Source organism: Vanacampus margaritifer, chromosome 7 (genome assembly GCF_051991255.1).
Source record: "Vanacampus margaritifer isolate UIUO_Vmar chromosome 7, RoL_Vmar_1.0, whole genome shotgun sequence".
In the NCBI taxonomy this organism is placed as follows: domain Eukaryota; kingdom Metazoa; phylum Chordata; class Actinopteri; order Syngnathiformes; family Syngnathidae; genus Vanacampus; species Vanacampus margaritifer.
Window position 1 is genome coordinate 13,828,789 of NC_135438.1, and position 144,179 is coordinate 13,972,967.

The following is a 144,179-nucleotide window of genomic DNA, read 5'->3' on the forward strand; positions in this document are numbered from 1 at the left end:
CTAGTTGTAATTTAAAGAGATGCAAGGGAATAACAATAACGTACAGTGTGCTGTTTAACTTGTGGTGCACTTATATTTTCATATACAAAGCACTTTTCTCCTCCTGAATTCTTCATCAACTCTCTGCTGTCGCCATATTTCATTTGTATTGCTGCAGCCCGAAGCCCTGCCTCAGCTTTTGTTGGCACTCTGCCCTCGACAAACTTGGCATGGTCCTGTCCAATTAGGCGCTTTGCTAAGATAGATACTGTGTTGGCTTTTTTTTCTTCTTTTTTGCTGCTGACAGACACCATCACCCAGAAATAAACATAGAAAACAGCTGAACCCTTCTCTCTGCCTCAGGTAAATTAAGAACTTGCTGAAGAGTTTTAAGCAAGATGGTCATCAACGAGAGTGTGGAGTTATATGATGGCCTTTTCAAAAGTCAGGTTTCTGCAGCTCAAACTCAAAGGACTGGTTTCGCCGAAACAGTAAGCTTGGGCATTTTGGTGTGTCTCACTAAAGGGCGCCAAAATATCTCTATTCCATAGTAAGTTGGTATGTTAATAGGGAGCAAAATTTGATGTAGCCTCACAAATTGAACAGTACCATGGAAAACTAACTATTTGATTGAACAGTACCATGGAAAACTAATTATTTGATGGAAACGTCACTTTATTTACCTCTGTAACTGACATTATGATTTCTTTTTTTTCTTTATTTTGCGTGTGTGCGTGCGTGCGAGTGTGTGTGTATTCATTAGTTCACCTAAAACCTATAAAAAAATCCCATACCGTTCACCTAAACCGAACACTTCCAGCCAGAGTCGTGAGGCCGTCAGGAGACCCGAGGAAGGACCAAAGAAAAGAAAGGAAAGTGAAATCCAGCACCGACCAGACACCACCCACCAGGCCACCAACCATTATGATTTCTTAGGTTGAAGAGACGTCACCTTTTAACTGGGACTGCCTCGGGTTTTGAGCCTTGTGTGTCAAGTCCCGGTCAATTTCGCAAGCCTCATTGTTTTTGTCCCACTTTTGCGCAGTTCTCGCCCTGGTGTCTCGTTTGTTGTTAATTTTTTTTAGTCCAGTGAGCAAGCCAATTGTTTGGGCCATGTGTACATCAATCACACAGCGATTCATACGATAAACTAATTAAAAAGGAATTTAACTGTTAAATTACTTCCTATTTATTTTCACATTCATGTTTGCATTCTCTTTCTCATCGTTAGTAGGCATGTTTTTGGCATGCCAGAACTAGAATTACTTCCTGTTTATGTGTCTAAGAATCATGAATTCTCATGAATATTTGCCTAATGCTGTGGTCGCAGTCAGACCCAACGCAAGCGGAGCTTTTGTGGCGGCATAATTCCCGTGTTAAAATGTTGGACCGGTTTGAGGCACAGATAAGGTCAGATAATAATGGTGAGTGCAATGGACTTGTTAAGCGCTGTTGAACTCTCAAACAAGATAGCATTTAGCATTAGCTAAAGTTATAACATAACCAGTGACCACCCGTCACCAGACTGATTACGGTTTAAAATTGTTATAAATATGTATAGTATAAATTAGGTAGAGTGGTCGTCTCACTCTCTTAGTTGGCTCCACAAGTCATATCTGTGAATGATATTCAACAGTGACTACTAATACAGTTGCACATTTTAGATTACCCATTGAAATGTTGTGGTGTTTCACGTCCATTTTGTCCATAGTGACCTGAAACTGGTTTGCAGTGACTGCCGGGAATATAGTGTAAAGGTTACTTCAAAATAAAATGATTGACATTTCTTTCATGCCGGCTTCTTTTTGTACTGTGTGTGCAAACGTTTTCCAATCCACCCTGATTCTGCTTTTTATTCATAGAAAACCTTGATAGAGTGTGAAAAACATGTCAGACCTTGATCTCAATGTGTGAAACGTCAGAACATGCAGGTTAGGAGGCATTTGCGGGAACGTGCGGGTCGATCCGTAGTGAGCGTTTGGGCCTCCGGGACTTAGCAGCAAACTGATATTCACTGTATGTGTCATTAATGTTCCTCTTAGGTTGTTTTTATTTGTAGTTTGGGTACTTATGTCCAGATTATAAACCACAACTTTTGTCCCATCTTTAACCTACTAAAACTTGAGGTTTGAATTATTTAATGATCTGAATGTTTTTATATCAATTTAAAGCATTTTTTTGCTATACACACTGTAGCCTAATTCTGTCATGCTCATTGACGTTACTTTCACACAACATCACTGCCAATAACAGTAGCCTAACATAAGTTAGCTATCTTATTCCTAACAAGCACTAGGAAAGTCCAGAATAGACACGGCAGTTACAAATAAATTTATAGAAAATTAGAAGTGCTGCTTGTCCTAGTTTGGTTTTGCTGACTCTGCTTTTTCTTGACATTGTCAATCAGTTTTATGTGGCAGCACATATGTGTAATTTGTGTGCAAATTCAGATTTTTTTTTACATGCAAATAAACATGCAAAATGTCATTATATTAAAAAATAAATGACTATTAATCTAAAGTATTGAAATTACTGTCATTGTAAAAGATTGGTGCGTGCTGATTGATAGATATATATATATAGTGAAGTTGTGTAAAAAAATAAAATAAAAAAAATTTAAAAAATAAAAATAAACAACTTAAAACACAAAACTGTTACAGTAATTGTGAATAGAAATGAATACATTCTGTAAGTCATTATCAAAGCATATTTGGTGCTCACTTTCTAGTTCCACAAGCATTTTCACTGTCCTCTGCCTGCTTCAACGCATGCATTTTTCTAATTCACTCATTCCTAAGAGCCATAATAAAATTCAACACATCACACAGTATGTGGTTAATAAAGAGATACAGCTGCCTGTGACAAAAGACAGAAAAATAAAATGTGTAATATGAAACTTACTTTTATTATTGTGCATCCCAACCCCTCATGAGAAAATTCAACTGGGGCAATGTTAACAAAATGAACAGCAAAAAGAGAATTACACTGCATTGATTCCTTGCATAATAAACTAAACTTGGCCCCATGCGTTCAAAGCACCTTTAACCCATGTAATGTGTCTCCATTCACACGTCCTTGAGTTTTCAGGGACTGTTTGCTTACCCGTGGTTTCTGTCAAAGCTCATAAAAACTGCTTTTCCTCTTGACAGCTGTAATAGTATAATTTGCATGCCTCCAGCATACGTTTTGTGAATGTGTATGTGATCCCTGAGGAAGAACTGATGGATCGAGGGAGATTACTGGGTGCCTAGGCCATCTTGCTTTGCTTGCTGCTTCCGCAAACACGGACACAACATAACTGGCAGGGAAATGATGGCGGGATTAATGATTTCCAGTGAGTTCAGTGATGTTAATTTGGCAAGTAAAATTGGCCAAATTACACAGTAATTAATCAGCTGCAAACGGTCCGATTCATTAGACACTAAGAGGTTCATCCGCTCCCTGTTTTCAAGAAGAAGAAAAAAGCCTGAACACTAAAAAGGTTTATTTATATATATATATATATATATATATATATATATATATATACTGGGGCACAGTCATTCTTGACCTTCATAGTGAGATGTTCTTATTGTACTCCAATTCCTTGCCAAACAATCAACACCTCACTTTTGTATTTAAAAAAAAGAAAGAAAAAGCAAACCTAATGAAACCAAATAATGTTAGATAGCTTTAGCTTACCTTATTTACCTAGTTATTAAATCAAAATGTTCTCACAAAGAGGACTCACTGGCTCTTCCCACTATCTTCTTACTATCCTCTTTTTAATGTTTTTTTTTTTTTAGTTGAAGCGATGTACATAAGAAGAATATATCAATATATGTTAATGCTGAAGGGCATATGTAAAGGATCCACTCAAATTCATGGATTTTTAAACAGACAAAAAATAACTACATTCTGTGAGTATGCAGTTTTTTATTTACAAATATTAACCATCAGCCACCAGTTGTACCCTATATAATAGGTCTTAATGCTTTAAGCATTAAGAGAATTTCCTGATGAAAGGAAAATAAAGGTAGAGGTCACTTCTGCCTAACATCCAGGCATTGATCACCCTCACCCTTCAACCCAGATTCATCAGCCAAGGGAAAATACTGGAGGACAATCTTCTGATTGGTGTTCCATGCAGCATGCTTTAAAAAAGAAAAAGAAAAAAGAAGCCCATTGTCAAGAGCAATTTAAACATGAGATACCAAAGATGTGGCATTTACAGCAGGTGGTCATAGATTGAAGTGTGCGCGCGGGCGGGAAGGCTAAACCCACCAGTGATAGCCTTGGAGGAGGGAACGTACACGAAATTGAAGCCATCAAGCACAACGATGCCGTGCTTGGTATGCTGTTATCTGGGAGTGCCTGCAAATAGAGAAGATCTTGGAAAGAGTTTCATCACAAGCGACCCATGAAAATCATGCAACGTCTGAAGATCCGTGATGCGAGAAGACATGTGAAGAAAGATGCAGGGTTGCTGTTATGTCGGCGGTGGAGGTGGGCACAAAGATCAAAAGATCTTACAACGGATGGTATTAGACTGTACAAGGAATCCAGTTACCGTATACTTTATAGAACTGCTGAGGTGCAGTGATTATTATTATTCATAATATTGGTTCAGCACAAACAACCTAGACTTTTTTCGCCAAGTAAAAGACTAACCATTTTAAAAAAGGATACTAGATATTGTCACACATTTATCGCTATTTTTCCTCATCACCTGTTGACAAGTCCGCCACGTGGGTGTACAAAATCTGGCATATTATGTATTGTTAGCACAAGTGTAGCAGCACATTTGAGTGGATTAAAGGTCAAAATAACAAACTGTTCTGTTTGCATCACTATCACCTCTATATTTCGATTGGCTGCCCTTCTTGGAAATCTCAAAGATCAATAAAGAAATGCAGGCTCTGCATCTGGATGCAAATATATTGCAACTATATCAACAGGTTTTTGGTTAAAGAACAAACGTGAATATCTGCCACGTACACTTGTGTGTGTGTGTATTTGTATGGCGTAACATTGAAAAGTGTGGTCTATAAGCCGCACTGTTCCTTGAGAAAAAAATCTAACAGCAACAATATTACTAGACTTTAAACAGATCTGATCGGCTGGATCGGGATTGGACAATTTTTTAAGCTTTATGCAAAATCAGTGATCGGCTATAATGTCTTAATTTGCCTGATCGATCAATGATGTTATTGGTCGTCTCCACGAAATAAGATATTATATGTTATGTTTAATGTTTACCAGCATTTTTTGAAAAATGTATTATTATTTTTTTCATGCATTTCACTTGACGTCAATTATACGTAGATTTTTGCCAATCCCTTTCCCAGATTGGCTGCGGTCAAATGTAGAGAAAATAAAAAATATAAGTTTAAATATAAATACAAGTTTTTTTATAAGAAATGTCGCTCCATATTCTGATCGAATCAGTGATTGATTATTGTTTTTCTCGTCGTTGACCGCTGATTAGCCCAAAAATCCGGATTGGGTAAAGCCTAGGTATTACCATTTTGCAAATGCTTATGTACATTCTAAAGTTTAGTCTTGGCACTTGTCTTTTCTATGAAGTCTCTTTCTATTTCCATCCATTCACTTTAAATCCCATATGTCCTCGTTAAGGTTGTGGGTGGAGTGGAAGCCTATCCAAGCTGATTTAGGATGAAAGTTGGGGTAAATTGTCAACTAGTCCCCAGCTAATAGCAGAGCACAAACAGACAACAAAGCATTGAAATTAACTCCTGAAGACGATAGTGGATTCAATAAACCTCCTTTTTTTGGATTGTGGGAGGAAACGGGAGCACCCCCAATACACAAGCAAGAGTTGAAGATGCAAACTCCACACCCTCAAACCCTCAACGTCAAATCTGTTGGGCAAATATGCTAACTACATCATGCCACCTGTCAGAGATCACATGACGCTGCAATTGACTGGACACAGACTATTTGGAACTGAGGGGAGAAGAAATGTGTTATTTGTATGTCTAATATAGCATAAACAAACAAACACTACAAACTTATGGCATTGTGACAAGAATAATTATGTTTCAATGGCTGGCACAATAAGCTACAACAAAGTCAGCACAGAAGCATTTGGTAGGATTGGACTGATAACAGAGCGGTAAGAGAGGCCAAAGATAGCCTGAAAATATGAAGCAAAAGAATAGGAACAAAGCAGGGAGAAGAAATGGAGAGTGTCACAGCTCCACCCAGTGGATAATGAGTTTCTTTTTGTGCTTAATTGCAAGAGCTGCGTGTGGCTTTGAGTAAGACGTTTTAACAAGACTGTGCACTGACAGAAACAAGGTCTTTATGGGCACCTTATGGCTATTGCTGCTATATCAGTTTGACAATTGACAGCTAGAGCCCCATTCCCTCCTTAACAAAGACATCAGCTAAATATCAGCTAGGATAGAAGTTTACATTATGTCAAAAAAATAAGAGAGAATTAGCATTGGGGTGACATTCAAAGGATGAGGAGCATAATAGGTTGACATAATCTCTAAATTATTTCTCTCTCAATTGTTGCTCTTCAAGTAGGATATTGTCACATGAAATGGTATGTAACGTTGTTTTAAAGGTGACTTTTAAACTATAGATCGAACTAAAGAAATCCTTGACTAAAGTCTAAAAACCTTATTACTGACTGTCTTCAAACGGGGTAATTGACAGTTGTTGTTTTTTTTAATAAAAAATAAAAAAATAAGTTGGATCTCAGGATGTACTTCCCACTCAAATTCAAGCAACAAGTAAATATTTTATCTAACTTTTTCTGAAAATCTGTCCGTGAGCTAGCTTTTCTGACCACTATGTCAAAGTCAATAGTCAGCGATTCAGTATTCACATTTTAAAACTTGGCGCTCAATAGTCCCCTAGCCCCGATGCTAGTCGTCATGGTAAGAAAATTACGGTTGCCACCGGCCCAGGAGTACAGTGGGTGGGGTAATAGTTGCTCACTTGCATGGGCTGCCCCTCAAAATGGGCACATTTCATCAAGACAAAAATAGAGCGTGAAATGTTGTGTAATTATTGTATCTTGGGGCATTTTTGATGAAAGCATGTCACATACTGTACATGTTAAGATGCCAGAAATTTGTTTAAATTGGGGGTGTGGGGGGGTGCATAATGTAGCTATTGTATTTCCCCTTATACCTTATTTTTTAGTGCCTCAAATAGAGATAATAGAAAAAGAAAATGCAGCGACAAGCCAAGATAATAGAGCACTGTACACAGACTAGCTGAAAGATGCTTTCGTATAAAACAGAATCATCACAAAGGCAGACGTGCAGAAGATTGTGATCAGAAGAACAACCAGGAAAATTTGGAAAAGGGGCTGATTATCTTCCATTATTTCAGTACAGTACAATGACATGATTCAGAAGATAGAGCTTTGTCCATTGAATGGATGCCCTCATAAAAATTAACACTATTTTTCAAAACAAGCCATTGCCACAGCAATAAGACACCATTCAATCTGTATCAGCAATAATGTCCTTTGTTTATATAACTGATCCACAGTCGACATTGTTTGAGTTTTCTCCGGGTACTCTGGATTCCTACCACAAATACTGTATGTATGTGCAGAGTGTAGTCCACCTTGGATAGGCTCCGTTACGCTATGAACCTCAACAGGATAAGCAGCAGAGAAACGGACAGATGGTGGTCAAACATGTGTAAAAATAACTTGGACATTATGGAGTCAAACTTCATTACCTCGGACCATTCGAGGTAGACATGGTGGTAATCAAACAGAGGGAGGATCGCTGCATGTCCCTGGGAGGAGAGTCTTTTCTCAATTAGCATGGGGGGGGGGGGGCACCTGATTTGATGGACATCGCGTGGACCAGAGCTTTGAGTTAGCGTGGAAAAGCCTCGCAATGCACTGGGTCATTGCGAGGTCATATGCCAGACACGGGAGGCTTTAAAGCATGTTTTTTACGGCTCTAACGGGACTATGTTTAGGTGTTGGAAAGATGCTACGTGAAGTAGCATCCATTTGTCAGCTGATAGTAGTTATATTTGATTGACACTTGAGCGCATTCAGTGGATAAACCCGCAGTATTCGAGAGTGGAGAGGATGGCTTGTTTTACATGATTTTGAAGACTCATTTTATGTGTATATAGTTAAACAAATTGACAAGATTATCAAGGACATTCTTCTCTACGGTGTGTCAAATTTATAAGATTTATTTTCATTTCACAGGGTATTTAAGGGACATCTGAATTAGGCTCCATTGTTTTAATTTTAAATTAAGAAAAAAACATGCATATCAATGCCAAGATCATGGTTGACGGATATTTTAGCACTGTGATGGTTGAGGCTAGGTATAGCTGTACTTTTTATACAACACATGAACCATATTTTCATGGTTGTGGGTATTAGGCGGTATATTAGAAGTGAGCCGTTATGGCAATATCAGTCCAATACGGACTGCGTAGACCTGAAAACAGGATCTGGTAATATTACACAGAAAATCCACTTGAAAGGGCGATATGTTTCATACATATGCATGAATGGGTTATTCTCTTTTTTCATACCACTGGGATCCCTCCTCTTTCTTTCTTTGACAGATATTACAACGGGTGACAGATTGCTGCCTGAAAAGTGAAACCAAGGACTCACACACACTCTGTGATTATGGACTGCAAGGGACAAGCTGCTAAAGATATTGCAGTGACCAAAGTGAATCTGGCATATTTGACATTGCTGTGATAAGATGTATGCCAGCCAGACAGGAGCTGCAAATCCAATCTTTCTTTTCCTACGTTTTGCAAACGAGCAAGATATTTTGGTTGGCACAAATCTCTTTGGTGTGCTAGGACAAATATTCAATTTTAGATCTAGTGGGTCTAATTGAAGGACTGCTGTGAGTTTGTTAGCAAGCAGCTCATGATTATGGCAACAATATCAAGTTTGTCCATGTAAAATTACATCACACATGAATGGCACTGTTGAAAGGATAGAGTGTATCTAAACCATTCAATCGGTATATTGAGTGGCGACACTCGCCCTCAACATTTTATTTTTTAATTTTTTTATGAACAAGCTATTTCAATTTGTAAGAAGATCATTTAACTGTCATCTTGAACTGCATCATCATGGACTATTTGGTGATTAGCAGCCTGGCAAGAGTGAGTGACAAATGCATCAAATTGAAATTAAAAAACAACTGTTATAACAACCTAATCAATTGTATCCCTCAGTCATAAGAAGTCGGACTAAAAGTAGGGGAACATTTACAGGCCAGAGCTAGACACAAACGAGCACATTTTTAAAATGTCCTGAATTAGATACTCTCAATTCCCATAGCACCCACCAGTGATCATTAGTCCAGCCAAGCATCTGACAGCTCATCCCCAAACGCCGCAAATTCTCTGCTACATCATTGCTGCTGTTTGCTGTCTGTATGTTTGCTTACTCAAGCACAGACCAAACATTCTGAGAAGCAGTTGAAACAGAACCCACGGGGTGCTGAAAAATAAATATGGCCTCAGGTATTCAAAAATCATCAGTAATGCTTGAGACTGTAAGGTTGAGGATGGGGAGGGACGGCGGAGGACATTGGCCGAGGTAAAATAGAATCTAGGAGACAAGAGGACAGACAAATGTGAGGTGTTTTCAGTGTCTTTAGAGAGTGATTAATGGTGAGAGAAAAGAATTTCGACATTGCAGCCGATCCATGGGGATGTGCACGTTGAAATGCCCTCTGAAAAGTTAGACCTCATGTCAGCAGAAAATCAGGTCATTAGAAAATCATTCAGCTCAAGTTAGACGTCTTTTTATTCAATTGCTCAAATCATTAGCCTTTAAAAAAAAAAAAAAAGCCCAAATAAACAATAAAGAAAAGCATTCAAAATATAAAACATTAATTAGCCTGCATTGTATAAATGTTTAATATCACTGATTTCACTTTCGATAATGAGTAAAACTGAAGCTGGTATTGACAATATTGAGATTGATTTACTGTTTGGAAGATATTAACTCTTGTCCTAGATATTCACTGTATAATTTTGCAGATCCTTACCTATTGCCTTTGTGAATCATGCACGCCTCCCACAACAAGAGCGCACAATCTGTTTCGGGCCGGGGTCACCAACATGCTGGGTTCCTACTTGGAGAAGTCTTCCTTTAAAAAAAAATTATACACTTGCAGATTTGTGTCTACCTTGTTATAGCATTGTTAATGATCATATTGTTGCTTTAGTCTACTAGGTTGTTACGCTCAACTCTCAACTGGTAGTCATGGGATTGGTCCCCGCAACTGCTACACATGATAATTATTTTTTCTAAAACTAAAAATCAACAAATTATTTAAGAAGTCTTGAGAATCAGCCTCTCTTTTTGCGTGCTGTTGGTGTGGTGAGTGCACATGATTTGCTAAGATTTTGGCGCAACTTTCAACAGTTGTAAAAGGTTCTGCAAAACTGAACAGTTGATGTTAGAGACGAGAGTTAATAGTTGAACGGGCCATGTAAAGTTTTTCTTCAACAATGTGTCTCTTGCAAAAAAAGATTTACAATCCATAAACTGGGTCCCCTTGGGGCCAATGATAGATTTATCAGTTGGCAACATATTGAAGCTGATGTACGACTTCTGTCATAATACAGCAACAATGACAGAAACGGAATGTCACACAAGTATAAAGCCTAAAATGTGGTTTGTGTGGCCTCAGCATATGACACGGACCTTAGGATATCAATCTTGTTTACAACAGACGCCAACCGCGTCACCTATGAATTTTATTGGCTAGTACATGCTAGCAACAACAATGTATTTTCTGCCCGCTCATTTTTGCTACATTCGTAGTGTCGCCTTTAACTTTATGTTTTATGATTGCACAGATCTCTGACAGTATCGTTACACAAGCAATTCGAAAAAGGTGACAACTTCAGTATTATTCAACATTTTCCAGGCTGCTTTGGTCTGGAAATAACCCAATACACATAACAATTAGATTTAATTGCATTAAAATAAACAGATAAATAAACAAATAAATAAATAAATTGTGATAATTTTTTATTCCACAGAGTGACACAAAAAAAAAACGGTCATCACCTCAACTTGACTAACTTTAGAAATAATTAATCAATTCATTTTTTTTCCAGATTTACCAAGAATAATTAATGTTCTAAGAGTCTACCAAATTTGACCTTTGAGATGCCATGGACACTGAGGAAAAGACATTTATAGTTGAGGCATATTTTCGGCTCTCCCTTCCGGAAGGGACTCAGTGTTGAGCCGTTGCTCCTCCGCATTGAGAGGAACCAGTTGAGGTGGCTCGAGCATTTGGTTCGGTTGCCTCCTAGACGCCTCCCTGGAGAGGCATGTGCCACTGGCGGGAGACCCCAGGTACGACCCAGGGCACGCTGGAGAGACTATGTCTTTCGGCTGGCCTGGGAACGCCTTGGGATGCCGCCGGAGGAGCTGGTTGAAGTGGCTGGGGAGAGGGAAGTCTAGGTTTCCCTACTAACGCTGTACAGTCCCATGGGTTCTGAACTTGTTGACTCATCTGTAGATCATTGAGTGGACGGGAAATTCACGACATCCGAACCGTTCTTTAAATTGCAATTGAGCTACGTGGATAGACTTCTGCCGAAAATATGCCTCAACTATAAATGTCTTTTCCTCAGTGTCCATGGCATCTTGAAGGTCAAATTTGGTAGACTCTTAGAACATTAAATCTTCTTGGTAAATCTGAAAAATAAAAATAATTGATTAATTATTTCTAAAGTTATTGAAGTTTAGGTGATAACCTTTTTTTTTGTGTGTCACCCTGTAATTCAAATAAATGAATTTTATATAATTAATGGAAACTCAAGTAGAAAAGTTAATGTACTGTAGAGTCATTGAGAATGAATCATTCATTCGAGGAATTTGTTGCATGTTCATACTTGATGCCATTTAAAACTTTTAATTTGTAACAAGAAATTTTACATACAGGAAGCACACAATATTTATCGTGTATAGTCCTTGTAATAAGTGGGCCATAAAAATATTTCATTTTGACGCTTGGCAGGTTGTATAAGCAAAAGATGGATAAATGCCGCACTCTGCTAAAATTAATACATATTTGATTATGTGCCATAGTTGAGTACCACAAGATGTGTGCCTGCCTGCTTTGTTGTTGGATCCTGATTGCTCTTGACAGGTAAAATAAAAAAGATTTGTTTCAAACACATGGATCACTGTGTCTTAAATCCTACATGTAAGAGGTTAAATTCGTAATTGGCATTCTAGTGAGAAGAGTGCAAGCGTACATATAAGATATAGTTTATTAAGGGGAGGGGGGCAATAAGGGCAGTTCAGGGAGTGACAGAGCAATCTGAACGGGGCCTTGGTTAAAGAAGATTTGTGATCGCTCGTGGGCAAGTGTTCTGCAAAGGTGCTTGCCAATAGCGCAAGATGGCAACACCGCCAAAATCGTATTCATAGAGGTATGGAAGAATTAGCTGCAGTGTTGGAATGGAAAATTAGAATGGCTCTACATCAAAGATATATGTAAATGGAATGTGGGTGCTAATTTGTGGTTTACATGATAAGGATATGAAATTTACTCAACAGATAACCTCGAGAGCTAGTTGCATTTACCACAAGACAGGAATGTAATGTAATCTTACAAATCCATCTTGCCACACCTCAAAATGATAAAACAGTTGCCAGTGGTTCTCTTTTTTTTTTTCTTTCTTTCTTTTTCTCTCTTTTTTTCCCAGTGGTTCTCAAATGAATTGGGGGTACTATATATATATATATATATATATATATATATATATGTATATATATACAAAAGCAGATCTGTTTTCATTTAAGATTAAGTTAATGTTTTGAGAATGGATCCATATTATGATCCCAATATTATGACACTTTATATTTATTTTGGTTTATTTTATTTAGAATTTTTTTTAATTTTTTTAACTTTTTATCTTTTAATTTCCAAAGAGTTCTACAAGTACGACTACAAAGAGAGTTACGAAGTCTAATAAATTAGACACTGATGGCACATTACTTATGTTTCATGTCTTTTTTTTTCCCATCCAAAAAGCTTTGCACTGGTTAGGAGGTATTTGACTGGAAGATGAAAAAAAATATATATATATATATATATATATATAGCACATAGTGTACATCAATGAAAAAAGGTTGACCACTGGTCTAACCAATTAACAGCCTTCGTGAAGATTAATGCAAAAGCTACACCTTCTGCCTTTGGTCTCTAAAATGTGCAACTATATGTCCATAAAATCGTATCTTTATTCTCTGAATATTTGGATATTTTCCTCGTAACCACGATGTTCCAAAGTGGCTCTAAGGTAGAATATCAGGATCACAGCCATTGAAGACATTAGAAAGAGGCGATGTGGAGGGAAAGAGAAAAAGAGGAGGCGGTAGGGAGGCTATCTGCAGGGCTGGTGTGCAGATGAAAATTGATTTATTGTGGCTCTGATGAGGAGCGGCAAGCCAGGAGACAGTGGGTGCTCTCCAGGCCCTTATTGCCGCAACATAAATGAAAAGGAATCCCCCACTCCACTCCCGTTGTAATTGATACTGAAACCTCCGCAAAGACCTTCAGTGTAGAAATGTATAAGTGTTGCTTCCTATCCCCACATACAGTAGCTTTTTTCAGCATTGACGTACTTCCCGTTAATATTAAAAAAGATTCTGATGAACCTTTTAAGATTTGCTGCAAACCAACACAGGTTCACAATAAGGGCCTATCATTTGGTGAAGGAAGGAAGAAAGCAGTACATGACCTTTTCAGAGAGTGTTTAGCAGCCCCACTGTGTGGCATTTAATCATACACATGACGGAAAGCACTCACCATTTAAGCCTGACTGGAAGTGTTGTGGCCCATTTGATTGAGACACAATTTAATTTTTTTTTTCTTTTCCCGAAAAAAAAAAAAGAGACACAATTTCAATGAAGCTAAACCAGTTTTTATGGGTGTCAGGTGAATGTTGGTGCTCCATACATGGCATAAAACCAAATAACTTCTTCATCGTCGCTTACTGTTCACACTGTACCAAGCTTAGGCGCTATAGTACATGAATCCACTTTTACAAATACACTTTTATGTGGGCCTTAAGCTTTGACAACAGAGGAATTTACACAGGGTGCCAAAAAGGACTGTGGGGCATGTTGTGGTGGCTTAAAGGCAGAAAGTGTTGAAACGCAAGCTGATGTTGCACAGCATTCTGCAGTTGTCACTTTTAAAAGCCACCATTGACGGCAAAGACTTCTGCAAAGCCTCGGAAACCTACAGCAGTACACAGGGACAAGAATGTTCAATGAAATGAAGTGTTAGCTCATAAAGAGCTTACAAAAACAGATTCAAGATAAAATAAAAAAAAAAGGAGGGATTTGACAATTTAGGAGTGGGTGTACATTATATAAGGGTAGGTTTAACATCCTATTAAACCTTACAGACAAAAGATGAGCATTTAACACAGCTTGGACTCATTTTGCTGAAATGGGAAAAGCCAGCCTTTCTGAAGGTCAGGCAAGTAATTAACCTTAAATGCAGCTGGCTTTTGTCTGTTAGTCTGTGGTCAGTAAATAAAAAGCCCTGGGTAAAGAGCTTTATTGAAATACTCTGACAGTTTGGCCTGCCGCATAGCAAGGCATTAATATGTGCTCCGGCAAGAGCCTGTCAGGATTTATTAGTTGCTGTCAGTGGTACTCCGCTGTAGGTGTCAGCTCTTGCAGAGCAGGAAAGAAATACAAGAAGGGAGGACAGACTGACACTCAGTGGTCAACAAAAGGTCTTTAATAGAGAATGTGCTCAAGACAACCCACAATGAGAGTCACCATGTTGTGCGGAAGACTCAAAGTTTTGCACTCACATTTTTTTCATCTCTGTTGAAAAGGTGACACAATTGCCCTTGAAATTTGATTATTATACTGCTGACAAAATGAAAGCACATTTATACAACTGATGCTAAAAAAAATCCTTGAGATGTCAGGCTATGCTTAAATATTTTTTCCTTCAATGAAATCTTGATTCCATGAAGAAATGAATTACTTTGTTTTAACAAAATCATGAAAGCAAAACAGAAAGTTGGAAAAGCAGAACAAAACGATAGAAAGGCCTGAAGCTTAGCTCTTAATATTCAAATGTGCATACCAACCGTAACAAAACACTAGCCTGCAGATTATATCATGAGATATGAGCATGTGAAAATGTTAAAGCAGCCTAGTGTTGTCCTGTATTTGCAAAAGTTATATTGTAGACAAATTTGTGAGGGTTACTTTTAAAATGTATTCCGATACAGTTACTATAATTACCTATTAAAAATTTATTTAGTGGCATTTAGTGTTTAATGATTACTTCTAATTACTTTTGGATTACTCAAATATCACATGCTAAGGTGGTGTATCCTGTAGACAGAATTTATTTATTTATTTTAAGTATTCTGGTACAGTTACTAGTTACTTGTTAAAAATGTGCAGTACCATAATATTTTGAATTACTCCAATATCGGCATATGCTGAGGTACTGTATACTAGGGGGTTACTTTTAAAAAGTGTTCTGATACAGTGACTTGTTACCTGTTTTAAAAAAAAAAAAAGGCATTTAGTAACATACTCCAAGTTCCATATTATTAAGGTAATGTAATTAATGATTACTTTTAATTACTTTGGATTACTCCTATAACACATATGCTAATGAAGACAAAATAAATTAAATATTGCTACAATATACATTCATATTTGCAGGTGATAGAGACCCGATGTATGACAAAAATGCCATTTTGGACAAAATATGTGCAAAATGTATTCTCTTGATATATGTAATTTTTCATTGTACATTTCTCAATGCATGTATAAAAGTTTCACTACCCTAATTTAAAAAGAATGGGTCTTAAGCAAACAACAAAAGTAACCACATACTTTGATTTTTTTTAATTGTATTTTATTTTTTTCCAGTGCAAAGGGCTTTTGTGCAAAAGCTGCTGAATAGCAAACCAAAAATACCAAGTGCAATAACTCATTGTGTGCTTTTTTCACAATAATCAACTCACTCAAAATTTCATTATTATTGAGGTACTATGTTTGTCCTGCATGTCATTACAAAAAGGCAACAACAAAAAAATTGTATAGGGCAAATTAAGACCCGGTGCAAGCACAACTGCAGGTAAGCCATGTCTGCCATCTAAAGGTGAATGGTGATATTACAACTTTAAATTATAATGTGGAAGGTCATTATTTGTGAAAATAGCAAAAAGCCAAATATAATTGATACCCATTAAAATGCATTGGAGAAAATAATAATTTTGGAAGCCACCAACCCCTATAAATAAAAAATAAATAAATAAATACATAATTCTTAAAATAAAATATAAATATAAACTGTGTGTGTATATATATATATAGAGATATTCAAGAGTCCTTTCACGTGATGTGCCCCTATTGTTGTTGTTTTTCGAGTCAACAGAATGTATCACATGTTCACGCTCTTTGAGACAATTACATTTCAGTGAGAGGAGAGACAAAGTGGCCATAAGCTTCATGCGCTTAATTAGGTGAGAAAGGTGAACATCACAATGCAGCACGGATCAATGAGGACGTACATGTGATGTGACTTGCAACAAAATCAGTAACATCAATGCAATGCGGTAGGTCAGTGGAAGAAAGGCTAAAGGCACGTCCCCTGTCATATAGTGAGCCAACAAAGCTCAAGTGCAAATGCTAATGAGCTCCATAGAGGAAGTATGCAGAAAGCCCTCATTTAGACAATACATAAAAGCATGTATGTGTGTCATGTCCATGGCGTGCTCAATAAATGCACCTTCATGTGTTTGCAAACAAATTTTTACTTTTGGGCCTAATCAACAGAATGTTTGACTTTGAACCTGCTACAAGAAAAAAAATGCAAGATGAAGGACTGAAATACACTTTTGAAGCCAGTTTTAAGCAAATTGGTGAGGTGGTGAGGCTCAAAGCATTGTGGTAACAAAGTTGTCACAAATATGTTTACACACAGTGCGGTATTCAATTCAGCACACCCAAAGTATTTGAAGAATTTGTTCCCTCCTGGTTGGAATATGCTTTGATGTTAATAGCACCCAATGGATAGCTTCCTTGCTTTTTTTCTTAAATTCTGAAAGCATATATCTAGTAAAGAATTTTGTTGTTATCACCTATGCATACAAATATTTATTTTGATTAATATTTAATAATTAAAACAAACAGCAATTTATTACTTGCTCATTTTTACACGTTTTACTGCCTACTATACTTTCAGAAATTGAGTGTAACTACAAGCTTTAATGCATGTGATTTTCAGGTTGCTTCACAACCGCTGTAAATGGTTGGCACAGAAAGGAATCCACAATCATTACACAGAAGCTGCAACACTAAATGAGTGTGGAAAAGTGCTTTAGTTAACTGCTTATACAGAAATTCGAGCCCAGCTTTAGTCTGGCACACAGTGTGCTGTGAACTTGTGTATGGGCGGACGAGACTAGTTTTGGTATTTTTCGCAAATGCACGGTTATAATCGGCCGTTTCACGCAAGAACAAACCCAACTTGCTCCACAGCCAATGGAAACGGCGCCACTCATTCCCATTAAAATCGGCACACAGTCTTTGACATGACGGAAGCAGAATGGATGAAACAGAACAAAAATGACAAATGTGTTGATTGAATCATGGTTTGTAAGGCTGCAGTGCCAAGAGGTAAGCAGGATAACGAAATATTATGAAAAAATCATCATGTCTTCTCAAAATTAAGGTTTCATCTTTTTCCTTAACAATTACGCCATGTTGTCTATGGTTCAATAAAATGTGGCACATCAAAATTATTGAACGTCAAATATCAAGGTTTTTTTTCAGGTTTTTTTACAGTGAGTTTGGGATCTTCAGTAGGTGTGTGTGAGTCAGTCGCTAACTGCAATTTGTCCATGGTTGTCCAGTTCTGTCTATTCTGTCGCATCACTCTGTGTACGGGGCTTTATTTGCAGATTTTTTGGGGTGTTTACAGCGCATGGGTTTTTCTATAAGCTCCATGTTAAAGTTTTAACTGTTTTGAATAAAATTCCTATAAAATGAAGCATCAAGATTGGCATGCAGATCTGATCTCCTCAAGTGCACACCTTAATCATGGCGCAAATATGATGTAGTGCCGACAATGCAGCCTTCAACTTGAAGGTGATCGACTCGGGCATTAAAAAAAAAAGGCAATGGAGCTGCTGCACATAAGCATGGACTAAATTAATCCATGATAATGTGGAAGGAAGCAACGAAGAAATCACACAACAAGAAGGAAAAGGCTGCATATTTTCTTCCACTGTATTTATTTCCTTTAGTCAAGATCGTCTATTTTTGTTTTCTCTCATTTGTATGTGTAATGTTTACATCACTTAGACAAGTGAAAAAAATTTTTTTTCTATTTTTATTTTATTTTTTGTAAAGTGACTGTTCAACCCAACAGTTCAAGTGAATAGTGTTTTTTTTAATTTATTTTTTTTATTTTTTTATTTTTACAGAGGACATTAAGACCTGAACGTGTGAAATAGGTTTGACTGACAGATTGGCATTCGTATCTAATTGTGTACAAACTATGTTAAGTAATTGTAAGGTGTCATGGTCAATACCAGAAAAATGGTCTAAGATTCCTATGAACAGAAACTGTCATAGTAGTAGTAGAAGTAGTAGTGTGTAGCTGAGCAGCGTTGAACCAGCGACCAGCATTCCATGGCTTTTAATCCGTTTCCAAGGTTTAAGGCTTTCTTAGGCAATAGAATGGCCAAAACATGGCTGCAGTGACGAAGGGATGATTGTCTTTTATTTCAATTCAGGACATGAACTACAGCATGAAAAAGTCAGGTTAAAGTAGTAAAAGTATACATTTTAGGTATGTCAGCAAAATATCACTGATGGCACAGACAATATTTATTTTCCAATGTCTAACTCATACATCCTAGTGAGTCCAACATTGAAGCCAAGTCATATGTGCTGCACAATATTAACATTGCTGCTATCTGACTATTATTTTTTTTAAAGGTCGATGAAAAACATCTTTCACAGTGAAACAGTTCAAAGAAAATATAATTCAAATGTTATTGAGCAAAATTAGCACCTGACAAATAAATATTTGTGTCACCCTTACCCTGTCCAGGGTCAAGAGGAGGGTGAGACCAACCCAGCAAACCCGATGAAAGGCCGGCTACACTGAAGACATTTCAATCGCAGGGCGGACAGATGCAGACTGACAACCATTCACACTCACATTCACACCTATGAGCAATTTATTGAGTTCAATGAATCTAACATGTAATTTTGGACTGTGGGAGGAAGCTGGAGTACCTGGAGAAAAGCAAGGGATAACACGCTAAGGCCCCAGAGAGGCTCGAATCAAGATTTTAATCCAGTACCACCAGCCTGACTGTGAATAAAAAGAGACTACACTGTAGACTCGTCTACGGTGACCAGACATCCTGTTTAACCGGGTTCACAGTTTTGACACTTGGGTTCCGAGTCCCTGCAGATTTTGCTAGCCCCATTGTTTTGTCCCACTTTTACGTAAGACCCGTCCCGGCGGCCTGTTTGTCAGCAAGCCAATTGTTTGGACAATGTGTAACACACAGTTGTCATACCAATTCATACGAGAAACCAATTTCAAAGAAACTTAACTGCTAAATCGCTAGCAGGCATGTTTTCGTCATACCAGAACTAGAACTACTTCCTGCTTCTGTGTCAAAGAATCATGGGAAATGTAGTCCTACTAGCTTAATGCAGCGGCCGCAGATCAGAACCTATGCAAACAGAGCTTTTCTGGCAGCATATTTCCAATGATAAAATGCGGGACCGCTGTGAGGTAAACGGCGCAGCCAGATTCCAAAGGACCAAACAAAAATGGTTGGATAATAGTGCAGTGTGCTAGCATTTAGCATTAGCTAAAATAATAACACAACCACCGGTCACCAGATTGAGTAGTGATTAAATGTGGTATAAATAGTTACTGGTGATCATTTATTGTATATTTGATTGTCAGCAAAACTGTAGCGTCCCAAATTTTCATTTTGAAAATCAAGTCAGCCTACCCTAATCACTAGTCACAGCATCATTGTGAACAAAACTGTACATTACACATAACCCAACCACTACACTACCAATGACTTTGTTAAAAAACCATGACACCGTAAAACATTTTTTCTGTGTTTTGATCAACTACACAGTACATTATTGACATCATGTTGTACAGTAATTCACCTCACAAAAGTCAAGCTTGTCTAATAAAAGTGGACTTACAGGCTTTGCCATCAGACAGCTTCGATATGTAGACTACAATAAAGAAAGAAAGAGTGAAACACTTAAACTTGCTGTCACAGCTCAGTGTGTACCTGCAAATGCAAAAGAAGTACATAGTCATAAAAAAAAAAAATCAGTCGTTAATTTCCAGTGAGAAATCACTAAAGGGTTTGCATAAAGAGCACAGCATTCATTTCTACTGTGGCGGATGAAAAGAAAGTAAATCATGGGCGGTCAAAAGTATACTGAAGCCTTACAGGCTTTTCTTGCACTTCCTTTCATACAGCAAGCTCATGTATATAACATTTAGGACTGAACAATTGCCAGTTGGGAGCATTTGAAAGTGCAGTTTGTAGCATAGTAAAAAGACCCGAGGAAAAATGATTTCTTTGTCCCTTTAGCAAGGTTTTAGTCTGACTTTACATAGAGATATTAAAACGTTAATTATAGTTACCAGTGTGGTCACCAAGCAACCAACCAATGTTTGACAGTCAGGAGGAGGTCGCATATGATTTTCCGGCCAACTTATTAAACTAATCTTGTAAGGCAAATGAATTGGCGAGAATACACAGTACGTATTTAATGTTGTCAGCAATCAATTTCCCTCAATTTCAAGCTGACACACTTGAGGCTGGTCAAAACGTTAACAAAGTGAAAAAGAGGGCACAGCCAAGGCTTGAATTATAACAGCCCAAAAAAATCCAACCTTGTAAACAGTGGTGCCAAAAAGTCATCAGTGGGAATGTTGTCACTTTTGTTGAGAAGATTCCAGCAGTGATTACTTTTTTGGGGGTGCCTGACACATGTGCGATAGCAAATCTTCAGTTTATCTTTCAAGGCTGTCTCAAACTGCCTGCCTTTTCTTTTCTTTTTTATTGAATTTTTTTTCTCACTTAAATGGATGCCATGTTCACATCTGGCAGCTAAAGGCATCGGAGGGTGGACACTTGGATTGAAACATTTGTGAACCAAACTGATTAATTTCCAACAAAGAAAATTGCATTATTTGATTGCTTATCATCAGAGGAAGAATTCAGTCCAAAAATGACAGACATTTTGATGAACGAATTGTTGTTAGACAACATGACATTGTGGCCTCTTTTTTTCATGCCCAGCACAAGCTTGTTTAATGCCAATTGCAGTCTGACTGTCCGCATGGGTCAACATTTCTTTCTTTTGGTATTTTCCTAGATGGGCACATTTGAAAAATGAGCGTTTACGTAGTTGTGGGACTGAACACTGCGGACTTAATTCACAGCCATTCAAAGCGGCTCCACTCATTCCTTTTAAATTGAGCGCAGGAGAGGCACACATGGCAGAAGCGTAACAGACTCACTGTGAGTCTGTGCAGGAGATCGAAGCACACAAGGTGTGTTTATAATAGAGATAGATCAATATGTTTTTTTAATCGATATTTGGAGCCGATATTCCTTCCATCTATCCATCCATTTTCCTAATTGCTTGTCCTCACAAGGTTCGCGGGGGGCGCTGGAGCTTATCCCAGCTGGTTTCGGGCAGTAGGCGGGGTACACCCTGAACTGGTTGCCAGCCGATCGCAAGGCAGGAGACGATATTCATTTTCACTAAAAAGGAAAATATTGGCATCAAATTTGAAAAAATACAAACTCCAGCTCTTATTATTATTATTTATTTTATTTTTTTTAGTTTTAAAGCATATATTTATAGAACAACTTTTAGAGTTCGTAAAATATTGGACTTAAAAAAAAAAATCTTAGTCAATATACATTTTTGTTTTAAAAATCTAACAAAAAGTTCCGGGAGCTCCCAGGGGCAGTAGCATGTTTTCAAAAGTTAAATGAAAACTTAAACAATTGTTTGTTTGTTTTACAGTAAATAAAGTATTCCAAATTTTCTAAATATCTTAAGTATTCAATTTTGACTTATCTTTGTTTTAATTTCAAACAAAAACAGATCTCTGAAAATTTAAAAAAGTAAAAAAAAAAAAGGATCTATTATCAGCTCTATGATTCTTCAAAATGTCCGAAGCCGATTTTTGTCTGAAAATGCTGAATATCGGCGCCGATAATCGGCCCGGCTGATAATCGCTCTTTCCCTAGTTTATAAGGTACTACAAAAAGACCTACTTCACTTACGGATGGTTTCGTTTTGATGCATGCATTTGTCATATTTATGAATAAAATACGATGACATCCACCATGCATATCGGTGGAGCACAGAATCCCTCTGTCTGGATCGAATCCACCAAGTCTAGACCATTTTCTGCCACCAAATTGTCAGGTGCGCCGGCGGCGTGTAAAAGAACCGGAACGCCCAGCTAAGTGTAGCGCGATCTGCCAAACATGGTAAACTAGACTAAACTAGCTTTTTGAGTAAGCTGATTATTTCTTAGCAGTTTGCACAAAACATAATAGCTCTTTCTTTAGGTTCTTGCACTCAGACACAAAAAAAGAAACAGAAACTAAATGCTGCTAAAAAAATATATATATATAAAAAAAGCATGACACTGCTTTAAAGGGGGGGAAAAAGATAATTGCTATTTGCTATTGTGCCCAGACCAACCGCATGAGGAACGACCACTGTTAAAGTTTCACAATTCATGGATGCTGCATTGCCTCCTACATGTTGTATACCGTAACGAAAAGCTTACTGATGAAAGATGAACAGTAAAAATTTGCCGGTCTGCCTCTCTGTCAGCAAAACGACTATGATGTGCGTGTGGGTTTTTTTTCCACAACCGTGTGCTAATGTGCTTTTTGTAGTCCTGCCAAACCTGTTGTGCTGAACGTAACATCAAGATGGAAGAGGCAGCTGCAACACAACACCCCAACCATAGAATAGTGCTGATGGACAAAATAAAATCGGGAAAAAAACATGCTTTTCTTTTTAAGCTGTATTTGAGTCAGCAAGGACCAGCGGTAGAGATAAATTGGGGTCATGAAAGAAAAGACAGAATGTTGCAATTTGTTCTGTTACCAAGGTTACCCAAAGGATGCTGGATACGACGGTGGCGTCCCTCTCTTGTGCCATCTAGCATGTTTGCAGTCAATTTCTTATTGCTAATTTGTCATGCATAATCAAGTAGTATGTCATTTTAACCCTGGAGAACCCAAGAACCCTTTTCTTCTTTGGAAAATTATGAATTATACATTAAATGACTGCTATAAATTCACTGAACACCAAAATATGTTTTTTCAATTTTAACCCTTGTTTTTTGAACTAGCTCAGAGTTGCTAATTTATCAAAATCAATATATAACATAATCCTAGGCATTCTGTAACATGATATGAAATAGATTAACAAAAAAAACACAATTTTACCATCTGATGATTTGCTGAGAAGATGATTTGGTTTGAATTGATTTCCAGCTCATCAAAACAGCATGTTGCCAGCCATCTTGTCACCACCACTCTGGCTCATGTAAGTGCAATATTCATCCAGTAGATGGCCCCATGCAGGGGTCAGAAGTGGCCCTCTGGACTTTTGAAGTTAAATAAAAAATAAATAAAAAAAGGTCTTTGTTATTTGAGTAGCAGAATTTATAGGGGCCAAATTTGACTCTGTGGGTTCTCCTGGGTTATAATAGTAAATTTAATTGCTCTTTAGATGTCTGTCATTCCACACTATAGAAACTTAAGACGGATAGTGATTATGGTGATAGGTGGCACCAAAATCTATATTTAAAAAAAAAAGAAAAAAATACTTTGTTCTTTTTTCTTGAAAATGCAATTATCAGTCTTCTGCTTTCTTATCAACAGGTCATTCCCCTTTTTCACAAAAGCAAAGCTGTGGTGTTGGATGAAAGAGTCTGGCCCACAATATCTGTTGCAGTTCATTCCAAAGGTCTTTGCGATGGTTGAGGTCAGTGCTCTGAAGTTCGTTAACACTGTGCTCACCCAGGCGTGCATTTATGGACCTGAACAGATAAGGGCCTTTCACTAATGGTTTCCACAGAGTTGGGAGCATAGAATTGTCTAAAATATCTTGGTAAAATGAATGATTGAGGTTTAGGGAGGCTTCAGGAGACGTGTGTCCCAAGACTTTTGGCCATTTCGAAATGATGCGGTCCAGGGCGATTTGAATTCATATCTGGGGATGATTTGATGAGTTGGTTACGTAGCTCAACGTCGATAAAAACATGTAACGGTATCTTCAACGAACAGCACTGACTTACTGTATTGTTGTATTCTTTCACTAGGACTGATTATGCGGTGACATAAAAACGAGGAGGCTGTTAAGGATCACATTAGAAAAAGCAATGGAGAAGTTTAGCAGCGTAAACAAAATCTTATTTTGCATTAAAAGGTCACTAGTAAGCAGGTGAACAAATATTTTGCCAGGCAGGTGCTCAAACGCAAAAAAGGACACCCTTCGCCATAATGATTAAGAAATTTTAATGATTAAGAAGAGGTAAGAAAAAACAGCAGAATGTATTTAACTTAGTATATCATTTTTTATGTTCGTACAATCAGCAGAAAAGTAGAATTGAATTGATTAAATATAAAATTGTCAAAACTTAAAAAAATACAACAAATCAAACAGACAGCTAAGCAGTCACAACAGCTAAATAACATTTTCCTATTTTTAAAAATGTTTTTGTATAATGCTTTATATTATAGACCATTATATTTTGCCTATATACATACCCCCCCCACACACACACACACACACACACACACACACACCAAATCTATACGATTGGCCAATCACTTCGCAAGCAACCTTGTGATTTTTCTGTCTTTCTTCTGCTGCAGTTGTATGTATCTCACGTTCCCCTCTCTTCATTAATGATGACTAAGGTCAATCAATGACTGGACAAGATATTGAAATCATGAATTTCATTACCACAAATTGTGTAGGCAATGAGTTTTGCATGGATGCTTTCGAATGAAAAGGCAAGTGTTTTCATCGGGTGTGAGGTGGAGGAGACGCGGTGGGGGGAATGTTGTTTTGACAAGGCTGCGGCTCGTGTCTGCCGCATGTCAGTGAGGGACACAATTCACACAGGAGCACAAATAAATGCCCGTCAGATAGCCAAAGAAGAGGAGATCTGATACATTTGTGTTGTTTAAATATTGATGAATGAAGGAAAAAGGGTACTTTACTCATTGGCAAAAAGGCCAGTTACTTGTGCACCATTAGTCTGTGCACAAGTCTGGTACTTGTCAAAACTTACATTTAAAAAAACACACACATAGAAGGTAAGTTGGGTTTCTGTACTTTTGTGGTGCTTTTGGGGAATACGGTAAATTTGTGAGTAGCAAACTGAATTGTAACTGTATTGGTTTTAAAATATTATTATTATTATTAATAATATTATTTTTTATTTTTTATTATTATGATTATGATTATTATTATTCATTACTATTAATAATAATATAATAATATTTTTAAACTAATATATTATTATTATTATTATTATTATTACTATATAAATATTTAATAATCATAATAATAATAATAATAATAATAATAATAATGTATCTCTAGCATGAATAGAGTCTAAATATATTGCAGTAGTTAGTTCAGTGTGAGATGGGGAAAAAAGAGAGAGGGGTCACCGACTGTGTTTTAAGCACAACCTGCATTATGAGAACTACGCTGCATTGAAGTCTGGTTAAAATATGCTTTCCTATTTTCCATCTTGTCAAAATAGCAGGAGGTTGTAAGATCGAACACCAAGAGGCGCATCCAGAGAAGTACTCAGGCATAGAAAATGAGAGCGCATTTGAGGCAGCCCTCACATCACTTTACAACTTGGACATAAAAGGGAGACAGTAGACACATTAACACAGATGGACTTTGTTTTTAAAGCAACCACACGACATAATGGCAAAATTAACACATTGTCCATTAACTAAGGTATATAAAATAAAATATAAAATTTAAAAAAAAAACATTGTTATCCATTATTTAAGTCAAACTACACCAGGATGTTGGCGACTTTTCACATACAATCTCAACAAGACAAATAATAATAATAATAATAATAATAATAATGAGGTAATTTAACCCTAACCCTAGAAATATTAGAACCCACTCTGCAATGCAATTTGTCCACCACCGCAAGCTATAACCATCCATCCGTTTTTAAGACCGCTTTCACAATGACAAGCAGTCGATGGGTTTCAATTCATACAAACAGTTTATAGAAAAAGCAAAGATGTATTCTCTGCTATTGGTCTTCATGAGAGATTCTTTCTCCCGCCGTGCGCCAAGGTCAAATGGGCCTGTCAAGGATAGACACTTTCCAAAAGAATGGATTGCTTTAATACATTTTGATTTGTTATCTGCAACCATCTGAGTCATCTGGACAAGGTTAGATGTGCAGCATTTTGTTCTTATATCAGAAACATAGGTATAATAACTGCACACTGGTATTTATAAGCATGACAGAGAATATGTTTAATTTGATTTTGGAACTGCTTTCTATGAGGGCTGATAAAATAATCTGGTATTATTTGCTGCTATTTTCATTAAATCCAAATTAAATGAGTGTAAATTAAATGCGCAAAAGAACAATTTTGCCGTCATGTATCCTAAATAGAATGACATTGGTTGTCTCAAAGTAGCAAATACATTCTGTCATAAGCACAAATATTTTCTAGATAATCCTCTTCAGCTTCAGGTATTTTTGGGCTCCACATGGTGTCTTTAAAAAAAATTTCTGATTTTTGGGGAAAATATTGAATCATTTGCATCATGAGGCGATGATTTAGGCAAAACAATAATTTTTGCAACAACAAAAAAAAGATTTATGCAATTATTTTAAGAGGGTGTCAATATTAGTATTCAATGCATTCGCAAAATCAGTCCATTTTTGTATTTTTTGTTACTGCCGCTACTACATCAAACTTGTGGGGGTCCACTATTTGAGAAGAACTGGTTTAGAGTGACCGTTCAAGTTAGATGTTGTAGTTGTTATGGCTTTTCTACTTGAGTTGCAAACCTAGCATCGCTCTTTCCCGATTTAAAAAAAATCATCACCCTTGAATCTTACCATTATACAAGACCAGTGTACCTTTGTCATGATTCTCAGCACTGCGGATCATAGCATGCAGTGGTTTAAGATTAAGATTCACTGATTGTCACACCCATCTAAGTGGGGCGAAATTCATTCTCCGCATTTGACCCATCCCCTGAAGGAGCGGTGAGCAGCAGCAGCGGCCGCGCTTGGGAATCATCTAACCCCCCAATTCCAACCCTTTATGCTGAGTGTCAAGCATGTCCCATTTTGGTATGATCCAGCCAGGGATTGAACCCACAACCTCCCAGTCTCAGAGCGGACACTCTACCACTACTTCACAGAGCTGGTTTGCTAGATCTGTGAAAATGAGATCAAAATACTACATCCCAAATACCACTCAAAAGAATAATTGTCAAGTCAGTCAAATGAGTCTTAATCAAGACTGATATTAAAACGTAAAAGCAATCAATTCTAAACTCATTCTTATGGGAATTTTGATGACGCGTAAATATTTTCACATGACAATCACAAGTCACTTTGCTGTGTACATGAGCTCTTTTTTTTATTATTCAATTGATTTTTCTATTTTATGGTCATGTTTCCCTCTTCCCCGAATGTGGTGGCATAAACAAATCTAAAGAAAAACAAGAAAAGCACCTTTGTTGAGTTAATCCTTTAGAACTACCGATAAAGTCTTTAGGGACATTTAATTTAAGAGGCTCCAAGTGCGTGTGAAGAAAAGTTTGCACTCTATCTTTTGAGTTTCAAACTTTGCAGTCTCGGTTTGTTAGTCAACTTCCAAAGCAAATACAGCACCTCTGTTTTGGCTTTGGCTCAGTCAGGTGACATTGCAAAGCTTTTAAAGAGTAGATGAGAATGCTGTGTGATATTTGTGTCAGGTGGGTTGCAGCAAGACCACCCACTGCAGTACAATCAGCTCCCAAGTCAAGTGCACAGCAGTCATTAGAAATGCTGTTTATTATTCATGTGAACTGGCAGCGTCTTCCGCAACACACAGTGAACGGTGAGCATGTGGGAAAAATGTCTGGCCACTCGATGCTTGGCATGAACTCTGATATAAGACAGCGCTGAGAGTTCATTTAGCATTCACATTGGGACTCATAGCATCACCCAGGAACACTTACTGTAGGATTAAATTATCATTTGGGCCTCCGTATGCACATTTGCTTAACAGGATTTGCATTGATAATACATAAGGGACTATAGATGACAAACGTGTTTCTCTTCCACTTAAGCCAACTTTACGAAAATGTGGCTCAAGACCGTAAACCTTGTCCTGAGAGATCCAATTATTTTAGCTTACTTCATAGACTCGTCGTGGCGGGGAAAAAGGGCGAGTCAACAGTGTTGATCCACCACAACATATTTGTTTGCATTATACAAGATGTACTGGAATGTTTTGTGGCGGATGCTAAAACTATCTGAACACTGGAAATCCCATTAGCAAATTAAATGTGAAGTACTGCGTGAATGTTTTACTGTCATAATCACTTTTTAAAAAAATATGTTAAATTATATAATTTTTTAAAATGCTCATTAGACTTATGTTTAGGGATGGGTGAGTACGGCTGATACCTGGCCTTATTTCAAGGTATCTTTTATGATTGTGTTTTGGGTTGGGTTATTGTGTGCTTATGTGGTTACTATGTCCTTTATGATGAGTTATGCTCATGCAGGTCGGGGAGTCATTGATTGTGTTATTGTGTGCTTATGTGGTTACTATGTCCTCTATGATGAGTTATGCTTATGCAGGTCGGGAGTCATTGATTGTGTTATTGTGTGCTTATGTGGTTACTATGTCCTTTATGATGAGTTATGCTTATGCAGGTCGGGGAGTCATTGGGTGTCCCTTATGATGATAATGTGATGATGATGATAATGTTTTAGTTGTTTTAGTCACTCTTAGTTTGCCAAGTTTTATGCAGTTACTATGTCCCTTATGATGATAGTGTGATAATGTGGTCCATTGTTATGCAGTTGTTATCTTATTTTGTCTACTCACTATTATTTTATCATATAGAATTGTGCATTGCCCTAGCGAGAGTAAGTGAATGACATTTTTTGTCAGTTTTCTCTAAGCGTGTTGAGGTTTCTTTCATGCTAGTTTTCTTTTATGCAAGCTGTCTTCCGTGTGTTTTCCATTTGAGTTCTGCATTCGGCCCGCTCGCGGTTCTTAGTCAAGGTTTATCTGTCAAGTGTTTTCTTCGAGGCCATCTGAATCAAGCCTTGCTCTCTGTTGTTAATTTGTATTTTATAAAGCATCTTTGTTTCCAACTGCCGTGTCTTGTCTGTGTTTGTGTCCAAATTCCGCATGTCACATGACAGTATCGGTACTCACGACGAGTGATTCAAATATCAACCGCCCTCATGGGCTGTTTTCTGACGAGGAATGAGAAATTAGAAGAATATAAAATTACCGTTAAGGTAATTTGCAATTGCGATAATAATTATTATTATTATTATTATTATTATTTTTTAAATCATATTGAACATCCCTACTTATGTTAATGTTAAAGCAAATTTGGTTACAAATATATTTGTGTAAATTTAACATTTTCAGTGTCATTAATAGCTTTGTCACGTCCCTTCAATGACTGACTACTGACTATTCTGTGTGTTTGAAATAGAGTTTCCGCTGTATGCTTGTTATCAATTACCACTGAAAGTTTGATGACGATCCGTTAAGAATTAGAAACAGAGTGAAGACAAGATACCTTATAGATAAATGTAGCAAGAAAGATTCCGAAAGTAGTCAAATCAATACTTTGCTAAATAAAAGTTTTCCCTTGAATTAGAGACTCATTTGAAGAAAAGATGGTTTACCAACCTGCCTTTTAATCTATAAAAGCAATTTCCAACCCTACCTGCTCCTTCTGGCCATTATCAGTGCAGCCTTGCATATTCTATGTCATCTATTGATTAAGGCAGGGTGGAGGTATATTTCCTCCACTGACCAGTCGCAATCTTCATTTTGATTCAAAAGACAAATGATGTATTTTGTTAACATTTATGACATAATTGGATTATATATCAACAGTCTGTAATCTACATACAACATCACAGCACTTCTAAACATCGCAATAAGATAAGGCGCAAGTGTCAAACTCAAACTCTTCATGTATCTTGCAAAAATATAAAAATTGCCCTTTAAGAGATTATGGAAAACAGATTTTTTTTGGGGGGGGCAAAAACAAAAGGTGTCAAATTAATTGAACGAGCTGGTCATATTGAAATGCAACACTGAACTGCTCAAGTCTCAAAACGTACGATGAAGTCTTGCATGACATCACGCACGAAGGTGGTTCAAACAGATATTTGGGACACTTTGATTGAAAATTCAAGCTTGTACTTTCTTGTACAGCATTTTAATTTAAAAGTTCCATTGTTATAGACTGGAGCATCTGACATTAATGCGTGCATATGAATATGGTCTCAATTCAACCAAGAGCATTAAATCTGATCCTAGCAAGCTTCAATCACAGGAGAGCAGGACGCAATATCCTCCACAGGATTAGGCTGCTTTTAAATTGGCTGCAGAGAACAAGACGAAGTGTACACCAGCAAAGTAAAATAAGCCAGTGGATGGAGGACAAGCGGGAGAGAAGTGTGTAATTAGCTTTGTTAGGGTGAGTGTGTGTGTGTTGGGGGGTGATGATGCCATGTTTAACTCGAGAATTATGGCCCTGGTTCTGTGAAATTAGTCAACCTTTAGGAAATTATCCGCTAGGCGGTAATTAAATTCACTATGAAACTTTTAATCAACTCAATAAATTACTTTTCTCAATTAGCTTTGCTTAATTCTTCTTTGGAGACAATTTTGGAATAATTTTCTGCCTTACCCCATTAATGTAAATAGGATTTTAGCCCAATTCTATTTTTCACCATGTCTTTCAGTTGAAAACTATTCTATCTTTTATAGATGGAAATCTTTCAAATGAATTGGTTTTATGAATGGGATGAACTAGCCCTTTAATGTAACAATTTGTGTTAATTTGTCTGCCCTAATGTTCGCAGGCCACTTCATTGCTTCGGTTCAAACAAGGACTGTATGAAATTATGTATAATTCTTACTTGTGGAAATGGTTCAGTCGTAATGGCAACAGCAAGACAAAAAAAAATCGATTGGTTCAAGAGTTTGTTAACAGGCTACATTTTGGTTCATGAGGAATGACCAATAAAAATCATCATTCTTGGATGCATGGACTGGACCTGCACTGTTGGATTCAGGGACAAGGGCAAAATTCCATATTGACTCAAAATGTATGTTATTGCATTTGTTTCATACGCTAACTAGCAATCTGTTACTGTGAAATTTGCAATAATTGTATTCATAGAAAAGGGGGCGTGGAAGCACACCAAGGTTATTTTAGTTAACGAAAACAAAATAACTAAAGCAAAAACTGAAAAACGTTTTTGTGAACAAAATAAAACAAGAACGAAAATGTGTGGGTTTTTTTTTCAAAACAAAAACTAACTGAAATTACATTATACAAAACTAACTAAAACTAACTTATGGCGAAAAGATCCTCTGTTTTCGTCTTTGATAAATGATTGATTGATTTGATTAATAAATGATGAGCCTTTGGTGTTGATTTTAAATGTATTTATTTCAACATTAACCAGAACAAGGATGCTTATTTTGAAAGTGTTTTGCACAGAAGTGACGTCAACTAGCAGCAACCAATACAATAATAATAATAATAATTATTATTATTATTATTATTATTATTATTATTATTATTATTATTATTATTATTATTATTATAAAACACCTCCAGATGATGATTTAGCCTGAAACACAACACTATGCAATAAGTGTGTTCCTTTTTTGGTCCATACATGAAAAATATATATACGGTATATAAAAAATTGACCCGTTTTAATACTTCTCAGCAGGAATTCAGACCACAAATCCACTTTAAAATTTGGCAACTTGGCATTATAGCTTTATTCAATTAGGGTTGTGATGAATTTACATTTAGAAGCAGTATTATGCGCTGCACTTATTGTAATTCAAAGTCTGTGGACCTGCAATATCTGTATTTAATTTGTAGATGGATGTTTGTTTTAAAATAACTGTTTATTTTTTTACTACACAATACTTACCATGGTGTTTTTTAAATCTTTCACACAAGTAATACACAACTTAGATACTATAAACTTATAATAATAATAATAATAATAATAATAATAATAATAATAATAATAATAATAATAATAATAATATGATAAAACACAACTAATACTAAAACTAAGTAAAACTAAACTAAATCCAAGCATAAAAAAAACTAAAACTAATACAATTCTAGTATTTAACCTTGTAAAGTTATGCTTTCTCATTTTATCATTGTTTGGTATCCAATCGAGATGAATAAACAAACTGAAACTAAACTGAAAATGTGAAAATGAATTATTTTATCCAGGTCTTATTGACTACTGTACATGCACAAAGCTAACTGAAAGCAAAACCTCTTGCCTTCACGGTTTTGCGCTTTGGTGAAAGTTAAAAAAAATATATATATATATATATATATATATATATATATATATATATATATATACTTCATAATAGAATACAGATCTTTTTACCATTGGAAATTTTCATTTGCAGCAATGGCATGAAAAATATAATATTGTTTAGGTCAAAAACTGGGGGTGGGGGGGAGCTTTGAAAAGATACTATTCATATGTAATATTTGTACTTTTGCAAAGTTGTTTGAAGTATGGTGAAAAAAATGTGCTCTTTATTGCTGACTCCGTGAAGCATCAGGCACTTGATCTCAACACTCAGGAGAAATGGAGGTGAACGAAAGATGTGATTACAATCAACTTAATTTTTTTTCTTGATGAAGGATGCCACTGGTTTTTCTGTTTGCATTCATTGGAACATGAAACATATTTGTATGCAGCTTAGCCAAGCTCCACTGAGCAAGTAAAAAGTTAATTGTTGGCATGCTTGAAAGGCTGCAAACAGTTTATTAGGCGACAGTGCCGTTAACACGTTACGACTTGATGTCTGCTTTTTCATTCAATGACATGACAGCAGTGAATTTAGAGCGCATATAAATCCGTTTGCTCTATTATAGTTGCAGGAAATGCTGTCAGGTTGCCCAAATATTTATCAACAGCAACAAAAGGACATGGGTGGTCACCGTCCAAAAACCTGCAAGGTGGACCTGGTTATCTGTAAAGATGACGGTGCGATCATCTGTTTCCCGAGCTTATCTCTCTACACGTTTTATCACCATCAGTACTGACTCTATAAGAATAAGTCACATTATCTGTTGTATAAGTGCCCATAAGAGGGTGAAACACTTAAGTGAGGACACTCCGAAAAGTTTGCTTGTTTGCCTGCCAAATGCAGTGACTGTTTGAAATGGAAAGGTCCTCTTTGATTTATTTGAAAGTGTCTATGACCATCGAAGGCAAGAATCACTCATCAAAAGACGTACCATCGAGCCCTGTAACCGAGAAAAAAAAAAAAAGCTTGGCACATCTGTTAAGTCAACTCTGATATGCATCTCAAGCACCTCGCCATTGTCGCTTCCTGAAACAAAAGACGAGTGAGCCCAGTGCGGCCCTCACTCTTTATCACCTGGTGCCACATGCAGGCAGAGATGAAGGTTGAATGTCTTATCACAGACACACCATTAAGTCCCTCTGCTTCCTGCAGAAATGTGTTGAGCAATGTTTCCAGGTCCTGTGATCTCAGCAGAGGTGATTGATTCTATGATGGGCTAACCAACAACAACCTTGATAAATATTACTCTGTGGACCGGGAACCTTTAAGAGTGTGTGTCCTTTGTCACAGGGAAAAAAATAATGAATTCATTTACGGGTTGATCAAGGGAATTTAGCAAAAAAAAACTGATTAACTTTACGCCATATAAATATATGGGCGGCTTCGGCCTTCCTGGGTGCAGTTTGCATGTTCTCCCCGTACTTGCGTGGATTTTCTCCGGGTACTCCGGTTTCCTCCCACATTCCAAGAACATGCACAGCAGGTTGATTGAACACTCTAAATTGTCCTTAGGGGTGATTGTGACTGTGGATGGTTGTTCGTCTCTGTGTGCCCTGCGATTGGCTGGCAACCAGTTCGGGGTGTAACCCCGCCTACTGCCCATAGACAGTTGGGATAGGCTCCAGCACCCCAGCGAAAATGGATGGATGTATATATATATATATATACAGTATATATATAGTGGAATGCATTAAAAAAAAGTTCAAGGTGTACCCCATATATATATATATATATATATATATATATATATATATATATACATGTTAAAAGAAAGCCTACCTGTTAGACCCCCATGAGCTACATTGTGGTGGCCCTGCAGGCCCTCTGTATTCATGCTATAATACGGTGAGTTTTAATGATTGTTTGTAATGATTGGGGCGGCGTGACTCAGTGGTAGAACGGTCGTTTCGCAACCCAGAGGTTGGGGGTTTGATCCCATGCTTGTGACCACGTCGAAGTATCCTAGAGCAAGATACTGAACCCCCTGATGTTGTGTCATCAGTAGGTGAATGAGTAGTCAAATGTAAAGCGCTTTGAGGGCTTTAGAAGGTGGAAAAGTGAAGTACCATATTTTTTCAATTTGTTATATAGGCTTATTTAGACTTTTAATAAAATATTACTTTGGTGAAGTTACTTTTCTTGCATCTTATGTTATTTTTGCAGTATAATGAACTGGATCTTTAACATTTGACATTTTTTGGGGTATTAAATCTTGTTTAAGCCATTCCTTATGGACGGATTCAACCTGACATGCAAATGAATTGTGCAGCACTGTAAAAAATATCAATGAAAATATTAAATATTTTTTAAAAAGTGTTGATTTCATCATATTTACTATTTATGAGATTTGTACTGACCTGACACACACGATGGCCTCGGGCCGCTGTTAATGCAGAACCCTGCGATATGTGATAAGCTTATTTTGTTCCATCAGCAGCAGCCTCTTTAGGCAGCAAACTGGTTGGAGCTGATTTACTTAGCAAAACTGATGCTTCACTGAATAATGTCCATCCCTTGTTACCGTGGCTCAAAGAATTTTTGGGCCAAGACTAATTTACATTCTGAGGTGTACACTCACATTGTAACCTACAAGTTACTTTTCTCAGAGTTTAGCACATTTAATCACAACACTTGAAATAGTGAATCTCTTATCATATAATGTGAGTCAGGATATCACCTGACATAAAATCTAATTTTGTCTTTCACAGAAAGGCATCTCGGGTACTAATAGTGTAGGTCAAAGTATATACTGTAAATCTGTGCTCAGACTCTTTACACAGAATTTCTCTAACATGTTCTTGTTTTATAGGCAACTGAAAGACATGACCACAAAACATGATTAGAACCTCAAGAGGCAAATTTCAGCCAGCGTCAAAGCAGAGGCTTTTACGATGAGAGCAGAGAATTGATAAATACAAACTATTGTCTTACAAAGTATGCTTACAAAGATAATACTGTAGCACTTGAATTGTAATGTAATTTGAAGCGCAACCAGGAGGTTAACATGCTCGTTTATAAGGTTGCTTTTAGTGACTTGCAGAAATGTGTCAATTTGCAATTTTTTCACTCATTACTTACGTACACTCACGTCAGGTAAACGGCTAAATGAAGAGTTCGGATGAGTTTCGTGGTGGTAGTAATAATCACTAATTAAGCCATGAGGGGGAAAACAACTTTGAACATTAGCAGTTTTTTTTAACATGAAAGTCTGTGCAATCTGCCATTAGGAAATGCACAGATAAAGGCACTTGAACAGTCAGCAAGATTCCTTACAAAGTCTGCCAGTAACTCCCTTTGGGCACAAGCTATCTTGTAGCCAAACGACTGATTTGCCAATGCTGCTCAATGAAAGCAGAGCTTCATTTTGGATAACACTAATCTAATTGTATCCACAGAACATACAATATCCTTCATTTTACTATCTGCGTCTTCAGCTGCGGCTCTTTTTTCTTTTCTTTTCTTTTTCTTTTTTTTTTACCAGTGATTAAAGGCCAAGGTTCCGTGAATAAAAACACCTTTACGGGTCTATTAACCATTCTGCACCTTGTCCTACGGATTCAACCATCTTGGTGAGCATACTAATCTGTAGTTTTCATCCCCTTGGCAAAGAACGGGCATGTGTTCTGGGATCACAAGAAGTCTCTGTCAGGTGTAAATTCCAGCCCCAACAAGAAGATTATTGAAAGACAGTGAAAAATATGTCTGTAAAACCCCAAAATCACTTTGAGTAAGGTGATTTTTTATTAATTTTTTTACCCAGCCAAAGTGTTCTGTGCAGATGTTTGCTCATTCACAATGCATGTTCATTCAATTCAAGTCTACACTGCTGACGGTCATATTGTCAACCTGTGTCATACATGCCATCAAGCGCGACCTCTTCATGCATAGAAATGATTCAATACATGTTTGATTTTTCTTTATTTTTTTTGTCTTTTGGTACCAGTGATGAGGAAATGTATGATGAGCACAACAAAATCGGAAATTGTACTTATGGTGATGCATCAGCAGCTTAGGGATACAAATGGTTTAATTTACATGAAGTGTCCTCACTGCAATATGGCTCAATCAACCATACTTTGGTAATAAAACTTTTTTTTTTATGTAATCAAAACTCTGACATTGGACATTAAAATGCTTTTAGCAGTTTTTTGGGCCTTTTATGAAAGCTAATCAGGTGGTCGGTTGTTTGCAAGTGATTCACTGTGACGACTGACCCTTGATGTGAGGAACAAAAAGTTACCTCCAATAACTCCTATTTCACCATCTAAAAAATGTAACATTTTGAAAGCTCAAGATAATGACTCAGTCCTTTGCTGTTATAGCAACCATTAAAGCACAACTATATTGGTCGACACTCCACAATCATCCTGCCCCTGTATTATTGTGAAAGCACTACCTTATGTAAGTGCAAATTCATTATTTTAGTTAGTTCTTCTTTTCAAACCAAGTGAAAAGTAGGTCTACCAGCTATGGTCTGTTTTGGCTTATTCATTTCCTGTAAGGGGTTTGGCTAAACCAGATTATACTAATCGTTTTTAATTTTGTTGAAGCAAAAAACTCGAAACAAACTCAAAGATATGCTTCAATCTCATGTTTGGGTTTATAGTTAGCAGCGTGAGTTGATTTTTCTGGATTCCCTCATAATCATTACAAAAGCACGTACAATTAATTCAACCCTAGTATTAACTGTAGAAACCACACAAAATATAATTTTGAACCACTAGTGCCACCTGTGGCCAAAAAATGAAACTGCACATATTTTATTTACTCTCTATATATTTTCACCCTCTATTGGTGTCTTTATTTGACTTGATTTGACATTTCAAAATACCCCCCCCCCCTCAATATATTGCTAACTTGTTTTCATCAAACAGTATTTCAACCTTTCTTAAGCCTGAGGTCTCCAAAATTTGCTGCATTTACTCACCACAAACTGGATATTTGTGTCATCTGCAAAGGCTACAAACTTGATTAGTTGGACACATTAAATAGATCATTAACTAATACGCAGGATGAACAATTCAGGCCTTAACTCGGATCCCTGGGGGATACCACGTGCAGTGACCTTCGGAGGGGCAGGTGCTCAAAAAAAAAGGGGGGGGGGGGGGGTCGCACATGATAACGTGCCCATGTCACCACCAAGCTGCCATGCTTGGGAGGGGGTTGGGTTTTTTTCCTATAGTGCATTAAATGTGTTTTACATGTAGCTTGATTCAGGTAAGAGCAAATACCTTGTATTATTTTTCGGCAGGTGTAGATGTTAATACTTTATTATTGAGACTGTACTCAACAATTAACTGCCACATCTTGGCAAGCTACATTATTTTTGATAAAACGCAGTGATTGTTGTAGGGGTTTTTTTTGGGGTGGGGGGGTTCTTCATTGCCCCCCTAATTTCTAAAAGCACTGCTACTTGTTTCTTAGGACCTCACTCTGACCACAAGCCCCCCAAACAAAAAAAAACGGCTGTTGGTTAAAATAAAAACAAAGATCACCAATTTCCATATTCCGAGTACATGCATGCTATAAGACAAACATCTACTGAAAGGTTTTACTTCTATTTTTCAGATTAAGCAGATGCCTTTTTTTTCTTTTTTCTTTACAGCGCGATAAGATTCCTGTTGCTCGCTACCTCATTTTCTACAGCGTGGTTAGACCCGTGCTGCTCATGACACTAACGCCAGAGCTACGGCCCCGAGCGCTTGCCAGCCCTTGTAAAAGTACAACAAAACATGTAAGTATAGTGTTTACATGATTAGCGGATAGCAACAATTCTACGTCTGCCTTGATGAGTTGAGTCTTCAGAAAGGGGTTTTATTAAAATTCTGAGCTAGTGTTACACATTCCGACATATTATGTGTACCTTAAATGCATCCGTAGTTGTAGTAGAAGCAGCACACCAGAGGAGATTTTTGCTGTGGCGAATGTGAATGAGAAGGATCGTGGTCTTAATAAAACTGTGGGGGACATGTTCCCCGCGTCCTCAGTTGCCAACCGGGTTGATGCCGACTTCCAGGTTTTACACATCAGCGCCATTTCCGGCCACTGCTGGCCGCGTTCTAACACTCGCACCCCCATCCCTGCGCCCCCCAACCGCGCGTCCCCGCTCATCGGCGAGAGGGCGTCTCGGCTATCTGAAATGCTTCGGACACTGAGACAGACACTACACACTAGCAGCCTCGCACCCGTCTACCGGAATGCGCAACCGAGGGGCACAAAGGCCGAAGCGAAGGTACTGGGACGCGGCCCACACGTCGCAAACCGGAAACGGAAACAAGGTTGATGGGGGGAAACCCGGAAGTCGAAAGTCCCGCCTCCTCCGTGGCATATAGTCCACTGAATAGCGACCAACTTACCGACAGCAGGTCGAGCGGCGAGCGACCTGGCTTCAAATGAGAGTGCGTCTCGTAGTATGACCTCATCCATGGATGGCGTAATAAAAAATTATTTGTTTTATGTAAATGACGATTTTAGTTTTGAAAGGCAACAAAACTACTTTGACAAACCAAAAAAGAAAATTATAAAAATTAAAAAAAATTAAATGGACAAAGGGGCACTTTGGGCATCAGTGCCGAAAGGGCACTGACCCCAATCCCCCCCACACACACACACAAAAACACACACACCCATGCACGTGCCTTGTCCAAGCAGTTTGAGTTACCTATGCAGCTTCATAAACTGCGGCCATTTATTTATTTATTTGTTTTTTTGCTATACCCTGGGTTGTTTGACAGTGGATTACCTCTTCAGATTTTCGTTTAAAAAAAACAACAACATAATTTATAGTCACAGCATCAAACACTGAACTGCTGATTAAACATAACAGCAGCGGCCGTTTATTGCAATAACCCGTACACCTGCTGAGAGTCCTGATGTTGTGTACATAATAAATCTCATCTGTGAATGCAACTGGAAGCAATAGTCCCTGAACGAAGAGTCTTAAGGACAAGTTGCACTGAAAGTGTGGATTTAAATAAATGCGTCGAACACCTTCAAACAATATCATCCATCTCACAGGTATCTGTTGGAACAGTGCACTTAGACAAATATTTGCGCCAGAGATAAAAGAAAAAAGCCAGGGGTTCAAGTCCCACGCCTCACTGAGCACTGCTGGTTTCAAATTCATTTTCCTGGTGTATGAAAGCAGAATTTAGTGGGCACATAGATTATTCATCTGTAACCCTAGCACAACCACTTAAGCCCTGTATCTCGACAACACAGCAAATTGTAAAATGCACAGGAAATACACAGCAAGGGTTGGAGATATTCATGAGGCAAATGCAACATCCAAAGACATCCCACTTTAAGCCGGAATATGGATTTTCCCTCTAGTTGCTATTGATAAGCATAGGGAGGCCTGTGAGACCCTCTACTTTAAAACATTGTAAAGTCAAGATTCACTGGAGAAAAAAATATTGTTGACAGCACAACTGATCTTTCTGTATCTGTTTTCTCTGTACAGACAGATTGGCAAGAAAATGACGTTCATTCAATTTCATGTTTGATAAGCTCTTAAGTGAGTGTAAGAGATGGCCTTAGATGCATAACCGATAGCTGAAAAACATCTTAAAAGCGATGATGAAGTGCTCAATGCTCCCTTGCTCTCATTCATCCCCACCGTAGCATTTTCTCCTTTCATGCAAATGTAGGGAACGATTTGAAACGAGTTACCATAGAGATGATTACCAGTTTCTGCTATGAAGAAGAGAAAAAAAAGAACTAATAGCATTCGAATATACACCGAGCAAAGGAAAAAAGATAAACACACTTGGAAGGGAAAAACATGTCATTTTATGAAGGTTTTCTAAGGCTATGGCTATCAAAAACAGTCTGTACTTGGACATCCTGTTAAATAATAATAGTTTAGTTTTGTGTCTTTACAACAGTGCACAATGAAGTCATTTAAGTGTCAACTGTATAATAATAATAATAATAATAATAATAATAATCATAATAATAATAATAATAATAATAATACATTGAATTTAATACAAAGACATTTATTGTTTAAACCACTTTGGAAATATTAACTCATTTTGAATTGTATGCCTTGAAATATTAATAATAAAACTGATAACTATTGATTGGTGTCTTATGATTCTTTTTTAAATGAAATGTTGTATTGTGTTTTTAGCGCTTATTGCACACACACTTAAACAAGTAAACTGACTTTCACTTATTTGAATTGTATAAAACCAATGGACGTGTCAATTCATTATTATGAACCTTTAGAAAATGATCTGCCTTTTATAAAACAGTCAATTGTTTCACTCCCCTAATTTTTTCTGCCAAAAATGGCAGATGTTTTCAGGAAAAAACAAACAACAACACTGCTGCTCAGTGCCAAAGCAGCAAACAAGGAGGATTTTACAGGAGGATAAATATTGGATTTAGATTCACCAGGTAGACGAAAACATGGTCGCGGTGTTTGTCCAAAACTATGTTGTGTGACACGATGCAACCAGATGTTCACTATACGTACTGGTATCATTTAATTAGTTTGATTCTCACAAGTTGTGTTGCATTGTTTTTTTTTTTGTTTTTTTTTTTAAAGCAGAGCCAAAGATATTATGCACTTTTCATAATTTAAAACAGGATAACACACCACTAGAAATAATAATAATAATAATAATAACATTAATAATAATCACATGTATTATTATTATTATTATATAGGATAAGTATTTTTTGCATGATGTCACTACACTACTTTGCTGATGCTTATACAAGTAGGTACACTCACAAAAGCACTTTGAGTTTGTTTCCTTGTGTATGAAATGTGTTATAGAAATAAAACTGAGTCGCCAAATTACACAGACACTTCAGGAAACATCCACTAAATATCCTATCGCTAATCCAGCAGCTCTGCTTACTTTTAGTATTAACATAGTCGTGCTGCCATTTTGTCTGGCCATCGCTTGAAAATGGCGCATCTTAGCCCAGCATAGATTCCAAGTCATGGGTGGAGGAAGATATTAGAGGTATTTATCAAAAGCTATACCTGGTTATTTAGTTTTACATTTTATTAGTGGCTATATAATAAAACTAACACAGCATTTCCATAATGTGGTCATCTCTATTTTGACTTTTTACAGATTCTTGGAATTTTTGGAAATCCTTGAATTGCAATGTCGTATCGTAAAGATTTCAAGTTTAGATTAATTAATTTAAAGGGTGTTTTGTTAACTTTATTTATATGGATCTTAATCCCAAAGGAGCTTTACAAGCCCCCAGTTAACAAATATTAATGACATCCCCTGATCGAAAGTAATTGAGCTTTAAAAAACTTTGCGAACCCAGCTTCATGAAAAGTCTTGAACTCTTGAAAAAGTTTTGCCTTAAACGCAAGATTTTTAGTATCCACGATTAATATCATTTATTGTGTTTGTTTGTTTTTTACTGGAAATCTGCAGCTCCATGTGTCCTTTGGCTTGCTCACTAAAATAAATGATAAAATAAACTCACACTTTTTGATTAATAATTTGTTGTATGTTTGCACTCAGCCTCCAAAAAAACTCTTGGCATTTAACTTGGAAGATAAATATCAGAAAGGCTGCAGTTTTTTTTTCTAAAAAAAAAATATATTTGGCTATGGTATTTTATATTCACTTATCATTCTCATATAAATAAGATTTGCCTCTCCTCTATCCTGGTGTGCTAAACTTTTAACCAGAAGCTTGCTATGACTTTTTTTTAATGTTTGAAAAGTCAGATGAATTGCCTTGCTCTTTTTAGAATAAAGGACGTATTATGCAATATTGACTTTTTAATTGGCTTCAGTATATAGAAATAGATGGTTCTCTGGAGTGCCTGGCCATCCATCAAGTTTGAAATATAATATCCAAGTAGGCTACTGTGCATCATTTGTTGTCAGCATATTTCTGAGCAAGCCATTCTATTTTTATTTTTTATTTTTATTTTTTATTTTTTTTTACAAACTGTGGTGCAACAATTCAGTAAAGCTCCCCCCAATACACACACAGACACACAAGACACACCAGTAAAGTGACTTTTCCAAACTGGTTATTGCACGGATATAGTTCACCTGGAAGCTGGCTATTAGGAGAGTCTCTTTGGGGTTTCAACAGCAGTCCTTGCTGACCCCATTTTGTAGCCTTCCGACCTGTGACCTTCAAATCACTGGAGATTTATCCTCAGCCTTTTCCAACCTGTTGTTGTTATATGGAGCTGCTTCTACACTGGATTGTGCTCTTCCTATCAAATTGCCCCCTGCCACACTAACACTGGTATTAAATTGGCTGAAAGGACAAAGAGAAAATTGTGTTAAATCTCAGAGCAGTAGATGTCGAGTTTGATGGAAAGGCAGCAAAGAGGAGAAAATCTTAAAAAATATATATATTTTTGTTATAAAGGAAGCAGCAGGAAGACCGCCGTCTGAGTAAACTCCACAGGAAGTCCTTGTGCGAAAAACTGTGAAAAACTTCTTCAGCTTTAAGTTGCTCAAAAGTACAGGCGAATTTAAAGCAGTGCTGTGAAGAATTATCTGACTGCAACTAATATGGCAATCAAGAGCTTGAAGAAATCAATGTTATAATATCATCAACGCGGTGCTCTAAGAGACCGTGGGTGAAATGGACACTGGCTTAAAAGGATTCACTCCTACAACGAGAAGCCAGCGTATAAAAAAGACAAAGTTGAAAGGTTTTCCATCAGAATGTTTAATGGTTCCCTCGTGAGCTGGGATGTTTTATTTATGTCTTAATTTGAAAATATAATGTGCTGTATAATGTGCCTCGTGTTCTGCGGCATCTACAACAGCTGACAAACTAAAGAAAATTCAAACCACAAAATATACTTCTGCACATCAAAACTCATCTCTCGGTGGGATTAGGACACACTGCCGACAATCCCAAAGGGGGGAATCCTGATGAGGAGTCTAGCAACAGCTGGCGGGATGTGATAACTGTGCATGGGAGCTGAACATTGAAGGTATTACTGCAAATAGAGATGCGTGTAAACACATCTCTTTACAGGGAAGAAAAATGCGCTGTCACCCCGTAGGATCAATATTGAAATAGGGGATATAATCTTGGATTACGACTGCTAAATTTACATGGCACAAGATATGAAAAGGAATTAAGATTGAAGAGCAAAACTGGATAAAGGATAATACAGGGAACAAGAAACAGAATACATATTAGAGTCCATGGGTGCAAAAAGGTTTGTCAATTTTTTGCAAACAATGAGTGACAGACTGCTTTTTTTTTTAATGAATTCCACTTCAGTTTTAGTGCACTATATACAGTATACTGTGTATATATATATACTGTATATATATATATATATATATATATATATATATATATATATATATATATATATATATATATATATACATCCATCCATTTTCTTAACCGCTTATTCCTCACAAGGGTCGCGGGGGTGCTGGAGCCTATCCCAGCTGGCTTCGGGCAGTAGGCGGGATACACCCCAAACTGGTACACAGAGACGAACAACCATTCACACTCACAATCACACCTAAGGACAATTTAGAGTGTTCAATCAACCTGCTGTGCATGTTCTTGGAATGTGGGAGGAAACCGGAGTACCCGGAGAAAACCCACACAGGCACGGGGAGATCATGCAAACTCCACCCAGGAAGGCCGAAGCCCGGACAAACCGAAAACCGAAAATGAAAAATGCTTGGCCGAAAACCGAAAAGCCCCCAAAAAATCATACCATTTTTTTTTTCAAGTTGGTCCCCACAATGGTATTTAAACCAGGAAAAATGTGTGTATGGGCCCCACAATGTAGCAAAGACAAAGGTACACACAACTATTTCCGGGTGTCCATACACAACAAAGATAATGGTGAAAAAAGACATTTGTTCAACCTGTGATCACCCAGTATAAACTATTTTGTACAAAAAGAAAGTAAATCAATGATTTGTGAAGCCTCTATTGTATACATTACAAGGACTCAAATCTGTTTTCTTGCAAATCTCCAATCTCATGAAAATTCATTGCGAAACTGCCTCAGTACTTTTTTAAATGTGCCTTGTTAGAAAGCAGCGATGAAAAAAAAAAATGCAAATGATCGCATTCACTGCAGATTTTACATAACTGTACTGCATCGCACACGTTTCTTCTCTATTCATTGTGAATGATACTAATGAGTGGAGTCAACATATCAATTCCTTTCCTAGCCTGTTGTATCTTCATCATCATACATTGCACAAATACATGTTTCTGAAGAAGAAACCAATTCCACAGATGATTGAGAGCAAAAGGGAAGGGGCTCCACTCTTTGATGCCTATACATCGCCTTCTCTGTCCTCATTCTTGCCCTCAATTCCCAAAGCAATCTCAAGTCAGTGGTTCTATTAAAACAACACAGCCTCATGCAAATTGCTACTGTCAAGCCTCTTGGTTTTATTTCTTGTCCTGAAAACAGCTCGATGCTTTAATGGAGACCGCGCCGTGCAAACTTTACACCATCAGGTAGGATCAATGAAATCTATAAAACAATCTGACAATGGCCATTGGCCCACATCCATGTAAAATGAGTATAAGGTGACACTGAATGGATGAACACTTAATTGAGAGTGGGTGCAAACAAAGCATGTAATTACAGCCAAGGGCAACAAATCTGAGCTCACCTATGCAGCTTTCCAGTCTACAACATTTTGCTGCCGGAAATGAATTATCCTAATTGGCAGATGGCAGCATGCGCTATTGTTTGCTATTGCAGCTAGCAACTGTTAATGATCCACCGCACACGCTAAGTTAGCTTCTACTCATCCATGAACCTGCATCTGAATTGAGGGTGGAAGAAAACAACACTCCTCTTCACCTTACATGTCTGCCTGTTTTACTGTCTTATTTATATGAGAATGATAAGTGAATATAAAGGACCCTAGCCAAATATATATATATTTTTAGAAAAAAAACAGCAGCCTTTCTGATATTTATCTTCCAAGTCAAATGTCAAGAGTTTTTTGGAGGCTGAGTGCAAACATACAACAAATTATTAACCAAAAAGTGTGAGTTTATTTTATCGTTTATTTTAGTGAGCAAGCCAAAGAACACACGGAGCTGCTGTTTTCCAGTAAAAAACAAACAAACACAAAAAATGATATTAATCGTGGATACTAAAAATCTTGCCTTTAAGGCTAAACTTTTTCAAGAGTTCAAGACTTTTTCATGAAGCTGGGTTCGCAAAGTTTTTTAAAGCTCAAATACTTTCGATCAGGGGATATCATTAATATTTGTATATAACTGGGGGCTTGTAAAGCTCCTTTGTGATTAACACCCTTTAAATGAATTCATCTAAACTTAAAATCTTTACGATGCGACATTGAAATTCAAGGATTTCCAAAAATTCCAAGAATCTGTAAAAAGTCAAAATATAGATGACCACACTATGGAAATGCTGTGTTAGGTTTATTATATAGCCACTAATAAAATGTAAAACTAAATAACCAGGTATATCTTTTGATAAATACCTCTAATATCTTCCTCCACCCATGACTTGGAACTAGGCTGGGCTAAGATGCGCCATTTTCAAGCGATGGCCAGACAAAATGGCAGCACGACTATGTTAATACCAAAAGTAAGCAGAGCTGCTGGATTAGCGATAGGATATTTAGTGGATGTTTCCTGAAGTGTCTGTGTAATTTGGCGACTCAGTTTTATTTCTATAGCACATTTCATACACAAGGAAACAAACTCAAAGTGCTTTTGTGAGTGTACCTACTTGTATAAGCATCAGCAAAGTAGTGTAGTGACATCATGCAAAAAATACTTATCCTATATAATAATAATGATAATAATAATAATAATACATGTTATTTTTATTATTATTGTTATTATTACTATTATTATTATTATTACATCTGGTGGTGTGTTATCCTGTTTTAAATGATGAAAAGTGCATAATATCTTTGGCTCTGCTTTAAAAAAAAAAAGAAAAAAAAGACAATGCAACACAACTTGTGAGAAACAAACTAATTAAATGATACCAGTACGTAGTGATGGCAAAATGAAGCTTCATGAAGCATTTGCGATACTTTTTGACTCATCTAGATGGTGCTCTTGATTTAAAAATAAAGGCAAGTGCAATAAAAATTGATTACATTTGCATTGCATCTTTGAATCATGAGTGCCATCTTGAGGAGTCAAAAAGTATCGCAAGTGCTTCATGAAGCTTCATTTTCCCATCACTAGAAAACGTTTTAGCGCAGTATGACTCATGTACTGGTTGCCATTTTTTTCCATCTCAGTGCTATCATCGCATTCATTAGCTATAATGTGTTGGGTGTTCTATTATTCAACATTCAACTTTCAACATTAACAGCACCTGCCAGTTGTGGAGCTTTATTAGTGAACACCGGATTTGGGCAAGCAATTACTTAAAAATTAAATAAATAAATAAAAGATTGGATGTCAATTCCCAGTTTTCAGATCTGGGAGCACTGAAAGTTCATTTAACGTAAATATGCTGGAACATTTTAACGTTTTGCGTTAGCTATTAAATCCTGCAAAGTTTTATTAAGCCACGTTTAAAGGAGCTAAACACATCCAAAGGTTAATATATGCTCTTTACAATATACATTGGGAAGCGTTCCTCGCAGCCTCCCAACTTAAAAGTGAGATATTCTAAGCTTCTATACAAATACAGCAGCCTTGGAGCTCCACTGTCAAGTCATTATGTTACTTTGCTGTGGCAGATTAAAAAGTAAGCAAAAGAAATACATTGTAAACAGTTTCGCACTGCATACACAGACTTATCTGCCCTGGTGAATGTGATGATAAATACTTAATAAGCTTAAGATTGTTTAATATAAGGCGTTGTGCGCTACATGACATTCTTTTGCTCATTTGAAGAGATTGTGCATGAGCAAAACAGCAGTAACCTTATCTTACCTCTTCATTTGTTCTTCACTTTGTCTAACTTTATCCAGTGTATAGTAATGGTGATTTGTTTACCCTATAAGCTGGGTGTATGGATTTCTTTATTTTCCTTAATGAGAAGATAAACCGCCCTATTTGCATTTGCATTTTAGTTACATGTTTCTTTCTCATTAGGATAGGAAAGGATTAACAATGAAAAATGATTAACAGTGTGTGAATTACTCGGTATCAAGTAAATTTCCTTCAAAAAATGTATTATGAGTTTAAACTTGCAACCTGGGAAACTCATTTGTCATGTTAAAAAGAACCGCAATGACATGTGTATTTAAAACATTGCAAATGAAATAAACAGATGAAAAAACAGCAAAAAAATTTAATTAAAATAAATGTGACTGTCACGGATTGAAATTGGTTTAAAAGTTTCACACAATGTGGTGATTTGTTTCTAACTTGACAACACTGACTTCCCCCTCAATTTTCAAATTGTTGATGGTAAAAGGTACTCTGTGCTTTCCTTTCATTTATATGATATCCTAATCACATACGATTGTGACATTTTCCCCGATCTTGAGCGAGTGGTTAGGATTGTATTCTATAGGTTGGGTCGTGTTTTGATGTTGGTGTATTACGCTTATGCAGTTATTATGATTGTGCAGATCAGGGGCTCATTGTGTCATGGATATATTATGCTTATGCAGTTACTATGTCCAGTGTGGATCATGCTTATGCAGTTATGCCCTTATAATGATGGTCAGTTATTATGCACCTCATATGTGTCTATATTGTTCTACGTTCCTTATGATAGTGATAATGTAGTCAGTTGCTATGTGCTTTGTGTACACCCCCTGATCAGCTTGCCAATGGGAAGCCCCTATCATGTGGCTAGTTTAAGGTTAACCAAACTGATTCTAAGCGAGGCCATTGTAAATTATCTCTATAGTAAACTTTGTTAAACAAAATTATTACTAAACTATTCTCTTTGTATTTGGTTTCAAAGGGTGGTGTCCCTGATGAGATGAGTGAAGGTTGTAGTGGCACTGGCACACGCGCACAGACACCTGACCTAGGTGCTCCGCCCCATTAAGCTTGCACTAAAAATGGTCAATGTTTGCAGGCAAATCCTTAGTGACAACAGGCAAGATGACAGAGCAAAGAGTTTCGGTAAAGGAGACTGCTTTTACAATGTCAGCGGGATATAACCGGAGCAAGTTACATCTCAGATAATAAAAGCTTTTCAGTCACCCTTTTTGGGTGATTTCCTCTTCAGTAGGTTGCTTGACATTAGTCAAAGAATGGTCAAAGTTTGTGAAATGTAAGATAAGAACTCTAAATTTAATTTTACCATGAGGAAATTTCATACATTTATTTTAAGATTTAGCCTTAACATGTACTGTATATAGAAAAGCAAAACTCCTAAGTCATTGCCTTGCAACTTGTACTAAATGTGGAACGGGGCATAAAGCAGCACAGGTTGTCATAATTATGCCAACTAATTTACACTTAGATGCACCATTTGAAATGATGTGGTTCTCATGTTGCTTTCAAATGGCAGAAACCAACTTTAAAAAACAACTAATTGGCAATACAAGAGCTAATGTAGCAATGACATCTCCAAAACAGAAAACAGGGAATCAGCTCATAATGATGAGAAATATTTCTTATTCAGGCGGGCAGCCATTTACAAATAATGGGATACACTTCTTACAACAGGTGCAGTCAACCAAAAGTCACAATGGCAGTTTTCGCTCAGCTTTTAACATTATGTGGAGGAAGGTAAATAAAACCCGCAAAGCTGTTACATGGTGTGTACGGCCTCTTAAAAATACTAGCAAGACACTATTTCTTTCTTTGATTATGTGCAAGTTCATGACAGAATTACAATATAAACACCAAATGTGTGCTCATGGTTGCCAAGATAGGGGTTGGAGAATGGGGGCATTTGCACATCCAGAATCAGGTTGTTCATCTTGGAGGTCGCACGTCTGCTCACAGCATCTTCCTCTTCTCAAACTCCTAAAGACAAAAGAGAAAAGCAACAGGGAATCAAATGACACAGACAGAAGGGAATTATTTATTCGTGTTGATATCTCACAGCTCTTTTGAGAGGAGGAAATAGGCTGCGAGAGCAGAAGAGAGCCTGTTTAGAGTTTTCCCTAGAGTGGCCCTCGCATGCCTGCAGGTTCACGACCAAGTTGCTGTTGTGAAAACTACTCGCGTTCTGTGATTGATTAGGACAGCTCGGCAATAATCTGATACAGTTGCTTTATTTACTAAATCGGACCGCGTGACTATAAATGAGAAGCGTTATGTTTAGCAGGTGTTTATTTAAATGTAGTATTCAATTTCAGACCAGTCACACAAAAGGTAGGATGGCAAAATGTGTCCTTCCCTTGGAAACTTCTCTTCCGTGGGGTGTGGGGGCGGTAACTTAATGCCAATGCCATTTATCAGGTCCGCAGAACACACAAGGACTCACTGCGTGGCCCATTCCAATGAGGCTTGGAGATATCTAAAGGTATACTGCCACCCTGAGGAGGCACTAGGCCAATGATTTAACCCCCTTCAAAGCCTTTAAAGCCTCTTGTTATTCTGGGAATAGGCAAATGAATTAAGAAACATTTTGGTGGGTCAACATGGGAGTTGTGCTTGATTGCAAACAGCTGCTTTAACAAGAAGTCAGCGGGGCTCAGTCATTTGGGACGAAGCTGTTAAAGAAATAACAGTGTAAAGACATGGAAAAAGGCAAACGAGAAAAGGGAGAGATGGTTGTGTTGCACACAGAAGCTTTGGTGTGGTACAAGGAAGAAAACCAGTGTTTGTGAAAAGGGGTGGCGGGGGGGCTTTGACAGGAGATCGACGCCTGACATGGAGTCAAAATGAAGGAATGGAGGATGCCACTCAAAAAGTAACGCCAGACAACGGCTTTTATTGAAACAGCAGCGAGAGCAAGAAAACATGTCAGGAAAGAAGTGCAACACATTTAAAAGGAGAGCAGCGGCAAGCGCTCGGCCCACCTGTGCCACAAAGTGTGACGGCAGACGCAGAGTGCACCAGAATACATTTCATGACGCAAAATTGACTCACGCAAGAGTGCGTGTACGAGTTTATTTCGTAAACAAAAGTTAAGAAGGTTGTAATTATTCTTGCATATTAACGAAGTCGTCAGATGAACAAGTTTTTCTGATAACGCCTTCCTGCACCACAGGCACTCTCATTCCAGCGGCTATCACAGAAAATATTGCATATTTGAATTAGTTTCAAACGATGTCATCCGCAAACAGCTTGGGAAATATGAAAGTGAATTGCATAAATTTGTGAATTTTGGACAAACATCTAAATTACTGCTACAGATGCACAAATTAAAATCTCATCAGAGGCATGAAATCATTTAATTAGTTGTTGAAGTAATGTATATTTGTGTGAACAATATAAAATGATGTTACATGAATCCATAACTTGAAGCAACACTTTTCATGATTGCAAAGGTGCAGTAAGAAGAATTAATAATTATGTCTGTCTCTCTTTATAGTATACATTTCCCAATGCAGATAAATGTGGACTGAATGTGATCACTTGCCCAAGTTGAATATATATATATATATATATTTTTTTTTTTTAATCTAGTACAAACAATTTTGTCCACGCGTGTACTGTATATACACTTAGTGCTGTGTATGTTTAATATGATGATGACGTTTGGATATGGATGCCTGCAAATTAGATTTTACTAACAATCGAGCATTACACAGCACCCGTTTTTTGTTTTTTTTGTCTCCTAATGTAATACAAGTCTGCCTTAATCTACATTTGCATTGATATTATCTTGCTTCCAGGTGATGTTGTGCGACAATGGTTTCCCCACAACCTAAACAGGTTGGCAATGGTCCCACACACGAGGCATAGCGGCTCCTTGCATTTCTTAACCACTTTCATTACGGCAGTCGATGAGATTAACAGAGATGTATGAACACAGCGTGTGGTGGTGGGGGGCAGGGGGCAAAAATGTGCAACTGCACTGCACGTTTTTCACAATTACACTCAATGATTATGAATTAAACTTACAAAAAAAAAAGTGCTTGTAAATCAGTATCCACATGCGGAAGAGCCAGCAGTGGTAATGAAAGTAGAAGATGACAAATGAGTGTAATACATGCACCCCACTTTTTATACATCCTTTTAACAACGCTTCTCTTGAGATGTGCAGAAATAAAGACACAGCAGCCTTAACTCACCCACTGTCAAACGTGCATATATTAAACGCTAACCTTCTTTATGGTATATTAAAATTTCCCGCTCATACTTTCTACTACTACACAATATAGTCCTGGTTCAAAGAAAATGTATGAAGGAGCATTTTGTATCATTTTGCTTTCATCTCATTATGCTGAACATCCTCGGTTGAAATAAAATTGAATGCTTTTCAATTTATCTGACGAAAATTGGAGATTCATCAGTGCGTGTACATAACAGGATTTAATTGCTTATGTACGTGTAGATGATAGTTTGCAATTTTCGGAAAAGACCCACCTTGAACATCGTGCTACCCAGCTGGGCAGGAGACATGCTGACTACAACTCCAGCTGACTGCAGGGCAGCAATTTTCTCTTTGGCGCCTCCTTTTCCACCAGCGATGATAGCGCCGGCGTGACCCATCCTTCGGCCGGGAGGAGCGGTTAGCCCGGCGATGAAGGACACCACAGGCTTGGCGTTCGCACCCTGGACGCATCGGCAAAGTGAGGAATAAGGGAAATAAAAGGAGGTGAAAAGACCCACTAGAAGGATAATCATCTCATTTCCAAGTGTGAGGACTTTAGCAAAGCATCCTAATGGCATAGTCATAGGCAGGACAGAAAGAAATATAGGAGAGGTGTGCATAAATCAGGGCAATTTGTTTTCTGCACCTGCATTTTATTCATTCATTACAAATTAAACAACCCATGTCCTCCCATTACGGAGACTTTCTGATAAGAGTCTTATCTAAGCAGCCGTCTCTGTCTCAGCCCGCATTATTAAAACAAAGGGTCAATCAAGCAGTTTAATTGCATGGGTTGCTAGATGACCAGATAGGGGCCAAGGCGCCTGCCATCTCAAATCATCTCATTTCTGAGATGGTAGTTAGTCATGCCGCCACTGATTAGCTCAGCGCCTGTCTGTCTATATTGCTTGCTCCTTGATGGATGTTGCGCTCAACAGTTTAGATCATTTCCAAGGTGAGGAGCGCTGGTATTTCATTTGTCGCAATAACATCAGAACTGGAAAGAGGGACTGTGTGAGAGTACTAATATAGCGGTTCAAATCGTACTTCAAACACATGCACAGCATACAAATACAAAGATACAGTGTAATTTCTCAAATTGAACGCCATCAATGTCAAATTGTACATTTGGTTCATATTGGGAGGGTCGTGCTTCTTAAAAAGACACAATGCAATGCAATTGTTCTGACGTGATTTCATTAAATGTGCCACCCCAGACAACAATACCTTTGGTCCTAGAGTACCAACTTTACTAGGGATGGGCGAGTACCGATACCAGGTATCGGTATCAGGCCGATACCAGGACACATTTCCCGGTATCGGTACTCGCAACGAATATCGATACTGGTATTGGCCGCCGCTCTTGTGGCCATTTTTCGGTAAGGAACTTAAGTCTGAAACGGTTATGTTTTTGCATTTATTGACCGCCACAAGTGGCTCCGGTAAGAGAGCACATAAGTCTTTAGTTGTAACAATTTAATTAGCTCTGAAGTGCAGAGAGATCTTTGTATATTATATAGTATATCGTCATTGACTATGAGATGAATGACAAGCGGAGACTGTGAAACAGGAAGCGTAAATACAGAGCACCCTTTCGTATTAAAAGCATGGATTTCAAAATAAGATATAATCAAACTTCACACACTAACCAGCTTGAGGAATTCTTGACATGGTAGATATTACTAAATTACTTGATTACTTGTATTGAATTGAATTCTTTGCACTTCACTATATTCCTACAACCACATATTTTGATTGGGACTTTTTTTTTTCTGGCCACTGGATTATTTGTTAAATTTTTTTGAAATTCATTTTATTGTGTGCTTTATGCAAAATGAATTTTATGAGCAAATTGAAAAATATATAATTGCCATTAATTTGATGCAATTTTAGGGAAATTTGCTATAGTTGGGATATATATGTGATTTAAAAAAATATATGTCATTCTTTTTTTGAAAATTTGATGCATCATAAATACAGTAATTTCTGGACTATAAGGCGCACCTGACTATAAGCCACGCTAGCTACATTTGGGGAATACTTGAGTTTGTTACACATATAAGCGTCGCCCGACTGTTTTAATGTTACCACGCCGGGTTCCCGCTATTTTCCTTTCCATAATGAGGGCGCAAATTGTCTCGCTGTCGTTCTGTCTCTCCTACTGTATTTGGGTTCACTTGGTTTGTTTTGCTTTGCCTGACGCTCTTGTGCTTCCCTTATAGTGCGCCCCCTTGTGATCTAATGGATAGCCGCACCTTTGTATTAGCCGCAGGGTTGAATGCAAGTGAAAAAAATAGCGGCTTATAGTCCAGAAATTACTATACTAATGGTATCGACATTTGGTATCGATGAGTACTGAAGATTTGAATATCGGTCTAAAAAAAAAAGTGGTATCAAACATCCCTAAACATTACATTACATTTACTTTTCGGACATTTCTACTGAAGTAAGCAGCTCCGTTTAACAGGGTGATTCAGTGGGAGTGCTGCTTTATTCAATAAACAAGTTTTTAAAAAGTTAAGCTTATACCACAAATATGCCCTGATGAAATACTGAGATGGATGCATCCACATGGGAAGCCTGGCATTTATCTAGTTCAGTCCCCGCGCAGCTCACATTACTATGCAGTGTTGTTTCCCCAAAATTACAAAAGGGTTTATGTAAGCTTGCGGGAGACAAGCTGGGCTAAAAGTCATGAGGCTGAAATGGGATGAAAGAAATATCACTAAACCTTCATGGAAGCTTGGACGAAAGATACTCAAGCAAATTATCATACGCTTATCCTGTGTAAGACCTTATTTCTGAATTCAGGAATCCAGCAAAACCCCAGTAAGGCTTGGCAGACCTTTGATACAAGTGACTTTTAATACCATATTATGTTGGCAAGCACGGCAGAAATTGATACTCAGTGAATCTTCAAATGTGCCCTGCATTATAAAATTTGACAACAGAACCAAGAAGGAGGTGCAAGGTTGTTTTCTTGGATTTTACACAATTATGGGTATTGACAAACTAACTCTGTCTCCAGGCATTAAAATCAATGAATAATGAAGCTTTGTTCCGCCCAACGTGACACAAAACTATAAGCCATTAAAACTGATAATTTGCCAGGTAATGTAATCTGCATTCTGTGGCGCCCAGTGTAGAATGCAGAAATATAAATGCTCTAAAATACAGTGCATTTTTAATTCATCCTCAGAACATGAAAAATGTGGTCTTGTTAAAAAATGAGTTGTAACAAGTTCTAATTAAGGCATTGTTTTTAAAGAGTTTTAGCCTCTTAATTGGTCATACAACATTGCATAATTTATTTACAGTATTACAAATAATATTCCTCTATCTGGGTCAACAGTTAAACAACAATTAAATGCTCTACCCCTTGATGTCAGACGTGCAATCATACAATCAGCGTAATAGCTTTATGTTTAACTAAATTTCACACATGCAACGTAAACGTGTGAGTAAACTGCGACATGACCATCATTATAAATACTTTTTGTGACAGTTGTTTGGTGGTGTGCCATTTTAAATGTTAAAATGTGCAAATATCATGAAGTTAAACCTACTTGAACTGTGAAAGTGAACCTTGATTAAAATTTACATTTGAAAATACAACTAAAAATCTGCAACTAGTAACTGATCAATATATGGCCATATATTTGAAAAGACACAGGCCTCTCATTACATTAAGCTTAGTGGGCATGATATAACCTCTAAATAAATGAAAGCGTTTAATGGTGAATGTTGAAAACTGAAAAACTAAAATGCTGGAATTAATCCATGTTATTAATTACTCATTTTCAGTAAAATTACTGACTGGTGTTTGCACTTTTTATTATATTCCCTTGAGTAATTTCCATTTGCTACTAAAATCCTGTTGCAAAATACCAAACATCAAAGTTTTAAATTGGAGCTTTGTGCTGTTCCTAATTGTTAAGTACAACACTTTTTGTGTGATGTTTTCAACACATTCTGATTTCAGTGTTTCCTACTCTTGCTTGCTTTATTTGAACTGTGCCTCACTGTCAACACTTTGGGTGACGGGTTGTGTTGCTTGCAGTTTGTACTTATTTGTGGAAAGAGAGTGAGGGAGCGAGAAAGAGAAAGACAGAGAGAGGTTATTCTCCTGAGACGCTCGCAGGAGATTTGCATGCATTAGAGTTACTGAGGGTAAATCAAATCAATTTCTCAGCTTCAGTGCACCATAAACACACAAAGAAATACAGAAACAAAACACACACATCCCGCATACAATAAGTAGCAAAAGTGCGGGTCTTGCCTGGATTTAAAAATGTCAATTGCATTTTCTTGCTGCACAAGCGTATTGTCTCGCTGCTCTATATCGTCACAAAAGACGTGTTGCTCACCAACACGGTACATTTGAAAAACATGCCTCATGAGTAGAACACTCAAACACCCATCTGCCTTTCGTCTTCATCTTGACCATGTTAATCACACGGACTTTGCACACAAAACGGGGCAGGACTTTAGCTGTAGGCTGGGAATTAGTCGACTCATCAAAGCTATTTGTTTGCGGCACCTGGAAGTTGTCGGAACCAATATTTTGTGTTTCCGCACATACTCTTATTGGTGATGTACTCCGACCGGCATTCACTACTACTAACTAAGATGCTTTTTAGGGTTTGTTTGTGGTCTCAGACTGTATAGGGAGAAAAATATCATCGCTACATGTCTTATGTTTGTAACAAAACATTCTTTATCAAAATCGCTAAATAAATAAAAGAGTTCTAATGAATTTATTGGAGCCAACACACATAAAATGGCGGCCCTACGTGCGTCAGCAATAGGAAGGCGGTATCTACTGTTAGCAGGGTTCGCCATTTCCGGTCCTCGAGATCCGGAGCCCTGCATGTTGTAGATGTTTCCACCCGCAAGCCGCTAGCACGCCTGATTCATATGATCAGCTTTAGTATCTTTACTATCAGCAGGGATGTGATTTGACCAAAGTGAAATTATCTGAAAATTTAGCCAGGGGTCTGGGGGCCGCTGGCACCCAGCTAGGTCCAGGGCAGCGCCCTGGAGGGGGGACAAGGGGGGCGAAGCCCCCCGGAGCTCATGGGTTTTCCGTGTTTTTAAGTACTTTCAATTCACTCACATGACAAAGAAATAGACAAAACAACAGCATAAATTTTCAATGTATATTGAACTATCCCATATAAAATGGCAGTTTTAGTCAACTCAAAATCAGTCACATTCAAAAACATTGGACTGCCTTTGCTTTTAAAAACTATCACTGAGAATATCATCATATCTAACTAATGTGATTACTAAGTTAACACATAAATAATGTTGAAGAGTTCAAATTTCATGAACAAATAATTGTATCATGACCAAATGAAAAGTAACTCATATTAGAGCATACCACAAATGTCTTTGTTATAGCAGAAGATGTTATCTGTCGGAGTCATGTGCATACACAATGAACTACTAAAAAAAAAAAAAAAGGAAAAAAAAAATCAGATTTTTTTTTTTGGGGGGGGAGATAAAAAAAAGCGGAATTCCGCGAATTAGCGGAAAAATCACATCCCTGTATCAGGTGTGTTGGTAGGCGGAAGCATCTAAAACCTGCAGGACTCCAGACCTCAAGGACTGAAATTTGTGAACCCTGTACTATAGCATAGAGCAAGAGTCACTCCTCCCGACATGACGACGACTCCAAGTTTTTTTCCTTTCACTCCTCTAAGTAGCGTGCAGGCTATCCAGCATTTACCATAAAGACTAATACTACGGTTTTATGCCACCAAATGTGCAAAAACTGAGCCAAATTGACCCAGTTGGCCAGAATGCACTGAACAACAGACGCAAGGGAGTTTGCAAACGAACAAACTCACTTCGCAATACCACTGGCTAGGTTAGCATTCTCTAGTAGCATTATCATGTACTCATGACGTTTATGGATTTAAAATGACTTGTAACCAAAGAAGAACACCAAGGTGATGGCGCGGGATCCTGGAGCATAAAGTAAGTTATTTGAAAAACCTTTCTGTGCTGTTAGTATGCTGCTTCAATGGCCATTGTAGGTTCAACAACTCAATGTTTGAACGAGACAAGCAAATACGTCAGGCTAAGTAAACATATGATGAAGATAAAGCGCTATGTGCACTCCATTTAACGTTTAATATTTTGATCAAATTAGATTTTTCATATGCTGGACTGTGAAGTGATTTTCAGGAAAAGTACAATAACTATGTGATTTGAGTTTATTCAGAGATAATGCTAATCGCGATTGTTAATCGTTTAGCACAGGCTAATTTTGTTGGTGTTTGTGTATTATGTGCATTTGAAATTAAACTTAAATTTCAAAAAAATAATAATAATTGTTAAGTGTTTAAAAAAAAAAATAATTTAAATATTTTTTTTTGGGGGGGGGGCGATAAATCGATTAATCAATGGGGGAAAAAAAGTCTATTCAGCACTATTTAGCTGTGATCAAGGAGAAACGCTAACAGAGATTACATTGTGTTCTTGACTTTACTGTGTTATGTTTGAAGAGGATACCTTATATCAAGACACTAGAAGTACTGTCACAGAAGGGTAGGAAAAAGAGTAAGTAAATAGGTTGGTGTCCCTTACGGTGTTGTGTTGTTTAAGATAGTCTGCTGCATTCTCCTCTGCATTGCCTCCAATCTCCCCAATCAGGATTATGCCCTCCGTCTTGGGATCCTGCAGGAACACCTCCAGGCAATCTATGAAGTTCGTACCATTGAACGGATCCCCGCCAATACCTTTGGAGGAGACAAGGCAAATGTGTGTTGTGTACCCATGGATCTCTCAGGATCATCGGTGTGAATATTTGAGGACCACAGGGCAGCACAGCCTTAGAACGGAATGCAAAGCAGGCGAAACGAACTTTAAGCCTGATACGGTCTGATCATCACAGCAGCAGCGGGCTCTTTTATGGCTCCTCATTGGGGATTTGTGAAAACAATTCAGCACAGTCGGAATTGCTTCTGGTGAGCAAACGAAATATTAATAGATGGATTTACTTTGAGCATGATTTTTGTGTATTCTACATCTCAAGTGTATTTCGTTATTCTGCCTCATCAGGCAGTGTGCTGACTCCTACGTTCAACGACTTCCCAAAGTATTGAGACCTCCGTACCTTTTGCACACTACAGTACTTTCCATTCACATTCAATTTGGACAGAAGATGACTAACTATCAAAGGTTCTCAATATATTTCGGATTCACTATCATTAGTGTATTGCGCGATTTAACGACTTTAGAGTCTGGTTTCTATCTATAAGATGTTTATTTTAACAATTACCATTTTACGGGTCCTTTAAAATGACGCCGAGGGCATTATCTGCCCCTTTCAGAGCAAAATGCTAAAAGTTAAAGGCTTGGACTGGGTGCTTATTAAATTAGCTTTAGCAATACAGCATTGATCTGAAATTGGGGGTAAAAAAGAAAAGTTGAACTATGATCTACAAAAGGATCAGAAAAGAGAAATTCTAAAGCTATGGGACCTGTATTCCTCACAGCAGCCAGCAGGGGACAAGTTCAATGGTTGCAAAAAAAGGCATTCAACTGTAGGATTTCAGTAGCTCAGATTTACAAGTCTATTTATGTTGCTTTTCTTTAGTGGTACAGAATATTTGTTCCACTACATTTTATCTGCAATGTTTCCTATCACATCCAAAAAGATTGCCACGCACATTAAGAGCCACTAGGCGCTTTGTAAAAGTATTTCCACTGGAAGATTACACCTCCAGAAGCCCAATCTTCACAGGCAAACATCAACAAAGTTATGTGTATCATAAAAAAAAAAAAAATACCCACCAATTTTAAGAAGACGAAAAAGTTATGAATAATAATCAAAGAGAAGCACATTAACAGCAAAACAGATGACAGTGATATTAAATATTGTACCAACGGTAATTTTGCTGCAGCCCCGCAGGTCAGTCAGACTTTAAAGACTCTGTCGCAGTACCACCAATAAACCACTTTAATAAACTGGAACGAAACGAAACTCCATTGCAGCAGCGGCCTTTATGAAGTCAGACTGGAGGACACGCTATAATTAAAATGTCAAAATCATAATGAACCCAAGTTGTTTTTGTGTTCTTTTGGGTGTCAGACTTGACCTCCGTTACTGGTTGGAAGATAAATTGGCCATAAGGTTTTGTTTGCATAAAATAACAAATTTTGGTGATAGTAAATAACTGTCTGCGCTTGCCGTCACGGGCAATTGATACTGACACACTCAATCGATCAAGATAATATTCAGAGAGCACAAACAGTATGAACTATGTCAAAAAAGTGACAATATGGAATGGTTCATGATCGACTTCATAGTTAATTTCTGTGGGGTGATTTGGCAATACACATTCGAGTGTGAACAGTGGAGCACCCAAAAAGTATTTTGTTGTACAAATGATGGCACTGTGAATATGTGTTTAATGTTAATGCAGCATGGATAACATCACTGTGATCTTACCAATGCAGAGGGACTGGCCAAGGCCAACTTGTGTAGTTTGGTGCACAGCCTCATATGTCAGAGTTCCTGATCTAGACACAATACCTAATAATAAAAGAGGAATGTTTATAGTTATTATGTTGTTTTTGGAAAATATATCAAACATAGATAGCACTTTTCAGATTCATTCACATTCACCATTTCTATTAGTTTAAAAATGTTCCCCTTTTTTGTTAAGAGTATGAAAACCTAGAAATTGTTTTATGGTACATTTAGAACAAACATAAAATTTTTGATTAATCGCAAGTTAACTAGTGAAGTCATGCAATTAATTACGATAAGAAAATGTAATCGCCTGACGCCCCTAAATTTTTATAAAAAAAAAGATTTAATCGTGTCAGGCAATTCAATGTTTTTAAGTGTAATTAATCGCATGGCTTCAATAGTTAAGTCACGATTAATTGCAAATTTTATATCTGTTCTAAATGTACAATAACAACATTTTAGGTTTTTCATACTTTTTTAACAAAAGTGGGGAAAAATGATAAATAGAAATATATCAAATGAATTGTTGACGTCTATAGCAGTCAATGGTAGTGAATGTATTAAAAAACGGTTAAATAACATTTCATTTAATTAGTGTGTGAAAACAATTATAAATAAATACTATTGTGAAAAACTTACCAATCCTTCCTTTTTTGTGAATGTGGCCAGGCATGATCCCAATCTTGCACTCCCCAGGCTAAAAATGAACAGTTCAAATCAGAACAAAAGACAACAAACAGTTCAAGTTCAACCTTTTGTAGCGTCAAAGCGTCTCCCTGATGCAGCTTAATTCATGAAACATTTGGCAAAACATCCAATTAGCTAGTCTCTGTTGAGTTTGCACTGCATAAATCCATATAAATAATCTCCAAACTATTACTTACAATCCTTTGTATGGTAAAAAAGGAATGCAATGTATTTAATTTGAAGATCTTGAGCATGTGTGCATTCAGGAACTGAACAGTAAACATATCATATTCATATATGTTCACATGCTTACATTAATGACTCCTGGGCAGTTAGGGCCAATGAGACGAGTGGCACTCTGGCGCAGGAGTCTGTGTTTCACTTTCACCATGTCCTGCTGGGGGATGCCCTCAGTGATGCACACCACCAGGGGAATCTCGGCATCAATGGCCTCAATGATGGCAGCTGCAGCAAATGGAGGGGGCACGTATATCACGGTGGCATCAGCTCCTGTGCCTTCCTTCGCCTGAGGTTAAGAAATAAAGGCGTTGGAGGTGGATTCAAAATGGCAACCGTGAAGTTGTTAAACACTGCCATCTAATGTCTATTTAGAAGAATGACTCCAAACACGCGTTCATTTTCAAAATTCATGTTTTACTTTTGAAAGTTGTGATTAGTGCTGGACAAATTCACACTGACCTCCTTGACGGAGTTGAAAACAGGCAAATCAAGATGAGTTTTGCCCCCCTTGCCAGGAGACACACCTCCGACTAACTGCGATCCATAGTCGAGAGACTGTTGACTGTGAAATGTCCCCTAGGTGGAAAGAGAAGTCAGTGTGCGAATGAGTGTGAGATGAGGATAGCTCACTGCTGCAGTGTTTCACTCAGAGGAATCATTCACAAGAGACTAAATGCGTCATCCAGCGTCATCTCGCATCTTTCACCACGGCGACGTTAAAGGATACAAAAGAGAATCAATGTGCTTCTGTGGATGAATATGCTGGTACAAATTCTCAATTAGAAGGAAATGAAATGGTCTCAGCAGAAAAATAATGACATGGGTGCGGTTTAGTCATTGCTACTGTACATTAACGCTGGGCTTTATAGCCTTAAAAATAAACCTGATTCCCCAGCCAACAAAATCAAATATTCCTATTTAAATCCATTTTCCCCTTTGATTTTAGAACAAACAATTGACAATTCAAACACAACAACAACATTGACATTCAAAACAAGTTTTGCTTTATGCTTCATCCTGGAAGGGGTATCCCTCCATATTTGTTCTCTTTTCAAGGTTTGACTTTCCGTCGAACCCCGGGTTTTGAGTTTTTTCCTTGCCCGGCAAGGCCGTTTAGATCAGGGATGTCACTAATCTTTGTGGGCTTGTGAAGAAGCCCTTTGAGACTCTTGTGATTAAGGGTTATACAAATAAACTTGACTGGTATTAGGTTTATTTCTCCTGATACTGAACTCATTCACTGTCATTGACGGCTAGAGACGTCAAAAATTTATTTGAACTATTTCTATTAGTTCAAAATTTTTCCCACCTTTGTTAACAAGAGTATTTTATTGTATTAGAACAGATATAAAATGTGTGATTAATCGTAAGTTAACTAGTTAAGTCATGCGATTAATTACGATTAAAAATGGTAATCGCCTGACTCCCCTAATTTGTAATAATATTTTCTTTAAAAAATAAATGAAAAAAAGATAATTAAAAATTGGAAAATAAATAATTACAGTTATTTCATTTATTTATTTAAAAAAAATAAAAGATGACTAAAAATTAGGGGTGTCAGGTGATTAAAAATTGTAATCATAATTAATCGCATGACTTCACAAGTTAACTCACGATTAATCACAAATTTTATATCTGTTCTAAATGTACCAAAACAAATTCTAGGTTTTCATACTCTTGTTAACAAAAGTGGAAAAAATGTTTAACTAATACAAATAGTTCAAATAATTTATGATGTCTATAGCTGTCAATGGCAGTGAATGAGTTAGTATTGAATTTTTGGGGGTATTTACTTTATTTCTCTTGATACTCAAGTATTGAAACTGATAAACAAGTATTGATTTTTTTTCCTCTAAAGCCAGATTTGTTTGTTTTGTTTTAGTAACTTGCATTAACTTCCACAAAAATAACATAACCTTTTTTTTTCTCCTATTGGATTTTTTTTTTTTCTTTTACCTTTTTCAACATGTTGATAACATTAAATATTAAATAATTGGCATCATGTCTTTGGCAACGGAAAATATTTTGAACATGATTACGCTCATGTTGTCTGTTTCTTCTCTTTCTGCTAGTGTTCGAACTGTCTCATATTTTTAGGGGCAAAATGCAACATTTAAGGGGAGTCTATAGGTCTGAGTAATGCTGATTTTTTTATTTTATTTTTTTATGTGCCCCCCTCCATAATTTAAGATGGCCATCGCTGTTGCAGACCATCTCTATGGTCTGATGTAAACAGCTTTAATAATCCTATAATTAAAGAAATTACATGATATAGGAAAGCTGCATAATTTTGCCAATTTGGCTTAGTGATAAGGCCGTTATCTTGATTGAAAAGTACTTAAAATTAGGTGTTAATGCAAAAAGTCAAGCATGGTATTAACATTGTTACTTAGATGCCGTTAATTAGCGAACATACGTTTACGACTGTTTATTTGAACACAAACTATAGACTAATAACTATATGAGGAGCACTCTTTTTTTCTTGGTGAATTGTGATAGCATGTCTAATCTTGCTAATCTGAATATTTGGTATAAATGTTACCCAGCGGCTTTTATTGTGGAAAGTCATTTTCAGCTCAACAAATCCCATCAGTTATTCGTCTGTTAATTATCACTGAGGATGCTGAGACAATGTAATGTGGCAAAGGGTCATACTGCAGAAAAGGATCAATTAATGAAGAGGAATTACAAACTATGAATCAGCACTACCATTCAAATGTAATATATCCCTCCTCTCTGTTAGCTATGCTGCCCCCCTTCCCCCACCACTATCACCATTATTATTGCAAATGGGACTATAAATTTGAAGAATGGCTTGCTTATCAAGCTAGAACACAAAATGTATTCTCAATACCCCTAGCTTCATTTCTCATCGTTTTCTAATTACCTGAAGTGTTCACTGGAACCATTTTATTATGTTGAGGGCAAAATGGTGGATGAAAAATGGCATGTGGCCAAGCACAAAGGGGGATATAAATCAGCAAAGATTCATGTTTGTGGACTGTCAAACACATTTGTCAAGTTTTGTTATTCTCCTTGAGCACACGTGTTCAGATTGTATCAACTGTGTTTTGTCCAAGTGCTTCTTACTGATTGAAACAAGGACTTGCACTCAAATGCGGCCTTCAGCTTTCTAGTTAACGCGTGTTGGTGGGTGGAAAATAACAAATAATAAAATGAAATAATGAAGTTATCACATTAATCATAAACAAAATATCTTCTTACTGTTGAAAATGGCTCAATGAGTCAAGCAAAAAAGTGTAACTGGTTGAATGCTAGTTGGCGTGAAACTGTTTTAATTCCCATCCATCCATCATCTGAACCACTTATCCTGATGAGGGTCGCGTGTGTGCTGGAGCCTATCCCAGCTATCTTCGGGCAATGGGCAGGGTACACTTTGAACTGGCTGCCAGCCAATCACAGGGCACACACAGGGAATTATACTGACATGTAATTTGAGAGGGAAATGAATTTCGTATGTATTTCTGGAAGTGTGTATATATGAGCAGGTAGTAGGAGGTAAGCAATGGGCTCTTTGTACATCATCTCCCGCATAGCTGAAATATGGGTCTTATTTTCCAATTTTGAACATTTGCATTATTCTGCATTTCATTTCTTTTTTTTTTTTACTGAGCAGTTTGTATTACACACACAGGTTTGGGGAATCCAGGGTCAAAAAGTAAAAAAGCCTATTACAGATGCTTCTACTTAACTGGCAGGTAAACAAGCTCATCTCCACCTGTTGACATGTGTGGCTAAAGTCAAACTGTTACAGGGTTTGTTCTTTTTGGACCTGCATTCCACAGTCACAGTAAGTTCCATTTCTACTTCTATGGTTATCAATAAACTTTTGCTCTTTGCCATCACTGGTATCTTATTGTGATGAAAATAAATCAAACTCAAACAGAAAGAAAATGCAATAAACTCGGGGCTTACATCTAACTGTACATTTTTAAAATCTCTTGTTTGTGGATGATGAGTGGTACAAACTGTTTGGATGGTAAAGTTTAGGAACAAACCTGCTTTCCTGTGAAACCTTGACAGATGACCTTAGTGTTCTTGGTGATGTAGAGGTTCTGTCTTGATCCTGTGTAACAGTGCCTGACGCCACTTTGCTGCACTGAACCAAGACAAAAGAAAACCCACATTGCAACACATCGTTTGCAATTTGCAACAACTTCACACTAGGGGTGCACCGATCGATTGGCCTGATGATTTATCGGTCCCGATTTCCTTAATTTTGGAACATTTGTAGTCGGCCGATCCCTTAAAAATAAACTGATCTTTTCCACCAATCTAATCTCCCTCCTCAGAGGTCTGAAAAAGTCAGCCACTGTCCTGTTCTGCTGAGATGACTAATATTTTTATTTGAGAGAACTACTTCATGTGCAGTTAAAACAACCCATTTGTATTATTTCACCAATATTGTTCAATGTTTTTCAATAACGAGATTGGAAAACTGAAGGTATATGTTGCTTGTAATGGGGAGAGAAAAAAAATCGGTATCGGCAAAAATCGGGATCGGCAGGTCAGACTTTTTAAAAGATCGGTAACCAGACAGAAAATTGTGATCGGTGCACCCCTACTACACACATTATTATTATTATTATATCGGCAAACAAAGCACACTGTATTAAGAAGCCGTACCCATTCAAGTTAATTAGGAATAGCATACAATACAATTGACTGGACTGGATTGGATTAGCTGGTTTAGTAAACCAATGTCTGCATAGTGTGACAAGAATGATGTGTGTGCATGTACGTGGATATAGGGGAGATGCAAGTTAAGGAAGGCATCCTTATGTTGAAACGTGTGAAACTGTAAACATTAGAGCTTTATATGTTGTTGTTGTTGTTGTTTTTTTGTTTGTTTTACTCAATAATGAAAATAGTCCAATCTTAGGTGACATATGAAGCAGTCAGGATTGTAATCAAGCAGTCAGGATTGTAATCACACTCAAGACTGAACTTTGGTCTATTGCATCTCAGATACACAACTCGTCAGTGACTGTGCAAAGTTCAGTTGCAAACTCGAAAAGGTGACGAGAAGGCGACTGTAGCTTGTCATGAATTCTGAAAGCAGGCTGCCAATACTGACTGAATAAACAAACAATTGCATTCGTTACAAGCTCAAATGTGCTACATAAATATATAAAATAAAAGTAGTTCAATGTATGTTGCGTGCATGAAGAGCAATGCTAGGTCATTGTTGAAAAATCGCCCTGGCCTTATACTTCATAGCTGCTGTCAAGAGGTTAAAGTTCTGGTAGGGCGTTAGCATAAACAAGCTAGTTAGCATAGAGTACCTTTACACTCAATTCAAGACGCTAAGGTTGCTAACTTGTCTGCTAGCATGCTAACTGTCAAACAACTCTATGTGCCACTTATAGCAATAGCAAAATAAATGAGCAAGCTAAAAGAGCTTATGCGCAACACTCAAAAAAGAGTTGTGCAATAATGAAACAGTAATTTGATGAATGTATTAAGATTAATACTTACAAAGCAGCCTGGCAAATAACCTGCAGTGTGACATATTCGGTCATTCACCAATGACACAGGCTCGGGACCTTAAACACGAATATTAGCTGCCCATAAACATCCCTGTTTCAAAGTATAACAATTCGATTGACGTAAACAAATACTTTTATTATTGTTTGTACATAAATATTGTAAAGGCATATATATATATTTATTTAGGCTTTATGGCATTTTTTTCTGGTACTCGTCATAAACTAAGACGACATCACATATAAGGAGTAATATTTTCAGGCATAGAAGCGGCTTCATATAGCTGGTGCAATATGGGTGTTGTAGTGTTATGAGAAAAGCGACAATTATCAAAATCAAACACTGGATGGCGCAAACAGCAAGCAAATAGGGCTTGGCATCTTGTCACGCCAACATAGACACCAGTGTTTGGTCAAATCATGTCGAGGTGGATAAAATTAGCACATGGATGGATGTATAACTAAATAACAAATTGAATTTGAATAATCATTTTAATGTATTTATTCACTATATATTATCTCTAATTCTTGGTCCACAGTGAGACAAACCTGCATGTTACCCCAGACAGGAAGACAGAAAAGGGCAGAATGAGATAGAAGAGAAAAGGACAGATGACAACACGACAGAAGCAACAGAAACTTTTTTGTGCATTTGTTGCACTCGCACTAACAAGAATATGATGAGGAAGAGAGCGCATTTTGAGAGCGTGCTGAGTTCTGATCAATGGCATATGCGACTTCATTGTAAGCGATCAAGAGAACCAAGGCGATGTGTGAGCTTGACCTCAGGATAATTAGTTTGGATGGAGAGAGTGAAGGATGACAACAAAGTGAAGCAAAAAACTGGACTTGCATAATATGAAGTTTTAATGGAAATTGATGCATGCAACTTTAATCCACAAATAAAAACAATATAACTATATTAAACCTTGTCTGTACAAAAATAACACATAAAAGAGGCAAACCACAATCACAAGTGTTACTAGTAGCAGCAACAAAGCATGATGGAAAAGCTTCCTATGACTACCGTTGCTCTCCAAGTTAGCGTCAGTCAGCTCAGTAGTGCACCAGAAGTGGTGAGAACACATTTCAAAACTAAGAGTACTAACAGGAAATACAGTGTTAGCTACCTTAATCTTGCTGGTTTAACTTCATTTGGTAAGTGCGTCTTGTGAAGTGTAAAACGTAGGTAATCCCATTTAATGTACATTTGCTTATTGGTTTCTTTTTGTCCATTTTTTGTCCATTTTATGTTCATAAACTTGTTCAAATAAACACTGAACGTGCTTTTGTAAGAGCATTCAATTGTAAATTATATTTTTGATCAAATGCAATATGAATATCGTTTGAGGAAATGCTCATCTATTTTACATTGATACACAAACTTTAAAATTGCGTATGTTCATTAAAATGTCAACTAAAGTGAGCCAGTCTGAGCCCTGAAATTCCAGGGCTGAAAATGAGTCCCAGTCCGGCCCTGCTGACAGCCACACTTCCGTCAGCCTGCCCCAGGGCAGCTGTAGCTACTTAAATAGTTTACCGCCACCACAGTGTGAATGTGAGAGTCCATGAATAACGTATTCCATTGTAAAGCGTCTTCGAGTGTCTAGAAAAGTGCTATATGAATCAGATACATTATTATTATTATTCTCATCAAACTTAACCATTGGTTGGAAAGCGGACTAGACACATGCCCCTTCTGGGTCCAAATTGAGTTGAGATCCTTAAAGCTCTCACTACATTCTCTCCTTGCCGCACGTCTGCCGCTTAGGGTGCATAATCTCTCTCAGAACAATGTTGTCATCTGCTTTGAAAATTTGGACTCAGTTCCGCAAAAATTACGGCTTGGTCGAACCATCAACTCTTGCTTCTAACCAACCCCCTGGGTCCTTGGCCGACCAAGTGCTCACCCTAGACCCTACTCAGTGACGCGCCATATCTATCATTTATAGTTCCTTGGGATCCCTCAATCCTCAACTCTGTGAAATGGAAGTGGGAAGAGGAGATTGGAACGTCAATATTAGCTGATCAATGGGTGCAAATATGTAATCTCGTACACTCTTCCTCTATCTGTGCTAGGTGCGGTCTGCTTCAATGCAAGGTTATTTTCCGGGTACACTATACAAACACGAGGCTTCATCACTGTGTTTTTCAAAAATTATCAAAATTCTGAATAAAATGATCTACATAAAAACAGTGTGACTCATTAAAAAATGTCATCATAAAACCTGATTATGTTTAGAAATTATTCTTGTAAAAAAAAATGTTTTATCAATTACTTTTTAGAAATTACCTACAGAGTACTTTTTTTCTCAAGTTAAAATGTATTTCAAAAAATAAATAGGCTACAAAAATGTGAACATGTAGCATCCTCGGTTGAAATAAAGGTGGTCTCACAATTTATTTTATAGTGTCCTTGTATGAACACAAGTGTAAGAGCTACAATACAAATAAACAGAAAATGTAATGGGGTAGATGCCACGGACTTTCGACTTCCGGGTTCTACACATCAGCGTCGTTTTCGCCCACTGATGGCCACGTTCCAACACTCGCACCCCCACCCCTGCGACCCCCAACCGCGCGCTCTCGCCGTCTCAACTCTCTGAAATACTTCGGACAACTTAGACAGACACACTACACACTCACACTTGTCTATGAGAAGGTGCAACCAAGGGGCACAAATGAGGAAGCGCAAGAACTGGGACGCGGCCCACATGTCGCAAACAGGAAACGGAAACAAAGCTGATGTGTGAAAACCAGGAAGTCGGAAGTCCCACCTCCTTCGTGGCAAATACCCCATTCATAACTCAAACGGTATGTTATGTGTATCCTTTTACCTTATTTAAGCTATATAGCCTACCATAAATGGATTACCTTAAATTACTACGTTTTATAGCTTTTGACAATCTCTTCTTTAAGTACAAGTAGTATAGCAAATTAATCTTAAATGAAGAGAACACATTCCAAAATAAGAGTACTAACAGGAAGTACAGTGTTAGCTGCCTTAATCTTGCTGGTTTAATTTAATTTGGTGAGTGTGTTTTGTGAAGTGTATAATGTCTTATACCATTTAATGTACATTTATGTATTGGTTTCTTTTTGTCCCTTTTTTGTGCCCATTGTATGTTCACACAAAAAACAAAGACCCAGCTCTTATAAATTGATCAAATGCAATGTGAATATCGTTGGAGGGAATGCTTATCTATTTTACATTGATACACAAACTGTAAAATGGTGTATGCTCATTATGTGAACTACTGTGAAGTGAGCCGGTCTGAACCCTGAAACTCCAGGGCTGAAAAAGAGTCCCAGACTCCCAGTTCGACCCTGCCCTGGACTAAACCACTGCATTTACAACACACTGCTAGAGTTCTGTCACCTTTTCGAAAGCTATTTCTGACGAGGGGATTCATTTGCCATTATACAAACAGTCCACATCTTTCATGTAGAACACAGAACATTGTATCATAAAAGTTTTGCATGCACACGTTGGTCTTTGTTGAGCTGGCTCGGGAGAGATGTGTTGCATGCCACTATGCCAAATTGTCAATATTTGGAAAAAAGTCAATGAAAGGGATACGACATTGCTTAACAAGACATGACACTTTAGTATTAAACCTCTGAAATTATTAGCGTTTGAGTTGTCAAAAGTAAAGATGCTTGCATACATTTTGGTGAAGATTGTCTGCAGTTCATGACATCAAGTGGTGTGAAGCTTGTTTATATAACGAACTAGACCTCCCCAGTCAGAAGTCATTCAGGAAGTTAGGAATATAAATCATGCAAAGGCTCAAGGGGCCTAGGAATAAATAAGGTGGATATAGTACAGTATGTCCCACATTGTCGTTTGTATTTAATGTCATAAATAGTTTATACTGGACGTTTTGTCTGTAGTATATATGTCTATAAAAGATAAATAAGATTGCATAAATTCTGCATTGGGTCTGATCCAAGGAACTGGTAGATTTCCGAGGTTCCTGAAGTAATCTCTTAGCACCGCCCTCATACTGATATCCAATCAAAATCTACCAACTCCTCGAGTGATGATTGGTTTCACGGATCACTCTTAGGCATATTCACGACGGTAAATACGCTCTTTTTTAGCTTCTCGCAAATACTGTAGCACAATAATTACGTACCAGTAAGCGACTGTACTGAGAAAAGAACGCACATCATAAACGAAGCGTAGTCAAGTCAAACTCGAAATCTCCTGCACTGAGCATTTCAAGATGGTTTTAGAAACGATTTCGAGGATAATAAAAGTTCAGCTTCCAGCATACCTGAAGAAGCTTCCTCTCCCGGAGACGATCGGTGGATTTGTAAGGTTAACAGGTAAATAAACAATAGCTGTAATACAGTGTTGTTCTGGATGTCCTGCTGGATGACTTTTTGACTTTATGGGGGCAATTTTTTAGCTCCACGCGCCAAACCTTCACTTGCACCTACGGATACAAACAAGTCCAACGAGTCGGTAACTGTAAATTGGAATGTCAGTAAACAAGCTGACCAAATATTGCACGACTCAAGTCATTATTATTACCAACCTGGAGCACCGTGAATGAATTAAAACCCTAAGCCAGCTAGCCAAAGCCCCTCCAGCATTTTAGTTGATATTCTAAAATATGTTTGTTTTGTTTTTTCAGACCCACTAATGTATTGGTCAAGCCCACCATAAATTTGAGAGAGAGAAAATTGACTTGAGTTATTGCTTCATGGTCAAGCACAGTAGCCTGCATAAGCTGGGAATCATGCCTCATTGTGTCTTGGCTACTGTAGCGTATATTAGGTTACTGGACAAATCCAAACTAAAATGGGTTACAGAATCAACCAATTTAAAATGTTATAGTTTGAACTATTTATGTTGAAAGAAAAACAAGTGTTCTCTCATGTGCCATCTGCCCTTTCTATCAATTGTGTCCATCCCTGTGTCCGTAGTGTCCGAATGGCTGCGGTTGCTGCCACTACTGGGCATCTTGGCTCTGCTGGGCTACATGACCATTCGGCCCTTCTTTCCCAAGAAGAAGAAACAGAGAGACTGTCTGATCAACCTAAAGATCCAGAAGGAGAACCCCAAAGTGGTCAACGAGATAGACATTGAGGACCTTAACAGGGCAAATGTGTGCTACTGTCGCTGTTGGCGCTCCAAAACTGTAAGTCAATTTCTCTTCTTCTGAGTTTGCTTTTTACCCATAGTAAGAAATTGAGAATGTTCCCCAGGTCTCTGATGAGGGTAAGCAGTATAGAAAATCACTGGATAAAGAGATGGCTGAGAGTCATCATGTTTTATGTATCCTCTACAGTGTATGTATTCAGGTTTTAAATGTCCTCGGCTAGGAGGCTTGGGCAGCTCAACTGGCTAATAACATGAATCCATTTCCTCTTTTCAGTTTCCTGTTTGCGACAAGTCACACTTAAAGCACAACGAGCTGACTGGAGACAACGTGGGACCACTCATACTCAAGAAGAAGTTCCTATAATAGATCACCTGCTGGGAGATTCCCCTCTCCCTCAGTATTTACATTTATTTACAGTCTGTAATCATTTTTTATTTGCACTTGCAGGTGAGAAGTGTAGTGTCATGCAGTCATCAACTGAAGTAGTCCTGATGTGTTGACAAAGGAATGGTTAGCCTTTTCTGTGGTTTGAACAGGCCGATTTACATATTTGTAAATTTGATTTTAGTCTTTCTGAGAGCCTTCATAAATCATTGACATTACTTTGTGTGTAATGTGGCCTTTAATTAGTATAAATCTCCCAGGGTAACAATTTTCCTCTATTAGACATGAAGTAAAACCCTTGTTAAGTTATTGTGACAACCGGGCCTTCATACGTTGTGTTTATCTGCCTTACAATTTGAAATACTCATGCCCAAGCTAATACTTGTAAAGGGAGACTCCTAGCAACCAGTCTGATGCGCCCGGTAATTTTACTCAATCATTTCAAACCATTGCACAGGCGAGCTGTATCAGCATTGCTGTAGAATTTTACAAAGCCTGATTGAGGTTTATGTGAGTGACCCAAGGATTGTTTTCAGCCTGTTTCGTTGTATGCACTGTACCATAACAATGACTGTAAATACTTTACTTCCTTCTGGAGTGATTCCTAATACCTACCAATATTTTTGGATAAATGTTTATATAGCCACAGTTGTAGTTTCATGTTTTCCAGAGCACAATTTGAATTAAATAATTCCATATTGAGCATACATGTACAGTATATTTGCACAGTAATGCTTTGAGGTACATGCTAGTCCGTTAATACAATACCAACCAAAGGTTTGGACACACTTCAGTTTTGCCAAACCTTGCTAATGTCCATCTATAATGTCAACAGTTGGTCCACAGTATTGATAAGTGTCACAGAATAACTACTCCTAAATCTTAAGAACTAAGCAAGAGAATCACATAAAAAAACTTTATTTATTAAAGAATATTTAGTAAAAAACTAATTCTCAGTTCCATATACATTTCATAAATACTCTAATACTGCACACAAAACATACCACATAATTTAAATTAAATGAACATCATGTTCCTTAAGTTACACTGCATATTTTGTAGCGAAAATACCAAATGTGATAAAAATGTCTAATAAAAGATAAGTTTATTTGACTGAATATGATTCAGCTTCAATTTCAAAGCAAATGAAAACCTTTTAATTACTGTACATTTTCCTGAGTTTGTACACATAGTGATAAAAATAGTCATTAAAATAGGTGTCAAACATAAACACAAGTTTAAAAAACATACACTAATTCCCATTTTTAATAACTCTATAGGCTACTAGTTATAATTCTTAGTATTACCATGAGCCAGATTCCCTTATTTTAACATCCACACTCTTAAAAAAAAAAAAAGAAAAGGAAACAACATTCATGAAACTATTTCATTCAATTATAATGAACATTTTGACTCTGGACTGAAACTCTCATACACTACATGACCATTCACATGCGCAGATGTAGGTCATTTGTCTGAGGTCTGGAAATCACCAGTGGCTATAAATACATTGTCATTCACACGTTGGCTCCTCCCGCACGAAATAGATCAACAGGAGCTGTCTGCAAGACAGCATGACGAAGCAGGCCACTCGGTAGCCAAAGGAGGGCTGACATATCCAACATGTCATTCCAGTTATTTTGTTTCAATTTAAAGCTTCAGTCGAATGTTATGAATAAATACAGAAAATATGTCAACAGTGAAGATTTCCATGATAATAGACAACCTGATAAGTGTTGCGGACAAATGTGCTCAAATCTAAAATGAAAGCTATTTCATTCAACGCCTTGTTGCCTGCAATGAAACTGGTGATGTTAGAGAGTGCTTTCATAGGTGACCGGCGTTTCATTGTCCTCATCGCCGCCTGTCGCGGTGCCTGGAGGAGATGCAGAGGGAGCACAGGCAACGGTTACCGACATTTTGTGTTGTGCCTTTTCTACTTCTCAAAGTGTGTTACAGAAACCCTCATGTGTTGTGTGAGTAACTTAATGGTTGGATTCTGTGATACCTGTACTGAACAGGTAGTGTTTTTTTTTTGTTTTTTTTTTTAATTTTTATTATTATTTGTATTTTTTTCTGTAGAGCTCAGTAGTGTTTTAAGCAACAAGTAACTTTTGTAAACTTTGAAGCTTTACCTTTGATTAGCACCACTTTTGAACGAAAGCTCCTTTTTTAGTTCTATTATTTCATCATTTAGCCTTCTGGCTTGTCACTAATACCCATGCAGAAGGATATTCGGTGCAAAGCAATTCAAAGAAAAATGTGATCAACAAAAATATGGACTGGAAGTGAGAAGGATCAACTGTCTTATCCTTTTTATCCCATTTTTGATGGAATTTTTGAAACTTAAATTTTTTTGGAACCATCCTTTCCTGAACTTTTAGGTCCAATTTGTAGCTGTTTATGGTACAATAATTGCTTAACCACCACCACTATTAGTTACAGTGTTCGCCTGCAATTTTCTACTCACAGATTCACCTGTTCAAACTTTTTTTTTTTTTAAACCCATTGTTCATTATAAGATCGAAAATTCACCTCGTCACTGCCAGTTTTGTGCTCAGTCCACAGTCCTGTATAATACACAAGTTCTGGTTTGGCAGCATCTTGTCAACAAACTATGTTGACGTAAGTTGAGGAGCTTCATGTAGTGCTCTGCTGCCATGTTGATGCATCTACAGGCCATTATAAACCTTTTAAAGGGGGTATCAATTACTCATGGATGTTCACTATTTGAGGCAGTGCTCAACCCTAAAACATTATACTAGGCAGGCCTACTTTTTTCTATGTAATATTAGATGTGTCATGGCAGAATTACAGTATTGAGTGATCCATTTTCTAAAGAAGAAACTATTCCATTGCACTGACATTGCTGCAATAGTTGAAAGGAAGGATAGCCAAGCTACATTCCTGTTACATTTACTCACTACTTCACAACTACAAGGCATGGGTGGTGAAATCTGAGCTGGGTTTAGTTGATAAATATGCAGACACGTTACATACCTAAGAAAAAGGCTGATAAATTCGGTTTGACTCGCTCACCACAGGCTGAGTTCTTTGGTTTTTGCAGCAGGCACGGTCCGCACAGGCCTATGATTAGGGCTCCGACTGGCGCAGTGAGAAGAATGGAAAGCACAGCCACAGTCAGCACGTCCATGCCGTACTTCTGCATCTGCTTGTCTTGCCTTGCCCTGGCCATGTCCAAAGCGGAGGAGCCAATGGCTGCCTGGTGATTTAAAAATAACAGTTTACTTCTAAGGTCCTTTATGTAACAACCAGAATTAACTTCTTTTTTTTTTGGGGGGGGGGGGGGGGGGTATACCTGCACTGTGGCTTTGGGCATCCAAGCCAGGGCAATAAACAGCTTTTCTCGAATGTTAAAGCCGGCGAACAACACGCAAACGTAGGAGAAAAGGAGTCGAACCAGCAGGGCGATGAGCAGGGAAGCTATACCCAGTCCTGCACAAGAAAACATATACAGTATGTCATATAACTATTAATGACAACAGCCAACTCATTGTTAATTTAAAGGGATACTTGACTCATTGAGACATTAGCAGTAAAAAGTTCATAATTTGTCCAAAATTAATTTGATAATTAAAACCTCATTATTTTTTCATGTACAATTAATATCTTTAAAAACACATTTTCCACTTGCTGTCAACTGAAAACATCACCTGTGCTGAGGAAATAGGTAACGACCAATCAAAGCTCACCTGTTTTCTGGGTTTGGTCAGCAAACTGAGCCATGTTTGGTTGTTACCCGTTTCCTCAGCAGGGTTATGTATCTGTTTTAGTTTTTAAAGGTATTAATTGTTCACGAAAAAATAGCGTAGTTATCAAATTAATTATAGATAAAATATGAACATAAACTGACTCAATGAGTCAAAATATACAGCTTTCAAAAATCAATGTTCAAGTTTTTCCAGCACCTTACAAACAAACATACAGTATCCATTTTCCACATTAAAATTAGTAATATATATGATTATATACAAAAAAATATATTCTTTAACAGTAGAGAGAGAAAAAAAATGAACCACTGCACCGTAAACGTCAAGTTCTAATGAAAGCTCTTAAATAAAAATAGTCACGTGCTGATTGTTTTAATTCAAATACACTGTAATGATTGAAAAAAAAACTCAATACGGGTGGACCAAATTGAGTAGTATGTTGTAATTCATCATTATTGCATGTGGCAGCACTTCATCAATAATATTTTTAAACACAAAAAAGCAACATTAAAATTGTAGCATTTTCAAGAATTGTTATCACCCCTTGTGAAGATTATTAGACAATTCTCTCAGTGCTCTCACCAACTGTGTGTCCTTCCAACTCGGACACTCTTATCTCTGCTCCGATTAAACCAAACAGAAGTGGCTGAAACACGTCCCATGCCCAGCCCACCACTTCCTCCACTCGTGCCTTAACACAGAAACACAAAAACATGGCCTTAATTCCTGTTGCCTCTGGCATGGATGTAGCCGAGTAGGAAAAGTATTACTGTATGATTTTCGGTGAAATGCTAAAAGTTATTACCTTGTCTGTACCCCATCCGAGACCAGCAAGAAATGCCAATACCAGAGTGCAAAGGCCACCAGAACCAGGAAATCCAGCCACACCGCTGCCAAACACAGCAAAGACGGACAGGCCGAGCACCAGGAAGGATCGCTTCATCACCAAATGTTTCTACAAGGACAAATAACAGCCAATGAGTTATTGAGCCATGATACAATGAGCCATGTTGTGTGTTTTTGGCCGATCACAGTTTATGTTTCCAAAATCGGACAGCTGAGGGCAGTATCAAACATAAAAATAGACACATACTGTAAATACACTGATGATTGTAGTTTCTCACCTGTATTTTGTTAAGACACAAGCATGTTTGGAGACAGGAAAGGTAGTCCAAATGTAAACAGCGGAAAATGCACGTCTTATTTACATGGTTACAATCGTTTTTTTGTTCCTTTTTTCCAACCTTCAATTACAAGTGAATTTTCAAGACTCTCAAGCACCAGCGGGAAGCCGAGCTATAGAAGTCTGGTCTTTCCGGCCCTCAGTAACTGCCTGGGGTCAATACTACGGCGGTTAAACTCAATGACTCAATGAATTTCCTCGGGTCTCCTGACGGCCTCACGGCTCTGGCTGGGTTCTGAAGTGTTCGGTTTAGGTAAACGGTATGGGATTTTTTAATAGCTTTTAGGTGAACTATTGAATATACACACTCACATGCACATACACATACTCACCCACATACAAAATAAATAAATAAATAAAACATTTAAAAAAAGAGAGCAATGATGATGACATGTCAGATCGGTAAAATTACCGAATGAACAATACTGAGTTCTCCAGAAAAAAACAACAACAACTCAATGACTCAACAATGGACAGTACTCAAAGTGTAGTGATGTTGAAAGATGCTCAACGTCTACCTGATCAAGACTGGGAAAGTACTGGATGAGGAAGCCGAGCAGGATCCCGGCAAGCAAGCCACCGGCCACCTCCAGCACACCTCTCAAGATGTTGTACCATGTGGAACCTACACCAAGGAGCAAGATTTACAAGAAATAAATCATTAAATATGTTGGCAGCAAAAAAATTTGTTTAATCCTCCCCCCTCCATTACCTGTAGCAAAAGCCACTCCCAAGCACGTAGTGAACCCTGTTATGGCGAGAATGTCGTCAAAGCTGCCCGCTGCCATTAACAGAGTGGGGATGCCCTGCTCCACGCCGTAGCCGTCTTTCTGCAGGAGCAACATGGAGGGGACCACCACCGCTGGAGACACAGCACCGAGCACAAAGCTGCAAAGAGAAAGAGATGGCCCCGCTGAATGGATGCACCCTTAATCCAGTTAAACAGTTACAGACAGAGAAGAGTGGAAATTTACCCAAGGATGAAACCCCACACCCAGGGCAAACCCATGAGGAAGTGGGAGACCAGAGCTATGGTGCAGGCCTCAATGATGCAGGGCCCTACTGCCACACGCAAACACACAGACTTTAGCTTCCTCAGAGCCTGGCAAAACACAAGATTTAAAAGGTTATACAGTATTAAACAGGAATGATTTGCACACACACGCACACAGAATTGGGAATTTTATTTTGTATCTGTACTTTAAAAAAATAAGGAAAAAGACTATTTTTCATATCCTTAAGATCCTAAGTAGGCTACAATTTAAACATATATTTCATGGCACTTTTTTGCTTATTGTTGTTCTCATTGTGGAAACTACTGGAGCATATATTACAAAATTGTAGGGGGAAAAATCCATTGGGCAATATATCGCGATATTACAGCGCGCAATTTTCGAATTGGTTCGATATGCGGCCGAATCGATTTTTAAACATAATTTTTTTATTGGAATATTCAACAAAACGTCTTACTTAGGGTTAGGATTCACACATTAAGCATGAACAAATGTTATATTAATGGAACATTAAGCCTTAATATTTTATTTCAGTGCCGTTCAAACATGAAACAGACTGCAAGCTGTTTTTTAAATGCAGTGGCTCAGTTATAATGAATTTTCAGATAAATAAATACATTTTCATACAAATCTTACAGTGTACATGTACAAGTTTACTGATTAGTATTATCTAAATTTACGTTAAAAAAAAAAGCGCAATAATCAATTTATAGATTCGTACTGGGATTAATCGGTATCGAATCGTGACCTATGAATCGTGATACGAATCGAATCGCCAGGTACTAGGCAATTCACACCCCTACTAAATTGGAACATTTGTGGGAAAGCATCAATTAAAAATGTTATAATTTTCCAACCAACATGGTGTATTTAGCATTTACATAACTTAAACATGAAAACTTTTTCTGTATCTCTCTATGTGTCTTACCGAGGGATCCAAACCCAGACCGGCTCTAGCTAGGATGACAGCCAGCGCGATGTTCCGGAGTGAGGCGGACCACTTGAAGTTAATGTAAACACCATCTGTTATTACTGGGATATTTCTCAGCGTGAAACCCATAAGCAGCATACCTGGAATCGGAAAGAAAAAATATTGCTAATAATTTGATCCTCCCACGGTGTTCAAGTTTACAAAGTTTCAGTCTCAGATAGGCCACCTGAGGCTCACCTATCAAATTGTATTTTTCCATTTTCTGCTTAAAATTTGCAAACATAAGTAACTATTACTACGCAATACTAAAAATTAAAAACAAAAAATAGAAATGCAGAATCATAGATGAACAAAATGTAATCCACCAGACAATCTCCAATATCTTTACAGTAGATGCAAGTACCACAAAGTAAGTTAAGCTAACCTAGCATGCAAAGCATCAGAAAGCGATACTAGACAGTTTTAAAAATTTCACTTGAAGCAAAAATATTTTTGACTTGTACTCAAAATTATAAATGATAGATGTTTCATTTCCTACCAAGAAGTGGAGGGAATGGTGGAAGTCTGGGCAGCCGGATCAGAGCCACCAGTTTGCCACCAATGACTGCACAGATGAAAAGCACCGTGATGCCAAACAGGTTACCACCTGGAAGACATTCGTCCTCTGTGACAGACCACACCACTCCGAAGAGCACTGCGGCCAAAAGGACTGGGAGAGACACAAGAAAACAGAGTTATGAAAAATAAAAAATATGATTGCTGCAATTTCAGGAAACAGGTTTAAGCGGTTTTGAAAATGGATGGATGGGTTTTATAATGTCATAAATCATTGACAAAAATGATAACGTGTGGGCCTTCTGGGCGGTCTGGGCTTACCTTTTGTAATGACGGAGGCCACAAGGCCTCTTGGAGGACAAGGACAAAATCTGTGAAGCAAGGGGCAGCAAACAAGTGGGGGTTCTGTGTTGGTGCCAGCATCCACCACAGGGTTGCGAGGAAGAAAATAGGTTGTTTCCTCTGTGACATTTGGACTGGAACAACGCCGTACCACTACCTGGATCTGGTTCACGTTAAGGTGCTGGAAGACACGGAGCAAGGAACAAAACAACCTAGAACAGTAGTAACAAAATGATTTTGCAGATTATTGCAAAGGTATATTTAGACAGACTATCAATATGGTACAGTTGCAGCATTATAATTTCTTTATGTGTTTTGTTTTTTCAGCATTGGTTTGATTGATGTCTCCTCATCGGTTTCGGCCAAGAACTTTTATTTCTTTGTATCTCTACTGGAAATACCTGGTTATGCCAATGTTGAAGTGCAATGAGGCAGGGTTTTGCAAAAAAATAAAATAAATAAATAAATAAAATAACCAAGAACTCATTCAGCGTCATTCTGAAAAAGACCACTATTATTTATTTAGAGTAGTGCAGTATTTATACTGAACACATTGTATACAGTCAAAACGAAAAAGGCAAAATCTCAATTGCTGGATTGTTTGTTGATTAGCTAGTAGGTTACAAACATTTTTGTGAAAACAAAATGATGGATTGGGGAATTGATTTGCTGTATCTGCCAGTGAAAAAGTCTAATCCGATTATCTACGTCATTTTCCATGAATCAGAAAGTAGCCTGCTCACTATCATATGGATAGACTGACAACAAAAAATGTAAATGCTACTATTTTGTCTTTTGTTAAAGGAATGAATTGTGGCCTTTTGCCGATGGCAGAACAGCATTCAGCCAACATAAGCACTGTGACAGTTTGGTCTTGACACCGAGGAGGAGCTGCAGAAGTGTTTTGATGTGACTGACTGGTTTTCTGATTTTAAATAAGTGTATTTTTATTAGAAAATAATATTTGATGTATTTATATAAAACGTGCTCTGCAAAAGAACTGAACTGAGCGCTATTGGGTGGGGTGTGTAAACTGCCTGTTCACAGCACAGCGATAATCAGAGATTGGGTTTTGTGTGCGCTTTTACAAAAAAGACCAGTCATTGCCATGTTTGCCTTGTTCTTTTCAGAACACATGCAGCTGATTGCAGAAATGTGGAGAGATTTAAAAATTAATAAATAAATAAATAAAATAAAACTTGGAATGTTTCAAAAACACAAGCAGAGAAATGCTGATCATAAGCATAATAGTAAAGTAACACAATTGATTTTGATCGCATTACATATTTTAATTGAGGAAACGAAAGGAAATGTAAATACCTCCACATGGTTTCCTGAAGGCAAAGGAATTCTGTCTAGAAGTGGACTGGGTGCGGGACTCGGTGCGGGACTCGGTGCAGGACTGGGTGCAGGACTGGGCTCCGGCGTAGCAGGTTTGGACCTGGTCTCCTCCATGGCATCTATCTACAGAATATCTGGTCCACTCTTTTTATCACAGAACATTCAACTGAGGGGTGGAGTTGCTGGCCATAGATGAGGCAGTTCCAGCACTTGAACCTAAATGTGTCCACCTCTACCTCTGACTTGAAATCCAACTACACAAAAAAAAAAAGAGCAGTGTCAGTGGAGTTTAATTACATTTAGGAAATCTACTAGGGCTGCGTTTTGCATGCACTCAATCATTGCTGGTTTTAGCTCTGTTGGAACAAAACAATTATAATAATGATAACTTTTAAAAAACAACAACAACGAGTACGTAGTAGAATGAACCATTCAAGCATGACATACAATGTTTGCCACTAGCTGATGGCACTCAACAGCAGTTGGTTAATCCAATATTGTCAACAGACCACACTAATCGATGCTTACATGCTTGGCCATATGGTGCGACTAGCAGTGTAAGTAGGTGAACGTGGATGTTTTTGCCAAAGTCTGTCCTCACTCTGTTTCATGGTACACCTAGACTGTGTTAACTGCTAGCTAACTGTGCTAGTTTTAGGAGGGTCTGTAAATTCATGAATGGGTTAATAGTGTAGTACTACGTCATCGACATGGGCGTAGTAACGGCGACAGCTAACCGGTTAGCTTGTTTATTTCACAATTTGCGTGAATTCACGCCTTCTGGTTAACATCTCGCCGAGATCCGTTTTCGGACACCACCGTGGCTAAAGCGTCTTGATGTCTTCGGTTTGTAATTACTGTCTGTTTCAACATGGTAACATACAGGTTTACAGTAGTGCCGGCGTGATTTTGGCAACAGTAACAACCAATTAGCGTATTAGCTTGTCACGAAACGCTACCGAGCTATATCACCGTACAGATCACACACAACAGATTAAGACATACATACACTATTAAAGAATTTGTTCCAGCAAAATACTTGACTCTTGGAATAAGTTTTGTACTTGGTGTGTTTGCTTTGTCCTATAATGGATGCTTTACAATACATTAATGCCAATGTACCAACGTAAATCCCTAAACATTCCTATATTATTAATGATCAATTAAACGGAGAAAAAAAAAACACTTACCTCACACCATAAACATTGTCAAAGCTTGGCATTGGGAGCCTTTCTGGCAGGTTGGCCGGGAGGGAAATGGTAATAAGAAGGATTAGTGATGTCTAGTCTCTGCCGTGTGGTATTGGTGTAAGGTGAGGGAGGGGGGAGGTGAATACACACATTTAGCACACATTATGTGATTTAATATTTATTATATTAGAATATTAATCACTTTGACATCATGACATTGAAATTTGTACATATTGCGCCCTATGTTTGTGCCAAACACAAGCCTGGAGCAACGTGCAGTCCAATTGTCCGCATGGTGGGAGTACTTTCTTTTAGAATTTTCATAGACAGGTGCAGGTAGAAAAACGTATTTGCACCGTTGTGGGAGTGAACACAACTGATTTGTTTCCTGGCCAATGGAATTGGCTTCCCTCATAACATTTAAATGCAGCGCAAGAGAGGCGCACACAGTCTTTGACATCGCAGAAGCAGGAATGGACTCGGTGGAGTGTGCAGCGTACATTTATAAGAAATTGCAAGCAGACCTCCACAGTTGGATAATGTGAACCTGGCCAGGGAGATTACTGCTGTTAAGTGGGCACTTGAAGACCGCCTTCCACCACAGTTAGTGTCTGAGCCCGACCACCATCACCCCACCCCAATAGCTGGGCCAAATTCTCAATCATGGTACACAAAACTTGCTCCAGCATGAAAATCAAGATGTGCCAGTTTTAACGCCAAGCGCATGTGTGCTGTCTATGGATCCCTTGGTGTTTATCTTACTGTTAGTGCAGGTAAAAATAATTGGGTTTATCTGTAATTTGACAAGGCACAAGTGCAAAGATTTTTCTCACAAAACATCAGTAATCAAAAAGTGATAATATACCAATCTTCCATGTAGCATTATGATAGGACAAGCTTGCTTAATGCTCTTCAAAGCCTCCAACCTCCATCGATGATTTGCTCTGTGCCAGTCACATAGGCCGACTGTGGAGGAGCACACACGTGACCACACCAGACATATTAGGTACATCTGCATAATTTAATGTGTAATAAATTAAATTAAGTGTCCGAAAAGTCACCATAGACTTCCTTTTTTCTGTTTCATTTCATGTATCATTCGATGGGATTGATGCCATCAGCCTTTGAATGATTTTTTTTATTTTTTATCCCTGAATGCAGTTCAGCGGCAGTTTGAGAAACTTTATCGCCATCACACTGCTCCAACACTACAACTACATACAATTTCTTCTATCCATGACAAATTTCTCAAAACAGGATATGTTCTTTGCAAGTCAACTCTCAAGGCTGCAAATATCCATAGCATTCTCACCTCATCTGAGGCCAGGTACACACACAGGTATGCCACCTCTTCGGCTGTGCACATTCTGCCGGTTTTCTGCCTTGCCATGAAATCCTTATAAGCCTGTAGAGAGCGTTGTATCCACTTCAGAACATTATGATTACTACAAAAAAAAAATTAAACAAGGTGATCGGTACCTTTTCCGGGTCAGGTTGAGCTTGGATCCGACCTCTTAGTGATGGAGTGTCAACAGTACCTGAGGAAAAATTTAGCTCACAGAGCTTCAAAAAGCACATTTTCTTCCTGATTAATGTAATTTACATATTGTCTGGGCTGAACGATTTGAAGGTATAATCTATTTGCAATTTTTTTCTTCAACATTGTGATTGTGATGAATATGCTTTTTTTTTTCCAAGGTCCTTTTTCCATGCATTTTGAAATGGTATGGAAATTACTCAAAAATATTCTACTACATTGCGATGTCGATTAGATTTGGTCCCTTGCAAATAAATGAAAGTAAAATAACTGCCTTGCAGAGGTGCCAGACAAGCTGTGAAAGCCTTAATCAAATTGAAAAAAAAAAGTGTGCTTAATTAAATACAAAAACGTATACACTACTATCTACTGATATACATTGCATTATCCATTTGACTGTTACTATAGCAGAGGGAAACTTAACAGGACACAGTGACATGTTTTTTGTTATATACTGAATGTTCTTGGCTTACCAGGACAAACACAATTACAGCGAATGCCTTGCTCAATGAAATCGGCGGCTATGGATTTGGTGAGGCCAATCACGGCCGCCTTGGAGGTGCTGTACACACACCGGTTCACCACACCTGTGTCAAGGAAACATATGTCACACACGCGCGCGCTCGCAAAGCTGTTATCTGGCATAAGAGGATTAACATGCTCATACAACAGTGCCTTAATGTGCCTTTAAATAAGCATTTGTTACACGAGTCAATCCAAACCAAAGACTTGCTTCACCTTTTATGCTTGATGCAACGGAAGCCATGTTAATGATGTTTCCAGATTTTCTTGCCAACATCTGCAATGATAAAATGTATTGGGGTGATGGAATCAACCTATAGAATAATGGACATATAAAGTGTTAGTTTATGTACATTTAATTTGGTATCATAAATAGATTTCCAATTTCAGTTTGGTCTATTAACGCATCTTAGTGATTGAGCAGTTACTGCCAATCATGACACAGGCTCAGATTAAAACTGTTTATCTCGGTATACAAAGGGTGGCAATGAAATAAATAAGCATATGTCAGTCAATTTACAGCTGCATCGGAACAAGATCAAGTGGATTAGGCATTTAGTGAGGAGGGCAAGGGTCACCTTTGGCAGGAAAGCTCTGCACATAAGGTACATGCTCCGGATGTTCACATCCATGGTAAAATCCCAGTCGGCCTCTTCACAGTCCAAGATGGAGCCATGGTGCACAAACCTATTGTGACACATACATATTCCAAATCTTACTGAGGTTCTTATGTTTGACCTTTGTTAAGGAGATTTAGCAAAGGTCAAGGAAGGTTAAACCTTGAGGTGTAGGGATTTTTGATACGTATTAGTGGGAGATGGATATTGGATATATGACCAAAACAGCATGATGGCTGCACGAGTTAAGTTAGGCTACCTTTACTGTGTCTGAACTGACTCAAATGTATCCAAAGATGTGAATGTGAGTATGAATAACTGGCTGGCTAGCGATCAGTGCAGCATCTACCCTACTAGCGACCCTTTATGATGACAAGCACCATAGGAAATGTATTGATGAGCAGGTAAATGGAGCCCTGTGATTGGCTGGGGCCCAGTTAAGGATGTCAAAGAATAAACATTTCAGATTATTTCTATTAACGTAAGGGATGAACTGCCAAGTAACTGAGACCAAAATTATTAGATATATATGGAAAATATTAGAAACAAAACCCTTTACTCTACAATGCGGTGGAGTTTGACAAACAGCTTACATTATTAAATACATTTTCTGATAGTCAGTCGATCATTCTAATTCCTTTTTGTTATGAAGATTGTTCGCTCCCTTTTTGAAACTTCACAACAAAGTTAGTGTTACTGGAAAAAGGTCAAGTACCCTGCAACATTGAACAGCACATCTATGTGGTCATATTCCTTGGCCAGGGCCTCCACTTGTTCCTTCTTGGTCACGTCCACCACCTTGGTCCTAATACCTGCTCAGGAAGAGAAAATGCAGAATGACAAATTAGATTTAGATTAAATAGGTTTGCAAACCAGTAATTAAATATAATAATATACAAAAATGATCTACGATATATCTAAATTTAAAACTCAAGGGGATGGATTATCAATATTCCTGTCATTACAACACCGTACGTTACCAGCAGGTGGCGATATTAGACCTTCGTAAACAGTCACTACCTTGAATACTATCCAGTTCCTTGAGCTTCTCCTCATTTATATCAGTCGCAGTGACTTGAGCCCCCTCCTTTGCAAATGCCTGGAAATTTAAAACACAAGTATGTTACTGTGGCTGTATAAAGGAAAAGTATTAACACAAAAAAAATCTAACTAGACTGCATGTTTTTGCAGGGGACAGGAGAAACTCATTTATTGAACATATCTCAGCTCGCCTTCTGAAAAAAATATTAAGGCAGAGTGGTGATTTAAATTCCATTACTGGTTTTCTATTATCACATGATGTCATTTTCTAAAACCAATACCTCAACCCTCAATTTAAATTGATTCTAGCTCCCACTAGTTTGTGGTTGCCGAATAGTGTGTAAAGCGCTTTGGGCACCAGACGGTGCAGATAAGCACTATATAAGTGCAGTCCATTTACCATTAACAGCAGAGAACGTTCTTGTATCAAAGTACCTTTTACAGACTAAATTGAAACGTTCAACAGACCTCCAACTTGACAGCAAGCAACTTTTAATATTATGCATGTCTCACCAAATGGTCTAAAACAGTTTAGATGCATTCTCTCCTCTCTGTGTTAAATCCTTCACACTTCACCCACATACATGAGGCTATTGCTTTAGGTAGAATAGAATTGAACAATTTGGAGTAGAGCATTTTCAAACTCTTTTCTTGTGACATGAAGAAGCTTCTCACAACATCTACAGGATCACAAGATCAGATATTTAGTATGAATGATAGTTCCTAACAGCAATGCCATGCAAGCAATAAAACAGATGTCATAAACTAAAACCGTTATTGCTGTATGATAATGGTCTTGGTGTAATGTTGAGAAACACATATACCACTTGCAGTTTTGCTTCTAAGATCACTAATTTGTATACAGTGTATATATATATTTAAAAAAAAATCTGCTGCTACTGCAAAGACGTTTCATAACTCAAAATGGTCTACATAATGGGACAACACTAATATTTGTTGCTTGTATGCAGTTGTAATATGCAAGTCTACTCTAGAAACGGCATTGACTGCATAGAGCAGTCTATTAAATAAACATTTTACACTGATAATGTGGACATATCAGTGGGAAATCTGATTACAATTGCAGCAGCACGTCCGATCCCCTGCGCAGCGGCTGACAACACAATCACTTTCCCATCTAAACGGCCCATGGCGCACTGCTTCCAGCTGCTGTATGAAAACAAGAGCATAGAACAACAACATTTTGTTCATTAAGGCACTATGTCACTGTAAAAGCTATAAATTAAAATAGAGGAACCTGCAAATTCTTTTTAAGTTGCGCAATGTAAGGTTCAACCTACATTTGTGTGACAGTGTAATTTTTTTCTTAGGCTTTTCCGTGATGCCACAACAGAACGGTACCATGCAGTCAGAGGGGTAAAGTGTGATCATGACAATATACTGTAACCGAGGATGGGACTTAATTGTGACATGAAAGCACAATCGTACAGTAATATTGCTAAAATGACAAAAAGTCAACATAAGTCAATAAGTCTACAGCTAATTCAGTTGTGTCCACTGATTCACGGTCGAGTCGAGAACGAATTTCGCCCCACTTAGGTGGGTGTGACACAGTGGTACTTTAACTTAATGTACTGTATCACAGAGTAAAGTAGTCCAATAGAGTCAGAACTGGCCAAAAACGTGCAGATTTAAATCTTGCTCCAATTTTTTGTGTTCATTTATTGTAGGCGTTCATATGCACGTATGAATAACTGTAAAGTTAATCTATCTAGTCACATTTGGTGAGTGACCTAAATTTATATTTTGCAGCAATTTTACAATGGTCAGTGTTCACTCATTATTTCGGAGTCCATAGTATGCACTTATATAACTTACATTTAAATCGGTGACATGAAAACATAGGCCTACGAGCGTCTAGCCTACAACACTAAAGTGCAAAGTACAAATCGTAAAACAGTCTGTTCTGGATGGCAATAGTAAAAATGCATGCTAATTTTTCTCTTCCCTCTGTCTCACTTGTTCCCAAAGTGAATGACATGTCCATGTGGCAGTCAACGAGCACATTAAGAACGTCACACTGCTAGGTTTATAAACGTGTAAATCAAAAGTGGCCAAACTTTGCACTAACTTTAGATATTCGGTGTTGAAAACATACCTGCTCTGCAGACTTGATCCAACAACAATTTCGCAGCCACACACCACACACGTGATCCTGTTAAACTTGCTGCTATTGGCTATCAACCCGGAAGTACCACAGCGAATAGCATTCTGAAGGAATGAAGAAAGAAAGAAAAAAAGAAAGAAAGATGAGATCAGTCAGTCTGTCTATACAGTTTTATTTTTAGTAGGAAGTAATTGTGTTGCACTTAATATTTAATGAATAACTCGTTATATATATTCCTATTTACAAAATCTATTTGAACAGGTCAGTCCAATGTAGCTCATAATATGTATGAGCTATTTGCGCTTTTGCGGTGACCACTAGCCCAATAGCTTGTATTTGAATGAGCATGAGGGGAGGGATTCAAGACACCTCATTATTGTCAACATCACAGATGAGTCGAGTCCCCTGGGATCCTTTGCGCTGCAGCTCCCTCTCGCTCTCTGAGGGAAACACTTCAATCAGTGGACAGTAGCAAAGCACAATAGAGATAACGCTGAACTAACAACATTTTTGGCTGTGTACAATGAAGTGTTTTATACTTCAAAGTAAATCACTTGTCTGCAGTGTATTCATGTGTGAAATAGATCAGTCTCACACCTGATTTATATTCTGTATATTGTGCTGTATCAACAATGTAGTATAATATTTGACATTTTCTTTTTTCAAAGCAAACAATAGGAAAAGCTTAGGAGACTGTGCGATTAGAAAAAAAATAATACTTGAATGCAGCTGCCCACAGGGAATGTAGCCTGCAGGTTTACCAAACGTTTGATAACCTTTTTACCATCACGCTATGAGGATTCTTTTACAATCCAAGTCCCTACAGGAGGTATTCAATGAGGTTTATTGAATTTTTCACTGCAATGAAGGCCCTCACTTGAACTTGAACTTCGGTGAACTTTTTAACAGAAAGCCTCTCCTCAAGCATTGACCTGGACATAGCTTTTTACTATTGTATCCGTTTGGATGGGTGGATGTTGTGGAACTGTATTAAATCGTAATGTTTGAAAAAGTATTTAATAATCCTGTTAAGTTAACCACTGCATATGAATGAAAAAAGAATGACCTCAACAACCGTTTTATTTATACAATATTCAAAATACCTTTGTTGTCTTCCATGCCTCTTTTCAGAGTTGATTCCACATACAAGTGAGTACCGGTATTAATCTATGGTTTAGTGATGGCATAATTCTGTCCCCCAGCATCCTGTTAATATTTCCTCCACAGATGCAACTTCTTTATAAAACTATCAATTACTTCATACCAGAGTGATACTCAGAATTTGTGACCCAAAAAAATGTTTTAGTCAAAGTTACTGAACAAAATATCAAGTTACGCATTTGGACGGAAGCAGGCCCCCACCTGAACAACTAACCTTGAAAGTGTAACTCGCAGGCCCCCACCTGAACAACTAACCTTGAAAGTGTAACTCGCACATACGTGAAAGTAGACCATCAAAAATATAGTACTTGGATTCTGTTTCTTGTTTTTGTCAGACTTTTGCTTCTGTGTAGAAACATTTTGCTTGTTTGTATCCCGTACGCTATGTTTTTTGTTTTGTGTTTGTTTTTACATTGTTACCGTACATTATATGAACCAAAACAACTCTAATTGTTGGACTGGGCTGGTCACTGCCACTAGCAGACGGTTACTGTACAACTGACCAGATTTCCACTCTCTCAAACCAATTGTGTCTTGAGGTCAACTCGCCCTGGATTAATGAACTTCCTCATTTAAGATGTTCATGTTTATATTGCATTAGGTTGAGTGCACTGTGTTGATACCTTTAGTAAGATAGCTGTCCAAGTGGAATGCTTTAATCTACTTCAAAGAGGTCATTCTGTTAGGCAAAGGTGTAAGTAGATGTAAAAGGACTGATGACCGCCGACTGCTTGACACACTCTACATTGCTCTCAACTCTTTGAGATTTTCAACCTGAAGACTGCATTACAACAACTAAATAATGTTTAAATTATTGTTCTACACATAATAATAAGTGGACTGCATGAAAACGCTGTAATCAAAGTCTCCGTTTCAAAGCAGCAAGAGGCCATTGAAAGAGCATTTCCAGTCAGATCCAACATTGAAATGATATTACAATGCGTCCAACAGCCTGATGAAGACCAATTTACCTTTCTGGGCTCACTAAGGTGATGAATGTTCACAGCGGAATGGATCCACTGGCAGAGATGGATAATGGTAAGTATACATACAGCCAATAAAGCCTTTCTCACCAAACGCTTTCTGGACAACATTAATCCAGAATTGTCTGCAATGATCAAAGCAAAATGCAACGTTTTGGGTAGTACAAAAACAATTCAGCTCATTATAGTATAGAAGCCCAAACTTCCTGATCTATCACACAATTCAGCCAACGGGAGCAGCTCTATTGGACGTAAACAAGCTCTTCTTGGATGAGTGAACTCAATCACAAGTTGGATGCGACTCTTGAGTCACGGGGCAAATTGAGAACCACCATAGAGAAATTGACTTCTCGAGACTCAAGGTCAAATGAAATTATTGTCGGCCTGCTCCCAGAACAATTGTTATTTGGACCTTTCCCCTGGTTGAGATCTACTGCTTCTGGATGCTAGCGTCCCCTTTTCTCTCTTTTTACTCCTTCCTGTGTCGCGATTAGGCAGACAAAGGCTGTCTCCATGGCAACGAGACGATATGATTTGGTGTACCAGATGGGACACTCTGGCCTGCACAAACATTCACAATAACATACTGCACACACAACCCTTTTTCACCGGCACCGCCTACTGTTGGCTTCCAACTTTGATTTGATTTTCATCACATTATAGCTGACTACAAAAAATATTTAGTTGTTAAACCCTTGCTGGGAAGTCATACTGTAACATCAACAATAACAACAAGCAACAAGCTATGGTTAAGTCAATGGTGCAAACTCAATGCCCGCTGGTAAGATCCTGTCCACTGTGTCAACAGCGGCCCATGAAAGCTTGCTACAATTTTTTATGACTTCTGTTCAAAAGCAGCACTAGCATTCTACTATCCAAATGCTGATGAAACTATGTAATAAGATTAGGCAATGCCCAAACTAAACAGTTCAGGGGACAAGAAGTGTAACTGCCTTGCACTGTAGCAAGTCCATGAAAAACATTGTGAAGCTTAGCTTGTGGTTGGTAGACATCATGGCTAGCCATATATTTCAGCGGGGGAGCGACTTTTCCCGGGCTCTTCAGATGGAGCCAAAGCAATAACAAATGCCATCTTTAGCGTTTTTTACAGCATCATAATTCACACTGCTCCAACTGTAGCTACAGTATTCGTGTTATGCTTTCATAAAAACGAAGTATTCATAAGCTGTTGATGTTTTATTTTAAATGTCACTAAATCTGTTCCTGTTTAGTCAGGAGATAAAGCAACGTTTTATTCCCTTACCAAACTGAACCCTAAATTGAAAACCATGATACAAATCGAACCATGACCTTTGGTGTACCGCCACACCCCGATCATTTATACATTTATTTGGATTCATTGTTCCAACCTCACCCCTGCGGGAAACCACGACTGTGATGAAATTGTACAAGTTTGACACCTCTGGTTGAAGTCATATGGTATTGGCTGAAATGGGGCATTTGACATTTGACTTGCTAAATGAGTGTATTATAAGTGGTGGTGAAAGTTTATTAGTCGCTATAGTTCAACGGCTTTGGAAGTTTATTATACTGTAACTTTTTCTGTCTTATGCATTTAGTATTACCATTCCAAAGTATTTGCTACTCTGCAGCTCTTGTTCCATTTAATCCAATAATGTAATGAAGCTGATTATTTTTTTATGATCATGAATATTTCCTAAGTGTGGTATCTTGTAATTGCTCAGTTACCTCCGACTGCATGTTTTAATAACCTTTACCTTACATTCATATGCTGTGAGGGAATGATCATTTATTACTTTCATTTACCTTGGAATGTTTCTCATGATGCTATACAACTGCGAGAACATATAATGTGTAACTTTAACTCTTTGTTAAAGATGTATGAGAACTGCACTGCCTTTCCGCTGAATAGCTTCGTAATAAATTCACAAAAACATTTTGGGTATCATACATTTTATTTACTTGTTGCTATGAGTGCAATGAAATGATGAAATGTAGGCTGTTGAAAAAATATGTTTTCGTAGAAAATTACTAAAGTATTAGGATGTCATTTGAAGTCATACTATTGTAAATAAAGCTTGTATGTTATAAACACATTGTATGATTTACAGTGAAGGCAATGCTTGCTGCAAAGTAAAATCTCTAAATGCCATGATTTTTAAAAATCAATTATTGCAATGCAGAAAACACAATATCATCCAATTTACAACAAAGTAGAATTACCACAGAAAGACACACAGTGTATTTTAACATTTATACAAAACGTACAAAATCACATTTTTTAAAACAAATAGTTGACATACAGTAAATATAATAAACATTTTACTTCACATTCTGGTGCCTATACTTTCAAGAAGTCTCGAAACATTCAGAACTCATAGTAAAGGGCTTGACAGCAAGAACAATAACCTTTTCCCCTCTTAAACTCCTATTACAATATATATTAAAGGGCTTGACAAAGCAAGAACAATAAGTAACCTTTTAATTTAATGGATTTTTTCCCCTTATTTTAACATGAATTTTAATCTATTTACAGCAGAAAAAAAGATAGCTAGAGCACGAAGAGGCTTTTCTTTGTTTCTTTGTGCAGACACGGAGCAGAACATGTATCACATTGCACGGCACATTTGAATTCTTTTAACTTTAATGTAAACCCTCAGAATGAAAAGGTTTAAAATTGCATCACAGGATACACACAGTACAATAGAATGATGTTTGTGTGAAGTTAAGGTTGTTTACTTCTTCCTTTTTTTAATGAAAAAAAAATACATAGGTCATCTTATACTTCTTCATTTACACGTAAAGAGAACTGCTAATGACTTCTGCAGACAACAGTAGTAACTCGACATTCATTTCTTCAGAGAAACACAGTAGTTCCACACGTCAAAAAAAGTTCACATTTAATAAGACATTTGGAAAACAAACTTTAACATACATACAGTATTTACAATCACCATAGCATACTGTCTTATTCAACCCACTGAGAACATGTCAGTCATGCTTGCGCAGTGTTTTACTTGTGTAAAATTCAAGCAGAAAAAACTAATAATTGGAACCAAGGGGCCGAGGCGTTCCCAAAATAACGCTACAATTAACCTTTTGATGTTAATTAGTGATTAAAGATTTTGCCGAGCAGGAGTTCACTGTTGCAGAGGACAATTAATCTGATTAGAGCGGAACTTTATGTAGTAAAGTGCAGTATCATTTGAGCTAAGAATTGTGAAGATTGTTCAAATGTAACACTTTGAATTGTACGTACAGTGTATCATGCATGTAGAATTTTCTCATGCCAGTTTCTTCATGTCATCATTGATACACGGCAGCGAAAATACATTTCTCAAGAATAACACTTTTTTTTTTTTTTTGCTTGAATGGTAAGGCCAAGTAAAAAAAAATCATTATAATATGTTCTATGAGCCCCCACTAATCTTAGCATGGTATTCTGATTAATATTGCTTTTGTGGAATATGATTTAAGTAGCCAAATCCACCTGCTTATGCATCTCAGGGTGCGGCCATTTTGCTACTTGCTGTCGACTGAAAATTACATTACAGTGCCTATGGCTTCCCTTGTGAACATCACATGATCGTTCTCTGAGCCTTTAGGCACTGTGATGTCATTTTCAGACAACAGCTGTATAAGACAAAATGGCCGCCCGCAGAGCTGGATAAAAACAGGTGGATTTTGCTGCTTAATTCATTTTCCACTAACGCAATATTAATCACAATAGCATGTTAAGAGTACTGGGTCGCATAGAACATATTATTATAATGAACAATTTTGACTTGACTTCCCCAATGGAGCGTGTGGTATTTTCAAGAAATCACGCTAGCACTCAAGAGAATTGCTCAGCTTGAGGATTTGAGGTGCCGCCATTTTGGGTTTTTATGCTACCAATGCTGCAAGAGGCAGGCGTGTGGCGAGACGTGATGTAGCTTCTCTTCCTGGACGACAGGGACCACTTCCTTCCGGGTCCGCCGCCATCAGCGTCGGCGGGGTCGTAAACCACAACCATGGTGGTGTCCATTCTGGAGAGCGTGTACATGCTGCTGCTCTGCCGGGTCGGGTGCTGCCGGGTCGAGCGAAGTTCCAACTCGTCGTAGCTGGACACCTTGATGAAAGGGCACCAGCAAAAAGCTCGCTTGAAGCCAGCACGAAACCTGATGCGGTATCAGAGAGCAGAAAGAGCAGAATAATAAATAATAAAAGTGTCACAAGGCGGGGGACTGATCAGAGTGTGGGAGAAAATGACAGCACAAAGATAAAACTTCATGTGTGGCTGTTATATATGATAATGTATTCTTTGGTCAATGACTATCGAGCAGGGCTCTGGCAATATTTCAACTGAGATGCATAAGTAAGGAGGCTTAAATTGTTTTATTGTGCCCTCTGGAAAGATTTGCAGTTATATATTGATTTTGTTTATGTAAACACTGAAGCACCACTTTTGCTGTGAGCAGAGTCAAACCAAGACAAATGTGGGGAGAAACTTTAGGTTGCCTCTACAACGTAGTCCATTGATTCCCAATCAGTCTGCTGTGAGAGGTCATCAGGTGTTTGAATGGGAATGATCCAATTCAATTTTCAATTTTTAGTGTGCCCAGGGGCGTGGCGGCCATTGGAAAATTTGGAACGACTGCCTTTTTTTTTTTTTTCAGGAGAGCTCAGTATTGTTCATTCGATTTGACATCATCGGAACGACTGCCTAATGCTCGGTCCATTCCTGGCTGAATTGTTCTCACATTAAGACAAGTTACATGCTTTTTAATTACGCAAGGATTTTTGCTATTTGTAGGAATCAATAAATTAATAAATCAACAAATCTATAGCCTACATGCTTTTTAATTACACAAGGATTTTGAGATGGATAAAAATGGCTAGATTTTGCTTCAGAACTCTTATTCCACAAATGTAATATTAATCAGAATGTCACGTTTAGACTAGTGAGGTCACATATTATTGTCAAAGAAACATTCACTTGAACTGTATTTTTTTTTTTCTGAGACGTCATCTGTGTCAACCCAAACGTGAAAATAGTGTGGAGTGGAGTTCACTGACTTTCCCACAGAAAGCGGAACTTCTCCTTCTTTCATGAACCTCCTATGAAGATTGCAAAAATAACAAATGCTATTGTTTTTTTTCATTATTAGTATTTTTTTAAAATTTACATTACAAAGATTTTATACATTGTTTTAATTACAGAGTTTTTTTTTCTCTTCTCTTCTCTCTCTCTCTTCTTCTCTTAATTACAGAGTTGTTGTTGGACAGTGCCTGAATCCTATCCCAAGTTACTGAATACGTATTCAGTGAAAACGCTACTCATTTACATTTACTACTTATTTGGAGGACTTTTTACCTTTACCTTTGTACCTCTACTTTTACTTGGACTTGAGTAAAATTTTTGTCTGCCCACCTCTGGTGACAGGCAGAACAATTAAATGTTCTTCCACAAGAAGGCAGAAGCTACATCATGATCCTGTGTCATGGTGATATTTTTATTTGGTTGTGTGTCGTGAGATTTTGCCAACTGTAAAATATTTGCCTTGGCTCCATAATGGCTACTTTACACATTGTTACTCACTATGGCTTTTCTGACCATGTGAAACTTGAACATTAGCTGTATTTTAGATGTTATCACTAAACATATCACAAGTTCAACTTTTACAATGAAGCACTTTGCCAAAATGTTTGTTTTCTGACCATTTAAGGCCACCGTACATCACTTCTGTGTTTGGCAAGCATCAGAGAGTCAAACAAGTCCAAGTTTGTGTGTAGAACAGCAGTACACAGTTGTACAGTTAGGAAAAGAGCAAAACAAGATCACGTTGTTATATTATGTGGAATCGCACAACCGCCCATCATGTTCGTTTGTCATATTGTGCATTATTCACATACATGTGCAAACTAGAACTTGAACTTAGCCCACGGGCTAATCATGCAATCCTCGAGGGCTACCACGATATATATAATCAACAATTTGTTATTGTTGACTAATTTGGACAGCAGTAAATAACATTGAATGTATCCAAAATGAATTGCTTAGCTTGAGAGAGTTCTTAAAATTAGCTAGCTGTAAAAATCATTTGTTACTTCACTCACAAGAAATGTCAAAAACTTTGAACATTTTTAAATTCCTATACGTAAATTTATATTTATTCATAGAATACCACTACATATGTGGTGCAATTATTGTAGAATATATATAAGGTAATTTTTTTTCAGACAAACTTTAAGTTTAGATAAATGGTGATTAACGGTTAATGAGACATGTTTTACCGATTTTTGCAGGATATTTCATTTCTCAGAATAAATTTCAAGGACCTATGCCCGCCTAAAAAATAATAATCTGGCATGTTTATGATACTTATGTAAATATATTCTGACATAAATGACAGTTTGTATAAAGGGAGAAGGGTGAATTATTGACTTTGGCGGTGGTCTTCGCTCTGCTGCTTCTCCTTTCCGAGTCAATTCTCCCAGACAATCCAACCAGATATAATACACTTAGCCCTTTCACTTTTCATTAGCATGCAATGATTAAAATCCCCAATTTATTTATCGTCAAAGGATATATAAAGCCATACATAACATAATCTTTAGTGAAGCATATGATAGTATCTAGTTCTTGCATTGACTGTTGTGTAACAAAATGCAAATACATGCGTGTAAAATAATCACAATACTGTACATCCCAGCTCCCAATCTGTATTTTGTTATGTAATCCCTTAACATAATTATTATTATTATTATTTTTAATGTATCCAAATTGAAGAAGAAAACACATTTATGGTTTGTGTGGAACACTGTTGTGAACAAAAAATGGCAAACGCACATGCACATGATTGCCGGAAACATTTACCTTGCAACTTTTTTTTACTTTAACTCACCTGCTGTTCAAGCAGCAGTAGATAATGGGATTGTACATGGTGGAGCTCATGGCCAGCCACAGCACGGACAGGTAAACTTGCTGGATGGACTTCCACTTGATCAGATGCTTGTTGAGACCCGTCACAATGAAGTAGATATGATAGGGCAGCCAGCAGAGGGCAAAGGTCACCAGGACGATGATCATCATCTTCACCACCTGGTTTAAAAAAAATAAGAGAGATGAATGATATCAACAGGATAATACTTAGATTTAATAAGTAATAATGTGCTTTTGAAAAACTAAACAAACAGTCACTGTAACATATTTTGTGCAGACTCATGGGAAATGTAGGGTCTTGAAATTACCCTAGCATGCGTGTTTTTGGAATGAGGGAGGAAACTGGAGTAACTGGGGAAACCCCATAAAAAGAACAATACAAACTGTTAGCCAGATGTGCTAACTACTAGCGCAGCCTGTTTTTATTTAAATATTGTGTAAATACTGTACACATTTCATATACTGTGACAATGAATTGTACTTTTCACTTAACTAAACAGTGATTCCTGCTTAAATGTACTAAAAAAAAGACTACTGTTGATATTGTGCTATTGTTTTGCAATACTACAACCTGCTGCTGCACAATCCATACTGGATCCAGATCACCTCCCACGACCTATGTGTTAACAAGGCCACGTTTTCTGCTCCAACATTCAATCATGTGGCCGGTGTTCTGACACTTGCTTTCAACAAGTCGCTTCTCTGGATCGCAACTGTTTGATGCCTGGCAAAACACTCTTGGTGAATACCGTGGGCCTCCTTAGAAGCAGGCTACCGGAGACAAAACAGACATCGGCGGGTCCCTTCCGAAATGTAAACTCATGCAGAAACTTGAGCAGAAACTCACGCACCCGCCATTTTGACAAATGTTCATGGTATTAAAAAAAAAAAAAAAAAAAAAGCCAGTGAGCTCTGAGGTGGTGGATCGACAGCTCAAAAGAACTCAGTAAATTTCTAATGGAAAATAAATTAAGACTTAAAAGTGATTTAAGGATACAGTTGCCAAAAGTCACTTTGGAATGAAAACAGTGTATTGTTTTTTCATTCCAAAGTGACATCGCCAAACTAACGAGCTTTAAATCTGTCAATTTTGAAGAATTTAATGAGGGTTGCACCAATGGAGATATCAGGAGCGGTACCAAAGCAGTATTTCTGTCCCAAAATTATAAATAGAAAGAAAACTAGACACATACAGTATTTATGGTGTTTTTTTTTTTTCAATCCTGGCGCTGATGCTGCTCCCTCTACATTGTTCAAGTGTACTCTCAAGTACTCAAGTACGATTGCACAATCTCAATCTCCTCCCCAGTGATGGCGATAGCTTGAGAGTGGTGGTCCTGGTCCTCTTGAAGTCAAAAACTATCTCTGTGCTCTTTAAAATGGATGATGAACTCGCCTCGAACAGCAATGGAGGTGGCTAGGCCATGTATGGCTTTTATATAGTGGCCCCTATAATGCTCAGACTGAACAACCACATAACTGAAATGCTTTGTATTAAAAGATACAATAAATTTAATTTGTGGTAAGACAGAAATACATGGAGATGGATGTTAAAATGTGCTAAAAAGTGTTTAGTTTGGGAGAAACGTATGTCATGTTCCAAGAAAGCATGTAGATTAAAACAATACTAATTTTCATCACAATTGCAAGACAATGGCATTATCAAGCATCACAGCCACAAGAGTAAAACACAAATGCAGTACACCAAACCACAGTAGCAATTGGTAATGGCATTTTAATGTCTGATGTGACAGTTCTAGTGAAAAACAAGCGAGTTGGAACACAGATCAAGAGCAAGCGGAGACCAAGAGTCTCTGTAGACTTGAGCAGGGTTCCGGGGCCTGGACATGTAATGCTTCACAATCCACTGGGTAGCGATAGGTCAATGAGGTGTCATGAAACGTTCTGACACATTGCAAAACTGTATTGATACTTTGTCAAATCTGTGTCACTGAATACTGACACCTGCTAGACATTACAAATCCCTACAGGCAAACTAGTTGACAGACTCAACTGACACTGATTTGCTGACTTCGTATAATGCAGTAGCATTCATTTCTTCATTTAAATTGACATTTTGATTATTATATTTTTTTTTAGATACAGTCAATAAATCATGTGAGCGTGTCAAAGTGAAAATCTGAGTAAAAAAACATGAGGGCTTATTATGCACAATTATCTAATTCAGTGCATGCAAGTTTGGATTCAAAAATGGGGGGTGGGGGGAACTAGTAAATTGATTACATAAATTAAGCTCAAGTAAAAAACTATTTAGCATGAATAAAATAATGATATGCATGGCTTTTACAGTTAAGCGTTGTATAGGCTACCTTAATCGGGGATCGAACCCGCGACAGAGAGTTGACATGAATATATTAAGAGTATCGATCACGTGACTTCTCCAAGTTACACATGCACCGACATGAGCCTTCGCTCTTATTAATTCGATGCATGCGCCGACGTGTCGATACGCAGGACCCGTTGCTAACTGGTAGCACAACATGGAAACTCGCACAAAACATGAAGCATGCGACCAAGACAGAAATCGTAGTACAAAAAGATGCATGGAGATCAGAGGCAGGCAAAGTTGCCAACGATAGATCAACATTAGGAAGAGTGTTGCATGAGCAGAACAATCTGGCATTTGATGATTGAGCAGGAGATGCCTAAATGGTGGCTGATTGCTGATTTGAAGCACCTGTCCTCCAAGGCGAGCAGAGTGGCGAATGAGGTGGGTGTGGCTTACTGGCAGACTGGAGCAGTAGAGCGGCGAATGGAAAAAAGTCAAATTGTGATCAGTGAGTACTTGCAAATGCCCGTCTATCTTAAGACTTATAAGATTGTCTTATACATTTTATTCTGTGGTCTGAGGTGTGTTAAGACTGGTTTGTCACTATAATATTGTCCGAAATGGGTCGGTCGACATTATTAAATATTAAAAATGTTTATTATTTCCAACCAAAAATCTTGATGTGTTATCTTGCCATGTTATTGTGTGTGAAGTGTACAGACTCCTATTCATCATGTTCAATTCAATGAATTGTTTTTTTTGTTTTAGGATACAATAAACTGATTCACTGCCATTGACGGCTATAGACGTCAAAAATTCATTTGAACTATTTCTATTAGTTTCATATTTGTTTCCACTTTTGTTAACAAGAGTATGAAAACCTAGAAAAAAATGTATTGTACATTTAGAACAGATATAAAATTTGTGATTAATCTTGAGTTAACTAGTGAAGTCATGTGATTAATTACAATTTAAAAAATTAATCGCTTGATGCCCCTAATAAAAGAAAAGAAAAGGAAAGATTATTAAAAATGAGGGGTGTCAGACAATTAATTTTTTGAATTGTAATTAATCGCATGACTTCAATAGTTAACTCACGATTAATCACAAATTTTATATCTGTTGTAAATGTAAATGTAAATAAAAAAATTATCGATTGTCATGCTCAAAAAAATTTGAAACTAATAGAAATAGTTCAAATGAATTTTTGACATCTATAGCCGTCAATGGCGGTGAATGAGTTAATATACTGTACAGCGTTATGGAATTGACATCTGCATCTGTTTTATTTTATTGAATTAATAATTACAAGAAAATCATCTCAGTCATTGCTCTAGCAAACCCATATAACTTTCTTTATTGGTACACTGCCTGTGGATATTCTTATTCATCCAGTCACATCACAAACTGGACTGTTCTGGTTGTCTAAGAGGTTTCGCCTCTCCTTTGAGCTGTCTTCATCAGTTCATGGTCTATTGTACACAATTAGTCTGGAAAGCTGTCATCTTGTGTTAGCGCACAGGTGTCACACTGCGTGTTTTAAATGTTTGCCTCGTCCAACACACCTGATTCAAATGAGGGTCATTATCAGACTCCAGTAGAGCTTGCTGATGAGCTGATCATAGAAAAGTAAGAAACCTTTTTTTTTTTACCCTCGCTCAACAGGATACATCACAGTACCATGAGTTCCCGTGTGTTCTGAGCGATGAGGTATGTGGAGGTTGGAAAATGTATCACACTTGTCCTCATATTAATTCTGCACATCAGTGCAGTGGGAAATAGTCAAATTTATTCAACAAGCTAAAAATTCATTCAACCTGTCAGTCTGCACAAAACGTGATGAAAGGAATCCTAAGAGTGCAAAGGACCTGGCAATTGAAGAAGATCAATTTCACTATTTTATTTAATCGAAATACATTTATATTACAATTAGGAATACAAATGAACATCATCCATTACAGTTTATGAAAACTATTACCATACAAAATGTAAGAATGTGCATGTATCTATCTTTCAGTATTAAGTAGGACACAATTTTTGTAATTGCCATGACAGCAAAAAAAAGTGTTTTTATTTGTTTATAACCTGTCTATAATATTAGACCAGACAGCACCACTTTGCTGCACACTTTAAAAAGAATCACACAATGAAAATGTTTATGACAAAAACAAAAGTCAGCTCATTTTCCAAATCATTGACCATTTTGTAAATTTCAAACAACAGATGTGTGGTTGCCCGGCCATCAAGTGTGTATTTTCACACGCTGGAACGTGGACAAATTCTGTTCATGCACTTCCAAATGTCACTTATGATCGGGTTTAGTGGAAATGAGGCGGAAAATCTTATTTCACAGAGCTTGCATTTGTTATTATCATTAAATAGTTTTTCTGAGGAGTCACACACTTTTGCACAGATCCGATAAGTACAATTAATCATTTGCAAACTGCACATGAAAAATTATGTGCATAACAAATAGTATGAATTCTCTATGTGCTATAAAAAAAAATGCAAACAGCTGTTGAGCTGTGAACTGATGGCCAATTTTATTTTGTTTGATTCGGGGGTGGTTTTTGTACAGGATACGTGATTGTCATCCTTTCAACAATATTTAATCTGCTGTTGATTCCAGACCTGACACAACTGACATTTTAAATGAGCCCTGTGTCACTAAAAACAATATTGTGGGTCATTTTGTAGCATTTAAGCTAACAAGTACCAGAGGAAAGAGTTGTGACATGCAGAGGAAAAAAAATATCCCTACTTGGAAATATATGTTTTCCAAATTGTAGGCAAATAAAATTTGAAAAATGTAGTTAGTGTGCATATGTATTCAGTCCTCCTGTATCAGTATTTTGTAGAACCACCTTTCCCTGAAAAAAGCATTTAGGCATATGTTATCTACCAGAAATGTTAAAATATAATAATCTAACCATGCTTTAAACTTCTTCAAAACTTCATCCCTGACCTGTCTGGTAATTTACTTGCTCTTCATTATGCTGTTGTACACAAACCTCTTCACTGAACAAATGAACTGCATTTATAGTGAGAGTAAATTACACACAAGTGGACTGTGGTTACTAATTAGGTAACTTATGAAAGCAATGAATTGCACTGGCTTGCATTGAGCAGGATCACGATGTTGTAGGGGCTAACTACAAATGCGCACCAGCACCGCACTTTTCAGGTTGATGTTGGCCTAAAAACAGTATATCAGCAGTGTTGGAAATACCCCTTAGGTAACTTTTTTTTTTTTTCCATTAACGGACTAATCTAACTAATTATTCTCCCCATATTTGAAACACCGTTATCGTGATTATCGTGCGTTACAATTCATTTATTAGTTTCAAGGCTCAAAGTAAGCTTACAAGAGCTTGTGTGGTGACTGGCTCTGAAAATGTCATTTGCGCATAGTTAGAGGCATTGTTGTTGTCGGACCTCACAATAAAAGTGTCTTGACAGCTGAAATGTATAGTGGCTTTTATTTTGGAGGTGCCGCGGGTAGCGTGTCACGACGTGACGGACGTGTCTTCTTTCTGGACGTGTCTTCTTTCTGGACGTGTCTTCCTTCCTTTATTAGATTTAGCTTTTTTAGCAAAGACAACTTTGACAAGAGTGACATAATAATAATACTAAATAACAGTAGAGATTTTCCAAAAAACGTCCGCCATGTGGAGGGATTTGTTGACAATTCTGTTCCACCAAGGACCATTAACATTGCGACTCCACAAGCACCATAACCACCATACCGGTAAGTCATAGCGGTTAGCGACAGGCTCGCCTAGTGTAATTAATAGCGCCAACAATTGTATTTCTCTTATTTCACACATGCTAAACACACGAACAGTGTTGAAAGAAACATCCAGTCTCGGCAAATCACACTGACGGGGCGATTGTTTCAAGGTCTGAACGGTGTGCAGTTATATAACATTTGTATGTGAATGATGCAAACCTACAGTTGGGGAGTCTGACGTAAATCAATAATTAAACATGTCTTTAAATGTGTAGAATTATAAACTGAAGATATATCACCATATTCTCTTAATTGAAAGTGTACAAAGGTTTTTCAGAGAAATCAAGTGGAAGCTAATGATTTTGAGGAGGAAATGGCAATGATTTTGGCCATGATAGCATTAAGCACTGCATATTTTATAGCGTTGGAGATTTCTTTGATATATTATTGATTATTATAGCCCGCAACAATCATAAAAAATGCCCGTGAAATACTGGAGGGACTGGCTAGGACTGTCTACAAATTACCTATAGATGACATATGTGCCACAAATCACCATATATCCAGTATTTATTTCATTTTCATTATTATTCTGATTGTGTAGTAATTGGCAGTGGTAGAACATACATCACCACTCCAAATAAATAATAATTATTATTATTATTATTCATGGGTCATTTTGTAGCATTTAAGTTAACAAGTATAATAAGTAATAATAAGTAATAATAAGTAATAATAATAATAATAATAATAATAATAATAATAATAATAATATGCCATTATGGAATGAGGCATTTATGTGTTAAGTTAGTTAAATACTCACAAAAAGAAATGAAAACACCCTATAAAGCCTGGACATAATTTGAATTCCTTGTATAAAATATAATAATAATAATATTAAAAATAATAATATTTTAAAAATCCAAATTATTTTATATAAAATATTTTTTTAAAGTAGTGAAAATAGCTATTTTGCCTGGTAACGAGTTACTTCTATTATGAAATAATTCAATTACTAACTCAGTTACTTTTTTAAGCAACTAATTACTTTTTAAAAGTAACATTCCTAACACTATCAGTTTCAATCCACTTCAAAATTATGTGCTTTATTTTGTGTTTGTCTATCACATAAAATCTCAACAAAATACAATGAAGTTTGTGATTGTAATCTCACAAAATGTATGAATACTTTTTTAAGGCACTGTAAACAACCATTCACACTCACAGTCAAACCTACGGACAATTGAGCAACAAACATTTTGGCTTTAATTGTCATTCAAAGGAGGAAGCAGTATTACACAGAGTAGCTGACATGGAAATGAATAAAAAATATATATATACACGGCACACTATTCCAACATACAACATCTTATGATAACGATAACGATGTTCATTTCATCTAAATTGAATTACATATTACATATTAAAACAATACTGATTTGCTTTGCTTTGTTGAATAAAACTAATGAAACTCAAATGCTAATGAGCTTTTTAATGCAGAAAAAGGATCCCGAGTTACAATGTAATTGACCAAAACACTCTCAGGGCTTTCTCCACCGCTAGATTTATGTTTGTTCATTATACCAATAAATGACCCCCCCATTAATTATCTGGCAGCCAGAATAAGTCCCGCCATCTACAGTCTATTTGCAACGTTATACAGCGCGGAGAGACCGTTATAATGATACCTAAGTGGGCGGAGAGAAACAGGAGTAATGAAAAAAAAAGAGAATTTAAAAATAATTTTGTTATAATCCTTTGGGTAGATACATCTTAATCACTTGTCCTTTATTAGGTGAACTTCAACCACATGTTGCAGTTGGAATTCACAGTAAATGAGGATTTTAATTCATATTGAGTGCTTCAGTTGTAGCAGCTGGACTATACTTTCATGCATTCAAACGTTTTTTTTTCTTCCAGATTCAACAGGGCCTATTTGCCATTGTTTAGTTTGTACTTCATTCCAATTGCATCTATTTATAGTGTCAAGCCTTTCAACAAATGCACCTGAGGTCCAAAGCATCCTTGGTAGCGCTCTACTGCTTGCAACTCTCAAGTGATTATTCCTCTTTGTGAGATTTGCTCTTCTGTTTGGGAACCAACACAGATTGGACAAGGAAACTGAAGTTAAATGTCACATTGGTGCTCTGCCAGCCACTGAGCTCAATTCTATCACCTTGCTGGCACTAAACAATGATGTTTGTTAAAGATTGTTGTACTTGACAAACGTTTATAGTATTGTCTGGTCCTTTTCAAGGGCTTTGACCTTGTATGTAAAAAAAAAGAAAAAAAAGTGCTATACAAGTGAAGACATTAACTTTATTAGATGCTAATCTACAGCACACTAGGCCTATGTTAGACACAAACAGAATGGGATTGTAATTCAATAAGATCTCATATGTATTAAAAAAGCCGTGGTCACAAAAATAGAGCCCAGAGAATCAGTCCTGATGATTTGAAGGTGCCATTTTTGTAGAATTGAGGGCAGTTGCAATTGTTGTCCCTGAGCAGCCCCTCCCAGGGAATTGACACAATTGCCACCAAATTCGAACCAGGTATACTAGAAAGCGTTTTCATCACAGCGTGTTGCTTGGCGCAAATGTTTGGTGACTCAATATCAAAAACAAGAATCTGACAGCTTGCCTCCTACAACCTTCGATCTTGACCAAAATTGCTGTGTATGATTGATGACTGAGTCAATCCATGCATCACTTTTCATTATTTATCACTGGCAACGGAAAACGGTTAAAAATAAATAATAATATGTGTCACTTGCTATTGATTTCCTCAATTATTGGGTCACTTCCATACTGGTAATGGGACAAATGGGTGATTTTAAATCTGAAAGCATATGAGTTTTCAATCTGAGGACGTTGCAATAGTTCAGATGATCACATCTCCAAATTGCATATAATGAGCCCAATTCTGAATGAAGTGGAGGGGGTCCAAAATTACCTGAAATTTAGTAGCTTGTGCCTCCTGAAATGCTACAAAAATACTGTATAGGGATGTAATGATATCCAAACAGCACAATACGATATTATCATGATATGGAGGTCACAATACAATAATTATCACGATATTGTGGGGAGGTTGGCGATATAAAAAAAGGTCACAATATTGAGAAAAAAAAGCTCATACTAAAAAAAACACAATATTGTGCTTTTTTATATAATAGCAATGCATCTAAACAACCTACAATCTTGACTAACCCTTAATATTGAGACACTTACTTGCTAATGGACGTATTGAGTTCCTCCACATATTGACTTGGTTCAAAAGCATATTAAGTTCCCCTTCATCTGACCATTAGCGTGGATTTTAAACCTTGTGAAAATTAAACTGCACTAAAAACTAGCCACCACAGGGTACTAGAACTACACAAATGGAAATCAACCTGACTTTTTATTAACAGATGACGATATTTTGCGGAAGTTTTAATGTCGTGATATCACGATATTGCCGTTATCGTTATATTCCTACAAAACTACCTCTTCCACCAGTTCAATTGATCAATGTGAAATTGGTGGGATTGACTATCATGAATAAATGTATAAAAAGTCTAAAGGGCCCGTGCTCTAAAATGAACAAGAAGTCAGACATTTTGTTTTTTAACTTTTCATATACATATTTGTCAAGAATCCTGTTTCTAAAGGTTAAGGCAAAAGAGTCACAACAGTGGGAAAACAATCACAAGCAAGAAAAACGATCAAGTGGAGGATTGACTGAACCTTAAAGTTGCTTATTCAGTGATTTTCATCACCAAGTGATTGCCCATGACCACCTGTCCTCAAGACAGGACTCCCTGGTCTAGTCATTATCCAAGTGCAGCATGCCCAAAATACTCATGGGGTGCATAGCATTACCGCCACTGTCCAACACACCATCAATTCCCAATCTAGCCAAGGAAACTAACCAAGTTGGTGTCTCACCCACAATCAAATATCGTTAAGGGGAAAGGTCATCTCTGCGTTGCCTACAACAAGCAGTCCATGTCTGTAAGAGCTATGGCAGACTTATAACATCATTAGTGCTGCACTCTGGGTTTGACATTTGAAATACAAAGCCCTGGGCATGGGTTGAAAATGGAGAACCTGTTGTGTTAGGCCTGTCTATCATTGAAGCTGATGGAAAATCACAGCAAGCAATAAATCGGTGACCAGCCACCTCACTGACCTGCCACATTCTCCCAAGAAGTGTGTGATTGAGACAAAATGCAGGAACTCTATTTTTATAGACTACTGTACATTGGTGAAACAGGAACAATTTCTGCCTCAATACGTTCCTCCATCGACTTCATCAAGTGACCTTTGCTTCCGTAATCATCTTGTCAACTGAATTACTGCGCGTAGTGAGTGGTTTATACATGTGATTGCCTCAGGTAAAATGATTAGCTCTCACTACTGTGTAGCACAAATCCATCGACTAGCTTTCTGCAAAGTAGTATTTTGTGCGACAATGTAGAAGGGATTATCGAAAATGTGCAATGACTTCATGTGAAATGTTGAAAATGTCTGTAGTTAACACAATTCAGTTTCACTTTAGTGGTATTATAAAACAATTCTTAATACGACACTTTCTGTCATGGTTTGGGTTAGGTTTTTGCTTAGTTTTTTTATTTTACTTTTGTCATGGTTTAGGTTTAGTTTGGGTTCTGTTTGATTTTGTCATGTTTCTTGATGTTTTGGTCTTGTTAGGTGTAATCCTGCCCTTCCCTGTGTCAACCAATCAGTGCCCTCAGCCACTGGTGTCTTGCCCAAGGTGTGTATCGCTTTGTTATTAGTGTGTGTTTATTGAGGCCCCATCCACACAAAAGCCCATTTCAATGTATCTTCACAAGTTTCTTACCGTTTAGGCCGTTCGTCCACACGATGGCGCGGTTTCGGAGTTTTTTGAAACCGATCACTTTTGAAACCGGGCTCCAGAGTGGAAAGATTTCGAAACACGCCCTGCACGCTTCCGTCTGGAAACCAAATGCAGGATACTCCTCCAGTGATGACGTAATGGTCGCAGCTTGATGACGACGCAGTGTCGCAGTTTGATGACGTATGCTCCAATTCTCGCGTGACTGCGCCCGAACCGTCAGTCTGTCAACAACAATGGCGGATAGCTGTGTCGTAGTCGTTTTGCGCAGCCTCCTTAGGTTGCTTATGCTTTTGCAGCAAAAATGTTGCTTCTTTATTCCCACGTTCAACAAGCGGTGTTGTATTTGAATCACCCGCCATGGTCACTTCTCCTGTGTTGGTCTTTTTCATGTTGTTTCGATACATGCAAAGCCATGTTCTGTATATTGCAACAAAGTTAGAAAAAAAAAGTGTTTGTCTTCTTCGCTGATTCTTCTTCTACGCTTTCCGTTAACTCCCTGTGGCTGGGCTAAGGCGCCACTCCAGACTTGGTATATACATTACAGCCTTTAAACGTCCTCAGCATCTCTTTTGGACACACGCAAGTCTTGAAATGCTCTTGTGTACGAGATTTGTTTGAGGAACAAAGCCGGCTTTGCTTCCATCTGGACGGGGCCTTAGTCACGTCTCCCCTTTATCTGCATCGAACCATTGTTGTTTTCCCTCCCATCTTGCTGCCGTTTTTTAGGATCAGCAAAAGCTTTAAAAATAGTTCTTGCTTTGAAGTATATATCACGTATCTTCACGATTACCTTTCAGGTTTCAGGTTTGATCTCCCTTCTGCTGGTATTTTACTCAGTGCTCTTTATTTTTGCTTATCTTGGCTTGAAGCATATTTTAACCTGTGCCTTCCTTTCATTTGTGGCCATGTTGCACAGTGTCGTTTTTCTTTCTCATGAATGTCATGTTGGCAAATATTTTTTATTTATTTTTTTGTCCTGCAGGCTGAAGTCAGAGTTGGTTACAAAAGAGAGAGAGAGAGAGAGACGCCTTGGGCAAGACTCTCAAGCATAATAAAACCAGCTGACTTAAAGTAAATGTACACCTGACTTTTGGGAAAAGCAAAACATTACACACACCGTGAAATGTTCTACTCAACATCCAAACGAAAATGCCCACTCAGTGACCTGTACTGAAATTTCTAATGCTATTGTTCAAACCCAACATTGCAGCTGAACTATTGCACTGCGATTCCCACTAAATAATAAATGAATTTCTTTGCTGTTTTGTCCTGGAAATGATTTGTGGTTTATGTGATTAATCCAATCGAATCTCTTTTGACAGACTGTCTGAAAGGATTATGAGCTACATGTACAATGTCATACAGTCCACTATAAAATTCCCAGGTTTTGCTAGACACACTCAGAGAGTTAGCAATGAAGGGAATAGAATTAAATAGGTACAGTAATTACAGTATTGTCAACACTACCATTGTTGCTGTAACACACAATTGAGTCTTGAACATTCACATGTTTCTGTAAATGTTACTATAACACCGGGTAGTGTGGATGCAGATAGACACTTTGCAGTGTCAAATGTTCAAATGTTCAAATGAACACCACAGGTGTTGAATTGATGCCATCATATTTGCAGTGCAGCAGAATTGCATTTACTATGTCTTCCTCACAGTCAGCAAATCCTGATTTCAAAACTTAAATATTGACCTCCTAAATAGTGTACTTCAGCTTCTTACCATATTCCAGAAGTCAGGTTAATTGAAAACTCTGAGGGTCCGTAGGTGTGATTGTGAATGGTTGTTTGTCTTTGTGTCATGTGCCTTGTGATTACTGTTGACTAATTGGCCTTTCTCAATCGAGATGACCCAATCGATAGATGGACACATTAATTATCACTACTTCAATAAAGTTACGCTTGAAAATGGCAGGTGGAGCCCGGGAGAAAAACAATTAGTGGCCACTTTAAAGATTGAAATTTCCATAACACGTGTTGAAATGTCATTGCTACAAAGTACTGCCTTAAAATATAATTATGTTATATGTCTGTGTTATCACCAGGTTGTCAATCAGCAGACTTAAAAGCGAGTTATCTTAATCGACATTAACATGGCCTAAAGCTGTTAATTACATCTCGTAGGAGTCTGGAATGCCATTATGAGAAAATCAATATTTTAACAGAGAAATTAAATTAACAACACCTGAGAATTAAACTGACACTCCGAGGGAGTAACAGCCACACTTTGCCCTTGGCTGACTAAGGCTTTTCCCAAATCTGAGTGGGAACAAAATGTGACTTGTATGAAGAAAGAAGTGTAAAAAAGCTGAGGATTTAACAACTACTTGCTTGTGGAAGGTACTGCATGTTTTGACATTTACTTTCTGATACAATTGACTGATTAAAATTGCTATTAGAGGTTGTACAGACTAGTGGACTAAGAGACTTTATTTCTCCACAATAGAGTTTATAGTGTGATGTCCACTATTCTCTAGTCATAAATTTTTGGGCTTGAAGAGGAGGGAGAGCCGTTTGCTGCAACAGCGTGAGTGTGCCGAATGCAATTAGTCCATCATCTTAATTGATTTCAATTGTCTTCCCTATCTGAATGTGCATATGCAGTTTTGGTAAGTGAAGAAGATATAGTTTAGAAGAATGAAGCCACACTCATGTAGAAAGTGGAAGTTGAAGGAGAATGTGAAGGGGAAATATGACGAGGTATGTAATTACTTACAAAGACCGCAAATGCCCAACATGCAGAACCCGCTGCTATGGTGAGCACAGAACGAGGACAGGCTTACCTTTTTGGTCAAGTTTGTGCAAATGTTACCTAGCTGTCCCAATTGCAAGCACACCAAGAGAGAGGATTTTTTTTCTGCTTTGCAACAGCGGGTGAATACTTCACCCATGCTCCCTTTAAATCCCGCAACCCATAGTTGCTATTTCTATGCAGTTAAATGGCATAGAGCAGGGGTTCTTAACCTTTTTTTAAATTTATTTTTTACCTTGGGGCCCAACTTTTCTTGTAAAAAGTGGCCCGGGGCCCATTCAGAAATAATTATGTTGACTTATTACTGTTTGTATTTAACAACTAAATTAAATCTAGATAAGCTTTATAAAATAATTATCAAATAACATGATACAATGTGGTCATCAATGACATTTATTTATGTGTAAACACTGACACCCAACAAGATGCTCAACAAGCAAAACAATTCCTGAATCAAATTAAATTTCGTTACCCTGGCAATAGCTCGGTTGATCATTGTGAATTCAGCTTGCTGGCAAGGTTAAAGCTTCGTCTCAAGTCAAGCTTTTCACCATAAGAATAACTAAGTTATTTTACCTCATCAAAAAGATGGTTTGAAATGACAAATAAAATTATGAGATGATAAAAAAGCTGCAATTTTTTTTTTTACACAACGTCACACACACATACCTCAAGTTGTTAAAGAAAGACAAGTATAGTTTTTTTTAAATTTTGTATTTATCCTCTTTGTTTTGCTCTATGCTCCGTTTATGATGTCCTCACTCAATGTCGAGCAGTATTTGGCTAATTAGCCTACTGCCGCCTGGAAGCTTGGCATGCATCTAAATGAGCTTAAAAACGCACTTCTCCGATTTTGTGTGCAATTATGTGTATGTGTTTTTTTTTTTTTAAATCCAAAGAGGCAGTGTGGACGGATTGTTTTGCTACACAAGGAGGGGGTAAATATTCGGTTTAAAAAAAATACCCTGCTACATGTGTACAAAGCGTCACTTGCGGCCCACAGTTACAAAACTGAAATTACTTTGTGACCAACTAGATGGCGCTCATGGCCCTCATGGTTAAGAATCACTGACGTAGAGAATATAAGAAAGCTCAGTATGTAGTACAGATTTGCATATATGCAAATAACTTTTCGTGTCTGTTTGCCCTTTACAAATTTTAAAGCATATCAGATAATAAGTGACTAAATGTGATGATTAAATCATCACTCATCTCCAGATGTTGATAATTACCCTGCAACCTAGTGAGTCACACAATGTATATCTGAATTTATGAATATATAGTGCACATTTCCCTTTAAGCATGCTCACCTTTCTTTTAGCTCGCAGTTGTCCATGATAGTTGTCAGATGAATCTCCAGGGATCGCCCCTCCCCAAAGAGTGACCCCCACGATAGAGTAGGTGATGCCCATCACCACCAAGGGCAGCACGTAGACCAGCACTGTCACTATGATGTGGTACCTTCAGGGACATATTTAACGAAAAACATATCAATTTACATTACAGCTGAGTTCTAACATTACCTTTTATTGGGGTTTTTTTGTTTTGTTTTTTGGCCTTTTGATTTTGTAAATGAACGTCACCACTTTATTGTATAATAAAACATTGCTCACATGACGGGGTCGTCCTCCATGCGGGGCCATGCCACATAGCACAAGGTCCTACGAGGCATCACTCGAATTCTGGAGAAGTAGCAGAGGGGAAAGGCCAGAACTACGGCCAGACTCCAAATGCAGGCGATGACTCCGGTGGTGGCCTTGGCTGACAGACGAGGCTTCAGTGGGTGGATGATGGCCATGTACCTATTGTGTCAACAGTCACAAGATTTAGTGACTCATGTAACACAAAATGTAATGATTTTTTTTTTTCAGGGAAAAAAAAGAAAAAAAATGTAATGAATTTGACACGATGTTCACCCAATTGAATTCCGTGCAGGCAACATGGGTTCATTTCACACTCAATGACAATGTGATTGTGAGTGTTAGTGGATGTCAGCTTTTATATGTGTCTTTTGAATGGTTGGCAAACAGCCCCAGATATGGTCCCAAAGTCATCTTAGATAGGCTGCAGTTCACCGTGACCCTGAACAGGATAGGATATGGGGGGAAGAAAATGGATGAATGGTTGCACATAATGCTGGCTTCGTTTTGTAGGGAAAAAAATAGGCTGCTAGGTGTGATGGAGTCATGACGTTTTTGGCAGTACAAGCCTGATAATCGAAATCAATAAAGGTCCACTAACCGTCTGCCTCAGAAAAGCAAGAGAGGGGTTTTATTCGCTACTCAAAACAGTGAGTAATAATAACCATATTAGGCTCAAAATGGTGGCTCTGGGAGATCTAGTTTTACAATTCTAGTAGTGCTAGTGATTAAACGCAAGTTTATTTATAAAAAGAACAAAGATGGGACTATTGACAAGAACGCAATCATTTGTACCTTATAAAAAAAATAAATAATAATAACTAAAAAGCAGCTCCAGCTTGACTTATCATTTAAGACTCACAATATAAACAAGCTTGTTTGTCTGAGCAACTGGTTCAAGGTCACATAGCATTAGTTGTCTGTTGTCAGATCCTGTAACCTAGCTTGCGATGGGTTTTTGATTTGAGGAGTTGATACTGTAGCCCCAGGTCCTCTTTTGGGTTTTAGTGGTTATGACTCACACTTATTGTAGCTTTAGATTTTTGTTAACCTCCCCTTATAACCTCTAACTTTTCCTGATTACCAGTTTGTTAGTTTAGTTCAAAAAACACCACAGCTATTATCAGTTCATCTCATGCCATCCATACGCCGAATCTCAGCTTGTGGAAGTTTAGATTCGACATTGAACTTTTTTGAACAAAATTTATTTTATTTTTTATTTTATTTATTAAAGTTTATTTTATCATTTAAAATAATGCCTGACCTAATTGGTTTTTGTTGATATACTTAAACGTTTTCTTTTAAATTTCATTAATGAAGCACACTTCAACAATAGAAATGTGGATTTCAAATCTTCTCTTCTTGTTCTATTCAATTGATTATCATGCACTACAATTTTGTAATGTCCTAGAATCCCAATTCTTTATTTGGGGATCTTTAGCAAATATGAGAATAAAATTGATTAATTAGATTAATTTATTAAAAATCCTGTAATTAATTAGATCACATTTTTCAATCACCTGACAGCACTAGTAAAAATGTGTCTTTACGAATGACCTTTGAGAATTCTACTTGATTTCCAATTGCCCAGGCTGACATTTGTTAATTGAGTCTTTATAAAAGGCCACTACCTGCTTTGACCTCGATGTCTGGAACACAAATACAATCTATTTACCAGCAATTAAGAGTCACATTGGTCGGTGTCAAAGCACTGCGAGATACTTTTGTTGAGATACTTATTAAGAATAACTTAAAAAAAGAAGTCAAAGCCCCAAAAATATTTTAACAATAATACTGTATGTTCTATGCAGCCCCACTAGTCTAAATATGGTATGGTATGGTTAATATTGCGTTAGTGGAATGTTAGTTAAGCAGCAAAATCCAGCAATTTTTATCAATATCAGACGGTGGCGAGTGAAAATGACATCACAGTTGCTTAGGTCTCATCGTCTCAGGTAACACAGCTCAGCTTCAGAAAACAGGTGAGCTTTGATTGACCGTTGCCTGAGCCCTGAGAAACAATGATATCATCTTCAGTCGACAGCAAGTGGCAAAATGGCCGCCCCCTGAGATTTTTTTGCATATATTATCACAATGTCATGTTTAGACTAGTGGGGTCAAATATAAAATATTATTGTCAAGAAGTGTTTAAGGTTGACATCCCCTTTAAAAACTATAGCAAGACACAAATACACTCACACAATAACTTGAAGAATTGGACTACAAAATACAGTAATTCCAAAAGACATCCCAGAGGCAGATTAATGACCCTTGTCATCTTTAAATCTCAACTTGACATCTTCGTCATGCCTGAAGCGACACAGGGTGCTTTAGGAAACCATCCCATTTGAAAGCTTGTCACTGCACCGTAACATTAACAACTCACAAACACTTTATCATTGTCTGGTGTTTAAATAGCAGCAGTTCCGTTGCCAGGCAAAAGTATAAGCGAAAACACTAAATGTCAAGTTGTCCCTCCATGAATGGAGAGGGAAGATGGTCGCCCTCCAGTCAACCATGCTTTACAACATCACAGATTTGAAGACTTAGGGATGGGCAACTAAAATACAACAAACGTTTTGAAGCAAACAACAAATTACATACTGCATTTTTTTCCCAGTGCAAAGGGACATAAAATTTACCATTCAAGAATGGCGCAAAACTGCTGAACAAGAAACCATCATTGATTTCAAGAGTTCCTTTTGTACATTTTTGTTTACATAAATCAACTCACTGATTTTTTTAAAATAATTGACACATTATGTTTGTTATGCATATCATTCAAAATCAGCAAACAGTCATTAGGCCTACTCACATTGTGGTATAAGGCAGTATTAGACCCAGTGTAAGTGAAACTAAGACATATGCCATCTAGTGGTGAATGGTGATTTTGCAACTTAAAAATACAGTTGACCTCTGCATATTCGCGGTACACACCCATAGATTTGCATATTTGTGGGTTTTTCCACAAATATTTTGGCAAATAAATTGACAGATTTTTATATAGTGCTTTATTTACATCATATTGTGCCCAAAGCGCTTTACAAAGCCTCGCAGTCACTCATTCACACAAACACATTTACACACCAGTGGTCAGCTGCAGCCATGCAGGGATCTGCCAGGTCCACTGGACGCAAGTGTATGGCTCAAGGACACTTCGAGATTATCACAAGGGCTGAGGATTGAACCCACAAACACTCAGTTGGGAGACGACAGCACTATACCACTGAGCCATTCTGCCCCCCATTAATTCATATTTCCTTTTTTTTCTGAGATCCCCCCATTTTCCCTGTATAGGCCTACTACATGTTTATCTGTGGGTTTTTTTTTTGAAGATTTTTTGGGTTTAATTAAGAAATAAAGACTGCCTATCCCCAAGTTAGAAAATGCCACAGTTTTGAATTTATGTTGTAGTTTCATTTATTTATTTATTTAATCTCTTTCACCTTTGTTTTTTTTTACATAATATGTTGAAAACGCAAGCACATCTGATGGTAATCTCCACAGTCCACACAAAGCAAAAATGCCAGTTCCCACAACCATATTAATGTTCTAGTTTATGGATGGACCTAATATTCGAGGAATCAATTAACTGATCATTAAAAGCTCTATAACGTGGAATTTAGGCAAAATGGATTACAACTATTTGTTGTCTATGCAACAAGACATTCATGCTATGGCACAACTCCTTGGGGTAACTAGTTGAAGTGAGAGTACTTAACAAAATCTATTCAATATTATACTAGCATTCTGTGAGATTGTCCCACTGCATCATCTGTTTACTATGGTGCAATGATGCACTTAGATTTGTGTTCTAAGCTCTGCCATATATATATATATATATATATGCACAAATACAGGCAAGCAGGCCAAACACATCCAGGCATGCTAGATGAGCTGTCTCAGCAATTGGGCACACAAACTGTGACTGCACCCTTGAGCTACAAGTTTGGGTGGGGTTCGGCGTCTTGATCAAGGGCACCTCAACAGTATGCAAACTACTAGCATCCGTGCAACAACAAGCTTCAGTTTATTTGACTGGCTGGCTGGTTCCATATCAATGTTACTGACTCAGAAGAAGGAAGCAGACATGATGCAGTTTTTTTTTCGATTTTTTTTTTTAGAGCAGTCGCATAAAGGTGAAAGCTAGGACAAACTGATGGCTGATCATGAACTGCGGCCTTGTGCCATTTCAAGAGAGCAGAAAGCGAGGTCCAAAAATAAGCATAACCTGGGGTTACATCTACGCGCGCAAGCCATGCGGATGTTCTTTTTCTTTATTTTATTGATGGAAATCGGAAAGACAAAACAACACTGGAGACCATATACGTGGAAGTTACACAAGCCAAAGTGAGCTTGCCTGTAGGAAACAGATTGTTCCCTCTGTGTTAGTCGAGGACGACAATGCCTCACGCCATATCCCAACAGTGACGCACATCCACACACACACACAGGAACGCACATTCTCACTATGATACTGAAGCCGCTGCCTTCATCATCTTCTCATTGAACCATGACAGATGACGCGATAACGCTACTGCTGCCGAGTGGAAAGCCAATCTGATAGCGATCACCACATAAGGTGAAGTCACAGGGCAAGACACACTGAGGATGGGCATAATAATTGATTCATTGGATGATTGATTGTTGAGCATTATGTTGACCTGATCGTGTGCAATTGATTGCAAAAGGCAGTGCACTACTTTGCACCAGCGAGCTGAGGTGCTGCTGATTCAGTCTCTACTTCTTTGTGAGCTAAAAAAGAACAAACTCTCATAACATTTATTTAATTAATCCCGCCAAAAAACAACAATTGGTTAAGTAAATCACTCAATCCATTTTCTGTAAGGCTCATGCTTACTACATGGAGAGGTGGGATACATCCTGAGGTGGTTGCCAGGCAATCACAGGGCACATATAGACAAACAACCATTCACGCCTACAGACAATTTAATCTTCAGTTAAGATATCATGCATGTTTTTAGGATATGGGCGGAAACTGGACTACCAACAACAAAACCCACGCAGGCATGGGGAGAAGTTACAAACCCCCTGCAAGAAGGCCCTCACCAAACTGTGAGGTAGATGTGCTAATCAATCAATCATCCACTGTGCCGCCTACTCCTAAGTTAATCATGGAAACTGAGTGAAATGCCCATCCCTTGTTCACACGCAGTCAGTCAGTGCCAACTAAGAATTAGTGCCAGCGAAAATGTAAAAATAATTGTGATAGACGGCCTCATATGGCGAGTAAGAAGGCAGTCAGTCGCACTTGAAACTGCCTCCCCTGCATGAATGTAAACCATCCAGCACTATAGGCTACAATAGGCATGAGCAACCCCACCCTGCCAGCTCAAACACATCTAGTATGAGAACAAATTGCACAACACATTTGCCAGATACCGTCCAAAGGGCAGCTTTCATGCAATTTGAGTTTTTCTTTTAAGCTCGAGATTCCATTTTAAGCCTCTGTTGATGAAAAGCAGCAAAGCCCAGGGGAAGAATGGATGGAGAAGATATTGAGAATTCATGCTGAGATTGAATTTGACACAATTTGGTTCTCTTTCTTTCTTTCTTTTTACCCCCCTTGACACGCTTTGTAGCTTGAAGTATTTATGTGCTGCTGTGATCTTGCCTCTGATGGGCTCACTTTCATATGGACGACAAAATTCCTCCACTGTTGGATGCCAATATCCCTACACAAGATTGTCATAATATTAGGTACACATGTATAACTTAATGAGTATAGGAGGGTCCCAAAAAAATTATACCTTTGCAAAGCTATTGAGAGAGGTAATTATTGGGTTACAGTTAACTCTGGCAGCCTATATAAAGGAGCAAATAAACACCTACTAGTGCATTATTAAGATATTGCTGTTGTTTTGAACCCCTTTTGATTATTATGAATGATGGCCAGTCAGTCAGTGACGAGCATTGAACGCACCTGTCCACGGCGATGGCAGTCATGGAGTAAATGCTGGCGAACACGGACGTGACCGGGAAGAAGTTGTGGAATTTGCAATAAGCCTCCCCAAAGTACCACTCCCCGTGGGTGGCGTAGACGAAGTTAATCAAAGTGTTGAAGGCGGCCATAGAGGCGTCGGAGAAGGCCAAGTTGAGCAGAAAGTAGTTGGTCACCGTCCTCATGCGCTTGTGTGCCAAAATGATCCAAATGACGATAAGGTTGCCGAACACGGCCACGGCCAGCACCGAGCTGTAGGCGACGGACCAGAGTGCGACGCGCCACGGCGGCTGCACAAACTGGTTGGTGTAGTTTGATGTAAGGTTTGATCCATTTTGGGAAGCTGCCATTCTTGTCTTCTTTCCTTGCAAAGGAAAAAAAATCGGATGATGGAGCAGGAGCTACCAAGACGGACGCACGACAAAGTGGTACTTAGGTACCTCAGTGCGCAGCAGGACCGCATCCATAATAACTAAACATCGTCCTCCCATTTGATTGCTGTCTGCCGGATAATTTCTTGTCAAAACGCGACTGGTCCGTGCGTAAATGCCTGTTGAATGGGCTGTGAGAGCAGCATCAGCAGCTTGACGCCGCGCGCACTCGCTGACGCACGAGTGGAGTGGGCACACAAGCCGGAGGAGATTGATCGACACTTGTGGCTGCTGTTGTTTTAAACTTCATGAATAACAAATGCGGGCAGGACTGCGCGTTATCACAGCACGCTTTGCGTTGTCTTTATTTCGTTTTCAGCCCACCTAATCTCGTGTGGGAGCAGCCACATAGCCTACACAACAGGATATTGAAATATTCAGGTGTGTGTGGCTTCAACCCTTGACTGCAATATCAGATGCATAATATGGATTTTTAAAAAATTGGCCTTTTTAGAAGGCTGGCCATGTTCACACAAACACAAGGATTTGGGATGGGCAAACAAACTGTTTTTTTTTTGTCATACATCTAGTCAGGGAGAGCCCTCATGGGCACTGATGAAAAATTGAGGCCACCCTCCATTTAAGTTGCACATTCCTGCCATACATAGTAGGTACAATAATGACGATGAACCTTAAAACAACTGCCACTTCAACATGGAATAGCAAAACAAGGCAATATTCACATTTTCTGTCTTGATTAAAACTTTGCAGCTCAGTCTGAACTGCACAAGAACCAAAACAGAAAAATTGCCTTTACATCACCGTTTTTGTTATTTTCAGTAAAAAAAAAGTCTTATACCCTCTCAAGGTTGAAATTGCCACCCTACTGTTTTTTACCCTTTTCAATCTCAACAACTGGTGAGTCATAATGGCCAGTCTTTGCCTTTGTGTATCAAAAAGTAGCACAACTCCATTGTGCTATAACGCTACATTACGGCTTGCTGGGCAGTACTTTTGTTATTTTACTAAACCGGAGGTTTGAGTGAGAGGAAAAAAAGCAAGCAGCAGGTAGTATGGACGTCATCATCATGAATAAGAGTCATGAATTGCTGCGCAAGTAGCATAGCAGCCTACCTGTTGCTTGCACTAAAAAACACAAAGGAAGCAGTGAACCACAACTTAATTGATGAGGTTGAGGACTTCACATGAATTGTGCTCTGTACCAATTATCACTACAATCATCCTGCATTACACAACACTGTATTAAGTTGGCGTGGGTCATCTGCAAAACAATCACTACCTGCCGTCAATATTCGGGTTAAAGACAAAATTCCAGTTTGTGAAAGATTCAGAATAAACAGAGTAACTCCCTATATGGTAATGTGATCGATGCCTGTCTCTAAACCGCGACGCATGGACAGCGTAATGACGCAAATAGGTCATTTCTGCTTCTTAATTTGTACCGTCGATAAGACATTATTTTCATATCACTCACCACATTAATAAAGAAGTCGGTTTCCTCCTCGCTCCAAAAGTTTATTATTGCACTGCGTCAAGCTTTCACCATTTTTATTCATATGTTTATTATAAGTGTGGGTATTAGTGGTCACACAGAAGCTGCAGCATCAATAAAAAACCTCAATCTTCTCGTTCCACGTCACAAAGAAATAAAGGAGCTCGGGGTGAGGCTTGAATTTGCACACAACCAAATTATCTCCATGGGGGGAAAAAGGTAAATGGACTGATCTTAAATAGCTCTTTCTACACCATGTGGTGCTCAAAGTGCTTTACACTGCGTCAAACATCACTTCATTCATCGGTTGAAGCACTCACCGAAGAAGTGGCAACAGTTGCTTGAGAAAACTAAACTACTTTGGATTTGCATTCATGAAGCTTGCATGACAATCTGATTAACCTCATAAGAGGACTTCATCTTCCAGGCAGTACTGCTATTTCTCTCCACTATACTGCTCATCCACCTCAATAAAATTATTTTTAATGAGTAATACTTCTCTCCAAGGTATCCGAAGCTATAATATAAAATATGATCGTTCCCTATTAACACTAAATACACATTATAATGCTGTTTTCATCGGCGCTTCAAAACCTTCTGCTTGGTTAATGCTTGACACATGTAACTTCTGTGCAGAAATAAGATGTATGGATTCAGGCTAACACAGCTTTTGCAGCATTTATATTCTGTGCGGCTTGCCTCTGCTGTTAAACTATATTCTAGACTATAGGGGGCAGTGTAGAGCAGCAACAGCATACAAACAACACTATACTATAATAGAAGTAAAAAGAAAGCAATGTTGTCAGTAGGAGGGAGCGCTTGCTTTTCCGCCATGTTTTTCACCGTCAACGTAGGTAGAATTTTTTGTCGGTACGTGGTGCTGAAAATTTGGACCATGAGGTCGGCGCATGGACAGGTGTGATTGATAAAATGGTCACCACCTTGCTGATGCGTTAGACATAAACCAAACGCAAACATCCTGACTTTACCACTGTTTAGCAGAGAGACTGAGCATCCTTTGTCAAATTGAACGATTCCCCAGAAATTTCAGATACAGGGACTAGAATAAAAAAAAATAAAATAATTTAATCCATCGAATTTCCAAGCAATACACAAACATAATGTACTCTCAAATAATCCAAATCAGCAAACAAAGAAATACCTGAATGCACAAAATCAATTCAAAAGTCCCATTCCAGTTTTTGTTTTTTAAATATATGCATTTATTTATTATCATCATTGATGTCATTTTATTGGGTTTGCAAGATAATGTGGGTTGGAAATGAGCAGGTTATCAGGTTATTTTCAGGCTATTTTTGTTGGTAAAATGTCTGATTTTTAACAAGTTGTTTTCTGATAAATATTTAAAAAAAAAAAAATTCAACATGTAAATGAGCTATGCTCTGATTGTGCCGCCGTTGTCCTTCATCTGATATGGAACTTAGCCTTCCTCTGATTGCTAGCTGCCGATATGTGGCCATCTTGTGGCCATCATGCCTCTTCATGCACAAAAGGGACGTGAAATAATGCCAGCTATATACAATTTGAAACTACTCACAATCCATCCATTTTCCGCTTATCCTCGTGAGTGGTGCGGGCATGCTGGAGCCTATCCCAGCTGTCAATGGGTGATAGGTGAGGTACATACACCCTGAACTGGTTTCCAGACAATCACAGTACTCAAAATCCAAAAGGAATAAATTACATTTTCCCTATATACTATAGCAAAGAATACTTTACAACAAGATTTGAGAAATCAAATAACTTAAATGCAGATGCCATGAATTCATCAATAACACTTCATGAGCTCTACAAAGGCTTACTTCTAAAGCTAAATAATACATCACAAGGACCCAATAGGATTGCGGTTGCATTTTACAAACACTTCTGGCACATTTCACACCACCTGCTGTATTGGCTTCTATAAGACAAACAAACTACATCTTGATCAATTCCATCAATCCATACTCTGCTCTGCCTATCCTTAATAGGGTTGCGGGTCTGCTCCTTGAACCGGTTGCCAGACATTCACAGGGCACATATAAACAAACAACCATTCACACTTACATCGCAGAACATGCGTCACAAATTCCATCACATATAAAAACCCAACTCAACCCTTAAGGCATTATTATCACTAATACCTCAGATTTTAAAATCCTCAATATATCTCTAACCACTGGATTAGAAACCGTCAGTAGCGTAAATATCGGCGGTGCAGAGACATCACAGGGGCCCATGACAGAAGAGGGAAAAAAGGAAAGGAAGGAACAGAGAGAGAGAGAGAAAGAGAGAGAGAGAATTTTTTTGCACCGGGGCCTCTCAGCATGGTGTTACGCCACTGGAAACCGTCATCCACACTCAAACACATCTCAATCAAGCAAGATTCATCAAAAATACAGATCGCATTTGAAGATTAATTAAAACTATAAATCTCTTACAACGCTCTCTAATAAAGATCAGGGCCCACTGCTATCACTGAATAAAAAACGTTTAAACCTGCACATGACTACACAATGATGACAACACATTTCAAAGACTTCAAACTAATTTCAAAATTGTACACAGTTGTTGAACACAGACCACACCATAACAGTCTCAATAGCTCACTGGAATACAGACTCCAGTATAAGATAATACACAGAACACTCAATACAAAATGTACAAAATGACACTGGCAAACACAGACACCTGCTCACAATGCATAATACATTCAAAAGATGATTATTTTCACAATCGCTGGAACTGCCAATCTGTTTACTCTTTTTGGGATTATGTAATTTAAATATTTGCCACCATTGCAGAATCTGTCTAACCTCAAAACCTGGTTGATTGTGAGCCATCTCTAATAAGAACGGAAAAAAAATCTACAAAATACATACCGATACAAGAATAGTTTGCTCATTTCTTGAAATGTTGCCAAGTAAAGATTCAGATGAATTGGAAATAAATAATTAAAATGAAGGGGGGGGGTGGGGGGGGGGGCACAACAACCACTGGGCCAAGATCATATAATAATACATATCCATGTAAATAAATAAATGAATAAATAAATAACAGCTTCAATTAACAACATTATCACATAATTAAAATAGTGTATAAAGGTGGTTGGTCCCAGATCATAGTTGTCACTGCTCCTCCCTAGCTCCCTTTCCGCACCTCTATTCCACTTGGGCTGGTTTCTTACACATGCCTTGTTCCCTTTAACAAGACACAAACATCTTAGGAAAACAAATCATAGAAAAAAAGATAAGTTAGATGTTCATTCATTTGTGGGTTTCACTGCACTATTACTTCACAATTTTGTGAATGCCGAACACCTTAAACAAGCATCTCTTTCTCTAGACCTCAGAGCGGCTCAATGTGGTATTACTTGCTAGACTTGCCTGTGAATTGTAGAAACCCACAAAAAACAATCACTTAAAAATCTCAAAAATAGCAGTAATAATCAGTGATAACAGAGAGATAATACATTATATCGTGCTGATATTTTATGCCAGCCCTACTATCCTATGACACATCATTCCTCCTTATAATAGAATGTCAATCATACAAGTATTATCGTCTAAAAAAAAGTAAAGGGAATATTTTTCAGACTGTGCTTTTCACACAGAACCCGGTTAAGTTTTGTGGGTTCAGCTCTATATGTCAATCATTGTGAATAAGGCTGGTTATAACACTTTTCACGTTTCAAGTTAGATATAAGATACTCCATGAAGCCTGACTTAGAGCATCCATAATCCTTGTCTTATTTTTATCTTCTAATCTGTTTGTAAACTTATTTTTTTTGTAAGCAGAAATATAAGGGACTTATTAACAAAAATTACTCTTTTTTTTATGGAAGACTAAAATGAATGAAACGAGTGATGCTGTTAAGATCCATTTAAGTATCAAAGTAAGTCAGGACATTGTGAAAGCAGCGCACTTCATAGAGGCTGTGCTTAACTTTTTCCTGACTGGCCTGATTACCATCAGGTAATTATTGTTGCTTTCTCATCGAAATGTCACCACACCGCTTTATGAAATGTCAGAGCAGGAGCTTCAGTGCTGTCATCAGCTCGTTTCCCAGAAGCTTTTATAGCGTACGTCACAACTCAGGGTGCAGTTGTCCTTGATGAATGCAGCTGTACCAGGGCCAGCCACTGATTGGCCAACCAAAGAGTATTACCTCTCAATTATTTCCCAATTAGTCAGGACAGTTGACATTACCATCTGAAGATGATGTTCCTATTAAGGAGCCATGTGAAGGCATTTTGTGGCTCTTTCACTTAAGAGTGCAGTGGGATGTTTTGGTGCTCAGACGTGATGTCCTTATTTGTCTGTGTGTGTGTGTGAGGTGAGACATAATTGAAGACCACGCTGCCGGGAAGCGTCGGACAGAACATTTAATCAAACACATAATTTCATAGGTTAACCTTGTAGCCGAATGTATTTCCACTGAATTGGAACGCGAGCACCTCATTACACAGTAACATTGGCAGCAACGTGAGTGCAGTACGCAAATTAACAATCAAGTTGTTGCCAGCACAAAGTGTCACGATTCGGGGCGGTGGAGACTGTTAGAAGACTATCTTTGTCTTCCGCGTGTTCGTTGTTGTTCGGGTAGAGAGAATGTTGATTTTCTGAATACAGACTGGAGATCGGTGAACAGGTCCTTCGAAGGATTTATTTTTACAGAATATTCCAGACACAAGCAAGTTTACAGACAAATGGCTCCATTCTTCTCGCAAGTGTGTCGATTACAGACACTTACAACCTTTTTATACTATCTTGAAGGGCGGTTCCAAACAGCCCACCTGGAGTTCACCGGACATGAGATAAGACTTTAAACACATGTTAGCGAGAGCCACCACATCGTGATAACTTAAATTGATGTTTCTGCATTTGGCAATTTATTATTATATTATATTATTAGTATGGGATTTTTTTTAATAGGCTTTAGGTGAACTGATGAATACACACACGCTCGCACGCACGCACGCACACACACACGCACATACACATACTCACCCACATACAAAAAAAAAAATATATATATATATATAAAAAAAATTATTATTATTATTTTTTTTTATAAAAAATAAAAAAAGGAGAGCAATGATGATGTCAAATCGAATGAACAATACTGAGATTTCCTGGGAAAAAAAAAGACTTTAAACACATCATTGATTACAGACACTTCAACCACAGACAATGGCCCATTGTTGTGGAAATTGATGAGATCCCAGTCATGAGATCCCAGTCATGACGATAAGATTTTAAACACATTATTGATTACAGACACTTGGCAGAAATTGCGACAGCACTCACAAAGACACATCCACAGATGTACTGAGGAAATAAATAAATTAAAACAGTTATGACTAAATCTGGGCAGAAGACCCTCTTCAAGACGCGACAAAGGCAGGTGGACACAAGCGCAGGAAAATGGCCAAGACAAGGCAATGTGCCTGCATGTGGAATATTTATTTAACAGGAAAAAAAAAAGACAAACACAACTGACACGCTTGGAACACAAGGCATATTACATATGACTAACTTTGACATTGACATGAGCCCCAAATAAACAGAAATAGGCAACTAAAGATACACGGACTAATGACCAACGGGTGAACAAACTATGAGTCGGGAAGGAGCTGACAAGGAAGGCAAGAACACCCAGCAAACCAAAAAACAAACACAATGCGCCGTCACATCCAGTGAACACAAGTAAGGTAACCTCATATGATGTATTCTTATGTTTCACCACCGTCTTCATAATTGAACTGCCATGCGTGTAATTTCTTTTTCGCTCACAGGCAGATGGAGCCTCTCTTGGAAAGAGCTGTGCGAGCCGCGCAATGGCCCGGATATCTACTCTGCAAATTGCCTGTGAGTATTTTAAGGCCTATTGCATGCTGTTTTTCTAGTATTAAATATAAACTACTGTTGATAATGTGATGTCAACCACTTGTTTGATATGACAGGCTGTTGCCTGCTCTTGCTCATGTCTCACTGTCATGGCAACAGATTTTTTTTTAAATGCCCAATTCCAGATATATTTGCATGAATGATGTTCCACTCCCTGAAATTTTACATTTAATTATACCAGCTGGAGTTTTCCTGCATGGTGCAGCCATTCATCTTAAAGGCCTGCTTTTCTCAAAAGCCACCATGGATGTGCATTTGTGAACCATTAACAGAGGAAATTGGACTTTTGAGGGTGCCAATCAATCTGTATTTGTGATTCATGAGTGAAGTGTCATTTTTGATAAGTACTGCATTGATTGCTTACAGATGAACATGTTTTATTTTTTTATCTGCTTCTTTTCCCCACTCTTTTATTATATTTGTATCCTATTTTTCTTGCAGCACATTTGATTGAAAATGTTCCTTAATAATAATACTTGACTTCTGTTTTTTCTCAGAAATGGTTTAATCGTTGCTAAATGAATTTGGGGACACACCAATAAATACATCAAATGCTTATTGCAGTGATTTTTGGATAACAAGCAAATCCATCCATCTTCTTAACCGCTTGTCCTCACAAGGGTCGCGGGGGGTGCACCCTGAACCGGTTGCCAGCCAATCGCAGTACCAAGCAAATATGAAACAAAAAGTAATAAAGAAAGAAAGAAAGAAATTAAAAAGAAGAAGAAGAAAGTTGTTTCTGATCTCATTGTAAAAGAAATACAATATGTCAGGGCAGAGAAAAGCGTTATTTACGTTTGTGCAGTTTTGGCACCCTCTGGTGGTTAGTTTATTAGTGCAACCTAATTTTAATTAGGCATGTTATGGCCAGCGAGCCTGGTGGCGGCCAAAGGCGGGAACTTTGTCGGTCCGATCCCCGGCTACAGAAGCTAGCTCTTAGGACATGGAATGTCACTGCTCTGGTGGTAAAAGAGCCCGAGCTGTTGTGTGAGGCAGAGAAATTCGACTAGATTTAGACTCTTCTTTTCAATCGATCTGAGCTTCTTCTTTTTTTGCTTTTTTACAATATCGTCAAGTTTTTATACAGTATTGTGAGTTTTATTTATTTTTTATCGCCAACATCCCCACAATATCGTGATATTACGCATTGTGCGGTTCAGATCGTGATAATATCTCGTGACGTTTGGATACTGTTACATCGTTACATAGTTTCTATGTTTACAAAATACTTTGCACTATGCTAGTATTTTGAAATGATTTGTTGGGCATGGTAAGTATTGATTTGAATGCTTGATTTAAAGAGACCGTGATTTGAGTTGTTGTTCAAATATGATTTAATCTCTATGCTGACCAGTGTGTTGACCTCTCTTTTCCACATTACGCTACCTACCTAATTCATTCATTCATTTATTTCCAAATTGCAAAAGGGTTGAGGCATGGAGGAAAAAAGACATGTCTGCTTAAGTGAAACATTTTGACATTCTGGGATGCTGGTTGAAAACAGTTTTGGCATTAGGAATAAATTCCAAGGGACAATGTTTTAGTTAAGATTTTTTTTTTAATTCATATATCGATCATACAATCATAACAACATCACAATAAACACAATTCATAGGGAAATGTATACATATTAAACTCTTGTCACTGAAATAAGCATAATGCCGATAAGCTAAATACTAAAACAACAAAACGCTTTGAATGTTCTGGTGTATATATACTTTGAATGTGAGTTTGCTCACGTTCCATAACTATGCTATTCTTCTTTCCTTAACACCACTTTAAAGGCGGCTCCTTCTTTTGGACTAGATGTCAAACCATAGCCACAAAAAAAGCTAAACCAATGACCAAAGTTAATCCTTTTATGCTGTAATATTTTCCCACAAAAATTTGGGTTACTTTACAAATTCATCCATTTTGTGTTCTCACCATTCCAGTTTTGAAAGTCACATAACTATATAGGTTACGCTGACATGATCAGGATTTAATCATTAGAACTATGTAAACATTAGATTGCACCTGTTTTTCTTCATCTTAGCAGACATACCGTCTTAGTGAGCTGAGCACGCGCACACACACGCACGCGCACACATTACAACAGAGTGTGTCTTTCCAAACAAGGAGACTAGGAGAGGCCCTTGCAGCTTTAGCTTACTTTTCTGCTTACTGGTATGAATCCTGCAAATTTGTGATGGAATGTCACCAAAACGTGTACTTAAATTTTCCTGATTAATAATAGGGCTTGCGCTTTGACTGTATATAGGCCCGTCGCAAAATAACAGAGCTGGCTATTCAGCTAATTATCCCATATAGAAGCATTTGAAATATATGTATTACTGCTATTGTAACAGCTACAAAACACAATCAGGAGCTATGATTACAAAGAAAATGGAGGGATATTGCTGGACAGCATGTGTGTGTGTGGGGGGGGGGGGGGGGTGTCAGTGGGTTGAAATAGAGCATCCAAAGCTAGAAACAGCAAATGCAATATTCCCAGTGATGAAAAGCTGCAATACAATAAGCTCTACTTCCTTTATTTTTTTAATGTAAACAACCCTTTATGTTACTTTTGATGATTGTTGCTTTGTTAATACTGCTTCGACAGAATGAAACCCCCTTGGGCAATTAATTCCCAAGAGACACTTCTTCTGGGAAATCAGCAGCAAATGTCCCAGGATAAATGGCATGTACTCCATCACGCCACCTTTTTCTGCTCTGCCAGGACATTCTCACAGGCTTCTCACACTCACTTTTCGGTTCAAGACAACATGGGGTACGTGACGTGAATATTAGCAGAATGCAGGGAAAGCTGCACATACACGTGGAATGTATGGAAGTTTGGTCAAAGGATGGCAGCTGTGTATGGGAAAGGCAGTGAGACATTTTCCCTACTCTTTTTGCTAATAATTTCACATTTCATACAGAGAAGCAATTCAACATTGAAATCAAAGAGGTATTTCCTCATTTAGTGGCTGCAGAACGTACTATTTTTGTTTTATTTTACAATGGACATGCAACAGTGTTTGTCCCCAATTCACTGTCCTGCTTGTTTTCCATGTCTGCCGCCACCAACACACCTGATTCAATGAACAGGATCGTTATCAGGCTTCTACAGAGCTTGCTGATGAGCTGATCATTTCAGTCAGCTGTATTGGAGGAAGGAGACATGGACAACAGGCAGGACAGTGGCTCTCGAGGACCAGAGTTCTCAATCTTTGTACTACTGTAGAAGATGATATAATGTGTGCTTACACGATGCAGTTGCAGATATATAGTAGGTATAGTAGGTACTAAACATGCTAGTGCTTACGGCTGTCTCGGGGAACTCACTAACTCGGTCTCATAATAACCCGAGATTCTAGGAAGCCTAGGAACAATAATAATAATAATAATCTGAAGTATGTCTCAGTCACATCCCCCCTTAATTGCTCCATTGTTTTAATTCACCACCTACAGTCGGATTTAATTGAACATCTGCGTGCCACTTTCTTTTGACAAATGGACGCACAGCCTGTTATAAAGCAGGCAAATGACAACAATTCAATAGATGGCACAAAACTGCTTTCCATGAAGCCACCAAATTTAAAGTCGTACTCATTCAGCTCTTGCCAACTACCCCAAATTGTTTTATTTTCATCTTGGGCTGGCTTTATCCATCATTTAATTAGAGCTTGTGATGAGAAGTGTTGATGGCATTTAGTCATTAGCACCCAGGGACCAACACAAAAGAGGGTTGTCTCACTATTATTCAGATGATTTGTTTATGTCTCACAAATTTCCCCTTCGAGAGGGTTTTTGGAAAAGGTTGCTGTGTAACTTTACTATTGATTAAGGCTTTTATGAGCAAGTGAAGAAGCCAGTTGACTGCATGGTTGCCTAGTCATGTACAGCAATCTCTTCCCACACATGTAGTTTACTGTGCAGTACTGTAAATATCAGATTTGTTGTTTTAGCAGTGCTGTAGTGACCATTTAAACATAAAATTAAACCTTTAAAATTGTGTGTTTTTTTTCTATATGTTAAAATAGTGCCCTCGGCGCAGAATTATGTTCTTATTCAAGTCTTTTATAGAAAATGCACCTGCGAATTTAACTGTAAAAGCAGTTTAAAGTAGTTTGCATTAAAGTGTCTGTTAATCTTGTTTGGGCTTATGCAATTTTCCATCTATCCATTCTCTAAACCGCTTATTCTCACTTGGGTTGCAAGCTTATGCTATTATTGAGCAAAATAATGATTTCCTATAAAAATAAAAAATAATGATGTATCCCAGTGGTTCTACTTAAGAATTACTTAGCTCTCCAAGTACCAACATAACGATCATTAAGATACTGCAGCATAGTGGGCCTACATGAAAAACAAGATAGATGCCGCATTCCTAAAAAGGTGTATCTAATTTTAATGTAAGTCACTATAACATTTTGTACTTTGAACATTAGCACTGCTAAAAAATGTACTCAAATAATGATTCAGTTACAATGTATTATACAAGTTAAATACAAACTCTCTCTCTAAAAAACAAACAAAAACAAAAAACAAGGTTTTGAAACAGTTTTAAAGGGGAAGTCAACCCTTTTTCTTTTTTCTTTTTGACAATAAGATGCCCCACTAGTCCAAATACGGTGTTTTGGTTAATATTGTGTTAGTGGAATATGAGTCCAACGTTTTGTCTCAGAAATAAGCAGTAGATAAATACAGGATGTATACAAATGAACTCCTTCTCAAGCTACACCTCTGGGCTTCTGTTAATGTCTGGTGGTGATTTTGTCCTCAGAAGGCGGCCATTTTGCCGTTTGCTGTCGAGTGAAAATGGCATGACAGTTGCTCCTGTCTGAGGTCACAACCAATCACAGCTCAGCTTCAGAAAACAAGTGATCTGTGATTGGTCGTTGCCTGAGCCCTGAGCAACTGTGACGTCATCTTCAGTCAACAGCAAGTGGCAAAATGGCCGCCCCCTGAGATGGTTAAAAATGGCTGGATTTTGCTTCATAACTCATATTCCACAAAAATAGTATTAATCAGAAAGTCATGTTCAGGCTAGTTAGGTTATATATAACATAATATTGTCAAGAAATGTTTAAGGTTGACTTCCCCTTTAAAGAAAAAAAATTCAATTGAACTTAATTTCTGTCCAGGATGGGGATTTTGAAAGTTACCAACTTACTTTAATAGTAATATTTAGTTTGAGTTAAATATTGGAAAAGTATTATATATTTGTGAAATATTACCAGAACTGTATATTTTGATTTAGGAAAACTGTAAGCAATCAAAATTGTATAATGGCTGCATCCCTCCTTCTAACTTGATGGATGGATGGATGATGTTAGCTTACGTTTTGTTTTTCCAGTTGAGACTTTTCATGTGGACAGACTGTCAGACGTAACGTCATTGTCCTTTGAATTGGTATCAGATGATTTAGCTGTTGTGTCCTGTCCATGCGTCCATTTTAAAGTCAAAGATACTACTTGACAAGCTGACTGGCTACCAGTTAACATTATAACTTCTATTTTGACATAGCAAAGGGGAAAAGCAATGAGAAGATTTTATAGTATGTCTTAATAACAAATGTATTAATTATTTAGTTAATGTGTTTTACAAGTTGTGCATTCCATTTTATATAAGAAAAGGTCCCCTCCAAAAAGGATTAGGTTCAACTTTGGTACTAAAATTAAATATAGAATATGTCAAACTGCATTATTATTGTTCTCTCCGCAAGTTTGCAATGTACTGGCCTATGTATGGAGATCATTGGTAGACTGCAGGTTACAAACAATACTCTTCAGGGGTAGGGAACCCTGGTCCTTGAGAGCCGCTGTCCTGCCTGTTTTCCATGTCTCCCTCCATCAACACACCTGATTGATGAACAAGATCGTTATCAGGCTTTTACAGAGCTTGCTGAATAGCTGATCAGTTGAGTCTGCTGTGTCTGAGGAGAGAAACGTGGAAAACAGCCAGGAAAGTGGCTCTCGAGGACCAGGGTTCCCTATCCCTGCTCTACACCATTCATAGGTGTCAAACTCCGGTCCTGGAGGGCCCGTAGTCCAGCAGGTTTTGGATGTTTCCGTTCTCCAACATAGCTGATATATGATCAGCTCATCAGCAAGCTCTGCATACGCCTGATAACGATCCTGCTGATTGGAATCAGCTTGTGTTGGAAGAGGAAAACCTCCAAAACCTGCAGGACTGCAGCCCTCGAGGACCGGAGTTTGACACCCATGCTATAGATGAATACTAATAATATAAATTGATGAGGTTGCGTACAAGAGATAGCAGTGGTTAAGTCAATACATAACATATTAATGCAAATATCAATACTCTCATTGATTTACAAATGAAATTGTTGTTATGCATGGGCATTACAGGTAGTTTCCATGGTTACAGCAGCTGTCCAGTTATTCTTTGTGAGTTTGATCTGAATACACAAAATACACTTGTGTTCATGGTTTTATTCGCACAAAAAACTTTGAAGTTTAGTTATTTTTTGTGCTCGTCGCCTTTTTCTCCCACATCCTTTGCTTCAGTCTTCTCTTCCTCTTTGCTCACTTCTTCCATTTTCTCTTCACCTTTTTCATCCACTCCAGCTTTATCTTCCGCTTTCTCTTGTTCCACTCCAACGTCCTCCTTTTTCACATCCTCTTCCCCCTCGCCATCATCCTCTATCTCCTCTCCTGTCAGACGCTCCAGATCATTGATGCGATGCCACAGAGTCTTATCGGTTTTCTTGTTTTTCTCCAGCATCTTCTTCAGTTTGACCTGCATCAAATCCATGGTACCGTATAACCTGTTGACTTTTACTTCCAGCTCCTTGGCCTCGGGCTTGATGTTCGCTGGGTCCAAGTCAATCAGGCCATCTTTCATCAGGATCTGTTGGCCCTTCTCCTCCAGCATACCTTTCGCATCCGGATACTCCACTAGAGACTCCATGAGGTCATCCTTAGACAGGCAGAAGAGGTCTGAGTATCCTATGCTGCGGATGTTTGCTGTCCGCCTGTTGCCTGCTTTGCTGCCCTTGATGTTAAGGATACTGATCTCACCAAAATAGCTCCCGCTCCCGAGCACCACAAACTGCGTAACGCCGTCATCGGCAACCACTGCGAGTTTTCCATCCTTGATGATATACATCTCACGACCAATATCGCCCTTCTTGCAGATGTAGTCTCCAGGGCTGAAGACCTGTGGGCGGAGCTTGAGCACGAGCTCGATCAGCAAGCCCGCCTCACAGTCTGCAAAGATGCGAACCTTCTTTAGAGTCTCCATGTGTACTTGGATAGCGATCTCCGCTTTCAACTTGTCTGGGAGATACCGTAACACCTCGCGCTCGTCCTGTGCCCTGCCATTGTTCCACAGGTAGTCGAACCACTTAATGACACGTAATTCCAGCTCCTTGCTGACCTTCCGAACCTGTAATTGACAGTTTCATGCAATCAGTTATATGCAAACAACTGTAAATTGCAGTCTATGTTGTTGCAAAAAAAAATAAAAAAATCTGTGTATTTTCTACCTGCATGTACTGTTTAATGTTGTCAATCCGAGCCTGAAACTGGGATTGGGCAGCATTCATGTTGGAGATCATGGTTGCAATATTTCCCACAATTGTGGCAAAGATGAGAACCCCAACTAAGAAGTCCGCCACGTGGAAGATAAATTCAGAATCGAGGGCTGGTGGTGGCGTTTCTCCAATTGTGGTTAGTGTTAATGTGGACCAGTAGAGGCTGAAGGCGTACTTCCGCATGGGCTGGCCAAAAGCAGGCTCCTCCGGATCATCAATAGCTGGGTAAACCCATTCATCGGACCCAAAACCAATGGACTTGGAGAATGAGAAGTAGAAGCAAGCGTTCCAGTGGATAATGATGAGAATGTACATGATTAAGTTTGCAATGCGGAAGATGTTGGGGTAGTTGGTTTTAGTCTCCGTCTTTGTAAAGAACTCCAGCATACGACCGATTCTTAGAAGCCTATTAACTCGAATCTCTGGGTAGTCCAGACCCAGAATGAGATACAGGACATCAGTAGGCAACATGGAGACGACATCCAGCCGGAATTGGAAGCTTTTGATGTAGCGGTCGCGGAGTAGCTTCTCATCCTTGACCATCAAGCCTTGCTCAAGGTAACCTGCAAAGATACAAAGTCAATCGAACAAGGATGTTTGGGTTGTTCACCATTAAACATTAGCATATGGATGATCTATAGTAATGAAAACTATTCAAATTTGAATAACAAATAATCTTGAAATGGGAAATGTGCAGCAGCTTGGCGGTTATTAAGGCATTGTAGTAGAAACTGGAAACATATATGTATGTTTCATCAGTATGTTTTCCCTCATACATTTCAAGCAACTCTAGCAAAAATTAAGTTTGGTTTCTTGATTTTATATGCTAATAAAACTCACTGTGTTTAATTCGGTAACTAGAAGACTGAGACTGTGTGTAATGTCGATGTATGGTTATTGTTTATTTCATATACTTAAAGGGGAACCAACGTCCCACTTTCCCAATTGATTTTTGTTGTTGTTGTTTGCAGTAAATTTCATAGAGTAAATTTTACTCTAAAAAAAGAGAACATTCGGTCTAGGTCTAAACAAAGTAACCTGTGCACTTACAAGAAGAGTAAAATATTCACTCACAAAAAAATTCACTCAATGGTTGAGGAATTATCGCATTATCGCAGAACCTTCAGGGTGGGAGACTGCTAATCTAAAAAATGCTGCTCCTACTGTGTATCAGTATATCATTGGTGTCAGATGGAATCCCCGTACTGCCAAGATCATAGGTGTCAAACTCTTTTTTTTTTGGATGTTTTCATTCTCCAACACAGCTGATATATGATCAGCTCATCAGCAAGCGCTACATAAGCCTGATAATGATCCTGCTGATTGGAATCAGCTTGTTTTGGAAGAAGAAAATCTCCAAAACCAGCAGGACTGCGGCCCTCGAGGACCGGAGTTTGATACTTATGGCCTAGATGCTGAAGTTTGTAGATCTTTCCTCAACACTTGAGTGATTTAAAAAATATTTATATTTTACTCTCTTACAAGAGTAAAAGTTACTCTGTTTAGACTGGGACCGAATATTGTATTTTAGAGTAGAGTAAAATTTACTCTGTTGCAGCAATAGTCAAAACAAACATGGAGGACACCATGTTTCGCAATAATTGTTTCGATTTCTAGTGATGACAACGTCCAATTAGAGGGTTCCCTGCTGCCCTCAATTGAACTGTCAGTTGTATCCCTCACAAATTATTCAAAGTCTGGATTTTTAAGCCTGGTTTGTTGATAATAGAACGTTGGAACTTCAACTGTGTGATACGGTGGCCGGGAGGTGCAAAACACTTTTACAAAAGCTGGAGACAAATATACATTTTAGAAAACAAAAAGCAAAAATAAATTGCTATAACACATTTACAAGTCCTGAGACAAATTTACGTTTGAGAAAACAAATGTACAAGACGTGAAACACTTTTACAAACGCCGACACAAATATACAAGTGACTTTACAAGTGGAAAGGACAACCTGTACTACTGTAAGGAGTTCATAGTGATCCAAGATGGATAACTTTTCTCTACAAAAATGTTTTTTTTTTTAAAGATGGACGGTGGGGAAGCAGCGTTTTGCCCGTTTTTGAGCCGGTTGACGCAGTTTTGTCGTGTCCCTCGTTAAAATACTTCATGCACTGCTTAGCAGATATGGTCCGTCTCCTGACATCCGGCAAGCGGCTGGTCCTTCTGTCTATTATACAGCCTGGTGCATAGCTAGGCTAGCTACTAGCTGCTAATACCAGCTGATACTGTAAGATATATTATCAGGCAGGATACCTACTTGAACAATGTGAGGATAGCCGAGTTACCAGTCAGCCGAGATTGCGCCCAAAAGTGATGATGTAATGCTTACCATTGCTAAATATTTAATAACTGAATGTTTTCTTAGCGAATAATACTGTCAAAAAATGGCAAACACACATCACATTTCCACCACTCATTCCCCGCGCAAGTCTGGCGCAAAGTTTTGACATCTTAGGTTTCCCCGTCATAGATCGTGTTTTATTTTTATTTTTTACCTGTTCTGGTCCTGACGAACATATCAGCCAGATAGATGAGGTCTGAGGTGTAGTCAAATAAAACCCAGTAAAGGATGTAGTTATGCTGCAACTCCTCGAAGCATGCCCTGTTTGCAGGACAACACCAACAGAAACACAGGTGACTAATAATAACAAATTGTTGGACACAAAAAAAAAAATCCACTTAAAATTTAAAATGACGACGTTTTGCATTCAATTCGATTTTACATAAAATATGATAGTACTGTTGTGCCATACATAGTACCTTTGGGTGACGCATTTGTCACGTACCCAATTCACATTAATAAAACATGTTTTAAAAATAACGCTAAGCTAAAAATATTGTGAAAGTATTCACCTAGCGATAATCATGGTCCAGTTGTACATGACTGGCAATGTTACGATGAAGAGCCAGTTGTAATAAAGATTTCCAGCAGGGTTGATGACAAATAATTCTTTGGGCCTGTTAAAAAAAACAAAACCAGAATGACTAAATCATTTAAATCACACTTAGTCCTCATTTGTTGTTCTAGTTGTGATGATGTACTTACTTATCTACATCCTTTCCCTTTTCATCTGCTCCTTGTTCTTGTTTTTCTTTCTTTCTGTGCATGTGTTTGAATAAAAGTTTACACAGTGAGCAGTGAATTATTTCTTATATGAAATCAAATCACTTTTCTCTCAATAGAGCATTAGATTGACTTTCTTCTGATGACTCCAGAACGGTACTTACTCATCGTCATTGTTGTTACTGTTGTTCATATTGAAGTGATTGGAGAGTGACTGAGGTGCAATCCTGCAGCAAATGTAGTTTGTGAAAGGTCAATAATTGCACTCATAAGAATAAAGAAGCCTATTTTGCCTCTATAATACAACATGTACTTAAACATCCGCTCACATTTTGAGCCTGCTGTTTGGTGGTCCTGAGTCAAGTGTCATGTTGAGGTTCGCCGACGTGGTCATAGTTGCAGAACTGCAAAGTGGCAGTCAAACAATACATCAAACGTGGATATTGTAAGATTTACAACAATGTAGCATGTTTAAAATATGGAATCAGTAATGTTGTACAGTACTGTATTGCAACATAAATGGACAATTACTCCCACCACTAGTTGTTTGCAATATTGGTCTATTGATAAAGTCTAAAAAAAATAAAAATAAAGATAAAAAAATATAAATAAAAAATAAAGATAAAAAAATAAAAACTGTGTTCCACTTTGTTTGGCTTCTTTGTATAATCAGCTCTAAACACATCTCACGTTTGTCCATATGTGTACCTATTTAGATTTTGAAAATAAATACATTTGAATTCTGTAATTAGGCCAAAGGTTTCATTAGTCTTTCTCATATTTTCAGAATGGAAATGCTTACTACTGTACACCTGATTTGGAGTTAAGCATACTTGTCAGCTTTCAATGTGAAAATAAAAAGAAACACAATCTCTTTTTGACCGTTCATGACAAAATTAAATAACCTACCTTGGTCTCCAGCACACAAATCCATTTTCTTGTCTGCAAGAAGTACTGACAAGTATAGCAGAATGTGCAAGCAGGTCCTCGGAAGCTAATTGGACAAAATATCAACACGGAACAATGACACATATAAAGCACTGGGGCTAAATTAATAGTGTCACAGATTTAGCGACCCTGATAAGGATTAGGAGGATTAGAGGTTGGCTGAGTGGAGAGGAGGCAAAGACCTTGTAACCCCCATGCAGTGATATCCCTTCAGAAAGTGGACAACCAACGTACCGAAACCCATTTAGCTTCTATTTTTCTCTTGATATTTTTCTGATCAGACTGCAACACCAGAAGATTTTGTCATCCCACACTCATATACACACACAAGGCCACACACACTTATGCTCTGTCAGCACTTTCAGCCATATCCAACTCTGATCCGATTAGATGTTACTGGCTAGAGGAGGTTTCACATCAGGTGTACCTTCTCCCGCTCTTTAAGTAAAGAACTGAGATGGAAGTGGCATTGAACCTCTGGCAGTGATGAGCAGCGCAGCAGCTTTTTTTTTTTCCTTTACTTTTTATCTTTCTCTCAGGGCAACGGTGGTCTGTCAACTCAGTGGCGCTTCTGTTGGCTGCTGCAGGACGCATTTTCTCTCCATCTTCTCAGCATCTTTAAATAAACAAGGAAGGATGATATACCTATTGTTTTTTAATGACTTATATTGACTAGAAATTGCTTGGTTCTTTGGCTTTATAACTACAAACTTTCATGGTGAACCTTAGTGGTCGTATGGGACGTTAATAGCTGCTCAGCTGCAATTGATTTTGACTAGTTACAAATTTAAAAATGCATTTGCCATACCTAATATTGATGCCTGCGACAACTGGTTTACAAATATCCTCTGTGTTGAATGAAATGATTGCCTGTCCAGTATTTTATGTCACACCAGATGCTTTATCACCAAATACTTTATTATACAATTATAGTTTGATTTATGTTAAGCAGGGATTTGGTGGACGCAAATACTTGCCAATTAAAGGGAAGAAAAAAAAAATCAATTTCCATACGAATTTGCTGCCATAATAAAAAGAACAGATCCATTTAGCAAGAAACATGAAATAGATGCATCTTATGTAGTGTGTGACTTATGCATATTATAGGAGGAAGCTGGAGTATCCGTATAAAGCCACAAAAGCAGAGAGAGAGAAGATGCAAACTACACGCTTCGATGAGATTTGAACCTGGATCTCGTGACTACAAGGCACGCGCTGCCATTACAACATCCCATTTTTTTAAATTTTTCAATAAATAATGCATGGAGCTTGATGATTAAAGACAAAACTGGTTATCTATAACGAAGTATAATTATGCACTGATCCAAATTAGCATTTAGCCTGTGTCACGTGCTTTTGTCCTTTTCCTTCTGATTGTGCCGTGATACAACCAGTCTGAGTAAAAGCTATAGAAACCACAGTTTATGGAATTCGACCTTTATTTAATAATGTGTGGTAACTCTAATAACACATGTGATGTCGTGTTTGTTTTGCACTAGCAGTAGGCTACTGTATACTAACTGTTCCACAATGTTAATATGCACCCACAAAAGCATACTATTCCATCTTTATTCATACCATTCCACTTTATTGAACTGAAACTATACAGTGATAGATGCAGGGCATAATTACTCTACAGCAGTGCCGGCAACTTCTTCAACTGCCGCGTCAGCAGCTTCGGGGGCTTTTGGGGCAGCATCCACAGCTGGCATATCAACTGCTGCAGTCTCTGCGGAGGCATCAACCACTGCTGGCACATCAGCGGGAGTTGCGGGGTCTGCTGCAGGTGCTTCAGCCTCCACCGCAGTCGTCTCTTCGGCCTCTTCTGTTTCATCTTCCTCTTCTGTCTCGTCGGAGTTCATACGGGCAACAGGAGCAGCAGCTTTTGAGGCAGGTTGGCTATCCTGTGTTCCAGAAAATGTAAAAGATTTTAGTATCTTAATCACAAGCATTTTATTAAAAGCTTTTTCATGATTGGCACACAATGACGATAATTTAATATTCTGCTAAATGTCAAGCTAGCATGTCACCTCATCCTCTTCTGATGCATCTCCAGCCGGCTCTGCAGCAGCAGGAAGAGGAGGAGCAGCAGTGGCTGCCTGAGCTGGTGCAACATCCACCTGCTTAAGAAGAAAGGAACATTATTTAACATGGGTGTCTCCATTCAGAAAAAAGAAAAGTTGCATTGAATGCAGCGGGAACACTTACCTCAGGTGCAGCTTCAGTCGGCTCAGCCTGCAAGGACAAAATATTTTTATTAATACACAATGACTTCGGAAATAATAGCTTGGTGGTAGAGTGTCTGCCCTGGGACTGGGAGGTTGTGGGTTCAATCCCTGGCCGGTTCATACCAAAGACTATAAAAATGAGACCCATGCTGAGTGTCAAGCGGGGCGCTTGACACTCAGCATTAAGGGTTGCAATTGTGAGGTTAGATCACCAAATGATTCCCGAGCGCGGCCCCTGCTGCTGCTCACCGCTCCCTCAGGGGATGGGTCAAATGCGAAGAACGAATTTAACTCTCTACTATAGACTACTACTAACAGTGAACTGAGGTAATTACATTAAAGTGTTTTTTTGAGTGAATGCCATTATCAGAGCTGCCAACCTATATGAATTTGTCAGAATTTCCATATTTTTCAAAATGTTTTCAATAACTTACATTACCAGTTATTGCAGTATATTATGTAGTAGGTTAACACTAATTCTGCATACTGGTCAATTTCACAACATAATCATTACTCTATGACCAATTTGCTATTGTACCGTATTTATTTCATTAATCTTGTAATGACGAATGCAGTTGTAGCCTCAAGTAAATACAGTAAATATAATTTCAACGTGCCATCATCAAATATATCTGTTTCTATGGATGGATTAACCTTTACCGATTTTGTTTGCAACCAAAAGCAAACAAAAGCAAATATATATGAAATCAGATTAATCAGATCTCAAAAGTCAAACTCATAACAAATAGTATTGCTGATAGATTTGGCAGGATAGTTTATACACGGACAGTAGTTTAGGTTTCTATCTTTTGCAATTAACGACTCGAATTTTTGTATTTCATGTATCCAATATTGATGCTGAAATGATAGCTTGAATGCCGCTGCAACTGAAAGCAGGGAGGTATGGTGACTTTCAAAGTGAACGCACCATTTTTGTTTGTTTTTACAACATTTTATGAGTTTATTTCATCAAATTCATTGATGAGATTTGTACTGTCCAGCGACCAATGCGTCTTGGTGGCCCGTACTGACCCCAGGGGCCTCTGTTAACGTCGATAGTGTTCAGGGGTGTGAAGAGTTAGTGTTCAGTGATGTCCAGAGGTGAGCGTCTCAATAAATTTTGAGTGTCCGTCATTCATCAATCATCCACAGTCGTCAATCGTCATCATCAATTTGTCAATATTTCAAGTCAAACCGCATTGTAATCATCAGCAAAATGGGCAACAATCTATGTTTCCGTATTTTGTCATTAAAATGGTATGCCCACGTCCATTAGTACTGACCCGACTGATGATTACATTGGCCAACAAAAACCTTGGGCAATGCTAAGTCTGTCAATTTTTTTTTCATTAATTTTCAACAAAATGGGCATCCATCATTGGACGGATTGACGGCCCTTCTGTCAATGTTGACAGAATGCCAACCTCTGGTTTTCTGTAATTAAATACAGACGATCCATAACACTTCACAGCTTTGCGTTATTCGAGGAAATGCGGTTGTTTTGAAGGTCTTTATAGATTATCAGTCATCCAGGCACGGTAATTCACAAAAGTTAATCACAGCAACTGAACCCTATAATTCAAAAGGATTCTTCAGTCCTAAAGGAAGTTGTAGCTATCACTTATCATGTGCTTACAAAAACTCTCCTTAAAGAATGTGTCTGCCAAGTTTGCCACCTCAGAACAACAAAACCTCTCACATGACCACCCTTGTGGGAAATCCCCTCCGAGAGATAAATTGAGACACCGAAAATCTTACTGGAGGAGCTTCACCAGCATCACCTGCTCCAGTCGTTTCAGCTGGAGGAAGAAAAGGGTTTGCCACCATCCCCTGAAAAGAAAACCAAAAATCAGCAAACAGATTTCTACTTTTCTTTGGTATTCAAATGAACCTTTCAAACCTGCTGCTGGTACAGCCTGTACATCTCCATCCACCTCAGGGCCTCATTGGCATGCGCCGCGATCTGCTCGAGAAATACCAGACATCTCCAGACTCGCAAGTGCAATAGAGACAATTACCACTGCTCTTTCATACATACATAGATGTTCAATGGCCTGACATAAATACCTGTCTCCATAAATACGACATACGGAATGACAGAAGACCGACTTACCTCATTGTCTTGACTCTCCAAAACCTACAGGAGATCAACACGGGCGAATAATAAATGGATTCACATCGTCGTGAACGCGTCTTTCGAATTGAAAACAGACTTACAGGAGCAGCCGAGCAAGCGACGAACAGGCACATCATGATAACAGCTCGCTCCATTTGGACTGTAGATAAGACATATAATACTGTTGTTGTTGTTGCTGTTATTTTTAAGTCTTATTTAGAACCCTGGAGAACCCACGGGGTCAAATTTGGCCCCTATAAATTCTGCTACTCAAATAACAAAGACCTTTTTTCTTTTTATTACAAATTGAACTTCAAAAGTCCAGAGTGCCACTTCTGACCCCTGCATGGGGCCATCTAGTGGATGGATATTGCACTTACATGAGCCAGAGTGGTGGTAACAAGATGGCTGGCAACATGCTGTTTTGTTGAGCTGGAAATCAATCCAAACAAAACCATCTTCTCAGCAAACCATCAGATGATAAAATTGTGTTTTTTTTTGTTAATCTATTTCATATTATGTTGCAGAATGCCTAGGAGTATGTTTTATATATATATATTGATAAATTAGCAACTCTGAGCTAGTTAAAAAAAAGGGTTAAAATTGAAAAAACATATTTTGGTGTTCAGTGAACTTATAGCAGTCATTTAATGTATAATTCATAATTTTCCAAAGAAGAAAAAGGTTCTTGGGTTCTCCAGGGTTAAAGTCTCACCTTCTTTCTGGTGTGGAGAATCTGAAGATGATGTGTCTCTGGAAGGGTGTAAAGTACCTGCTTTCTCACATGGAGACCATTTATATACAGCACCTGCACGTGCTATGATAGCCAATCAAATCCCACCAGGCGCAAAGAAGAATGTGTTTGAAGACATAAATATACTTGGGGAAAAAACGTGGAAAAAAAGGGTGCGCGGGGTCAAGGTTCTTCTTATCTTTAATTACACGCTGTGTAAGGAACACTCACACGCACATAATTATGGATGTAAGAGGAGATGTTTTGGTTGATTTAGTACATCCAAAAGTATGGAAGGGGGACAAACATATTGCAGGACATGACTGGAGGGAGTGACGCCTGTGCCCTTAAAAATGTGAGAGGTCTTGTTGTGACAAGCGTTTGTCCCCGGGGGGAGCATCACATTGAAACCATCATCTTGCCTTTCTTGGTATCTTGCACTTGCAATTGCATTCCATGGTGTCAGTGTGTGTCATTATGATGAACGGTGGCTCCACATTCAAGTAGTTTTCCAGGTAATGTCAGTAGTTCTCTCCATGGTGATTGTTTATATTTTGGTCAAAATATTTTATGCAGCAAAGTCACAGGAGAAGGTTCTTGGTATGTGCATGCATAAAGGTAACCTGCACAGAGTGGATGGCATAAAAAGTGAGGGATACAGTATATTTACAGTATAGCTTTAGCCATCATTCAATGTTTTTAAAAGCAACAAAAGCCCTGCATTCACACTAACAGTGCAGATATTTCTTCCTTCTATTGAAAGTCAATTAGCGATATATTGCATTAGTAGGATGATCTAAGTACAGAGCCAACAAAAAAAAGGATCTTTTCAATAAATAATGTTTTTTATAGAGTGAAGATTCAAATGCACAAGTAATGTGTATAAATGAGCCTGTATTGTAATCTTTGCAATTAATTTTTGGATTAATTTAATGGATGGATGGAGGCGATAATTATGGAAACTGAAACCGAAACCAAATTGCCATGATTTTCTTGTTTTTCTTCTTCTTTGTCATCTTCGTCTTCTTCTTCTTCAGATGAACAAAAAGCAACTTTTGCC

The 144,179-nt window shown here is 38.0% G+C and overlaps 6 protein-coding genes across 9 annotated transcripts; 1 reads left to right on the forward strand and 5 right to left on the reverse strand.

The window, feature by feature from the left end:
* Positions 1 to 49,221: 49,221 nt before the first annotated feature.
* Positions 49,222 to 66,856, reverse strand: suclg1 (succinate-CoA ligase GDP/ADP-forming subunit alph). The gene is made up of 9 exons (XM_077571676.1): positions 66,749 to 66,856; positions 65,269 to 65,369; positions 61,709 to 61,825; positions 61,323 to 61,535; positions 60,962 to 61,019; positions 60,299 to 60,382; positions 58,432 to 58,583; positions 52,110 to 52,298; positions 49,222 to 49,595 (listed from the first exon to the last, which is right to left on the reverse strand). Exons 1-9 carry the CDS (start codon positions 66,780 to 66,782, stop codon positions 49,569 to 49,571), a joined length of 975 nt encoding a protein of 324 aa, XP_077427802.1. The 5' UTR covers positions 66,783 to 66,856; the 3' UTR covers positions 49,222 to 49,568.
* A 3,964-nt stretch (positions 66,857 to 70,820) lies between these two features.
* cisd2 (CDGSH iron sulfur domain 2) lies at positions 70,821 to 72,902 on the forward strand. The gene is made up of 3 exons (XM_077570892.1): positions 70,821 to 71,088; positions 71,692 to 71,906; positions 72,144 to 72,902. The coding sequence occupies exons 1-3, from the start codon at positions 70,986 to 70,988 to the stop codon at positions 72,231 to 72,233; spliced, it is 408 nt and encodes a 135-aa protein (XP_077427018.1). The 5' UTR covers positions 70,821 to 70,985; the 3' UTR covers positions 72,234 to 72,902.
* Positions 72,903 to 73,156: 254 nt separating this feature from the next.
* Positions 73,157 to 82,687, reverse strand: LOC144055154 (sodium/hydrogen exchanger 9B2). 3 transcript variants are annotated; one of them, XM_077570889.1, is made up of 13 exons: positions 82,541 to 82,687; positions 81,330 to 81,604; positions 79,989 to 80,190; positions 79,651 to 79,821; positions 79,110 to 79,252; positions 78,143 to 78,270; positions 77,881 to 78,056; positions 77,687 to 77,793; positions 76,791 to 76,940; positions 76,568 to 76,676; positions 75,574 to 75,710; positions 75,294 to 75,477; positions 73,157 to 74,130 (listed from the first exon to the last, which is right to left on the reverse strand). In XM_077570889.1, the coding sequence occupies exons 2-13, from the start codon at positions 81,462 to 81,464 to the stop codon at positions 74,069 to 74,071; spliced, it is 1,704 nt and encodes a 567-aa protein (XP_077427015.1). In that variant the 5' UTR covers positions 81,465 to 81,604; positions 82,541 to 82,687; the 3' UTR covers positions 73,157 to 74,068. The 3 variants fall into 3 exon arrangements, with proteins under 3 accessions (XP_077427015.1, XP_077427013.1, XP_077427014.1); XM_077570887.1 differs by having other exon boundaries at positions 75,255 to 75,477; XM_077570888.1 differs by lacking the exon at positions 82,541 to 82,687 and adding an exon at positions 81,879 to 82,534 and having other exon boundaries at positions 75,255 to 75,477.
* A 15-nt stretch (positions 82,688 to 82,702) lies between these two features.
* Positions 82,703 to 88,441, reverse strand: bdh2 (3-hydroxybutyrate dehydrogenase, type 2). The gene is made up of 10 exons (XM_077570890.1): positions 88,377 to 88,441; positions 87,337 to 87,427; positions 86,237 to 86,315; positions 85,932 to 86,028; positions 85,178 to 85,286; positions 84,816 to 84,876; positions 84,551 to 84,664; positions 84,020 to 84,078; positions 83,853 to 83,945; positions 82,703 to 83,506 (listed from the first exon to the last, which is right to left on the reverse strand). Exons 2-10 carry the CDS (start codon positions 87,406 to 87,408, stop codon positions 83,453 to 83,455), a joined length of 738 nt encoding a protein of 245 aa, XP_077427016.1. The 5' UTR covers positions 87,409 to 87,427; positions 88,377 to 88,441; the 3' UTR covers positions 82,703 to 83,452.
* Positions 88,442 to 92,499: 4,058 nt separating this feature from the next.
* Positions 92,500 to 119,283, reverse strand: LOC144055099 (neuromedin-K receptor-like). 2 transcript variants are annotated; one of them, XM_077570789.1, is made up of 6 exons: positions 119,125 to 119,283; positions 118,667 to 119,048; positions 112,696 to 112,884; positions 112,393 to 112,543; positions 97,399 to 97,595; positions 92,500 to 94,671 (listed from the first exon to the last, which is right to left on the reverse strand). In XM_077570789.1, the coding sequence occupies exons 2-6, from the start codon at positions 119,032 to 119,034 to the stop codon at positions 94,347 to 94,349; spliced, it is 1,230 nt and encodes a 409-aa protein (XP_077426915.1). In that variant the 5' UTR covers positions 119,035 to 119,048; positions 119,125 to 119,283; the 3' UTR covers positions 92,500 to 94,346. The 2 variants fall into 2 exon arrangements, with proteins under 2 accessions (XP_077426915.1, XP_077426914.1); XM_077570788.1 differs by having other exon boundaries at positions 118,667 to 119,283.
* Positions 119,284 to 128,993: 9,710 nt separating this feature from the next.
* cnga1a (cyclic nucleotide gated channel subunit alpha 1a) lies at positions 128,994 to 138,147 on the reverse strand. The gene is made up of 8 exons (XM_077571716.1): positions 138,004 to 138,147; positions 137,424 to 137,498; positions 137,259 to 137,321; positions 137,077 to 137,130; positions 136,884 to 136,988; positions 136,526 to 136,632; positions 133,974 to 134,584; positions 128,994 to 133,873 (listed from the first exon to the last, which is right to left on the reverse strand). The coding sequence occupies exons 2-8, from the start codon at positions 137,486 to 137,488 to the stop codon at positions 132,947 to 132,949; spliced, it is 1,932 nt and encodes a 643-aa protein (XP_077427842.1). The 5' UTR covers positions 137,489 to 137,498; positions 138,004 to 138,147; the 3' UTR covers positions 128,994 to 132,946.
* Between the last annotated feature and the right edge of the window lie 6,032 nt (positions 138,148 to 144,179).

What these genes read in the sequence shown, in the direction of transcription:
- suclg1 (XM_077571676.1), bottom strand. Translation starts at nt 66,782, where the DNA reads ATGTCACACTGCAGGTTATTTGCCAGGCTGCTTT. An exon ending in ACTGCCCAGGAGTCATTAAT is followed by an intron (nt 61,020 to 61,322) that starts GTAAGCATGTGA and finishes GTTCATTTTTAG; the next exon opens with CCTGGGGAGTGCAAGATTGG. An exon ending in ATCTTAAACAACACAACACC is followed by an intron (nt 52,299 to 58,431) that starts GTAAGGGACACC and finishes CGATGCGTCCAG; the next exon opens with GGTGCGAACGCCAAGCCTGT.
- cisd2 (XM_077570892.1), top strand. Translation starts at nt 70,986, where the DNA reads ATGGTTTTAGAAACGATTTCGAGGATAATAAAAGTTCAGCTTCCAGCA. An exon ending in TGGATTTGTAAGGTTAACAG is followed by an intron (nt 71,089 to 71,691) that starts GTAAATAAACAA and finishes CTGTGTCCGTAG; the next exon opens with TGTCCGAATGGCTGCGGTTG. An exon ending in GCTGTTGGCGCTCCAAAACT is followed by an intron (nt 71,907 to 72,143) that starts GTAAGTCAATTT and finishes TCCTCTTTTCAG; the next exon opens with TTTCCTGTTTGCGACAAGTC.
- LOC144055154 (XM_077570887.1), bottom strand. Translation starts at nt 81,464, where the DNA reads ATGGAGGAGACCAGGTCCAAACCTGCTACGCCGGAGCCCAGTCCTGCA. An exon ending in GGCCTCCGTCATTACAAAAG is followed by an intron (nt 79,822 to 79,988) that starts GTAAGCCCAGAC and finishes TGTCTCTCCCAG; the next exon opens with TCCTTTTGGCCGCAGTGCTC. An exon ending in GGGAGTGGCTTTTGCTACAG is followed by an intron (nt 77,794 to 77,880) that starts GTAATGGAGGGG and finishes TCCTTGGTGTAG; the next exon opens with GTTCCACATGGTACAACATC.
- bdh2 (XM_077570890.1), bottom strand. Translation starts at nt 87,408, where the DNA reads ATGGGCCGTTTAGATGGGAAAGTGATTGTGTTGTCAGCCGCTGCGCAG. An exon ending in GGAACTGGATAGTATTCAAG is followed by an intron (nt 86,029 to 86,236) that starts GTAGTGACTGTT and finishes CTTCCTGAGCAG; the next exon opens with GTATTAGGACCAAGGTGGTG. An exon ending in GTGCTGTTCAATGTTGCAGG is followed by an intron (nt 85,287 to 85,931) that starts GTACTTGACCTT and finishes GTGTCACAATAG; the next exon opens with GTTTGTGCACCATGGCTCCA.
- LOC144055099 (XM_077570789.1), bottom strand. Translation starts at nt 119,034, where the DNA reads ATGGCAGCTTCCCAAAATGGATCAAACCTTACATCAAACTACACCAAC. An exon ending in ACTGCCATCGCCGTGGACAG is followed by an intron (nt 112,885 to 118,666) that starts GTGCGTTCAATG and finishes TTGACACAATAG; the next exon opens with GTACATGGCCATCATCCACC. An exon ending in ATGGAGGACGACCCCGTCAT is followed by an intron (nt 112,544 to 112,695) that starts GTGAGCAATGTT and finishes ATGTCCCTGAAG; the next exon opens with GTACCACATCATAGTGACAG.
- cnga1a (XM_077571716.1), bottom strand. Translation starts at nt 137,488, where the DNA reads ATGACCACGTCGGCGAACCTCAACATGACACTTGACTCAGGACCACCA. An exon ending in TGGACCATGATTATCGCTAG is followed by an intron (nt 136,633 to 136,883) that starts GTGAATACTTTC and finishes TCCTGCAAACAG; the next exon opens with GGCATGCTTCGAGGAGTTGC. An exon ending in ACATTAAACAGTACATGCAG is followed by an intron (nt 133,874 to 133,973) that starts GTAGAAAATACA and finishes TGTCAATTACAG; the next exon opens with GTTCGGAAGGTCAGCAAGGA.